General features: G+C 42.8%; 2 protein-coding genes and 1 long non-coding RNA gene across 9 annotated transcripts; 1 reads left to right on the top strand and 2 right to left on the bottom strand.

Moving 5' to 3' along the window:
* Nucleotides 1–30,468: 30,468 nt before the first annotated feature.
* On the bottom strand, nt 30,469–45,707 carry Ublcp1 (ubiquitin like domain containing CTD phosphatase 1). Of its 4 annotated transcripts, none has more exons than XM_021636689.2 (11): nt 45,573–45,707; nt 42,670–42,867; nt 41,865–41,956; nt 41,446–41,531; nt 41,259–41,374; nt 39,680–39,778; nt 37,702–37,739; nt 37,118–37,216; nt 34,317–34,433; nt 31,822–31,949; nt 30,469–31,526 (listed from the first exon to the last, which is right to left on the bottom strand). In XM_021636689.2, the coding sequence occupies exons 2-11, from the start codon at nt 42,821–42,823 to the stop codon at nt 31,499–31,501; spliced, it is 957 nt and encodes a 318-aa protein (XP_021492364.1). In that variant the 5' UTR covers nt 42,824–42,867; nt 45,573–45,707; the 3' UTR covers nt 30,469–31,498. The 4 variants fall into 4 exon arrangements, with proteins under 4 accessions (XP_021492364.1, XP_060219801.1, XP_060219802.1 ...); XM_060363818.1 differs by having other exon boundaries at nt 41,259–41,344; XM_060363819.1 differs by lacking the exon at nt 41,865–41,956.
* Nucleotides 45,708–61,312: 15,605 nt separating this feature from the next.
* On the bottom strand, nt 61,313–79,648 carry LOC132646471 (uncharacterized). 2 transcript variants are annotated; one of them, XR_009584763.1, is made up of 3 exons: nt 79,575–79,648; nt 74,057–74,147; nt 61,313–61,718 (listed from the first exon to the last, which is right to left on the bottom strand). It is a non-coding gene; the product is annotated as an uncharacterized LOC132646471 (long non-coding RNA). The 2 variants fall into 2 exon arrangements; XR_009584764.1 differs by lacking the exon at nt 79,575–79,648 and adding an exon at nt 75,757–75,937.
* A 3,712-nt stretch (nt 79,649–83,360) lies between these two features.
* On the top strand, nt 83,361–126,926 carry Rnf145 (ring finger protein 145). Of its 3 annotated transcripts, none has more exons than XM_021636687.2 (11): nt 83,361–83,680; nt 89,021–89,237; nt 95,284–95,392; nt 107,083–107,174; nt 111,920–112,155; nt 114,615–114,790; nt 116,670–116,810; nt 118,862–119,044; nt 121,327–121,474; nt 122,921–123,277; nt 125,297–126,926. In XM_021636687.2, exons 2-11 carry the CDS (start codon nt 89,054–89,056, stop codon nt 125,663–125,665), a joined length of 1,995 nt encoding a protein of 664 aa, XP_021492362.1. In that variant the 5' UTR covers nt 83,361–83,680; nt 89,021–89,053; the 3' UTR covers nt 125,666–126,926. The 3 variants fall into 3 exon arrangements, with proteins under 3 accessions (XP_021492362.1, XP_021492363.1, XP_060219800.1); XM_021636688.2 differs by lacking the exon at nt 83,361–83,680 and adding an exon at nt 83,868–84,080; XM_060363817.1 differs by lacking the exon at nt 83,361–83,680 and adding an exon at nt 84,721–84,935.
* The last annotated feature ends 17,253 nt before the right edge of the window (nt 126,927–144,179 follow it).

The following is a 144,179-nucleotide window of genomic DNA, read 5'->3' as shown; positions in this document are numbered from 1 at the left end:
GTGGAGTTTCTCTATTTGAAATCTTTTTTTCCAGGACAGACCTTCTTACAAGTCACTGGATAGTGTGAGGCATCCTGGGTTCCAGACATCAGGCCTGGTGCTTTTTCTGCAGGCTCAAAGCTCTAAGAGCTGCTATGACCATCCTGCTGCAGTTGAGGTGTAACAAGTGAAGATACTCTCAGTAGCGGAGCACACAGTCTTCTTTTTGCTGGCAGGGCATTACTAGCATCAGACCACGAGCACTTTGAGGCTAGATCTTTCTTGAGCTACAAAAAAGAAAAACAGAATTCTGAAGCCTGGGGCTGCAGTCCTGGTGGAGCACAAGGCATGGGAGGACATCACTGAGCACTGGGAGCCAACGTCCTGGAATTGGGTGGAGAGCCGGTAGCTACTACAAGAAGATTGGTTGAAGCAGGAAGCAAGAAACAAGAGTAATGGCAGCCCCAGGTAACCAGGGAGAGCAGGCTTGGGCACAACTGAAGGAGCAAGTAACTGTGACTACAAGAGAAGGTAAAGACATTCATTCCCAGGGAGAACATTACCAGGCCCCAGTAGAAGCATTAGGCTCCCGGAAGAACAGCAACTGGGCCACCATCAGAGAGGGGCAGGTGGTCAGGTCTCGGTGCAGAAGCTTTTAGGGACCCAGAGTCTTATGCAGGTAGTTAAAACTGCACTGAGGTCAAATGTGCAGTGGCTGGGTCACTCCTGAAATGGAGTGTCTCACAGCACTCCTACCCATCCTCCAGTACCTATACAATTTCCACTCTCTTCTTTCAGGATGTTTGCTGAGCCTTGGGGAGCTTGATACAGATGTCCCATTTAGAGCTAAGCATTCAACATTTATTCTCAGCACTTGGATCAGCTGTGAATTTCCACATTAACTGCTGCCTGCTTCAGCAGAAGCGCCTCTGGTTGGGGTTGAGATTAGCACTAATCAATGAGTATCGCCGTAAATATTTAAAGGGCAGTTTGACGCCATTTGCATTTAGCAAAATAATAGTTGTAGGTAGTGGCATAACTTCATTGCCTTTTGACCAGGCTTATAGCAGGCATGAATTCCTCTTATGGCTCAGGCCTCAAACTCGATCAGAAAATGATGATTGGTTGCCACCATAATATCTCTGCCACTATTGCACCAGTGAACACAATTTACAAGGCAGGACAGTACTGCAACATGCAGCCTTCTCCCCTGGGTAATACTATTGATGACTTTTCTCTCTCAGAGGCCCAAATGGTACTTCTAGGCCTGTGAGAACTGGCCAGCAAGAAGTTTTCAGGTCAGTTCCAGCTTCACTTTTCTATGTCCTGTCATCAGAGTGTTCTGTTTTTATAAATAAAGTTTTACTGGAGCTCCTCCACACTCCCAAAATCAAGCTTCTAAAAAAAAAAAAATCTATTTAAAATATGGGCAGAAAATCTCAAAATGGAATCAGAAGGTCAGACCCTAAGACAGACCTGTTATGTGACCATGTAACCTTGAGTTGGCTGTCCAATCGATACTCACTCCCAAATTCCTTCTCCTTTGATGCTTCTCTTCAGTTCTGAAAATTAGAAAGCTAAGCAAAGACTTTTCTAGTCATTCTTTCTGCTCAGCAAAACCAAGAAGGCCACTTCTGGCCAACGAGAAGTAAGAAAATTCCACTGGAGAAATGCTGAGACACCTTGATTTTCCAGATGAAAGATAAAGCCATGAGCATCATTGTTTTTCTCCTTCCTTTCTTGAGCAGATAAAACTTGAGAAGCTTCAGAGGACATCTCGTACTTGGGAGGAACGCTATCATGCAAAATCTGTTCAGTGAGAATCTGGACCCTAGTGGCAACATCATGCAATTAAACAAACTTCCAATAGAGAGCTACCCTAGAATACTTTTCAGTGATGTCTTAGTTGGTTTTCCGTTGTTATAGCAAAATGCCTCAGACCAAATAATATATGAAGAATAGAGATCTATTCAGTTCTGGATCTGAAACTGGGAAGTGCAGGGGCACGACGCCAATATCTCCTGGGGGCTGTTGTGCTACATAATCTCATGCTGGAGGGCATCAGATAGTAAGATGCAAAAAGCATGTTAGGTCAGTTTCTCTTATCTGCTCAGAAAACCACTAAGGCTGCCATAGAGCCCCATCCTCATAACATCATCTAATCCTAACTATCTCCCAAGTGGGAGATCTTCACCTTCAAATACAATTATGAGTTTGAGCATTACATTTTCAAGACATAAATCTTTCGGTTTGGGGTTTTCTTTTTGGGGGGGGTAGTAATTGGGGGTAGGGTCTCATGTAGCTCAGGCTATCCTCAGATTTACTTCCTATGTTGCCAAGGATATCCTTGGAACTTCTGATCCTTCTCCTTCTACCTCCTAAAAGCTGGGATTTCAGGCCTGAACCACACACTAGGTTTTATGTGATACTGATCTATCTGACTTAGAGTTTTGTTCAGGCTGGCCAAGCACATCACCAACTGAGCCACACCCCAACCCAACAGGCGAAACGTGGGGGAGACACATTCCAACCACAGCACGCGAGAAAGCAAGATCCACACTTATTTCTTCTTCTATTGTGCTGAAACACAGAAAATGTATCTTTCACCATATTAGCCATTTTAAGCATCCAGTCCACTGGCATTAGAACGTTTGGAGTGCATACAGCTGCCGCCACCTTCCATCTCCCAAATTGTTTTCTCTTCCTATAGTGAAGGTCTGCACCCATCAAAGCAGAAATCTTGCTTTCTATACTTGATTCTAAAACAGAAAGTCAATAAACTGAAAGTGAAATAATAATGACATCCTTCCAGCCAGGTGTGGTGGTACATGCCTATCATCACCTCAACACTTGCAAGGTGGAGTTAGGAAGATTGGGAGTTCAAGGCTAGCCTTGACTCACAGCAAGTTTGAGGGTAACCTAGGCTACATCACTCAAAAAAAAATCCTAAACCTCTAAAACCGTACTTATTGGAGATTGCCAGCCAAGTCAGATGATGAGTCCAGAACAGTACAGAAAGGAGCCTGAGTCTTGGCACCAGGACTTCCCACAGTCCATTTCCAACAGTGCTATTTTGGACCCTGTTTGAGACTCCTTGAACACTGTACTTGTCAGGAGAACAAATAGAGTGATCATATACGACAAAAGGGATTTATTGGTTTGGCTTATACACTATGGCCTTAGGCAGGCCAACGGTGGCTATTTCCACACAGAAGAAGCTGAGAACCTGATGTCTGTCAGATCGTGAGGCCGGATGTCTCAGCATTCCCAGCCTGGTGCTGAAGGCCCGAGGCATTCCTGGTGAGCCATGAGTCTTCGGTAGACTTTGGAAAATTGAAGAAGCTGAATAACAATATCAACAAAGGATGGAAGCAGTAGTCTCAGCAAAAGAATAGATGTCCTCAACCAGGCCAGTGGAGGTCAGAGTCAGGCAGGCAAAGGAAGGCAGCCCTGCTCTGCTCCCCCCCACACCCCTCCTGCAAGCCTCTTTATATCTGGGCCAACACCAACAGTGCTACCCACGCTGGGGGAAGTTTCTCCCTCTCCACTCAGTCCTTCCAGTAAATACTCTCAGGTATATACCCACCAAGAGGCATGTCTCTTGAGGGGGATACCAGATGCAGTCAGGTTGACAACCAAGATCACATACATCAACGCACAGACCATTCTCTGAAATCCACAAGAAGCACACCATTAATAGTCCATTCCTTCCTGCCCACAGTTAAAAGAAAGTAAAGGAACTAATGGCCAACTGTAGCTCTCGGAAACTCTTTAGACCTCCTGACCACTCTAAGGAAGACAACTTCCTTCTCTCATTAGTTCAAACGACTAAGAGCCAGGATGCTTTTTCCCTGGGATGCTGTTAACACCTGAATAGTAAGGGGTAGAGGTCCTGGAAAAGAACCTCCGCTGCAGCTTCACCGTCTGGTTCCTGCATTACTGTTCTGCCCCTGGAAGCACATCAATTTTATAGCTACTGGATTAGCAAGCCATACGTAACCTCACTTTGGTCCAAGCCTTCTGAGTAATGGCTGCTACTCTAACACAGTAGGTCACTGTGAAGTAAGACAATCAGTTTAACGTGATGTAAGTAGCAGCTACGCACACCGAGAGCTTGATCCTGAATAAGTCACTTAATATCTCCAAGACCCAGCTTTCTCGTCCTATAATGAGATCATTGTAATACCTGCCTCATAGGGCAGTTGCAAGGGTCAAAGGGCTATGAGAACAGAAAAGGGGATACCTCCTGTATCCATCATAGGAGTCACGCCAACTTCTACATCAACTTTGTTGAATTCAACCTTTTCAGAAATGAACACAGGGTCAACACTCCAGAGGAAAACATCTTATGCTTTTATTAATAAAGGGCTCACAGCAGATAAACATAATAAGGTGAAAGGGTCTAACCTAACGGTGATAGACTGGGGACAGGATCACAGCAAAGCCTGTGTGTTCTTACTCTTCTTGGTGTCCATCCTTGCTCCCGGGAATGGAGCAGGACACCTCCGGTAGGAGGGCTTTTCAAAAGGGACAGAAGAAGGGGAAGAGGGTGAGCCCACTCACCAGGCTTTGTACCTTGCTTGGGTACAAGAGGCTATAGTTTGTATAGTATGTCTTGGAAAAGCAATTCTATTTTATGTAAGTTGCTTTGAAAGTAGAGGGATAGGAGAGGAGAGGAGAAAGAAGCAAAGGGAGATTTTTCCATCGGAGGTCCTTCCAAATGTCCTTTTGCTTAAACTACTTTGTGTGCCAAAGTGTCACTTTGGACTTCCCTAATCCAAGCCCCAATAGTGCTTAGTTAAAAAGCTAATTTTTACTGCGCTTATGTGTGAGCTACTTTTGCATTGCTATCATAAAGTACCTGACAGAAACAACTTATGGAGACAAGGATTTACTTTAAGTCAAGTTTAAGAAGGATACTGAAGCAGAGAAGGCACCAGGGGGCATCTTTTTGTCCACAGAAGAATGTCAGGAGATTTTCATACAGTCATGGTTCAGGAAGAAGACAATGAAGACAGAACCAGAAGTCTGACTTTCCAGGGAGCATCTCTACTGACCTGTTTTCACCAGCCAACTTCCACCTCCCAAAGGCTCTACAGCCTTCAAACTAGTGCCACAAGCTGGGGACCACACATGAGGCCACGGGTGTGCTTTGGATTCAAACCACAATAAACTCACACTGCTTATCACCAGAAAAAAAACAACCTGATTCTGGACCTGTGCTTCATGTAGGGGTGAGGGCAGAAGGCTAGTTGTTCATGTCTCTGAGGAGGAGGTTGGGGCTGAAGGATCGTTCATCAGTGGGAGAGTGGGGAGGAGATAATTTGGCATGAAATCTTTTTTCTTACAAATAGATTTGCAACCCTCGTCTGTGTGCTGATAACAAGATGCAGTGATCCCAGCCTCTGACTTCAGGGATCATACAATCTGTTAGCAGAGTCTTTAACCCACCAACACACCACTAAGGTGAGTGAACTGAAACAACCCAGCTCGGATAGTCATTTGCACAATAAATGTTTCCTTTACAGAGGTGTCCGGCTCCTGGGAGGAGCCCTTTCTTTGTCATCTCCCCAGGATACAATAATTTAGCAGAAACCTACCGATTCACCTTGCCTATAAATCAGACTCTAACCATGTCCTTCTACTTCAGCACGGCCCTTCTTCCAAAGCAGCATTTGTGAAGAAAATGTCTTTGGACAGGACTTTCTCCAGGGGCTCGTATTATACCAAGGAAATTAATTCCCTCTTTCAGGCTCATAAAATGCAAAAATAAAATCAGCATTGGAGCTGAAGGCTGAGAGGACCGGGTGCGCATACTGAAAACCCTCTTTCTGCAGCAAGCTTGCTGGAGGGGCTCATTTGCATTTCTCTGGGTTCTGCAGAGCCAGGCATTCTGGCTGTCCTCCCACTGCGCTGCACGGTAAGGCCTCTCCACTGGTGGATGCCAGGGCATGATGGGCTTTCGAGCGCCACAGTGCTCACTGACTCCTGTCTTGCCTCACAAAAAGCACAGACCACCTCTAAACTCCCCTTCACCCCAGGCCACTGGGCACCTTCGCCAGTTGCTTGTAGAAGGCAATGACTAAAAATGAGAGAGGAGGGGGTATTCTCCAGTGGCCTTGAGTTTGAAGGAGAGGGAAGCACTAAGGATGTCCACTGTGGCTCCTGACCTTCTAAGGTCAGACACAGGAGAGGCCATCCGAAATCCTCTCTTCTCCTCTCCTCATGGTTTGGACCATGTCTTGATGCAAAGCAATGTTCTTCCACCTACCGAGCACATGGCTGGCAATGACAGGGCTCCCAAATCACAGCACCCGGAGAAACGGACTGTTTCAAAAGCCCGTGTAAAAGTGCTCTGCGAAACCTTCTAAAACACCACTTTCTTCAGCCATGGCTGATCACTTTCACCAAAATCCATAAACCCACCCATCCACCTACCTACCTATTCACACCCCGACATCCCACACATACTTAGAGCCCTCACACACAGACACACACATCTCCTTAGAGGTTCACGAGCAAAAGTCATCTGACTGGTTTGAGCCAGGGTCCCTCTGTTGAGTTGGACATCTTAAATGAAGTGCCACCACACACGGTGATTTGGCAGGAGGCGTGTAAGGGAGGATCAGCTGCACATCCAATGCTCTGGTTCTTCTCAGGCAGAATGTATTGGCTTATCTCCTAAGTGATTAAACTTTAAACTTTGTGAGTTCTCACATATGAAGCAGACAAAAGCAGACTCATCCCACCCCAGTCCTCCCAACCCCTAGTCAACGGAGAGAGCCCTGGACCTCTCCATAGATACCGCCACAGATTTTTTTGCAGGACACAGTTGAAGAATTTCTGACGCTGCAAAAGGAGAAAAATGAAGGCAGCCTGGTGCCTTGCCCAAGGACTAGAGCCTGATTAATGTCAGTGCTCAAACTTGAACTTGGAGCTCCTGACTCCCGGATTGTCCGTTCCTTGTAATGAGTCATAATTTCCAGAAGATTGGCATTAAAATGACCAGTCTGTCACCAGAGTGAGACAGCACGTTAAAATTTACTATCTCCTGCAAGCGCTCTGGCGCTAATTACCTTCTCAAAATAGTTGTCCATCTCCTTGGATCGTGGTGTTCAGAACCTGGAAAGTAGCTTTTATTCCACATAGTCAGAGGGTGGAAAAACACCAGCAGCTGTGTGACTCTGGGTGGTGGGTGTTCTTGATTGTCTTCCTCAATCATAATGGAAGCAGAGCCCTGAGCACATCTGAAGGCAGGGTTCTAGATCAGTGTTACTGAGGCAGGAAGCCCCACCCTATGTGAGATGACACCCTCTCTGGCTCTGGGATGAAAGACGGAATAAAAACGGGTGAACAAGTTAAGGACTATTGTTCATCTCTCTCTGCTTCCTGACTGCACATGTGGTGTGTCCTGCCGCCTCAACCCTGACTTCCCTTCCATGACCAACTGCGCTCTGCAACCGTGAATCAAAATGAACTACTCTTGGTCCTTAAAAGTTGCATTTGTCACAGCGACAAGATGAGTGACAGGTGCAGCTTCTCGGCATGGAAAGCTGGTGGCGTGGTGGCCTTGCCCTGCACTGGCTGCTGCAGGTCTTCAGCAATCCTGTGCCACTTAGGCCAAAGCTGCACCTGCTGCAGGCACACAGCCTCATGTCAGCCCGTGTGGCGTGGTGGCAGAGAGCAGGCTAGATTAAAGCCCTCCGTTGAGTCATTAGTCGTCCGTACTCAATAAAAGAAGTTGATGCTGGGAGAAATTGAAGGAGAAGGAGGAGTTTCGTTCCGTTGTTCATTCATTCTTTCATTTAGCAAATAGTGACTGGCCCTGCCACTGCATGAGGTGCAAAACAACACGTGAAGAAGACGTTCTCTATGGCCTTCCAGACTAGACAGGACAGAAGACAAGGTCAGGGATAATCTAAGGATGGTGTGTTACGTGCTTGCATAGGTGAGGAAGGGAGCTATAAATTGGGCTACTTTGAGCTGCGAGTAAGAGGAACCTTACTATTAAAACTGGCTTGAGCAATAAAGGGCACAGAGGATAAAAATGCTAGAGATTCTGGCAGTAAGAAGTGGCACAATAAATTAATCCAACAATTCAATGACATCATCTACAAGCTCGGGTCTTTTCCACCAGCCTTAATATCTTGTCCTTCCTCCCCACAAGGTGGCTGCTGCATCGCCAGCCATCATGCCCTCATTTTATCATGCATCAAGACTAGAAGGGCAGTTCTCTTCTAAAAGAGGGTTTGTTTGTTTGTTTGTTTGTTTGTTTGTTTGTTTCTTCAACTAGGGAAGACAGTTGTCCCCAGAATCCCCTAACACATGGCCACATTTTAACTGTAACAGGAACTTAGAAGGTAAGAATCTGGTCTTTCCACCCACTGAGAGCAGGAAGGAGCTGAGAGGGAATCCATGGGGTGTTGGAGTACCAGTAGTGCCTGCCACCAGAGGATAGAGGAGGAACACGAAACCCAGATTGGAAGGGGAAGACATGTAGCAGAGAAACGCTGGTCCCCAAGGCAGTCCACCCTAGCTCCATTTCTCTTGCTGTGATAAAATATTCTGGGGGGAAAAAAAGCAACTTAGGAGAGAAAGAAAGGGTTTGTTTTAGCTCACAATTCCAAGTTACAGTCCATTGAGAAAGCAAGATGGCGGGAACTCTGAACACTGGACCCTCTGCATCTGCGGTCAAGAAGAAAGAGAAGTGCAAATATGCAAGCCATTGCGCTCAGGGCAAGCTAGAACTGGCAAGATTTGTCGTGGGTACATGAGGTGTGAAGGGGAAAAGGTGAGAATGAAGTAAATTTATTTAACCCATGATTATTAGCACTCTCCAAAGACAGATGGACATAGTCATTTCATCAAGACAGACATCATCTCTATTCACAAAGAACTTAGAGACCTCTCACTTATCAGCTTGGTTACTAGAGTTGCCATTTTCTGCAGAAACAGAGCAGGGTTGAGCTGAGGAGAAAGCAAAGCGAGTAAATGACTGCGTTCGTGGCTCAATCAATGGCAGGATCCTCTAAGACAGAAATAATGGATCCAGAACTGTCTGTGATATTTGGCCTGGGTGTAAGCACTGGAGATCACCAGCATATACAAGGCAAAGACGCTGACTCACTCAGATGGAGGGAATAGAGCTCAGTGATCACATGCACACTTAACACGCAGAGGGACCCATCCTGAGAGTCCAGCTGAAAACTGGGACTGCCTTCTTCAAGTCACGCTGGCTGAACTGGAGCCAGGAGATGCCAGCAGTGCTCAGTATAGATAACTGAAGGAGGGAATGACTGAAAAGGGCAAATACATGAAACCCAATAGACAATTCTCTCTTAGGCGGTTTTATTTAAAAGAGAGGAAAGCCCTGCTCTCTGCTTTTTTTTTAAAGTCATTCCATGGCCCCAGAATGTCCTCTCTTGTGGTTTAGATGCTAAGCCTCTAGTTTCCATTTAGATTAGTTGGTGCTTTCAAAGCAGATCCTTTCCCCGAATGACTAATGCATTCTCTTGGGAGAACTCAGAAGTCTGACTCTCAGTGTTTAAAAAAAAAAAAAAGTGGATATTTCATTTCATGAGGCTGAGGTGGCTGAAGCCAGCTAGGCAGTAAAGAAACTGGATATGGTACCCATGTGTGCAGTCCACTGTGTTCCAGCCTTGGAAATTATATATGGTGCACACCGAGAAATTCGTAGGTGGTAGTTTGAATAGGAAATATCCTCCATAGTCTTGGTCATTTAAACTCTTGGTCTTCCATTTAGTGGCTTCATTTGGGGAGGTTTAGCTCATACAGCCTTGCAGGAGGAAGTATGTCACCGCGGGAGCTAGGTTTGAAAGTAAAGAGCTTTGCCTGCCTATGTTTTACTCTCTCTATTTCATGTTTCTGTTCAACACGCATGCTCTCAGCTTCCTGCTCCCACGCCTTCTCTGCCGTTATAACAGGAAGGCTCTGGAACCACAAGCCGAAATAATCTTTTTCTTCCCTAGGTTACCTCGGTCATGGGGTTTTATCACAACAACAGAAAAGTAGTTACTACAGCAGCCATTTCAAATACAGCAAGAAGCCTACGGCGTTGGACTCCAAGAGAAAGAAACTGCTGCACAGGAAGTTAGGAAATACACTGACGTCAGGTGCAGAGGCCGACCACCTGTTCTCCCACTTACCGACTACGCAACTGCAAGGTGGTTAACTTACCTAGTCGGTGCACCAATTCTCTCAGCTGTACGGAGCAGTAACAGCGCCTACTGTAAGAGCCTGAGGCAAAGAGCTCAGCATGGATCCTTAACACTAGGGTCCCAATACACGTATTTGTTTCCCAAGGCTCCTGTTACAAAGTACCAGGTGGCTTGCACAATAGGCTGGCAACTTGTGAGGGCTGTGAGGGATGGATGCGTACTAAGCCTCTCCCTATTCCTTGCTGTTCTGCTGACTGGCGGATGCCATGAGGAAGGAGCAAGTGAGCTTCCCAGAGACAATCCACCGTTTAACACAGCTAAGGTAGATGTACCTCAGAGAGGCACAGCCCATCCCCCACCTCACCGCAGGGAGGGAGGAGGGAGTGTTTGTCCCTGGATTGCTTCTTGCAGCTGCTGTGCCTTCTCATGATTGTCATTGCTCTATTCCTCCTGTGTTACCATGGTGTGAATGGGCACGGAAAGATGCTCACTGCCTGTAGGGTGGTGTGGTTGTTTCTTGGAAGATAGCCCACTCAACTGGGCAACGTTCCTGCAGATCAATATGAAGATGAACTTTCATAGAATAATACCGATTAAATGAATTAATGACTGTACAAAATTCCTGATTTGATTTAAATAGTTTTAGGAAGTTAAGACAGTGGATAAGAAGGATTAAAGAAATGGTTTGTTTAGGTTGTTTTACCAGGAAAATATAACAAAGATAGAATTAAGAGTAAAATGTGCCCCTTCTTTATAGAGTAGTGAGAGCTATATAGATTAGAAATAAAGCCCAGTGAGCTCTCATGCATTGCAAGATCATAGCTGTGCTTATGGAAAGGAAAATAGGTTTGAGACAGGTTAATTACCAAAGAAAACATCCATTCTAGGTTGGGTCTGAGTTCCTTGTGATCCAAGGATGTGGTCACAGCTGTCGGTGTGTACCATGAAGAGGCAGGGTTATGAACAAAGAGTAAATGATCCTATTGTGAGCATAGCAATAGAGAATCGGTGACTAGTCAGTTTAGCAAAATAAGGTTTCAAAAAAAGAAGATGTAAATAAAGTGAATTTAGATAAAATATTTTTTGAAAATTGTTATTTATCATAGAACTGTGTTGCATATGAATAAATATGTATTGAATTTAAAAAAAAAAGAACATGTAAGATAAATGAATTGTTTCTTGGTAATCAAGTAATTTGTTTCTTGGTTGTCTGCAAGCATAGGGAAAAACTAGCTACAGTAGACTTGGCTTGCTTAAACAAAAGAATTAGTACCTTGAGGTTAGGATAAACTTGTAGAAAAAAAAAACATAGATGGGAAATGTTCAGTTATGTGTGGGTTTCAAAAGAAGACTATGTAATCAATAACTGTTATTATGTCCCTTTGTGTAATTATTTTAATCTGTTTTTAAGGGATATGTTTTGTGGTGATTGTTTTTGGAGAATATCTCACTTGTGGCTATGAGGTGATCTTTTTTCTGATGTGGTGAATTTTTTATCTTAGGTGGTATAAAAACACTAAGAGAAAAAATAACGTTATTGGAGCCCTGCTTCATCCACCGTTTGTGTGCGTGTGTGTGTGTGTGTGTGTGCGTGTGTGTGTGTGTGTGTGCGTGCATGTTCCCCCTTTTTCAGTGACCCCAGGAAATTAAGTTTTGCTCCATCAGAGAAAAAGTCTTCTGTGCAATTAGCCCCTGACTCCCACATCCTCTTCAGTATCTGCCCTGTTGAAGCTGGCCTTTGGCAGCTAATAATCCTACTGTCCTTTGGCTTTCTTGCACTATTCCTATCTCTTCCTACACCTTCTTAAGATACCTCCTTTTGTCCTCCTGTCTGTCCAAATTTCTAATCCTAATGAGGACACAATGAATATTCGATTAAGGACACACCCTACTGCAGTGGGACCTTATCTTAATAACTACATCTGCAGAAGCCTACATTTTCCAGCACATGTGAAAACACCAACTTGCAACTTCCTACATAGGAATTTTACAGAAACATGTTCCAATCTTAACAGCTAGGCATTACGGCTTTTAACATTATTGTCATACTCTGGCCAAGTAAAGACGAGTATCTTTCTTTTTAGCCTCAGTTTTAGTTTATTTGAGGCTTTAAAATATTTGTTAGTATTTCCCATTACTATCACCAGATTTTCCCTAATGTTAATATAATTTTGCTACAGTTATCTAAACCAGGAATTAATGTTTGTGTAATATTATTATCTTACTCCTACATCTGAATTCAGATCTGCCCCTCTAATGTCCTTATGGTGGTGAGGGATCCACTCCAGAATTCAATGTATTTAGTTTCCTACCATCACCTCAACTCTAGGAAAGTTCCCTGGTCTTCCTTGCTCACACATTGCCCTAACACTTCTGAGGAGCAATGGCCAGCTTGTTGGTAATTGTCTCTCAGATTTATCTGTTTCCTTGTTTCAAATCCAGTGTTGCTGCCGCCGCTGATGCTGCTGCTGCTGCTGCTGCTACTGCTGCTGCTGCTTCTTCTTTTTCTTCTTCTTCTTCTTCTTCTTCTTCTCCTCCTCCTCCTCCTCCTCCTCCTCCTCCTCTTCCTCCTCCTCCTCCTCCTCCTTCTCTAAACCTACACTGGTAATTTATTTATTTATTTATTTACTTCTTTCTTTTCTGTATAATGGGGAAGAAAACTGAGCATGCTCCAACAAGATATAGAGGTAAGAGAGCAACTTCCAGTCCAAGTTTGGTTTGGTTCTTCCACCATGTGAATCTGGGAACTGAACTAATGTTGTCAGGCTTGGCTATAAGCACTTTTACCCCACAGAGCCATTGCCCAGGCCCTCACACCCTTCATCTTCTGTCCTTCTCAGTGAATCCTATCAGGAGGTTGACAGTGTCAGCTTTGGTGATGTTGACTTGGGCCACATGTTTTTGGATGGTGTCTGTAAGGGTTCTTCACTGTTCAGTAACTCTTTTCCTAGGGGATGAATATATATTCTAGAGACGTACTATGAGATTGTGTGCAACCCTGCTTATGATCACACTTACACACAATAGTTTTGTCATGTGTGGCTAATACTTCTGATAAGAATCATTGTCTAACGATGAATTCTTATTTCCAGCCATTACCAACCTACATTCTGTTGTAATTTATATTATGATATGTAGGAAGAATATAATACTCTTCTCACTGTTATTATTATTTTAATTAAAACCTGTCTCTAACTTTCTATACTATCAGAGAACATCCTGTGGCTCACTAGAACTCACTCTTAAGTCTGCCCACTTCTGAAGTATCCCTCCACAAATGTGGAAAAACAGAAAGCCTTCTTTATTTTCCACTTAAACATCACGACTTCCCATTAATAGAATCTTTGAAGGCCCAGTGTGCCAAACGCTTCTTGGGGCAAAGAGGATATTTAAATTATTCAAGAGAACTGTTTTTATACAACTGGATATACACATAAAAATTAATGCTAATTACATACAATTTTCAGCTATTCATTAAAACAAACCCCAAGGCATTCCAAAAGTCCCTAGTTAGCCTAATGTTATTCTAGGTGCTTGAAAACAAATCGACCTTCCTTTAAAAAGGAAAATCCTGAAACATGCTTTACAAAAACATGTAGCCATGAGCACATCCTGCTCCCATTGCCTGGGTTTCCTTGTTTTTTTTTCTCCCAAGCATCCATTTCACAACCATGCATTGAAAACCTACTGTGTGATAGCCAGATCTCTAAATGCTAGGGTGAAAGCAGTAATTTAAAAAATTTAAAAAAACAAACAAACAAACATAAAAAACTTACAACTCCAGTTTCATGGAAAGAGAACCTGCGTGTCATGGCTGTGGCTTGGCGAAAACATCAACCCCAGATGCACAGCAAGGTGACACAAGAGACAGAAGACTGCCACTTAGATGACCTGGACTAGGAAGAAGCCTCGGATGAGGTAGGAGAGGTCAGGTGGAACAGAGACCCAAAAGAAGGGACAGGAAGTGCTGCGGCTTTAGGAAAAGACAGAGCCAGTGCTGAGCAGTAAAGGGCAGCACTGGATAATGGGGAGGGTGGGGGAGGGCTTCCATTTTGACAGCCTGCTCACCTTCTTTTGGCTAAGTCTTAAGCTTTCTTCCTCCACTTGATACTTCTTAAGAGCTTTGAATATTTCCTTGTCTAGAAAGCCGGTAAGTACTTATAATATAGCTAGAGATAAGTGGAGAGAGATTAATGCAATACTGCTTTAACTATATTTCTTTTACATTGTTGCTTAAATAGTGATATTACAGAGCCGAGATTAGGGGACAATTTTCAGAAGTCGGTTCTCTTTTTTTACCACGTGGGGAGCAGGGATCAAACACGGGTCGTTAGGGTTAAGAACAAGGTCCTTTATCTGCTGGCCCTGCTTTCTTTCATATTTATTATGTTTGCTGACAGTCCCCCCCACACACCCTCTTGCCCTTCTGCTTCTGTGTTCAGAGCTGGAGATGCTGCTGAGAAAACCAAGAATGCTTTTCTGTGAATAGCCTAATCCTAGGAAAAAAAACCACATCCACCTCTACCGACCTGCACAGACCTGCACCAGAGCTTGAACTAGGGTAGGATGAGCTGTGCCGGTAAAAGACACTTCGGATTAGTGTGAGAGAATGTAAAACGACTCACTAATAACATTTGAGCTGGTCATCTGTTAAAAATCATATCTTATTAATATCAAGTGAAAGTATTTTAACCTCTATTTCACCTTCCTGTACAAGAAAATTCTAAGTAAATACCATCCTTTTAGATGGTATTCATCTAGGCCCATGTGTTGGTAGCGTTATGTCTGTTATTTTTAGTTTCTTCTTTGGGGATCTGTAGAATCTTCAGGTATTACTTGAAATTATAGAGATAGGACTGGAGACATGGCTCAGTGGCTAGGAGTGTTACCGCTCTCGAGCGGACCTGACCGTGCACATGAGGCAAGCAGGGACACAAACATAAATGCAAATAAAAATACATAATTTTCAAATGATGACGACACTCCCTGGAGCTGTCATCCATGGAGAAGATGCTGTGCCCTGCCAAAAAGCGCACAAATTAAAAACATTTTCCAATCAGTGATGATTCAAAAACCCATGCCCACCTCCAAATGAGTGTTCAATTAAACTCAATTGAGCAGAGATTGTGCCCTTACCTTGAATCCCTACATAATGAAGTACAACCTATTTTAGAATTTTTTTTTCAAACAAATAGCCGAGTCTCAGCCAACAACAATACCCAAGCTTCAGACTATCACAGACTGCCAGACCATCAGACTGTACCCAAATAAGGCCAAGGTCCAGATACAGGGAGCCAAGCTCCTCTACCCTCCCCCACCCCCTTTCCTGTCCTTAAAGTTTTCCTGTCCTAGCTGACAGATAGTCACTGAAAGTCGCTAGTGCAGGCTGCCAGGCTGCTGAAGTGTTCTTCAGGATCAACTAGCATCTATCAAACTTAATACATCTCAAGTTTCAGCAGCACCCATACACTCCAAGGGACAGAGAGCCTGGGAAAAAAATGGCAGCAGTGGTGACAGTAGAATTAACAAATACATTGATGTACCTTGATTTTAAGCCTTGGCCCCATATATCTCAGGGCTGGTGTCATAGGAAACCCAATGCATGATGCAAAACCCACTGCATGATGGGCTTTGACATTCCTAGATGACTCTGTGGAGTTCACACTATGGTCTTCTTTAAAGGAGATTTCGGTTTTCTAGACCCTTGTCTATAAAACAGGAGAACCAAGCTGCTTGGGACAGGCATGGATCAGCCTGCTTTGTAGGGTGATGTTTGAAACAAATTGTACAGATCTAATCATACAGAAATGTTATTGTATTGAAGAGGTTAGAATTTAGAACATGCTTGGCTGATTCTGCAACTTTGCTTAATTACTGCAGATTCTAATGAGCAGAAAAGAATCCACCTCTGATAGTATAGGCAGTCGGCAGTTTATGCCAAAAGACTTGATGATCTGAGAAGCCATGGTACAAAGGAGGAAGTGAAAACTCAAGTGGATTTAATACGATTATTACATACATATTACCAGGGGGGCTGGAGAAGTGGGGCATAGGGTCATGTGTTCAATGCACAAGCCTGAGGGCCTGAGTTCAAATCCCAGCCAGCCTGACACAAACAGTGGAAAACAACAGAGACCCTGCTTCAAACAAGGTCGAAGGCAGGGGTTAATACTTGGTTGTCCTCTGACTTACACAAGCTCCCCATGGCATGTGTGTGCCTAGACACACACACACACACACACACACACACGCACACACAACCACAAAAGTCTTAGCACATTTCAGGGGGAAAAATGTAATGCTTTAAAAGGATTCTTTCTTTGTGTAATTACGTTTTGAAATTTAAACCAGAGTAATTCCAATTTCACTAGGTAAGAAAACTATTAACTCCTAACTCTCCGTAGGTAAACATACATGCACAAAAAGTAAATCTATGAGTTTGTGTTTCAGCCTAAGAGTCACAAGAAGAAATCATTTTACTTCTAAATAGTAGAAAGAGTAGTCAAAATAGAAAAATCCTTATATTTAACTTTATACTTTCAATTACAAATTGAAACTATCGTGAAGTTCTACAATTTAAACTCAAAGCTACACTTTAAGATTAATTTTCAGTGTGTGTGTATGTGTGTGTGTATGTGTGTGTGTGTGTGTGTGTGTGTGTGTGTGTGTGTGTGTGCAAATAGATGCCTGTATGTATGTACAATGTTCCCAGAGGCCCGAAGAGGGCATTGGATCCCCTGGAGCTGGAGTTACAGGAAGTTGGGAGGCACCCAATGTGGGTGCTGACAGTTGAAATCTGGTCTCCTGGAGGAACAGTATATGCTGTTAACTGCTGAGACATCTCCCCAGCACTTAGTAAAATCATTGTAGCAAATAAATAAATAACAGCAGACATTAATTGATGGACATACTTGGGACATACACGTAGAAAATGAGCAATTCTTCAAGGGAAGAAAAATCCCTTAGATGTATGTCTTAGTCCCTTTCAGAATTGTGTCACAGAATACCATAGTAGTTCATAATGAACAGGAACTTGTCTTATTATCATGAAGATCAGAAAGCCCAAAAGCAAATAGCTACATCTGCCAAGGACCCTCCTGTGGTATCATAACTCGGAGGAAAGCATCACCTGGAAGGCAAGCAAGAGGGTCCTGAACTGGCTTTTATTATTTATTTATTTTTGAACTGGCTTTTATAATGAACCAACTTTCTCAAGAAAAGTGCTAGTCAGCCCATGAAGGCAGAGACTTTGAGACCAAGTCTCCTCTCACAGGTACCTTCTTCTCCTCATCTTCATAGGATTTGGTATTTACTTTTCAAATGCCAGGCTTTGACAGACATGTTTTAACCGTAGCAACATGGTGAAAGTATCATCAGTTGTATGTATGAGGGTAGGGGGAAGATGTGTTATTTTTTCGACATGATGGCCAATCACAGTGCTTGAAACAAGGGCAAAGTTAATTGCAGGTGTCAGGCTAGTGCCTTCCCCACGGATAAGCATTTCATGTGACTTCTTTTATTTGGCGGTACAGACGTTAGAACTAAGGGTCTCCCTGTACCCACCACTGAACTACACCAGCTCTTCCAGGTCATCCTGCTTCCTGTAAAGAGAGGGTGACATCTGGCATATCTGCTCCTTACTCACACCGGCAGCTTCTATTCTGTTCTCAGAATTTCTGTTATCTATTGTTAGTCCATTCAGCTCATAACTAAGTCTGGTGACACATCTGTGATCCCAACATTCTTGCAGCTCATCCACATGGCAAGTTTGAGCCCAGCCTGGGCTACTTTGAGACCCTGTTTTCCGAAGAAAAAGGGAAAAGTCTAAATATAATTTTTATGCTAAAGAGGCTTATTTGGAAGAGGCTACCTACATACATGCATACATATATATATGTGTGTGTGTGTGTATGTATATATATATATATATATATATATATACATATATGCATACAGTATAGATACTCTGTGTTAGGTCCCTACTTGGGACATACCCTGCCTTCTACCTAGGGGCGGGGCTTCCCCTCTCCCAGAGGCCCTTCACTAAATAATCCAGACATTTTGGATCCTCCTGCCCTTTTTGCCCTTGACCTTCTCACCCTCTCTCTGTCCTTCTTATCCGCCATCCCCCTCTATCCCTCCTCTGCTCTCCTCTCTGTCTCTTTCTGTGTCTCTCCTCCTCTTTCTCCCCGTTTCTCTCTGCGCATGCTTCTCCCCTCTCTCTCCCACCCTATCCTGCACTGCCCCTAATGAATCTGCATTTATATAATAAAGCTTCACTTCTTCATTAGCTCATTCCAGTAATTTTAATCAATCACTCTGGTCTCCAACAATCAAATCTTAGGGTTACTGTGTCCTCAATTCCATTACTAATGAATGGGAAGTACTGTTTGTGGTGGACAAGTAATTTTTTAAATGTCAAACAATTTTTTTTTCCTTTCTGGTGTGTGTGTCTATGTTTGCTTTTGTGTATCATAGTCCTTCATTTTCACCCCTATTCAGTCATTCATTGCCTATAGACAGGGATTGGTAAAGCAAAGAGAGAACAATATATCTGATTATTGACGCTCCACTGAATTTGAGTATATGCTGTAATTCAAGCAAGGCTTTCCAGAAGTTCCTCTTTAACAACAAGATTAAGTTCCAGTACTGAAGGACAGAGAATACAGGAAGAAAAGTGAGGCTGGCAGGGAAACTGGAAAGAACACTGTTAATCAGTGTTGTGACTTGACTGTAAAACATCCCCAAAGGCTCATGTGTCCCAACACTTGATCTCCAGCTGATGGTACTGTTTGGGACAATGGTGGATCCTTTAGGGGGAGGGCTTTGTTGGAGGAAGTGGGTCACTGGGGGTGAGCCTTACCCCACTTCCTGTTCGGTCTCTGCCTCTGTAGAGGCGATGTGGCCGGCCAGCCTTCTGCTCCTGCCATCATTTTTTCATGTCTGTTATCATGTCTTCCTACATGTTACACTCCACCCCTTTGTGATTAGAAGCCAAAGAAACCCTTTCTTTGTTAGGTTGTTCTGTCACATCAACAAGGAAGTCTCTAAGATAGCCAGCCTACTGTGACAAATGCCCACGATTACTATAAGGAAGAAGGATTTTTTTGGCTCATAATTTCTGGAGATTTCTGTCTGTGATTGATTGGCCAAGTTGGTTTTGAGTCTGTAGTGGGCAGCATCAGGCTATGCTGCTTTGCAGTACATAGCAAATTATCCACGTTATGTCCAAGAGCAGAAATTTCTCATCATCTCCTTTGGACCGTAGATTCCAAATGACCAAAAGTCTCCCTTAGAAGAGGCCCCCTTAGATTTGGTCCTATCCCTTAAGCTTTCCATCGTCCTGTGGTGCTACTCTGAAGAACAAACCTTCAGCACTTGGGTTTTTAGGGGACGGTGGGATCCAAACAGCAGCAAATCTCTATCATAATGTGTCAAATGGAGCTGTGAGGTTGCTCAGTGGGTGAAGTGCCTGCTGTGTGAGCATGCAGACCTGAGTCCAGATCTCTGGGGCCAATTCCAAACCTAGGCATAGTGTCTTGTAACTTCAGCACAGAAGGAGCAAGAGACAGGTACTTCCTGAAACTCACTGGCCAACCTCGCCAAATCCATAAACTGTAGATTTGATGAGAGCTCCTGCCTCAATGTATAATTTGAAGCTGTTGCTGCAGCCAGAACAGGGACAGCAGTGGCTTTCAGCCTCCATGGCTAAAAGCTTTGTTTTATAGAGAATGACAATTAATGCAGAGACCTGCGGGTGCTCGAGGTGCTGAGAATAAACACATAGCCCTAACCAGGACAACCCCCCCTCAGGGGGTCAGCCTGGTGATCCAGAATGTCCAATTAATTGAAGCTTGGACTCCTGACCTTGGAAACTATGAGGTAATAAACAGGTGGTGCTCAAATCATGAGTGTGTGCTAGGCTGTTATGTGGTGTGCAAGCTAGTTTTATGTCTATTTGATGGAAGCTGGAGTTTATCTGAGAGGAGAAAACCTGAGTTAAGAAAAATGCCTCCATAAGAACTAGCTGTAGGGAGGCAAGCCTGGGAGGCATTTTCTCTTTTAGTGATTGATGAGGGAGGACCCACCCTATTGTGGGTGGAGCCATCCCTGGGCTGGTGGTCCTGGGTTCTATAAGAAAGCAGCCTAAGCAAGCCACAGGGAGTAAGCCAGCAAGCAGCACTCCTCTGTGTGGCTTTTGCATCAGCTCCTGCTTCCAGGGTTACGCCCTGCCCTCCTGTTCAGAGTCACTACTTTTGAGACTGTTTTAGGTTCCAGCTGAACTGAGTATACAACTCAGCTGAGTCCCCCAGATCTCTCATACAGAAGGGTCTTCTCTGGCTTGATTTGCACGGCAGACGGCATTATCTTCTCGTGGACACAGAGCTGTCTGGGAGGAAAATGACCACGTGGGTTCATCATGGGCACATGTAAGACGTGAAACTCCTAAGGGACATGTGACTCTCCATACACTAGCCACACACACAGAGGAGCTGGTGTGGTGGTTCCCTGGCGACCTGGGTGGCGGCAGCACGGCTGCATTTCGCTTTCCACTTGCTGCTAGGTGGCATCAGTTCTAACACCTTCCATCATCCTAGGAGCCAGACGGGCAGCCATGTAGTCTCCAGCTCCCAGAACTCTCTGGGAGCATCACTGTAAGAGAAATATCAGGGCGTTTCAATATAGCTCTGTGCCGGTCTACTCTTCTTTTTGGGAAGCATTTGTGAATGACGTGAATCAATTTACAGTAACACTAAAAGCAGACAGTACTTAAGAACTGGGCAAAAATATCCATCCTGCATTACAGAGATCAAAAACTGTAGTAATACACCCTTTGCTTCACTACCCAGAATTCGCAAATTTCTTCTTTTATAATAAGTCATCCTGAAATTATTTTTTTATTTCAATATATCTCTTCGTGAAGGTAAACTGAAAAACTGGGTGTGGGGGGGCAGGAATGCATGCTGTTCTAAATTTGATCACTGGGGCTCACATGGTAAAAGGAGAGAACAAATACTCAAAGGTTATCCTCTGTACTCCACATGTGTACACACACACACACACACACACACACACACACACACACACACACAGGGGAGGCTGAGACAGGAGGATGGCAAGTTCAGTGCCAGCCTGAGCTACACAGTGACAGCCTGTCTCAAACAGAAAAAAGAAAACTCTTGTCAGCTCCTTTTCCCGTTAACATAATCTCACAGCTGACAAGAAACAATTTAAAGAGGACAGTTTTATATGGGTGAGTAGTTCTTACAGATTCAGCCCATCCTGACGGGCAGGGGTAGTGGGAGGATTATGAGCTGGCTGGCCCCAGAGCATTAGCAGACAGAAGAAGAAGAAGGAAGAGGAGAAGGAGGAGGAGGAGGAGGAGGAGGAGGAGGAGGAGGAGGAGGAGGAGGAGGAGGAGGAGGAGGAGAAGGAGAAGGAGAAGGAGAAGGAGAAGGAGAAGGAGAAGGAGAAGGAGAAGGAGAAGGAGAAGGAGAAGGAGAAGGAGAAGGAGAAGGAGAAGGAGAAGGAGAAGGAGAAGGAGAAGGAGAAGGAGAAGGAGAAGGAGAAGAGGGACAGAAGGTTGGTAGAGCTGAGGAATCTCAAGGCCTGACCTATCTCCTCCTATAGCGCCCCCTCAAGGCCTCTCCATCTGAGAACCAAGAGGACACAACGCACATTCATTTCACATCAAACGACAACAAAAATTGTCCTAATATTAACTGGATAGGTTCACTAAAACAGTAATGCACATTTTTTTAACAATGAGCTGGCAAAGGGATAATCAAAGAATGATTGTGAGTTACAGAGATACCTCAGCAATTAACAGCATTTACTGCTCTTGCAAAGGACCCAGGTTCAGTTCCAAACACCCACACGGAGACTCATAATTATCCTTAACTACAGTTCCAGGGGCATGCATACATATATTCATACATATATATATACATACATGCATACATATGTGCGTACATATTTGCAAACACTCATACACACAAAATAAATACAAGTAAATCTTTTAAAAAAAGAAATATTTATAATCTACATTCTTTTAAAAATGTTATAATTTCTTTAATTTACACACTGCACTATTTTTTCCCTTTTTTAAAAGTTTTAACATTTAAACTTATTTTTTTATAATCACTTAGACTGAAATTTCATAAATCTTATAGTAGTTTATGTCCTGCAGGATCTGACTGTAATGAAGGACCTTTGAGTCTGTTTGTAAGAGGTAAGCACTAGGGAGATCACCTGGAGGATTGAGAGTTAGCAGTGCAATTGAGCCAGGATTAGGGAACACACTTCAGCTTTCATTACAGTCTATTGAGGAAGCAAGAGTAAAACCCATGAGAAAGAAACATGCAAAACGCTGTGGGAACTGACCACTTGTTTCTCAGCTGCTTATACATAAAACACCTAGAGAGGAACATTCTGGGAGCAACATTTTTATGGGGAGAAGTAACAGGGAACTTCTTCCTGAGTGTGCTTTGTCACGTGATGCAAAGGCCCTATCTGCCCATGTTGGCTACTCAACTCTGGACAGAGATGCTAGAAGTCACAGATGGCTTTTCATTGTGGGAAAATGGGCTTTTACATCTAGCTTGGGTCCACTGAGCTTTCTGCTCTTCACATTGGATCTCTTACAGAGTGAGAAACTTGGGAGAGTAATATTTCCCATGCACATACGCAGCCGCTTGCTCCTGGAGCTCAGCATTTTGTTCCCACTGGATACTTGGTACCTAGGCCCGCCATGATAGTGCAATAGTAGTTAAAAAGAAATAAATAATAGAACGAAGAGATGCACTTTTCTCTCATTGCACTGAAAGGCTTTCATATGAGTACCACCTGTAGACCCTTGACTGGTCCTGGCCTTTTATCTCTTAAAAAAAAAGAAAATGCAGCCTTTTTAAAAAATGGTACTATTGACCAAGCCCAAAGTCAAGGAGTCCACACCTGACTTAAACCCCAGTTTGGTCATGAACTTTCTAGCTTTCAGATATGTTCTCTACACAAGACCCGAAATAATTTTTTTTAATTTTTAAAATTTATATTTAAAATTTTTTTCATACAATATACTTTGGTCATATTCTTTTCCCTCCCCCAACTCCTTCCAGCTCCTCTTACCAGGCCAATTTCATATTCTTCTTTCCTCTCTCTCAAAAGAAAAAAAAAAAAAAAAGAAAATCAAAACAGACAAAGAAACAAAAACCAGAACCGGTCAAACAAAAACATCAAAACAAAACAGAAAGCACCCCCTAAAAAACATGGAGTCTGTTTTGTGTTCAACAACTGCTTGCGGGCATGGGGACTGCCCCCAGAGCATGATTGATACACCCAGTGACACTCCTCTAGAGAAAGCTGCTTTCCCCTTTCCCAGTAGGTATCAATTGCAAATAGCTTCTTGGTTAGGGCTGGGACCCTGTGTTCCCTTCCCGTCTCAGTGCTGGGATTCGGTCTGGTTTGAACTGTGCAGCTTTTGTGCATAGGATGTGCACATGAGAAAAGGTGTCTGCAGAGGCCAGAGGCTTTGGGTCTCCTGGAGCTGGAGTTACAGGAAGTTATGAGTCACCCAAAGTAGATGGTGGGAAATGAACACAAGTCCTTTGCAAGAGCAATACATGCTCTTAAGGGCTATGCCATCTTGCCAGGCTTCGGAATGATTTTTAAAAATCAGGTAATTAATAACAAATAACAGTTTGAAAATATTCCAAGAGTCACTGAATCACACTTTAAATGGGGAGATTTCTAGTGCAGAAATCCCATCCCAGTAAGACTGTAATACAGGAACAAACAAAAGACACTGTCATTCCCACACTTACGTCTTACAATGGACCCTCCTGCGTCCCTTGGTGCTTACCAGGCTGCTTACCATAACCTGCAGAACTGCACCTTTTCTGTGGACTTATTTACCTCCCCCACCACGCTTGTCCTACTAGACCCTAAATCTGACGATTTGATCCTGCCTGCAGCTTTGTCACCTCTTCCCTTTGTAATCTTCTCCATAGATCCTGAATAATACCTCTTACTCAGATCTCTGTCCAAATGCCATCGCTGTGCCTGGAAGATAGTGTCTTGGATCCCCGGAAGATGCATTTGGTGGAAGCTTGGTCCTCCGTAGGTCGGTGTTGACAAGTGGGGCCTGTAACAGCTGGGAAAGTCCTCAGGTCTGTTGGTGGTGTGCTCTCGGAAGGTGTTACCGGAAACCACACTCTCTGACTTCCTGCTTTGGCAGCGTGAGCTCTTCTAGCATAGTCCTATCACTGTTGCCCGCAACAGTATAACAGAACCAGGAAGACCTCTCCATGAAGGTCTTCTGTCTGGATTTCCCGACTCTTAAACTGTGAGTTAAATAAACCTCTTAACAAATGGCCCTTCTCGGGGACCTAGTTTCACTCTGTTGCTGGGATTAACCATCCTGACAAAAAGCAATTTTAAGGAAGAAGGGATTTACTTGGTCACTATTCCAGGCTGTAGCTCATCATTGTGGGGAAATCAATACAGGATCATGAAGCAGCTGGTCACATCCACAGTGGTGAGCAGAGAGAATGAACACGCATGCCCACTCATGCTCAGACCTCCACCCTTTCCCTCCTCCACTTAACCAGTCCACGACTGATCCCAGGGAGTGGTGTCACCCATCGTGGGTCTTCCCACATCAATCAGCAGAAAGCTAGACAACCCAACTCACACAAGGCCACGCACCAACCTGATCAGGACAATCCCTCACTGAGACTCTTCCTGACTGTATCAAGTTGACAAATTAAAACTACAGGGCTGGAGAGATGGCTCGGAGATACAGTGCACATACTGGCTCTTGCAGAGGACTCAAATTCCTAACACCCATGTCAGGCAGATCACAACTGCCTGTAAATCCAATTCTTCCAAGGAATTCAATGCTCTTTTCTGGCTTCCTCAGGCATCTGCGCTCTGGTACACTGCCACGGACTGGCCCAGTCGGGCTCCCGGCATCCGAGGGAGAACAAGGCTTTGGACTGGAAGACACGGTTTCTGCGATCAATTGACAGACAGAGACACCTTGATGGTTTTGGTTCTGCTGCACTTTACTGAAATTAAGCTAGTATTTTTATAATGATTTCACAAAAGGCACCTTAAAGTTGGCATACTTCCCAGAACATTTAGACTTTTACCAAGAATACAAAGTTTACATTTTAACTCAAAATGCAGTCAAACATAAAGCAGTGCCCACAAGAAATCTTGGCCTAAAAACTTTTTGATCAGAGCAAACAAAGAAAAAGAAACCTCAAATGCAGTTTCATTATTGCTAACCAGTGAAGAGGAAAGTCAGGAGCTAAGTCAGATACCTGCCAAAATCTTTCTCTGTATCAAAATCTAACTACACCTTTGTTAACCATCCTCCCATATGTCCTGCTTAAGATTTACGATCTTCCCTAAAAACAAGACACTAAAGGAAGGGGTAAACTCATGCCAGCTGTACTTCTCATGCTATTTTTTCTTAAGAAGGAGCCTATTATTTTTTTACTATTTTTAATGCCTATTAATACTAAATCTAATTCATTACTTTTCTTAAACTTATTCCTTTTACATTTTATTTTTATTAAAGCCTTTAATAATCTACTAATAATAAATTTCTTTATAAAATTAGTTGTGCTGTTTCAGGAGTCACAGAGAAAGATCAAAGAATTCAAAATTCCATTCCCAAGACCTCGCCCAAAAAGCACAAAAATCTCAAAATACGTCTCTTTTCCAAGTGAGATGAATCTGCCAGGGACCTTCCAGTGAGCAAATTTCCAAAGAAAGCATGTCTCCCGCCCTGTAGCACATGCTACTATGGCGACACTGGCGTGGGTGTGGCAGTACACCACACACATGCACACACACACACACACACACTAATTAAAATGTAATACAGTTTAAACCTCTTAGAAAATGGAGGTAATATTTGCAAGTTATATGCCTAATCAATTTCTTTCCTTTTAAAAATACACTCTTGGTGATGAGAATTCCAAGAATGATCCAGCTTGGCTGGGGATGTAGGTCAGGGGTAAAGAGTGGCCCACAGTTCCACAGCACTGAAAAAAAATATAAAGCATGCCACAGCTCAGTAACTGACAAGTGGCTTGAAAAACCCATTATAACATCTGACGTACACAAGAGTCTTTGCTCAAGCCTCTTGAGCCTATGTTGCCCCATTTGATCTGGGGCAAAGCAGAACAGTTTTCCTGTTGGTACTCTGTAAGGAGGAAAGCAAGTGCAGAGCTGAGGTCATTTGCCCAAGGACCTCCGGCTGGTAACAAGGGATCCCTCCCTGACTAAACACTAGCACTTCCTTCTCAACTCCTTAGAGGAGAAACCACAGCCTGCGTCCTTACAGATGATGCCACAAGAAGTAACAGCAGCCTGAAGCGTGGGAACCAGGGGAGACTCGGATTCAGTTAGAAACTGGTCACCTTAGTTGGGATACGGCGCAGTGGTTAAAGCACTTGCTGTCCAATCGTGAGGACCCAAGTTCAGATCCCCAGCCTTACACAATGCCTTGTGAGCATAGAGACCTGCCTCTAATTCCAGTGGTCTGCAGGCAGCAGCAGGATCCTCAGAGAAATTCACTAGCCAGACTAGCCTATGTCTAGGAGCTGAGTTCAACTGAGAGACATACAGTTTCTGAATAACGTATACACACGCACACGTGCACACACACACACACACACAAGAGAGAGAGAGAGAGATGCAAACAAGCATGGACACCATAAGCACATATGGAAAAGAAAATTGCATATCTCTAAGGGTGTACGTACTTTCTGAAAAGTCATCAGTTTAGTCTTTAGTATCCAAGTTACACACACTGGTTTGACAAGTGCTTGTTGGAGATATGTGGACCTACAAGAGCATATCTGTTGCTTAGTAACCTTTGGTTTGGGCATTTTTTTTAATATGGCAACTTTTCAAGGTTCCAGTCTTTTCTAAATATTTATGTATTATTTTTATGTTAATTACAGTTTATTCACTTTGTATTCCAGCTGCTATGTAGCCCCTTCCTTCATTCCCTCCCAATCCCACTCTCCCTTGCCTGTATGTACGCCTGTATACCAGAAGAGGGCAGCAGATCTTGTTATAGATGGTTGTGAGCCACCATGTGGTTGTTGGGAATTGAACTCAGGACCATTGTAAGGTTAACCATGCTAAAAAGCTGTTATGTTCCAGCCAGCATAGGGGTACGTGCCTACGATCCTGTATAAACTGAGGATGTGACCAGTCTGGTTGAGGAGGTTTTCATTGGAGATATGAGGGAGAGTAGGGCCAGAGGCATCTGTAAGATTTCAGATCCAGGAGGGAAAATAATAAACTGAACATGGCCAGGAGACTGGACTGGGCCACGAGAAGAGAGAGGGAGAGAAAAGAAGAAAGACAAAAAACAGAATGCATGGCCCAAACCTCAGAATTATATGGGAAGGAGAAGCTGCAGGAAGGGAAGCCCATGAGATGGAGAAGTTTAGAATAGTAGGTAGGGTGAGAAGAGCATGCAGGCCAGCATGCACTTTGGTATGTTAATAGACACCACAGATAGCCATTTGTCCCTTCTGAAATCACTCCCTTGGTAGAGGGAAATGGGCCCCAGACACTGGGGAATTGGTGTTTCCTTTGGAGGCTTCTGTGGGAAGATAACAACTCTGGGGCCAGCCTGGGATACCACAGCAGTATTGAATCTTGAAAGAGAACACTAGCCAAGTTTTCTTTTCAAAAGGAATAAGCATCTTTATTACATTTTTATTCAGAGAGAGAATGCATGTACAAGTCAGAAGAATAATCTCTTGTGAGTCAGTTTCCTCCTTCCACCGTGTGAATCCCAGGGATCAAACTCAGGTTGTTAGGCTTGGTGGCAAGTGCCTTAACTTGCTGAGTCATCTCACCAGCCCAGGAATCAGTATTTTAAATAAGTTAATAATGTATATCAGGAAGACTCTGTAAACTTAGAATTTATGAAGTGATTGCTTAGCCAGGCGTGGTGGCACATGCCTTTAGTCCCACTGGCATTTTCAGTGATATGTGTCTAGCTTGTATGGAGTGGTCTGTCCTTTCTCTTCTAATGTGCTGATCTGTCATAGTCTTAAATCGACCTAAGAATCTCCAAGGAGTTCTCTTTTAAGTTCTTGACACTCATACTGAGACCCATATGGTTTTCCCAAAGCTAGTCTAAAAATTAATTTTTACATAAATAGCTAAGCATTTAATCTTCAAAGGCATCTCCTTAAGTTTTGATGTACAAATACTTCAGTAGAAACTTGTAACAATCTGTACCATGAGAGAGTCCTGTTGGTCACTTGGTAGGAGAAAAATCCCCAATATGCTTGTTCAGTATTCATGGTTGTGTAATTCAGTGTTGTGTTACCTGAGATAAACAACTTCTAAGGAAAAGTTTAACTGGCAGCTTCAAGGAGTGGCCAATTGGCTACATTGCTCTCAGGCATTTGGCAGAGATGTGGTGAAGAAAGCTGCTTTCCTGGGTAGGCAGGAGGCAGAGTTGACTTCTATAGCAAAACCCAGCTCCTATGTCTAGCAGCCTATGGGTCCATTTATCTATGAGGTCAGCGCCCTTATAGTCCAATTGTTTTCCAAAGACCCTACCTCTGAGAACTGGGGTCCAAGTCTTCAACACATATGTTTTGCGGGTAAAGTTTGAGAACTAGAATAACATTTTGTTAGTATTGAAAACTAAATGACACTATCTAAGCAATCTTTTTTCTCTTTTTGCATGTCCTTTTCTAGCCTCTTGCCTCCCCATCGTTCTACCCCCAAAGAAGACTAGTTCATTTCCTCTAATTGAAAATGCTTCACTTGCTTGCTATTCACCTGCTGGTTCACCTATAGGACTGAAAGCTACCATAGTTATAAATGACTCAACATCCCACAGTACTTGCTAATGCAAACCCAAAGGGCTCCTGGATCTCCAACCCCTCTTCGAATTTAAGATTTCATGATGTTGTGCGGTTGTTTGGCTCAATACACACCACTAGATTATCAGTTATCTTAATCTTAATCTTAATGAAGCCTGGTGAAAGTTGAGTTCTACCAGATACACCATTGAACAGTCAGCTGTGTGTCACAGATGAGTCTTTGCCATGAGTCTCAAAAGTTAATAGGTATAAAGGGTCTTATACCCTGTGAAGTTATTTTTTTCAGAGTTTTTTATTTTACTATGTATACAATGTTCTGTCTGCATGAAACACATAATCCCCATCAACCCCCATGGTTAATAACAAACTGGCTGATAGACTTTGGTTTGGGTGCCACCTACTGGAAGGAAATACAGTTGTGTAATTTAATTTACATTAAGAACATTTAAATTTTTTTCCTATGTTAATAACTTCTCTTTCACATTCAGCACACTTTAAAAGCCCTTTTCCATTACTATTTGGAATACTAAACTATCATTACCTGAGGAAAATGAAACTTTAAATGCTCTTAAAATGTTCTCATCAAAGACTGAGGGGATGGCTCAGTGAGTAAAAAGGTCCACATAAAAACATGAGGACCTGTTTTCAGATCACTGACACGTATGAAGAACCAGGCAAGGGTGCTGGAGATGGCTCAGTAGGTAAAGTGTGTGCCATCAGAGTATTGAGGACCAGAGTTCAGATCCCTAGCACCTACACGCAAAGCAAATGACAAGTCTGTAATCTCAGCCCTCAGGCGATGGAGATGAGGAAACGCCCTTAGATTTACTCTTCCAGGTTCAGCAACAGACCCTGCTTCAAGGACAGTGAAGAGCTTTCCAGACAAAGGTGCAGTGTCAACCTCTAGCCTCCACAGGCACCCACACATAACACATTCACACCCACAGTGGAGAAAGACCAAGCAACACAAGTGAGCCTGGCAGCCTTGTCTTGGAGAGGCAGGCAGGAGATCCTGTCCAAGTCAGTGAGAGAGCCACCTGGGCACGCACATGCAACAAAGACTTACAAATTCTATCGGCCCTGAATTACGTTTTTTTACAAAATCCCTCGACATTTAAGAAACAGCAGTCAATCGCCTTAACTACTCCTATACAAACAGACAGAATATTGTATACATACTAAATAAATAAATCGTTTAAAAACCATTTTAATAAATTATCTTCATTAAGCATGGGTATCTAATTGGCTGCTAAAACCATTTTGAATGTACAGTGATATACACACAATAGCACACTTATTTTGAGGCCTCTATGATTCTGTCTGCCTCTGCCTCTGAAGACCAGGCTCACATTTAATTTTCAGAGGTCCTTGCCTGAATATGGTCAGTGATTTGACAAAGAGGTAAAGTATCGGAGGCATTATAGAACAGATAACCAATGTTTTAAGAAAAGATATTTATTATTTACATCACTGAAATAGTCCCATAGAACAATGTACACCATTCATTTAAAAGGAGCAATTCCCTTCAATACAAGAACTGTATAAAGCAATACTGTCAACACAAAACAGAAGTCACATTACGTATCTGCAGGCGTAAGCATTGCAAGTAACAGGTATTTTTAATCTTATGGCTAGATATGTTTGCCGCAATGGTGTTAGTAGTTAGCAACCACACACAGCTGGAGTAGGCAGAAATGCTATCCATGCTTCTGAGAGTGGAGTCAGTGAAGGTGATTTTTTACTACTGTGGTAAGCTGTGCTCGTAACTATGGTTTTAGACAGAAGTGTTTCTACTTAGCCACCAAAAAGAAATATATTCTTATCCTGTAGTGTTATTTCAGTCTGCTTGTTGCCCTGTCATCTTATCATGCAGATCTCCTTCATTCTTAAAGAACTCTAACAGCTACAGCTTCCAGATCTTCCTGGTAGATTGCAGAAGAGGAACTCTGTGACAAGAAAGAACACCTCTTGGGAGTTCTTAGCGTAACAAACCGGGTTATTACTTAAAAGCTGGTTTGGGCTTTTTGGTTTTGCTTTTGGTTTTAAGGGGGAAAGCACTAACTATTTTGAAGAAGGATTTGGTCTCAGACTCAGGCAACTGATAGATAATACAAGGAGACAAAAGCATAAGTGCGTAAGACAAAACTCATTTCCAAAGTCACAAGATGACACTGGTAGATATTTTCATTTTTCCATTTTTAGAGGGTTTGGAAAACACCTCAATAATCAATGCCAGAGAACATTTTCTTCAAGAGTAAATTAACATAGAGGGAAGAGAGAACTTTAGCACTTTGTTATGATCTTCAAAAAAAAATAATAATAATACAAAATTAAATTTACAAAGCATTGGAAGACCACAGCTAGGCCGCCTGGCATCTGCTTCAGTGTCCAGCACAATCATGGTAATGCCTAGCAAAGAAACAACGTCCACAAATCGCAAGGATCTCCAACTGGGAGTGCAACCGGTAACTACTGTCCTTGTTTCTTTGATAGATACCTACAAGAAATGAGATAAACACATCAAAACTTAAGGACTTATTTCAATGGCCTGAATATTGTCCAAGTGACTCACCAGTCTCTCAAGTTCTCACGATGGGAATATTAAAGACCTGAAAGAATGTGAGTTTATGAACAAGCTAGGGGTTAAAAGAAATACCTTCGAGAAGATGCCGGTAGATTTAAAAAGAGTATTTTAGAATTTTCCCACTTTATATAAAAAATTAGTAACAGATTGGCATTGCTGACGTATTTTCACTCATTGGTATAAACAGAAAATGATGGTTTGTACTAACCTCTCCCAGTACTTGTGATTCAGCTCCAGGAAGTCATCAAGCTTAGCTATCTCCTTGAGGTACTGAGTGAGCTTCACCAGTTCTTTGTCTTTATCCCGGTTTAGATGAGCTTTCATGAAAGGCCTTATCTGTCAGAAAATAAACAAACCTCATGTCGGGGCAGGAAAGTTAACAAAAGCTTGTGCTATTCCATCATCTCAGTCAGTTAGTGAGGCTAAAACAGTGCAAATGACTTTCATGCCACCTAAGTATGTAAGAGGACCTGGGTATTATTTAAGCTCTTCCACCTAGTCTACCTTCAGCCTAACCCGACACCACAGCCTCCTCCAGCACTGGGATCTGCATGGCCACTCCTGCAACGCTGCTCACACTTCACTTCCTTCTGTCATCTGAGTGGTTGCCAATAACTTGATTTCACTTACATTATCGACTCTGTACAGAGCCACTCAGAGTCGAGTTTGTCCTACACACCGTGGGGTTATCTCTAGTGCAACTGCTCTATGAGCTTTCTACACTTGTCTCTTTATTCACTGTATGCCTGTGTGTGTCATGTGTGCATGCAGAGGCCAGAGGACACTGTCAGCAGTCAGTTCTCTCCCTCCACCCTGGGGGCCCTGTGGATGGAGCTGCCGTCATGCAGGCCCCATTATGTACTTCTATACAGCTGAGATTATTACACATTCATGCCAGTTTTCTGCCACATTTCGCCATAAACATTTCACTTTGTCATTTATCTAAAAAGATCAATTTCCACAAAAAAGGCAGTCAGCATGTTCTCCCAAATTTTAAGGTTTGATATACTTTATATTTTTGAAAGCATTACTTCAAAAACTGTAAGTCAGGGAAACATACAAAAGTGAGACACTGAATCTTGACCATAATTATGAGTTATCTGACACATGTCTGTGTGACTTCCCTAATTGCTTCGTCTTTTCATAAGGAGATCAGCTCAGACATGTTTATACAACTCAACATAACCTTTCACATTTTAAATTTAATTTTAAATAAAATATATGTTTGGGGTTTGTTTCAGAATATTAAAAGACAGAAGACAGGGTACAGAATAAACACATTTGCTTCTCTTCCAAGCCAGCAAGCTAAATCTGGGCTAAAATTCAGGGCTTGCGTCACCATTCTGACCACTGTACTCACTACCCTCACTACACACTAAAACCAAGTAGTGTAAAGTACTTGGCCTTAAGGACCTACTTTCTACAAGTTCCCATCCCTTGTCTCTATCCAGAAACTTGTTGGCTAAGAAGTTAAGGACAGAGGAAAAACATGGTAGTACCAGGACTTCCACTTCACATGGAGACACCCTCGCTGCTGTCACAGAGAACCTGTGTTCCTACCATGCAGTTATCCATCAGCCATCGGTCAGACGCACTCAAGATCCAATGCTCTCCACCGCAGGATGTAGTCTCTAAATGTCTTTAGTTTCTACATACATTTCATTGACTTCTGCTAAGATTATCACTGACCCAGGACCCAAGCCACAAAAATTCTGTGCAAATTCTCTCAAACACTGCACTCTGTGCACAATTTTGAACAAGTCTCAACTTTTCATCCTAGCACTATTTCTTAAGTTAAGAAAGGGGACAAGATGCATGTGATTCCTATTATCTCTGGTACCTGGTAATTCTAAGACCTGCACCTGATTACAGGAATCACAAAACCCTTATTAGTTTCTAGTGCCAGCAGGGCAGAACACCAGCCACTCTTAAAACAAACACTCCTAACAAAGCACTTGACTTCACTTCTGACATTAGAAGTCAGTGTCAGTAAATCCAGACTGCTCCCACAGAAGCAGCTAAAACTAAGCATTCAAGTAGGTGGGCTAAGCAAGGGCCCAACGCAAAAAGCAATATTCATTTTCATTTGAACTTCCTAAAATATGTAAGCTCCTCTTGCTTGTGACCATAAGACTATAAGTACAGTGGGCTGGGCAGATAGCTCATAGGTAAGACCACTATTCTTGCAGAGGAGCCATGTTTGATTTCCAGCACTCACAAGGTAGCTCGCCATCTGTAACTCCAGATAGTGATCCAACACCCTCTTCTGACTCTGCTGGTACCAGGTACACAAGTGACAAACATACACTCAGCCTGGCAAACAGTCATACACAAAACAAGAATTGGGTGTGGTGTATGTGAGTTTGTGTACATTTTGTGTAGCCATGCATCACTTAATACTTTTTTTCCCAAGATATATAAAGTGGATTTCAACCACTGTTTGAATCTCACAGAATATACTTCCTGTCTTACCGTGTGCCTAAACCCAATGGTGTGGCCTAGTGCTCCCAGGCCACAGAACCATATGTTACTGTAGGCAACTCTAAGTCTCTAAATAAAGTCATGGCACAGTAAAAATACTAGGCCACAGGAAATTTTCAGCTCTATTATCTCACAGGACCCCTGCAAATACTTGCTGTCCATTCAACACCTCATGACACTCCACAGCTCAGATTATGTGAGTCTAAAGCAAGTAAACCTTACCTTCAGTCCATTCTGTGGATTCATTAGAAAATTTCTTCCTATGTCATCAAACATAATGGTGTTTTTTTTGCTGTAGAACTCAGAAAACTTTCCCCAAATGACACCAAGAGGCTTCACCTTAAAATAAAGATTTGAAAAGAAAAAAGGGTTTGTATTACCAGCTCATCCCATCCTGAAAGCAATTTCCTTCCTGCCTGAAGGGCTGCAATGGCTGAGTACCAGACACCATGTGAGCCTATACCGTTTTGTGCATGTCCAAGTCACCTAACCCTACCTAGCCCTACCACTTTACATAATTTTCACCTGAAGATTATGAGGAAAAAATGCATGTATTTCCTGGGCTAACATAATGAATACCCACCTCTCTCAGGACCTTTCAGACTAGGAACATCTTAGTGAGGAAAACTACACTAAGTTAATAATTGAGTTAATAATTAAGTATCTTACTGCAAAATAAAAACCATGTTTTTTTTGTTGTTGTTGTTTTGTTTTTTGTGGTGTTTCTTTGTTTTTGCCACTTGATAGTCTCACTCTGCAGCCCAAAGTTGGCCTTGAACTCATATTCCTCCAGACTCAGCCTCCTAAGTACTGGGAACTCAGGTGGATACCACTGTTCCCAGCTGATTTTTGTCTTTAAATCAGTGCCTGATTTCTAGGGCATTTGATCCATGAACTTCAAAAGCACCAGACTTTAATTCCTGGTTTTGTTTCAGAATCCTTAATCAAGGACTACAAAGGGACAAAACTCTATCAAATGTATCTGCTAACACTCACAGTTTCTAGAAGTCTCACACAATGAAAACTGGTAACAATGTCTCTCTACAAAAGGGTCAGCTGCTCTGCATGGGGTGGAGGAGCATCTTCCTAGGGCAGTGGTCCTCAACCTCCCTGAGGCCTCCACCCTTTCATACAGTTCCCCATGTTGTGGTGAGCATCACTGTAAAATTATTTTCACTGCCACTTCCTGTTAACTTTGCTACTGTCATGAACTGTAACATAAATATCTGTGTTTTCCAATGGTCTTCGGCAACCCCTGTGAAAGGTGGCAACCCACAGGTTGAGAACTGCTGTCCTAGCGAGAAGTGCTCACTAACTACAAACCTGACTTTTACTTTGAAGAATAAATACAAATGAATTAAACATTCAGAAAATGCCTAAAATACAGCAATTTTTAAATAGCGGTTCTTCTTACTGGCAGGAATGCCACTCACTGATGTGAGCTAAAGAGGCAGGAAGGAGAGAAGCACTGTCCCTAGTGCCTTGGTTCCTCCTCAACCTAACATGGAGACAACTTTTTCTTTCCTAGGTATACTAATTTTGCTAAACATTTTTTGACCTAAATTATTTTCTACTATTTGTTTATTCTTAAAACAAAACTCAATTCTTGAGACAAAAATTTAGGAACTAACAGAGTAAGCTACATGCTAGGGTTTGCAGGGAACTTGCCTCAGGAGGTCTGATGACAAGATTGTTCAGACACAAAGACTGAACAAAATGAAATCCCACGTCTTCTTGGAAATTAGGTTTAGCACACCTTGTTCCCCACACATAGCACTTCTTAAAAATTACTATATTAACATTGCTGACCATAGAGAAATCTTAAAATACAGAAAAGCACACACAAAGGAAAATTCAAATCATGAATATAGTCTGATTCATTTACCTTGGGCTTGTTTTTTATTTAAAACAGGAAATTCACCCCTAAGCTGAGGGGAATCCTAGACTAAACAAAGGCTGAGTATTCCCACTGGCCTGCAAATGCCATTTTAATACATTTTTTTTACTTGAAGTCCTTAACCATTCTGGTACTTCAGTGGAGTAAGTGGACAGCACCACACCCTCCAATCCCAGCTTTTCATTCCTAGCACAGACAGGCAGCTGTCCTTTGATGGTCACATCCCTGCTATGCTTAGCACTTCCTGACCTTAGATTGTAGAAGGGATATAGTAGGTCATAACTACGCTTCCCTCATGGTGTGTACAATACATCCAGAACTGAGCAAGTCCTCGCACACTTAGGCCACTGTTTATATGTTACCAGCGATGCCACCCTAGACGACTCCAGAGTACTAAAGTTTCTCCATCCCTATTATGTTTTCAAAATGCATGAATGATGTTTCCTCCATCTCTCTACGGGTGCCTGCTGCTGGGCCTGTAGAAGCAGTCACTTGAGGAGTAAACCACATTAAAATTCATTTTTTAAGCCCTTCTTTGATGGGCATTTTAAAAGGACTTCTCTGATGTCCTGATGTGAGCTAAAGAGGCAGGAAGGAGAGAAGCACTGTCCCTAGTGCCTTGCTATTTTCTAGGGGTATACGTGTAACCTGATCCCTGTATTTTAATACATCGGCTCTTCTAGAGAACAGTGGGTATATTTGGTTTGTTTCCAACATACTTCTTCATAATAATCACTGTTTTTCTTATCTACCTTGTCTGGCAATACTTCACTGCCATTAATACAGCCTTGACATAGTGTCTTCCTTGACAGTCTTTCAATATTTTCACTTGCACCATTAAAATTCATTTTTATATTTTTTACTTAATAAATTAATCTTTTGAGACAGTGTCTCATAAGCCTGGAACTCACTACATAGACCATGCTTGGCCTGGAACTCAGAAAGATCTACTTCCTTTCTGATTGTTGCAAATCTTTTCAATACAGTGTGTTTGTCAAAATTCAACTGTCATTTTACTACGTGTTTAGATCAAATTCTAAATTCTTCCTAGTTTTCTCTGTCAGTTAAAATACAGAAGTACACTACGACTACACTCATCTTTACTAAAAGCAATGGGAGCTCTTACATCAATGAGCCCTCTCCTTGGAGTATGCACGGTTATCATAGCAGCGCTGTCCAGCATGAAGGTAATCTTATAATTGGCATTTGTGCTCACTCCCAGTTCCTGTAACACAAATGTTCATGAGGTTAAAATACAAATGTAGACCACCCCAGGCTTTCTGAACATTCTATCTACGATTTTTTTAAATGCCAATTTTCTACAGTAATGGCAGCCACACTTTGCTACACAATAGGACAGTATCTGTTTTGCTGAATTGTGTCACTGAGTAAAGTAGAAGTGGATTCATTCTTAACCAACCGTCTTTAGAAATGAATCACCTCATCAGTATCACGTACCAGAGCAAAGGGTACAGCAACATTATTGGAGTATAAGGGAAATAAAAGGGGGTCTTAGCGTTTCCTTGAAAACAGCTTAGGCATTCAGATCAACCCAATATTAAGCAGCCTCACAAACACCTCTACTCCCAATACTGGCTTTTCGTATCTACAAGATAGCCAGTAAAAATGAAATTGATTTCAGTTCTAGAACCTTTGATCTGTCAAATGTGATTTCAAAACATTATGAAATGGCTTGTTTCTAACACTTACTTTCATTTTAGCTTCAATCCACTTCATATTTGTTGCAGCTAAAACATGAGGAATAATACACAATACATATGAAAAGTTTCAGTTTCATTTTTTTAAAAAAATTTTCTTCTGAATAAATAAGCTCTTTAAGCAAGACCACAACTTTAAAAACATCATGATTAATGGTCCCTAATAAAACTTAATTTAGTGTGTCTTCTAAAAAGAATAAAACTTAAAAACAGTTTTGTATTTGTAAGACAGAGGTAACCATGATACTAAAACCGAAAGCCCTTTTAAATCAGCCCTATCACTATTCTTTATTCATTCCAAAATAAGTCTGACACGTGTGGTTAACTTTCTCTGGCACCAGATCCAGGCCATGCATGAGCACATATAGTATTACCATAACCATACTAATGGTTTGTGTCAAAAGTCTGTGTGGAAGGCCAGCTAGGACTAATGACTGTGTACTTTGTCATGCTTGGAAAACTAAGCTCATTAAGTACAGCATCTTAAAAGAACCTGAGCCAAATGTACAAAGTCCCTTTATATTACATGTCTGCTCCAGCAGAAATGAATGGTCACAATCAATCTTCACATGCTCTCCTGGTCTCAACTTAGACTTTGCATGCAGAACTGGTCAGTAAAACTCTAAGTGTAAAGTGTCATATTTACAATGAAAACAATTTTAAGAAAAGGTTAACTTAGTACCTGTTCTGTGCATGTAACGTCAAGATGAAAAACAAGGAAACACATGGAGTGAAATAGCAAGTCACTGTTAGATAATCACTGTAGGTTAGGAACAGCACTAGTTACTTAATTGGTACATCTACTCTTACAATCAACCTAAAATACAGATCACACTACTACTTTTAGGAGAAGAAAGTGAGGTTTAGAGAGATTAAATGACCTGCCTAATTTCACAAAGGACACAATTAGTATCCTTGTGTATTTAGACAGTACCAAAGTACCCCCTTTCAATCTAGAACCATAAAATAATTTACCAATAATTTATTTTAAATATATGACTATAAAGATAGTCTAAATGTTCAAGTCTAACTTTTTTCCTTTTCTCCAATGTCATGTCAGAATGCGCAAAAAATAAATAAAATAAAATAAAAAATAGATTCAGTGGGCTCTCATCTCTCAAGCTGAACAATGAAATCAACACATCGTGACCATGTTTTTAAACAGTCAGGAACTTGGTGTTAATGAATAAGGGAAATATTGTGAATTACAAGGCAAGTACAAAGGAAGCTTCAACTATCTGTCTTCTCATAGGTGCCTACTACCTAAATTTATACTTGATGGGATCTTATTCCATCCAGGGTAACTCTGATTATGAAATTACCAAGATAGAACTTCGAAAATTTATTTGATAAATAAATCAATGCATTGCTTCATTTATCATGAAATGGGATGACAAGTGTCAACCAAACTCAAAGCATGTTTCTACTCTGCAACAGACTATTATGGATCTGCATGCCCTTAATGTCCAGACCGCAGTGTTAGGAACCCTGCGTCTGTCATGAATTAATTTTTCCTGAAGCAATTCACACTGTTCTTTATTTCTGTCCATTTTTGAAATTTTTTAAAAAGAATTTCTGTTTCCAAATATTTTGAAAGTAGAGTAAGGGAAAAGGAGGAAAGCATTAAGGATTGAGGGCTGGAAATATAGCGCAGTGGCAGAGTGGATTTCATGCATGCACAAAGCCCCTAGTTCAATCCCCAGTACTGCAAAAACACATAATTAAATAAAGTATTTCATTCTAACAGGATGGTCTGTTCTTGTCCTTTATTCACCTATTTCATTGCTACCATGCAAATATACATGTACTTCATATAATGGTGTAAAAATGTCAAACCTCATATTAGAATTTACTTTAAAAAAAATCTTTCACATTTAAACAAGCCTTCTTTAATTTTAATCATGCTTTTACAACAGAATATTAAGTAACAACCTTATTTCCATGGAAATCTAATAAAAAAATAAGCTTACACCAAATAACAATGTCATAATCTTCATATGCAGATGTTAGAAATTCATGAAGATATGGTCTCATTAACTCTACCCCAGTCTCTGCACAAGACCTATGATCTAAAAGAAAGTAGGTAATAAAAACAATTATTAGTTTATTATCAGGGACAAGTACCATAGAATGAAATTATTATAAAAAGTAGTCTATGACACAGAATTCACACAACTGCAAATTCCTGAAGGACACTGAGGACAAGCAGATGTTTTGCAAAGCACAGGATTTAATGCCCTTGAACTGCAGCTTCAGTGGATCAATTCTGTTGAACATGCACAGAGTAACACTGAAAATTCAGGCTTTCACAATCTGCCGTACATTTCTTCTCACCTAGTTTGAATATTATTTACAATAACAATAAGTGAGGCCCCATACTCACATACTCACCATCCTGAGAAAATCAACTTCACTGCACAACAACTACAACCAGATGCTTAATTCTTAAGCAACGTGCACATTAAGTTACAAGACATTTGACATTTTGGGTTACAAGAAAATTCTAGAATTAGAAATTATTGCCAATACCAGAAGATAAAATGAGTGCTTTTCTTTTTCAAGTGACGTAAGTAATTTTAAATTTAAGAGAGGTGCCTGGATATATTTAAACAAAAGCAATGGTAAAATATATATTTTTTAAAAAGATTTACTTGTGTTTATACAGCATTCTGCCTGCATGTGTGCCTGTGCACCAGAAGAGGGTACCAGATCTTACCACAGATGGTTATGAGCCACCATGTGGTTGCTGGGAATTGAATACAAGACCTTTGAAAGAACAGCCAATGTTTTTAACCTCTGAGCCATTTCTCCAGCCCTAAAACACTATTTTTAAAATAGTCCTCATAAGTGTTAATAAGGGCCGAGTTGGTTAAATCATGACACATCCACATCCTATGCCCTGATAAATACTTATATATTTAGGTATGTGGCTTAGTCAGGGTTTCTACTGCTTTGATAAAACACCACGACCAAAAAGCTTTTATGGTTCTCAGGTCATGGTCCTTCATGGAGAGAAGTCAGGGCACGAATTCAAGGTAGGAGCCTGAAGACAGAAACTGTAGCAGAAGCCATGAAGGACTGCCATTTGTTGTCTTGCTCCCATGGCTTATTCGGCCTGCCTTCTGATAGCAACTAGGATCACCAGCGTAGGGCAGGCACTACCCACAGTAAACTGGGCCCTCCCACATCAATAATCACCAATCAAGAAAATGTACCATAGGATTATCTACAATTGTATGGAAGCATTTTCTTTTTAAGATTCCTTCTTCCTAGATAACCTTGGCTTGAGTCAAGTTGGCATAAAAACTAGCCAGCACAGGATTATTTCATAGCAAATAACAAAAAAAAAAAAAAAAAAAAAAGGAAATACATAAACACTTTTTTAAAGACATCGAAACATTTTGTCATGTTTCGTTCTGTAGTTCCTACAATGAATGATTTACTTTTGTAATAACAATCAAATACTTTATGTGCACACTGTGTTGCTGGGGGCGGGGGGGAACCAAACTGTCGTAGGTAAAAGAACAGCAGAGCACCTTCACGACTCACCAAACAGTGTATAATCGACATCCAACACCAGGAGCTTCTTTCCTTCCCTGGGAGGGTTCAGCACTTCCACTTTGTACTCCTTCACTCTGCGAGAGACCTTCAGTAAGTTTTCTTCCCTAAGAGAAAAGACCAGATAAAAATCCACTCTTCTCACATGGCAATGTCCTTGAACACCAAAAGCACTTACCTATTTTCTACTTCAACTACTTCATCTTCAATTTCAAAGTCGTTGATGACATCATCATTGTCAGGGGGAGGACATAAGACATCTTCCTATTAAGACAGGAAACTTGTTTCACCTTAACAAACACTACTGGCAGTCTGAGCTCAAGCACTCACCATGGGAAAATCCCCACTGTTAACTACTAGTTCTGCATGTCCCCTGGGCAGAGCTCCATGTTAAACTTTACCACATAGGCTACATTATACTTACAACTAAAAAATCCCCACTCCCTAGCTCTGCTGAGTTAATACCACATTCACAGTGCAGTTTTTTCACTGAGCACTAGGTGAAATGTTTTACCACAATTAAAATGATGCTGTAACACTATGGTGCACATCGTAACACCTTCAAAGGGACATATGGTAACAAAAGTAAACATTTACCAAGCTCTCCTCACGAGTTCCCATCATCATGATTTTAGTATTTGGTTTCAGTTTGAGAGCTCCAAGCTTAACATCATTTTCTGCAGGTTTGCCTACAACACAAGCAAATGACTGTTTTCTCACTAAAGTTCAGATGCTGATTTTACTATTCCATTACATAAAAACCAAACATTGACAGGTCTGGTACTTCAGGTTTCTTTTGTTTCTTTCTTAACATTCAAAGAAACCTATGTGCTTGCACAGAAAGTCACAGGTAGTACAAGGCTTGTGCTCCTGAGTACCATCTACCCCGTTACTGTATTACCTAACAAAAGTAACCCATGCTTTGTTGCTCAAGAAAAAGATGGCACCGTTTTAGAAGCCTTGAAGATTAGGAAATAATCACAGATTTTCACCAAAACACAAATTACTCCAAACTCACCTGTCAACGACATAAAAGATACAAGTAAGCTAGACAAGAATAGTGCCAACAAACTAAATATAATCTCCACTTCTGAAGCAGGAAAAACAACCTGAAAAGAATGTAGGGCCCGATGCATAATGAAAGGTAAAGCGCAGATGGCAGGAATAAATCTCACCTGGGAATTGTCTGTCAAAGTCCTAACAAGCAAATACCAACTGTCAGGGGAGACAAATTCATCCAAATATAGTGGTATTTTCAACTAACTGTTCATTATTCTTTTTTTTTTTTTACCACTGAAACAAGTTTAAGAAAATACAGGTTGCTTTCTTTATTTAAAGCAACCTATAGCAGCAAACATGAAAACCCATAACCATCACTGTAGGAACCAAGAGTGGGGATTACCTTTAACCTTGAGCCCCAGTAACTTCTGGCGCTCTGGGAGCACTCCTGTAAGAGTCTTGAGGAACTGCTTGAGATCCAGCACAGTATCATCTTCTGAGAGTGTGGTCACCGAGTACTCCTGCCCACCCCATTTCACAATGATGGGGAGTGCCATTCTTCAAGCATATGAAGCGGTAGCTTTCTGTCAGAACAGAACACCTAGGAGACAGGCACATGCAAATGAAGAAATTAAAATGGACAGGTCAAACACAAATTTGAGACTCTGAGCTCTGCTGTGCAGTCTGATGGTAGAGTTGGATGTGCCTCCTTAGAGCAGTGCTCCCAGAATCCTACACGGTACAATTTCCTACTCATTTTGGCTTAGAGTTAGTATTTCCTAACACTTTTAGAGTCTCCCTTTTGTTCACAGAACAATGAGCTACCTACCCTCTCCTGATTGGCTGGGTTTATGCTGGGGAGGCAAGGCCCTCCACAGCAGATGTCAATGTTCAGTAAACATTAGAGAGGCATTCATTAGGAGCCCTGAACCCAGAGCAGCTACCTGTGCTCAGACCCTAGACTGCCTACTTACTATTTGACTATCTCCCTTAGCACATAATTTTCCTAGTGGGTAAAACAGGAGACTACTACTTCCGTCTTAAGGCTCTTATGAAGAGTAAATCAGTTAACATTTCTAACTCAAATATTGCCTGATAAACTCTGTGTACATCTTAATTAAATAAACTTAAAGCCGGAAGTTTACTGTTTCAAACAGTCCTAGATAATATAGCATTTTGTTTTATATTTTATGAATTGACCAATGTATAAAGATCATCTCACCTTATAAGGTGTCTGATAAGAATATTCCTCTAAGTGAGGAAATAGTTAGATAATCTACTCACGAGCACATAACCAGTGTGGGTTTTCTAAAACTCACACTCTATATCCGTTATATCACAACTGCCTAACCCAAAGAGGATCTACAAGAGTTAAAGCATCAATTTTTTTTTTAAAATTCCAACCACAGAAATGTTACACGGCAGCTGCTATTCTCCCTAACAACTAACTGCAGGCTGCTTGTCTCATAAAGCTTTCAATTTTTATAAAACTCACTTCTTTCATAGGTCAGAGAAGTGAGTTTCCTCATCTCAGAGTACTGGCATTTTTGCAAGGTTTTCACATATGCGATGAAGCACTGATTGTACTATTCATGCAATCATCACAACCAACTTGACACTCTGCAAAATCCTAACTTGGAAAGTCTGTTACTCTGCTCATTAAGAAAGAGTAACAAGTCCCTATTCACAGCGGCTTATGAGTTTCCCTTTAGAGCCACATTTATATATACTCATATGTTGATAATGTTCTACAGAAAATTTACAGCAAGTGAGCCAATTTAGAACAACAAATGCCACTTTACCCATAATCAGCCCCAGGAAGTGTTATGACCTTGAGTAAAAAGGCACGTGGGTCAAACTGAAATAGTTTATGTGTTAGTTTTCTGTAAGACACAGAAATGGGAATGATTTCATAAGAGCTAGGAAGGCATCTAATTGTGCCGTGCTGTGCTGGACAGAGTAGAGCTTGGAGACCAACAAAGTGTTGTTGACGGGTGATTCCCAACCAAGAGCAATGACCTAACTTGATAAAAACTTCTTGGAAGTGTCACTAGAGGTAAAGGAAATGGACCTAATAATGTACATCTTAGCCAGTCTTATTCTACCATCTCTGAAACACACTCAAGTCTGAGCATGCCATTGCTCTAGGCTCTTTCATGTCACCAGCTTTAGAAAAAAAAAAAAATCTGCCAATGGCATGGGCTCCATGTGCTTAACAACAGAGAGCAGTACTTGGTGAAGAACTTATGCCACACATGGTAACTACAAGTTGACAAATGCCCCCAAAAAGCTGGGTATAGAAAACAAGGGTTATAAACAAAACTTTGAAAAGAAATTTTCTTTGAATCTAATCAAATCACTACTGAGAATCATGCAGGACATAAAAGCATGAGCATTTTTAGACTTTTTTTTCTCATGCACTTCTAATAGTTTATTTTAGTCGCCCAAATTGGGGGAGGGGAGGTAGGTAGGAGGTAGATGATGGCAATTAAACTCAAGAGAATTTTTTGTGAGACATGTAAAGAACATGTATTTAAATTGCAGTTTTGCCCAACATCCTGTGTTGGCTTTGCCTAGTCAATTCTTAGCTCTGGCCCTTAGCCTGCTAAAACCTAAGATGCGTCAATTCGTATTTACGTTTTGATAAGATAACACCTGAGAGAACTTTATAAGCTGCAAGGAGCTAGAAGAAAGGTAGTGGGGAGAAAAGAGCATTCGAATCTCCACAATCCTGAAATAACTGAACTCACTGTACTGATCAGAAATCTGCAAAATAAGTCACAGCGACTCGCCCAACACCGCATAACTAAAAGCAGCTAAAGGCGGCAATTTCAAAAGTAACAGTGTGAACTTTTCATCAAGCCTGAAAAAAGTGAGTGTGCGATGGTGGGCTCTGGGCCCGGACACCGGGAAGCAGTAGCCGCGCGGGTCAGCGGGACAGGCCCGGGAGGGCATCCAAAACTAGGCAGAAACCCAGAAACAAGCTGCTTGGGACGCCTTCGACAACCTGCGCAAGGGGAGGGCGAGGCAGAGCCAGCAAGAAGGAGGAATGAGGCCTGCAGACGCAGAACATTCTAGGATGTGGGAAGCCTTGGGATCAGGTGAGAAGGCCGGATGCGAAGGCGGTGGCCAGGACCCGCAGCGCGCCGGGACAGGGGCCTCTGGGTGCCGGGCGGGACAGCTGCGGTCCCAGCCCACTCGGCCCGCAGCGAAACGAACCCCGAGGCGCATGCAGCTCGGTGGCATCCCCCAGCCGCAGCGTCGCCTTCACAGGCAGTCGCGCCGGCGAATCCCGCGCCCCCTCACCTGGAGCGCGGCGGAACCAGCTACAGCGGACGAAAAAGCCGGCCGCAGCGGAACCTAAGGAGACCGGAAGTAAGGGGCGGGACCGGAACCACCGAGCGGACCGGAAGTGTGTGGTTGAAGTCGGAAATTTTGCTTTAGGGTACCAGGCAACAGCTTATTTGGTTTTTCCTCAGATGCTCAGCCTGGACAGCCCCAGCCAAGGATCTCCACAGACGAAAAAGCCGAGTGTTTTCCAGACTGTGCCCTCTGTTGAAGAGATTCCCGCGCGTCGGCCGGTCCTGGGTGGTCTCTGGCCATTCTGCGCATGCTCCGAACCTGTGGAGGCGCTTTGGCCTTGTATGACGTATTTTTTTTTTTTTTCTCCAAAGCCGAACTGGGTCTCTGGCGCTTCCCCCTGTGTAGTTCCTGCGGATGCGTCACGTTCCGATGAAGCTGAGCAAGTGACTTTTGAGAGCAGAAGGGTAGACTTTTCTATAGACGCAAGGACGCAGTAATATAATTTCGGGGCCTTAGGATTTTACCCACTCCAGGGGAAAACTGACCGAAGTGATCCAGGCACTCAAGGAACAAATAAATGTCTGTTTGACAACTGTGGTCTGGATTGGTTTATCTGGTCAGAACCCCATCCACCCATACCTGCTTGGCCCCTTCCTTAAATGCAAGGAAAGCTAATTTCCTTTACAAAATAATGCCCTTCTTTAGTAGAAATAAACGTGACGGAGCGCGAAAATACCAACACCAAAAGACTAGATTTAAATTTTAGCCGCATTTTTATTTTTAAACTGCCGCTGTTCTTGGTTCCCGCGAGCTAAAAGGGGAAGGGCTTTTAAAGGCAGGTTACGCGCGCCTAATTCCTATGGAATTTACAGCTACCTGAGGACCTGGCTCACGCCCCCTGTGCTTAATGATAAGCCGACTTTACAGAAATAGGAGCTAGCAGTTAATCATAACAGTTACATTTCTGGGCAGGAATCAAGGAGACAGTTGCTGGGAACTTCTGTTTTTTTTTTGTTTGTTTGTTTGTTTTTTCCTTAGACATCAAAGTAGTCTCCATAGAGGTAGCTCATGCCTGGAATCCCAGCACCTGGGGGGTGGAGGCCGCAGAGCAGTTCATAAATTTTGAAGTTCCACTCCTAGACTACAGAAAGAAACTGCCCCAAACAGAAAGAAGCCTCACAGGACAGAAACCTCGTTCATTCAAGAAATTCACAGTACCACCTGCTACACAAAAAATAAAAATAAAAATATATAAATAAATTGAAGGATGTTTAAATCATTGGCCCTAGATAGGTGTATCTTATACTTTATAAGGCTTAAATTTTCAATGCTGTCCCAGAGACCCACAAGATAGAGCCAGCTCTCTGCAGTTGTTCTCAGACTTCATGTGCTTTGGCACGTGCACACCCATATAAAAATTAATGTAATTTTTAAAAGATGTATTATATTTATTGTGTATACAGTGTTCTGCCTGCATGTACACCTGCATGCCAAAAGAGGGCACCAGATCTCATTATAGACGGTTGTGAGCCACCATGTGGTTGCTGAGAATTGAACTCAGGACCTTTGGAATAGCAGCCAGGTTCTTAACTTCTGAGCCATCTCTCCAGCCCCTGTAATTTTTAAATTATAAAAACACAAGACCAAAATATTCTCTTAAACGAGTGTCTTGAAAAAGGAGGATGAGGAATTTAAAAAATAATGATATTGGCCCCATGTGTGTCTTTCCTTTCAATCGAGAGAGATGTAACTGTTTTTTTTTTTTTTTTGCTTGTTTTGTTTTGTTTTCATTTCTTGGGCTTGTTAGAAATAAAGGAACTAAATTTTGTGTATCAGCAATTCTTTTAAAGATTTTTTTCAATGTGTGTGAATGTTTTGCCTTTATATATACATATACATTCACCACATGTATGCCTAGTAAAGAGAAGTTTTTTCACATTCCTTGAAACTGGAGTTAAGGATGGTTACGACTCCCCATATGAGTTCTGGAACCAAACTCAGGTCCTCTGCAAGAGTTATAACTCCAGTCTCATCTTGAGGGTTCTTTTTTTCCCCCTCATTTGTTTATTTTATTCATTTTGCATCCTTGTAGGCTCTCCCCGCCTCTCCTCTTAGTCCTACCCTCTCTCCCTCCCCCCACTCCCCTTTTCCTCAGGAAAGGGGAGCTCCCCTTCCCATTCTACCCCAGCTCATCAAGTTCATCAGAACTGAGCATGTCCTCTTCCCTTGTGGCTTGTCAAGGCAGTCCCTCTAGGCAGAAGTGACCTAAAAAGCTGGCAAGTAAGTCTGCCTCAGATGAGTCCCCACTTCCCTTACTGAGGACCCACTTGAAGCCTAAGCTGCCAATCTGCTACATCTTTGTAGGTTTTTAGTTAATAGGTTTGGTCTTTTTTTTTTTTTCTGTGCTTAATGATAATGAGAATATCCACTTGTTCAAAAAAAAAAATCCTTGCTCTCTTCAAAAAAGAAAAGAATTTCTACAAATTCTATGTTTAAACTTAACAGAGTCAAAAAGACCATCAAAAAGCAAGAAATGGTCTCCAGAATGAATATGCTTTTTAACCCAGTATCTCTTCCTTGCTTTGTTCACCCACTAACTAGCTGCTTGGCATTAGCTGGTTCTATTTTCAACACCACAATTAATAAATTTATTAGTCACCAAAGTCAACTAAATTATGTGAAAGCTACATTACTGTTGCCATCGTAACACTTCATGAGGAGGTTCTTTTTTTGATGTTAGAAAACTCATGTTACAAGAGGTCTAATAACTTAGCTATTACCAGAATATAAATAGTAGTAGCCAAATGTTTGATGCTATTTCTCAAAAGGAGTGTAGCCGAACAGTTTTTTTTTGTCAAGTAATCAAAAAGATGATTCCAATCCAACTTTGCCTGTTTCTTTTCTTTCTTGTTTTTGTGCTTTTGTTTTGTTTTCTGGAGGTGGGAACCAAACCCAGAACACTGCATATGCTAAACAAGTGTTCTACCATGTAGTACCATCTCAACCCTCACCTGTGTCTCCCTGTGGAGCCCTGCTGGCCTGAAACTCTTAAACCTCTTGCCTTGTCCTCCCTGGTTCCTGGATTATGGGCATACACCAACATGACAAGCAATTCAAGTTTATTTCTATTTACCTAAACCTTCGTGAAAAGAAAAACAGAGTTGAGAAAACAATTGAAAGGGAAGCGAGGTGGCTCGGAGAAAAAGCAGTCTGCCACCAAACCTGACAACTTCAGTTACATCTCTGTGGCCCAGAGTGGAGAGAGCCAAACCTTGCAAGTCCTCTGACCTCCATTCCTGTGTGAGAAAGTGTACGTGCTATCACACGCCACAAAATTAATAAATAAAAACATTTAAAATTATTTAAAGAAAACATGATATGGATTGAAAAGTATTACTCTTCCACTCTTGGTGACTAGGAATGACTGCAGAGTCGACCTAGAAAAGGGCTCACAGCAGCTCACAACAGCCAATAAGTGAAACTATCTATCATTGCTCCCTGGAGCCTCAGCTGACATACAGGCAGTAAATGATAGTCTCTTCCTCTGCGAGATTTTCAATAATAAAAGATCTGTAGAAGATCTGGTATATGGTTGGTTGCCGGGTTTAAAAGACTTAAAAGAAATAGCTAGTTTTACAGAATTAGATGCTACATTGCAGATATCACTGTGGCCATCATTATTTTGGAAGACCAAAGGATATTTCCTAAACCCAGTATCATTGCTATTGTGATTTATCTCCCCCTTTCCTAAAAACTATATATTACCTTTTCTCTCTCAACCCAATTTTCTTTTCTCTAGTGATTGTTTACTCTTCCCTCATAAGGCTCTGGAAGACACGTACTTTATACATATGTATGTATGTATCACAGTACATATATGTGTTTGCATATGCATGTGTATGTGTCTATGTAGTGTGTGCTATTTAGCTCAACTCTAGCATTGTGTTTCGTATGTCTTTCTCCAAACATCTACCTCCTTGCCTTTTTCCTGCCTGCAACACCATGCTAAAAATGGCTCCAATCTTCCCCACAGGACTGATTCTACAGACTCTTAACTAAGCCTGGTAAATTACATCTCTTCTCTATTCAGCTTGCTTTCCCAAAACAACCACTTAAAACTTCCACTCCCCTCAGAGTTCAGATCTTCAATTACTCCTTTGTTCTCGGCAGGTAGCATAGTCCCAGATTCCCACAGTTCCTCTTCAAACCTTTTCGAACCTGTAAATGAAGCCCTGTCTGCACTCACCTTCACTTCTGAATGAACTGAGACAGATCCCTTGCAGCCAAGGCCAGTCCTTGTCCTTGTCTTCTGACTCCATCCTTATCAGGAAGCCATCAATAAATCTAGGGTCCCCCTTCTCTTTCTCATATTTTTAGCTTCTTTTACAGACTGTTTCCCTTCAGTGATCAGTGTATCACAGTGTCTCACCATCATCATCACCAACCTTTATGTCACAGGTTGTTACTACAAAGCATTTGTTCATATTGTCTAAGTATTTCTTATTACTAAGTGTGGCCTACCCTTGAGTGTTTCTTTGGAACACTATTGAAGTAATAGTCTCATTCACAGAAAATGTAAGCTCTTTGAGGAAACAGACCATGGTCTATTTATTTACAATTCGACTCCTAGAGCCTAGCATGACGTTCGTTAAAGTCGGGGCTCGATCAATACATAGTGAATTAGTGAATAACAAATGTTAAACAAGAATGTATTATATCATAGTGCATTCACATGTAATACTGTATATCGATGAACGATTAAGTGACTGTCAGACTCAGTTTGTAATGTCCTAAAGTATGCGTATTACAATGTTAGAATGCCATAGCATTTATTGTGATTTGGCTTTCCAAAAGACTGTGACAAAATATCCAAGATGATCAACTTAAAAAGAAGAAAGGTTCACTCGTGTTGTTTGAGAGGTTCAGCGCATGACTGTTTGTCCTCCTTGGTCTGAGCCACTATAACAAGCACACAACATGTAGGAGGAGGTGGTCTCTTCACCCGATGGAAGCAGTGAAAGAGACTAGAAGGGGTAAAGCTCCTAATATTTCTATCAGGGGTACACCTCAAATAACTCAAGTTCCTTCCACTTGACATCACCTCGGAAGTTTCTGTGACCTTCCTGCAGTGCTATGGGGAGAATAGAGGTCACACAACCTGAGGGTTGGCATTCCAGATCCAAACTAGCAATTAAAAAAAAAAAAATTACACAGCTATGTGTAAATCACTCTGATGTGTTCTTACCACGGTTTGAGTGGGAATACCTGAAAACAGCTTATATGTGTCATATAACATGTGTATGCCTATACAGTTTGTATGTGATGATTCTAAAAGCAAAGGTTTGTTTTGTTTTAAAAAAGCTCTCACTGTGTATGTCAGGCTGGCCTGAGACTTAGGAACTTCTAACCCCACCTCCTAAGTGCTGCAATTAAAGGCATGTGCCATCATGCCTGGGTGTGTTTTTTAAAACAGGTAGTAATAGATTCGCAAAAGGTTCCAAAGAGGGACAGGTGCATTTCTTACTCTTCACCCCCCCCCCAATAATTACATCTTCCCTACATGCAGCACAATATCTGTGCATGTAGTTTTCTATCCCTTCACCCTATGTAGGGTAAAATAGCTACAACTTGTGTCAGGACCCAGAAATGTCACCATACATGTCACCTGTGCTAATCTGTGGCCAGAGTATTCAGACAATGAAAGCATGCAATGTAAGCACCAGACCTTAGTAAGTCCCCAGACCTTAATACAACTGATGTCGGGGTGGAAGTACCTTTCAGGCTGTCAGACTCAGCATGTAGACAGCACCACCTGTCAAAGAAAAGCAAAGACCTAACCCATCAGAGTCTATTGCTCTAAGTGTACCAACTTTGCCTTTTGGCTTTTACAGTTCTGCTTCTAGCTAGCTAACTGTTCTTGCTAACTTAGGCCTGTCACCCCAGGATGTGGTTTGTATGCTGAAAAGCTTACCCTGAGAAAGGCTCTGTACTGCATTTGGATCTTGAATAACCAGTGTGTTTGAGGGCTGGCCAACAAAGTCTTACTTCTGGCTTAAACCCATGTCCAAGTAGTCTTTTCTGGCAGAGAGTCCAAAATGGCCTTTTGACTCTGCATAAGGCCTTTAGATCCAGTTTAACCGGTATGCACAACAGTGGTTCACTTTCTGTTATGACTAAGTGTGAATCCCTGGTATAGAGTTATCACAATTTGATCATCCCCTATTGGACAGTTTGGTTATTTTCAGTCGTGTGACTTTTAGAAGTGAAGTGGAACATTTAAATGTGATTGCTGATATGCTAAGGCTTAACTGCTCACATTCTTTTTTGGCCTCTGTTGTTTCTGGTTTTCATTTTCTGTTTTTTTTTTTTTCCCCTTACCATTCCATTGTTTATTTAAATACTGTTTGGAATTTCGCTGTAATTTGTGTATGGAGTGTTTGAGTCTTGGCATACATGTTCTGGTGTAGATACCTTTTTATAGATGCTATTCTAGTGTTGCATGTACATGATTCACCATAGTGACAAGATTATTCTGGTTCAAACACCCAAGAACTTGAGCTCTGTTTAAGTTTCTTTCCACTTCTCAATTTATATTCATTATAAGTGTGCACCTATAACTAACTATATGGAACAATGTTATAATCTTTGCTTCTATCATCAAACAAAACTTAGACATTTCCAGAGAAGTCTGTTTTATCTACTTACCTTTTGCTCTTCCCATTGTCTTTTTCTTCTTTTTCAACATTCCGTATTCTCTTTATCTTCTTTCTTGTTAGAGCACTTTGGCAGCCATTTTCCCAGGTAGTTTGTCATGGCAGAGTAGGCATGACAACAGAAAATGGATGACAGCAGAAACAAGAAGTGGGCTGATCGATTCTCATACACTCACTGGAAGCAGGTGAGAGACAGGACAGGAAGTGGTGCAAAGCTATAAACCCTCAAAGTGATGTACTTTCTCCACAGTGGATGCACCTCCTAAAGGTGCTATAACTTCCCCCAAACAGCCCTGGGACCACATCTTTAAATACACAATCATATTGGGATCGTTCATTTTTCAAGCTGTCATGATATCTACTGATTGTTTGGTTTTTGGTTTTTTGTTGTTTTTTTTTTTTTTTTTCAATTTTATGGAAATTCTCCAAACTGCTGGGTACTGAATTCCATTTTATTAGAGCCTGAACAAGTTGGAGACTCTGGACTGTACTGAAGCAGAAGCTACTCAGAGAAGAACCGGTAAGAGTTAGCAGGCAGAACCTCCTATCATAGCTGCCCTTGCTCCTGCCAGGCTCCACCGCTTCAAAGTTTTCAGAACCTCACAAAGAAACACTGTCATCTGGACCCCAAGCGCTTAACAGAGAACCTGTGAGGAACATAGATTCTCTGTTAGGCCATGGCCGTGCCAGGGAGGCCGTAAGAGAGGCACTTTTCTCCTAACTACAACAGGTACAGGGTGTGTCTGCTGGGAATTTTGTTAGACTGCTGCCCAGAGGGTTTGGGAAAGAGCGGGTTATCCTGCTCTTGACGCAAGCTTGCGTTTTCTAGGAATAGCAACCTCAAATGAGAAAATGCCGCGATCAGATAAGCCTGTAGACAGGTTTGTAGAGCATTTTCTTGACAGATGATTGATGTGGGAGGGCCTAGCCTACTATGGGGCAGTGCCATCCTGGGAAGGTAGTTCCTAGGGCATACAAAAAAGTAAGCTGAGCAAGCCGTGCAGAGCAAGTTAGCTAGCTGCATCTTTCTGCACTCTCTTCCTTAGCTCCTGCCCCAAGGTTGACTTCCTCAGTGACGCACTGTCACATCGTAAGACATTTGTAAGACAATCCTTTCCTACCCAGGTTCCTTTTGGTTGTGATGTTTATTACGGCAATTGAAAAGATTACTGGGACATAGGCCACATAGGTACCCCCGTCTACCACATGCCGAAAGTCTCACAGTGAGAAAGGCATCATCCGCCATCTTTTCCCACTATAGTTTTTAGTCTTGAGGGCATAGAACTGTGTCTAGAGTTGTCAGTCACTTCAAAACCTATAAGAAAATATGTTTGTTAGGGCTTCTTAGGTGTCAAACAGGAATATAACAATTCAACGGAAAGTTATATTTAATTTTCAATTTCTTTGTGAGTTCATATTTATATTTAACAAACTGGTAAATACTTTAATATTTCTGCTTTAAATGTAGGAGCAATTTAATATAAGACTTTTTAAAGGAATTAAATATAACACATCAAACTTTGGTCTTTTATTTAAATATACTTAATCTAGGTGTGTGTGTATGCACAGTGGCAAGTTATTTTATACACACACACATACCCGTAATGATTGGTCAGGTAAGATACAGAAGTGTTTATCATGCTAAATTATTTCAAATACACTTTTTTATCATGCATTGAGCCATGGAGAACTTTGGATAACCAAGCAATTTTTCTAACTTTGTAATATATTGCAAATCATATATTAAAATCATAACTTGGCACTTATGGTACTCTGTAATGTGACACAAATAAAAGCTTGTCATGAAGCAGTGGGGAAGAAGAGTAGAGATTTCCTTGTGGTTGACATCTAGATGAATCATGGGCCCCTCCTTTAATGGGCTGCAAGGCTGTTTTCCATGCAATGTAGTTGTAGGAACAGTAAAATATGTGGTTTTATTTACATCTAAAACCAAGTGCCCAGGAGATCATGTGTTTCTAATCCTGGGAGTAATCATTTCAGATATCCCTATCCACAAATTCTAGACTAAATGAAAATGAGATGAATTTTAGAATAATATATTGGTACTTAATTAACAACCAATTGGAGATCATGAATATCAAATTGTTACGATGTGGCGGTATTTCCCATTATGAGAGCAATTTCATTTGTTTGTATTTTCTATCTGCAGTGACTCATAAGTGGATAAATTAATGTCTCCCACGCTTCAGTAAATATTGATGAAATGTCTAGACACTTCTAGTCCAAGCATTCATAACATGACAAGCAAGTTTGATCATCAGTCAACCTGGGTAATAGATAAGCTATCCATCACTCTATTCATTATGCATCTGATCTACAGGACACATTTCTTTAACAATGTGTTTATTTTCAAAGATCATAAAATGTCTAGAAGCAGTTTTGTTTAAAATTACCCTCATGACCTTGGGGAAAAAAAAATCAATTTTCCCCGACTCCAACTACCCTGTTTGTTAAAGAGAACTCACTACATAACTAAAAATAATTTTTTAAAGTTGCATCTTTCAGAGCCATCATTTAAATAGTTCTCAAATATTAACTTATAATCATGTGCTAGCTTTTGATAACACTTCCATCAATCTTCCACTTGCTAAATGGAAAAAAATTTATAAGAATTATGTAGTATAGAAGTAAACTTCATAGTGAAATAAACTACATACTGACAAACATCACAGAGAATTTAGATTTAGCATTTAGAATTTTATTAATAATGTCAATATGGTAACATTTATCTTGATAGTTTGTTAATGTTGTTTGTAGAAATTGGGTTTGTTTTTTGTTTTGTTTTGTTTTGTTTTGTTTTTGACATTTTGATGGTGAGCCCAGCCTTTAACATTTGAGCCATCTCTCCAGCCCAAGTGAATTTTTGGTTTTTGGGGGTTTGTTTGTTTTTAAATAAAATAAATCTTTGAGCTTGGTGTGATGACATGCCTATAATCCTAGCACTTAATCAGTAAAACAGGAGGACCAAGGATTCAAAGTCAGCCCCATTACTTAGTAAGTTTAAAACCATCCTGGATTATGGGAAACCCTATCTTAAACCAAACAAGACAACCTCCCCTGATAAAAGGGCAGGGAAGTCCAAGCTCTGGTGACTTTACAAAGAAGAAGGAGGAGGAGGAAGAGGAAGAAGAAGACGAAAAAGAAAGTACACTTTATTCACATTTTACTGGAAAATTCTGTCATGATTCCAATGGTATCAGACTACTCTGGTGTTTTGCAAACTCTTCCCAATTCAGTATCGGTGGCGCTATTTGATGGATACACTGTGACTAACATGGCATTCTACAGTATTTTCCATTTCCTTAGAGGATGGTTAATTTGACCCCCTTGCCCTGTCTCAGTTCCTCCTGTGCTGCAATTACAGGGTTATGACAGTATTTCCTGCTTTTTTTCCCCCTCCCTACTTTTCACAACCAGTTGAAGCCTACAGCTACCCGAAGCCTATGATCATTTTGATCTTTTTCATTGCTATCCTTCTGTCTTACAAGATTCCCTCAACCAGTAACAACTGCCATGACCGGTCAGGTAGAAGAAAAGGAGGCCTTCCAGGAATGCTGAGCTCTTTGAATAAGAGTCAGGCATTCCAAATATTGTGGTTTGAAAATCAGAAACTAAATCAGGCTAGCTTGAGCCCAAAAGGTGTGTATGTGAAGAGTGTAGAATGCTATTGGCATGGCACAGTACCACGGGGCATTAGGTGAATATTGTTGAGGTGTGAACCAAGACAAATTCAAGGTCCTCAACAATAAATCCACAGGTCTCATTCCTAGGATCCTACTGTCAATATGACTCAGGCCCCATGCCTCTGTAGTGCTTAGCTCCAAGACATTAAACCTTCCATTTCTGAACCAATCGTTCTCTAAGAGAACCAATGCCTGGCAGGGATAGTGGCTTCTTTGCAGGCTGAATAGCCACTCTAACTACACAGCTAGGTACAATTACTGTGTCAGTTCTCTTCCTACTAGGTTCCAGTATTGCTTTATTTTCTTTCTTTTGCCTTATAATTAATTCACTATTCATTCACCCATTCTATAATGGTGACACCTTGTATCCATAAGCAAACAATTAATTTTCTTTCCCCATATCGCAGCTCTTTGGATTTACATAAATTTTAAATTCTGCCTCTTGAAAATATATTTTCAGGCATCACTGTTACATGGATACATAAGAAGTACCTAAGAGTTCTAAATTATTCATGGTTCTCAAATTTTGAAGTGTTTCCCATTTTAAATTAGCCCAGCTACCCACATTAATTTCTTCTTAGAATTGCTTCCTCCAAATTTGATTACATTTTAATAATTCCAATCTTGACATAGTTCACAGCTACTCTCCTTTTGACACGGTGAATGAAATCTCTAACTCTTCTCTTTGTAACTCCCTCACAATATTACTCATTACTAGCCAGCCATAAGCCCTAATGTCATAGATATAATATTTCATTCAATTATTTAAAAATCTTTATGCATACATGTGCATGCTCAGTTATCTGCACATACACCGCATGTGTGCAAGTGCTTGTGGAGACCAGAAGAGTGTCAGATTCCCTGGAAGCAGAGTTATGGTGGTTTTGAACCATTCCCATGTGAGTGTGGGGAACCTGTGTCTTCTGCAAGAGCACCAAGTGAGCCAGGTCTCCAGCCCCTTTACCCAGTTCTTATAACAATTTTATAAGTAGCAAAATGTTTTTTAATCGTTCTAAAAGAAAAGTGATGGGCAAACTATATGTTCAGGGTTTTGCTTGGGGTTTAAGGCCACCACCAAAATAGTCTCTTTAAAATAAGAATTTGTTGCCTGCAAGTTTGATTTGATTTCTTTCTGCTTCCCCAGTAGTGCTGAGAAAGGAAGCCTTAAGACTTCCTTTAAGACTTAAAGACTTCAATAGCCACACATGTGTCACCACCCTTTCTTTGTAAATGTTATCTTGTTTTTTATGATTACAACAGAATACACAAGACATGGGAAATTACAAAGAGCGGAGGCTTATTTGGTTTATGAGATTGGGTGGCATGGTGCCTGCAGTGGCTCAGGACAGCAGTTAGGGAGAGACCTCATTCCCAAGTCCCTTCCAAGAGCATACCCCCTAGGCTCTACTTCCTGGGGATCCACACCTCGGCAACACCACATTGCATAAATCAACCCCAAATCATAGATGTATTGATTTTTGTTGCCATGCAAAGCTTATCATATGTGATATATGCTACTATTCACTCCATATTTTCTCTGTGGTGATAGGCATGACGAAGAGGAAGAAAACTCCAAACAAGCCACCTGCCTGATATTCACTGAGGAAGAGGGTAGAGAAAGAGAGGAGGTGGCAATAAATTGCTCCATCAGTCCTTCCATTTTTCTTAGTCATATCCTTATTCTAGTTTGTGTCCTGTTGCTATGATAAAACAATGTGGTCAGTAGCATCTTGGGGAAGAGGAGGTTTATTTGGCTTACACTTCTAGATCATAATCCATCGTTGAGGGAAATCAAGGCAGGAACTATGGAAGAATGTTGCTTACAGGCTTACCTTCTGGCTCAGTAGTTCATTCTCAGCTACCTTTCTTATACTGCTCATACCCACCTGCAAAGGGATAGTGCTACTCAAAGTGGGCTGGTTCCTCATACATCAATTAGCAATCAAGAAAATACCCCAGAGACATATCCACAGGCCAATCTGATGTAGGCAGTTCCTCAGTAGAGATTCTCTCTTCCCAGCAGGCTCTAGTTTGTGTCAAGTTGGTGATAAAAACCAACCAGCGCATATCCAAATCTGTGCTAAGAATGAGTTTAATCTTTGGTCATTCTACTGATTATCTTTTTTTAAATTAGTGACAAGCTTGCACTTGCCAAGATCAATATATGCAATAATAAATGCTTTTCATTCAGGTTGAATATTAACATTACAACCAGAACAGATAAGAAAACCAAGATATCATATTTTAAGTGCTTAAGGTTACACCTTAAGTCCATGGAGGATTATATATAAACTCCGGCAGTTTAATTTTAAAACAGCGTTCTTCCCACAGAATAGTAAATGCATAATTTTAAGTTTTCCAGTGGCCAACCCCAAGTAAATAGCAACAAAAGAGATTAATAAGATTATTTTATTCAATCCAATATATCTAAAAGATTTCTGTATCAGAGGAACACAGAAATGGATATAATTCACACAAAGCTAAATCTATTCTTGCTTTATTTTTTTAAAGATTTATTTATTTATTATTTATACAGTATATAGTATTCTGCCTGCATGTGTGCCTGTAAGCCAGAAAGAGAGCACCAGATCACAGTATAGATGGTTGTGAGCCACCATGTGGTTGCTGGGAATTGAACTCAGGACCTTTAGGAAGAACAGCAAGTTCTCTTAACCTCTGAGCCATCTCTCCAGCCCCTATTCTTGCTTTATGATGTAATGATCTCATTAGTATTTATCCAGTGGAGTTAAAATTTGCATCTACTGGGGGCTGGAGAGGTGGCTCAGAGGTTAAGAGCACTGGCTGCTCTTCCAGAGGTCCTGAGTTCAAATCCCAGCAACCACATGGTGGCTCACAACCATCTATAATGAGATCTGGTGCCCTCTTCTGGTGTGCAGGTGTACATGCAGGCAGAATGCTGTATACATAATAAATAAATAAATCTTAAAAAAAAAAAAAGAAAAAAATTTGCATCTACATAAGAACCTGCACCATGGATATATTTAAAGTATTTATAGAACCCACAGGCCCCTCCCACACCACATCCAACCTCTCCACTTAGCCAGATCCTTGTACATTCTTCATAGTCTGCCTGGTCCCTACTCCATAAGCTCTTCCCAACACCCATATCATGTAGATTTTTAATCCAGCAACACAACTGCTCTGGCAAGGGATCACATCTGAAGACCTTCTAGGTTTATGGGATCACGGTGGAATGAATACACACTCTGGATTACAGTATGGTCTGCTTGTAATACAGACATGCCCTTAGTATACACCTTTAATCTCAAACAATGAAGGTAAGGTTAGTTTATAGAAGGAAGCGGCCTCAAAGTGAAGTCTAATGGAGAGGCAGACAAAGTGATGAATCAGAGAAAGCTTTGACAGAATAAGTCAGAGATAGGATACGCCCAACTCTCATGAGGAAAGGACAGGAAAGAAAGGCTACTTAAGAGCATTGCAGGAAGAGAGTTTGACAGAGACAAGTTGCAGAGAGAACACACTAGACACAGGTAAAGACAAAAGGATCCAGAACATTGGAACATATGTCCAGAGTTAGTTTGAGGCCTGGCAGAACAATTCAGTCAGAAGCCAAGAGAAGTCAGTTTGAATCAATCAACTTGGAGAGGAGTTTGGGCCAGAAACAGCTGAGTTGAACCAGCCAGCAAGAGTTCAGAAAGAGCTAGAAAGGTTTGGGAACAGCTCTCATCTTATCCCCTCATCTGAGGAAATAAAAACATTTATGACATCTTCCCCCACACTCCAAGCTCGGACCCGGAAGCATATCCCAGTCCTCTGTGTTCCCCTGACTCATTCTACCAAAACCATATGCAGCCTCTAAGCCCAATCCGACCTGCGCATCCTCTATTCTGCCCCTACCTGCTCTTTCTTTATCAGACACAGAACTGAAAAATGGTCTGCATGCCAAGATCTCATCGCAAAAAGATGGTAGCTTTATTATACAATTTGAAAGAGACTAAAATGCCCTTCAGTAGGCAATAGGCAAATAACATTGGTGCATCTGGACAATGGTCAGCTAACACCCTGACGTGAGTACTCTGTCTTCTAATACCTGTCTGAACCTTCTAGCCAAACCTTTGAACTCAAGCTAGAAATGAGGGACTGGAGAGATGGTTCTGCAGTTAAGAGCATGGGCTGCTCTTCCATATGAAATTCCCAGGACCCGCATGGTGGCTCACAACCACTTTTAACTCTAATTCCACGGGATCCAACACCATCTTCCAGTCTCTGTAGGTACCGGACATTAATGTGCATATACATACATACATGCAGACCAAACACTCATACACATAAAGTAATCAAATAAATAAATGAATAAAACCAGTAATGATATCTCAAACATAAAGGTCCTGGCATCCTAGCTCTGCTATGAAAAACTTGGTATTGTATGAAGTCCTTCTTTCTTTGATTCTGGGCCGCTGTGGCAGTTACACACACAGAGAAACACACATATGCACACATGCACACATGCGCACATGCAACACAATCACACATGTATATGCAGGTATATTTAAATATCCATGTTGTTGTACATCTGAGCCCAGAGGTTAACTTTGAGTGTCATCCTTCCTCAGTTCTGTCATGTCACTTTTTTTTTTTTTTTTGACAGGGCCTCTGGTTGGCCTGGAGCTTGCTATTTAGACAGGCCAGTTGGCCAGTGAGTCCCAGAAATCTCCCTCCCCAGCAGTGAGATTACAAGCATGGGCCACTACAAACCTGGGTTCTGGGGGTATAAATCAGGCCCCCACGCTTGGACTCTGAGCAGTTTGCCACGGAGCACATCCTCCCAGGGTGGATGTGGACACACACAGAACATGATGGGGACACCACCCTCCCAATCACTCAAGACTCGTTTCCGTGGTCTGAGTACTCTGTAGCTCCTTTAGCTGTGGTCCTTTTCAGGTACCAACAAACTGGACTTCGATGCTTTCTTCCAGTACTTGAATGAACTGAATTTCTCTGGGGGTGGGGAAGGGGAAGGCAGAGAGTAGCCTACAGGATGAGTGGTCAGCTTGTCCTGAGTCTCTACATGGCGAACATTAAATAAAATCGAGACATTTGAATATCTGAAACTATGTTTTTTCAAAGACTAAGAAATAGAGAAATACTAAAGAATCCTTTGTGTACCAAGGCATAGCTCAGCTTTTTTTTTTTCTTTAGTTCTCAAATCAGTAAAACTGACATAATAAATAATAAATAATGGCATTTATCTCACAGACTAATCTCCTGGTATGTGGTGACCACTTGGGAGACACTGTCTTTTCAATGTGTCGATTTTACAATGATTTTATAACGCAGCCCTCTCTGCCTACCACTAGTTAATAAAATGTTATAGGTTATCTCTCAGATAAGTACACGCAAGGGGAATTACACATGCACAAATGTAATGACATTCATTTTTTAAAAAAATTCTTTCAAACAAGATAATTTCTAGTAATGATACGACATTGCACAGAACCAGGAAGATTTCAGTCTCGGGAATGTTGGAGCACAGGAAGTCGCTGAAAGGGCAGAGTGTCCCAGCACGTGCTCTTTATTCTTTCTTGAAGACAATGGATTTCTGTTATTGTTCATTTCCTTCTTTGCAGACGTTGCTTAATGTCCTTTTCAGCAGTGTTCACATTTAGTCAGGTCTTGCCAAAAGCCTGCTCCCAATGTGCTCAAAGCATGCGCCAGCCCTGCGTCTGGAAATGGAGCAGTAGAGATGACTTCTAGCGAGAGGAGAGAGAGTCCAAGCATTATGCTTCTTACAAAGTCATGACTCCATGGTACATATCACACTCAAGGCTTATTTTAATGCACATGGGCCATATTTCAAATTCTCCATAGCACATGTGGCTGGTGGCTACTGTTCTGAACAGCATAGCTCTACAACATTCTACGTACTTAAGTCTACTTAATCTTCCTCCTGTTACCTTTTTCTAGCCTAAGAATTCCTCCATTGTGATTTTTTTTTTTTTTACATTTTCTCCATTTCTCCAAATTATATATATAACAACAAAATTGAAATAATTCATTGGGAGCTACAGAGAGCTGGTCCAGCAGTTAAGACTGCATACTTCAGTGGACCCACTCTTGATTCCCAGCACCCGCGTCTTGTGAATTAAAACAGCCTAACTTCATCTCCAGGAGGATCAGACACCTCTAGCCTCCACGGGCACCTGCACACACATGCACACACACTTCAAACTAATAAAAATAAATAAATATATCTCTAAAGAAATCATTCATACCATGACCCCTGGAAAAATAAATAAATTACACTACACAAAAAGATAGATTTGAGCCATCGCAAGAAGACACTGAGTTTTCTTTCTCCTTATTTTTCAAAGTATATTTTGCCTTTAATAAGTGTTAAGATTATGACGCCTAGAAGAAAACACATCTCCAAGGGTCTATGTATCATGTTAGGCAGAAGAAAATTTAAAATGTAGGTTTCCCTCGATTGCCTCTTTAATTTTTTTAAAGACTTATTTATTTATTAAGTGTACAATGTTCTGTCTGCACGTACACCTGTACATCAGAAGAGGGCACCATATCTTATCATAGATGGCTGTGAGCCACCATGTGGTTGCTGGGAATTAAACTCAGGACCCCTAGAACAGCCAGTGCTCTTACCTCTGAGCCATCTCTCCAGCCCTGATTGCCTCTTTTAAATCATGCAGAATAAAAATTGTCTTAAGACAAATTTTGAAATGAAAATCTATTTATCTTCTTTAAAAACATTCATTTTATTTTTATTGCTGTATATATGTTTGTGTAACTGTGTACAATCTCTGCACAGACCAGCTGGAGTCACAGGTAGTTGAGAGCTGCCTGCACAGGTGCTGTGAATTGAACTCAGGTCCTCTGCAAGAACAGCACATACTCTTAACCACTAAACCATCCCTCCAGCCCCACTGTTCATTAGTGCATGCAATTTCATTTCCCAATATGCAGAAATGAACTTTTTAAAATTTGTTTAATTTTATTTTATGTGCATTAGTATGAAGGTGTTGTATCCTGGGGAACTGGAGTTACAGACAGTTGTGAGCTATCGTATGGGTGCTGGGAATTGAACACAGGTCCTTTGGAAGAGCAGACAGTGCTTTTAAACACTGAGCCATCTCTCCAGCCCCCCAGAAATGAATTTTTTACTTGAAATCTCTGAACATATTACAACTGCCTGTATCAAGTTCATAACTCAGCTGCTGCTCTTCTTATTGTGGCCTTCATGAATGCCAACAACTGAAAACCCATTCTTATGTGATCTAGAGACCAGAGAAAATTAATTTTCTTTTAGGTTCATCTCTGAACACTCTCCTAAAGCTTTTAGTTCTATTGATCCCCGTTTGAGAAACTGTGTAATCAAATAACTACTCCAGGAAAGCTAAAGATGAAAAATTGCAAAAACACGTCAGGTGGTAAAAATTATTGCCATTTTCTGAATCAATACAACAGAAGGGTCCTGTTAAGCAGCAGAAGCAAAATACTATATTTCATGTAGAAATTAAATAAATGGAATCAATTTACTGATAAAACTCTTACCTACAAAACGCGTGGTAGTGAAACTCTGCCCTGAGGTCTATAGTTACAATGCACTCTGTTGTGTTTCCAAGCTCTTGCCTCATCACTTAGGTAAGAAGCAGTGAAGCCAGAAGGAAATATTGACCTTTACTTAGGAAGGCAAATTCTTACTGTGCCTCTAGGTGGGTTTGAACGAACACCTCAAGCTGCTCCGTTGTTTTCAACAGCAGTAATAAAAACATTCTAATTCTCCCACCTCAAAGTGGAATGAAATGGTAACAATTTACTCTGGACACTTTACATTTAAGTCATCGACTGTTACAAAACATTATCTTAAGAATTTCTATTCTGTCTACATTTCATTTCATGCTTGGAGTGATCACTTAATGACAAAGAAATCAAGATAGAACGTCAGAATTCTGTTGGAAGGAAGTATAAAAAACAAACAAACAACAACAAAAAAAACCTGTTGTGGTCTTCAGAAATGGACCCACCAGAGAGGCTGCATCAGCTTTAGAAGGTGTGTGTTTTCTCTTTTCGAATTGTGGGAACGAGAAACAAAGTTCAGTACCTACAAAAGGTATGTTGTGGAAAAAAAGGTTGGCATGGTCTATCCTGGCTTGTTAGGCCATGACAGGAGGGCCCCTTGTCTGGAACTTTCTCCAGGACAGATAGGTAATATTTGATCTCCAGCAGGAGACTAAAGAACAACAGAGCCTGCATCAGAAACTGCTTCTGATCCCGATCCCGATCCCAGTGGAAGAATTGAATCTGCTATAATTCAGTGCCCAAGGATCCCCTGTGACATCGCCACTGCTGACCTGAAGAAGTGCACCTTTTAACGTTCATAAAGCAAGCTCCTGATGCCTGACAGTTCCACGAGCCCCGGGAGAAGCCCTGTCTTGCCAGCATGAAGGCACTGGTGGATCAGCATAGAGATGTCCTGATGGAAGAGTCTCATCTACACAAAATTGCAGTGTGGGGTCCTTAAGCCATCCCCACCTCATCTTCCTCCTGCAAGTACCCTATAGAAGCTTTGCCAAATGCCTTTTTGGAATATGACAGGCATAAAGATTATATTTCTAAGGAGATGGAACATAAGCTCTCCCTAATCATTTTTCTCAAGTATGGATTTCATTTCCTTGACTGGTCAACATTTTTCTCAGCCAGTGGAACTCTCAACTGTGTGTGTGTATGTATGTGTTTTATAAATAAACCCCCCCCCAGGTTTTTTAAAAATACAGTTACCTCGGCCACTAATTTTATTGAAGCTCTACTTCAGGAGTCTGGAGAGATGGCTCAGAAGTTAAGAGCACTGGCTGCTCTTCCAGAGGACCTGGTTTCAATTTCCGGCACTGACATGTCAGCTTCTAACCATTAACTCCAGTCCCAGGAGATCTGATGCCCTCTTTGGGCCTCATCATTGCATACATGTGGTGCCCAGAAATACTTGCAGGAAAAGCACCCATACATATAAAATAAGTAATTTTAAAATAACTGCATTTAAATAATTTAGATGTACATCTTCATGCTCATGGTTTTGGGACTGATTACTTAAATGTGACATGTGGGGGACAGAAGCAACAAAAGTAAAATGGTAAATAGGTCTCCATCAAAAGCAAAAACGTTTGTGCATTGAAGGATGTTACCAATAAAATGGAAAAAATGACCTATAGAACGAGGGTATGGGTGACAGATCAGCATGTGACTAACAATGGTCTAAAGCCAGAGGAGGTAAAGGCTCATTACAACTGAATAGCATCCTGTGAGGTAAGCAAGGGAGATGATTAAGCCTGTCCTCAAAGAAGGTATATAAATCACCAATAAACACATAAAAGATTCTCCTATCAGATGTTATCGGGGAAATGCAAACATAAATGTCAGGAAGACTGCCTCATGTGGTGACGTAACAGGCTATCACATTCATCATATTTTAGATAATGGAACACAGCAGCAAATATTGGCAAGGGCCTGAACAAACAGAGCCCCATTGGTGAAAATGTTAAACGATGCAGTCATTATGGAAAATAGTTTCTTCAAAGTGCTGAAGACAGAGCTTCCATGCGACTCAGCAATTCTACTCCTAAGGCTGTACCTAAGAGGACTGAAAGCATCTTCTAGCAAAACATATGCATGATGCTTAAAAATGTTATTTCAACAGGCAAAAAGTTGAAACAGTCAGATGTGGTGGCACATACCTGTAATACCAGCCCTTGAGAGGCAGAGGCAAGCAGATCTCAGTGAGTTTGAGTCCAGCCTGGACTACAGAGTATTATTTTTAAAAACTAAAATCCCAGTCTTCCGATTTTACCAATAAAGACTCAGGAGCCAGATGCTGGGGTGAAAACTGTTAGCTCAGAGAGGTAGAGAAAGCACCCAGCTTACCTTCTTATTCCACCTGTATCCCAGAAGGAAAAAAAATTCCTTTTTCCTTCTCCACACTGTCTTAAATACCTTTTAACTCATGTGGCTTCTTTCTCTGTTTTCTTATGTCAACTGCTTGCTTGCTCTACCTCTTGACCTATGGTTGACTTTATTTTGCTGTTGGATTAAAGGTGTGAGCTATTGCTGAGCCACAGCACAGGTACTTGCTTACAGTAAACAAAAAGCTCTTGGTTAAAGGTATGTGCTAGGGCTGAGTCACACCAGAACAAGAAACAGGTTTTTCCAGGTCACGATCTTGGGGTTCACAATGTGAACAAATATCCTGCAAAACCAGAGCGAGCTCCAGGACATCCAGGGCTACTCAGAGAAACCCTGTCTCAAAAAAAAAAAAAAAAAAATTGAAACAAGTTAAATGTCCATGCACGGAGAACTGTGGAAGAAAAATATGTGGAGGATGTGTACAATACAGTGTTACTCAGCCATGAGTGGAGAGAATTATGAGACTTAATACATACAACACCGTGAATCTTGAAGACATAAAAGACACATAATGAGAGTTTTTCAGTGCAACAGGACCTTTCATCACCCTGTTGTACATGGCCCTTGGAGCTAAAAAGCGAAGGCTTATGGTCATGGAAGACTGACTAGGTACAGGCAGACTTTTTAATCTATTTTAATGGGGTTCTTATATCTCTACCTCCCCTCCAACTCTTAACCACTCTAATACCTTCTAACTCCCCCCCGTCCAAACTAGGTAGGAGAAAAAGAAGGTTAGAGGGGAAAAGGACTGCATACGTCCCTTTACTACTTCCTACTGTTTAGGGATGTAGTTCCTTGGGGCAAGTCCAATCTTCATAGTCAGGGTATCCAGCAGTCCAGCAAACCAGAAACAGCAAACACAGCAGCAGCGGTAGGCAGCAGCAGGAAGAGAAGCAGCTGCCCCGGGCCCTCTCAGGGTTTTGGCATTTATTCCATCTCAAAGTCCCCAGAGTTAAATTAAAATATCTGCAGCTTGCACAAATCACACCTCTGCTAGAGCACAAGACAATCACAGTTAACAACTGTGAACAAACTGAAGCAGCCCCATGTCCTATACCTGAGATGAAAACAAAAACCATGTTTATGTAACAACTGAGTTTTTAAAGAAACCAAAACTTCCACTACAACCAGGGAAAGTGGCTTGAAAGTTCCTGGTCTCACACCAAAGTTTAATGATGCGGACTCTCGTGGGAGTATGCAAAGCAGAACCAGATTTTCTGAATTATTACAGAAGGTGAAAAATTGTGGGGAAGTGAGAAAATTCCTGAGAGAAGGGGCAGGGAGTAAGAAGCTGTAGGCTTCTCTTTGTCTACAAGCTTTGCAGCTCAACAGCAGAACTGAAAAGTGAGGTAACCGCTATTGAGATTGGCTAATCTTTTAGGCTGTGGTAGTTGGAGGCAATAAATGGCATACATGCTCTGTGCCCAATCAGGGTGATGGTCATGCACTGCTCATGTGATGCCCACCAAGTCAGGAGTGGTGGAAGCACCCCTTCTCCCATCTCTGACTCTGGCTTTGTGAGTGTTGACCTGGACTATCACCTGGCATTAGTTAGTGTGTATATCAAGTGCTGTTAATTATACCGAGTTCTGTGAGTTCTCACACTTACAGGGTACACTTGCAGCTTTACCATGACAGAGCTATCTATCATAGCCACCAAGATATAGCTGGTGACTTCCTTGGTTGCTGCATAATTAGTTTCTCGCCTACAGAGTGGTCTGGGGTGGCCTCCTCAGTGGAGGAAGCTTTGTAGGAGCCTTCCAATTAAGTCTATTACAGTTAGCTGCCTTAGAAGCAAGGGTACATGAAAGGTCAGTAGTGCCTTGTATATGTATCCTTGCATAGGACTTCCAGGAGTAGAGATGCCAGCCGCCTATCACTGGCCCAGCACATTGTTCCTCCTCTTATCTCTCTGCTGTGGCCACTTCAGGCCAGCTACAGCCTCTTATCCATTTTCCTCAGTGCTTCTGATGCTACCATTTTAACCCTCAATCTTCCTTTTTAGCCTCAACCTTGGTTTAACCTGCAGTGTTTGTGAGCGAGGGAGGAGTTTTTACTGTTAATGCTCACAGAGAGTGGGTGCCTGCCACCACATCCTGTGGGGGCCCATTTACATGCCATGGTTAAGGTAGACAAGTGACTAGACACAAATAGTTGTCATTAGGTGAGGCAGGAATGGAGAGCAACTAGTTACAGTGCGTGGAGTTTGTTTGTTTGTTTGTCTGTCCTCCCCAGGGGCCAATGTTAGAAGAATTTCAAGCCTGCTTAAGAATTTGGCAAAATTGGAGTTTTTAAAAAGGCAACACAGGAGGTTTAACCAACACCCCCAAGATCAAAAGAATAGTGTTTACAGTTCAAAAGATACAGACATATTGATATACAAATTAGGGGGAAAGACGTTTCTTCCCATGTCCCACTGCTCTGGGTAGAGCCGCAACTAAACTGCACTCACTGGGGACAAAATACAAGTGGTAGGAAAGGGTGGGGCCAGACTACATAGCTTTCTGCCTTTTGCTACTTGTTAAATTCCTTTGCCATTTCTACACGTGCACCTTTCTCGTTTAGTATGCCACGCACGTATTATGAAGAAGGCGGCTCTACATTTTCTGAAAGTGGTGGTGTGGTGGCGGTGCTCGTGGTGCTGGTGCTAATGGTGCAGCTGGTGCTGATAGTGGTGGTGGATTCTCAGGAAAACCAGTTTCCGGGGGTCAAGTTAGAAAGGCTGATCTTTCCCCACCGTCTGTCCTGGCCTCAGAGCTCCGTCCAAAGGCTTGATCCCTAATGCCACCATCCTGGTGGCCAAACTCTAGCGCTGTCCCCAAGACCAGATTGGCACCTGGGCTCTCAGTGATCTACGTGAACCTTTTGAGGGAATTGCCTTGGCAGTAGTCAACTCCCAGCTCCCTCCAGAAGTCAACATTATTCATGGGAAAGCGGAGCCAGGCCCTCCCTCGATTTCAGAGGCTGCACCAAGAAGTTCCAGCAGCAATCAGTTGTCTAAGAGCTACCCAAAAGACCACCAAGACCCTGGAGGTCCCAGTGCAGTTATGTCTCATCACTCGCAGGCATGCCTCCAGGCCCCTCTGATGCTAGTGAAACAAAAAAACAAAACAAAACAACAACAACAAAAAAAAGGCCCTGGGGAGAGGGAGCCCACAGAGACCAGAACAGGAAGCCAGGCTGTCTTTTCTCAGCTTAGAAAGTCTGATGACTTTATCACAGTGAAGGAGCTTAGAGGGAGAAGTTGCAGGGCTGTTCAGTGCCCTGAAACAGAACGTCACTAACCTGAGCTCTCCAAGAATAAGCTGCTTTTGAGTTGACAAAAAAAAAAAAAAAAAAAGGTCTGAAATCAGAGTAGCGGTGGTTGTATGACATTGGGAACATACCTAAAGGCACCGGTTTAAATACTCTTTAAAAGAAAGCGATTGATTTCTGTTTTGTGGACTTCGCCTCAATAAAACTTCCATTTTATTAGTCTTCTAGGCAATCTTCCCAGTCTGCCAACTAAGTGGAATCCTGATTACCGATCTGTTATTCAGGAACAGAAGCCTAACCTCAGAGTCCCTGGCAGGTTTAACCTCTGCCCCTGCTTATTCTCTTCCTTCCCTTTGACTTCTTGTGAACGCACACTTGTATTTCATGAAGACAGCCTCTCTCCCTGGCCACCTTTCATTACCACTGTGCAGTTGCCTCATTTGTTGATTTTGGAGCTATTTCTGTGGCAACTTCTTGCATTTGGATTTCTCCTGTCTTTTCTAGCAAGCAGGTCTCTCCTTTTCTGTCACTCTCAGCACAACTGGCTCAGATTTCTCTTAAATCTATCTTGTAAACTACACGCAAACAATGGCTTCCCAGGAAGGAAAGGTTAGTCCTCCCCAGCGGACAAACTCTCTAATAAATTATCCAAGTCCAAGTGTTCATCCCTTGACACATACAAGGAACACTAAATAGACTTAGCAGATTGGTTATATGTGTGTTTATGTGTACACATGGAGCTGTAATAATTAAGGAAGAGGCCATGAATTTGAGAGGATGTGAAGAGGGCACGGAAGGTGTTGGAGAAGCAAGATGAAGTTGTAAAAATGATATAAATACGTATGTACACATGAAATTATAAAAAAATAAATTTAAAAAATCTGTCATTTAACCCCAGGATAAAAAAAAATAGGATATTTTCAGATTATTGTTAATAACCACCTATTTTCTTACATTTAAGATTACATGAGTTCAGGCTACCTTCCTAAAAGAAGATTGAACTGGGGGGTGAGGGAGTGGTAAGAGATGACTCAGAGGTTAAAAGTGATTGCTGTGCAAGCATGAGGGCCTGAGTTCAGACCCTTAACTGCCAGGTAAAAAGCTGAGTGTGTAATCTCATGTTTGAAACAGCACTGGGAACCAGCCTGACTGAAAAAGGTTCAGTCAGCAGAATAGATCAGGACATTCAACATCTTTCAATGACCTCCATGGCCCACACCCATGTGCACACTGGAACACACACACACACACACACACACACACACTAGAATCGTCTGATTATATCTGGATGAGGTTTATCAAAACATTAATATGTTGTTCTTTCTTTCCTTCCAGGAAGGCAGGAACTAAAAAGTCCAGGCTTTTGTGTATTGGAGATAACCAGATGCCTCAGTATGATGGAATATTCTATTGTGTCCACAGCTCTTAGTGGTATCTGCTCTAAAGTCCAGGAAGCATGTCCTACTCGGTCCTCTCATGCTTCACACATCAGACGAGTGCCCTTTACTCAGGATACCTCAAGGCAAGTCCTTAATTACGACCTCCAGGGAAGCCTGGCTCTTTCCTTCAAAGACTCATTATGGTTTGTAATCACATGGCTGCCTTTACCCAGAGGTAGCCATTATCCCTAACTTGGTGTTAGGTCAGCCCTTGTTTTCTCTGGCTCCGACCACATGTGTCCTAGTTCCAAATTGTATAGAATTTGGTTTTGTCTTAAAAATAAAAATAATTAAAAAAAAAAACTACAGTTAAATCATGTAAGGTATGACTTTCTGTGGTTTTCCCTTCATAACCTGGGGTTTATCTACTTGTCTGTGAAGTTGTGTTATTCTTCTCCAAGTTATAAAATTCTGGGATACAGAGCGGTCACAATTTTAGGATCTACTTTAATGAGAACACAAATTTCATTTGTGTCATTTTTCTGGTCCCGTTTTGAACGGTTGTGGGTTATGACATAATGGGTTTCTTACAAGTATCTGGGGCTGAACATGAGAAAAACCCACTTATTTTAGAACGAAGTTGCTTGCTGCATGCTGCACACCTACTTGACCTTGCTGACTGGTTTAGTTCTTTCCTGCTGTTTGATAATAGCCCCAGACTGAGTACCTGATGAGCAACAGAGGCCTGTCTGTCTCACACCCGTGGGCTGGAAAGTCTAATGCGAGGGTCTTGGGGCTGTGCCACGTCCAAAAGAGCACAAATAGCACTCACAGGACTGAGAAAGGCCAAACATGTCTACTTACTATAACTACGCAGGGAGTAAGTGGGCGCCCAGGGGATGGGGGTGGGTGTTAGGTGAGGCGGGCGTGAGGAGAGAAATGGGACACTCAGGCTGCTTCAGCGGTCCTGATGATCTCTCCTCAGGGGCCGTGTGACACGTGTCTCACCTTTCTTCTCAATTCCAGGTAGTCTGGGACATTGCTGCCAGAGCCATCTTTCTGAGTTCCAACCCTAATGATGTCATGCTGGTGAGCTCATGCCCTCTGGCTCCCTTTAAGTGTTGGGGTTCCTAGGAATCTGTGCTAGGTGTTCTTTGTACCGCAGGAAATCACGGGATTGATTGCACCCAATCCCATGAGTCTCATCTTCCACTTAAGTGATGATGACTCACAACTTTGTGTCTTTTCTAAACTCCAGACCCGTATATTTATAGCTACCGATCAGACAGCTCTGCTGCCATGTTCCATGGTGGTGCAGGCAGCAAACCTAACACTTTACCCATCACCTGCCCAACTCTACTCCCAGCAGCTCCTCTTGCATTCTACTTCGTTGTCTGCAGCCAATAGTTAGAAATCACCCATTGATATTATTTTCCCCTGTTCCCTTCACAATATAATGAGTTACATTAGGTTTTATCAATACTATTCACTTCCATTTCTTAAAGATATATTTTTAAAGACTTGGTTACAAAATAAAATTGTGTAAAAGAAACTATGAAAGAATACATATCAGCAGAAAATTTTAAAATGTTTTATTTCTATAAAAATTATATGTGTATATGTGTATGAGGGTGTGCACATGAGAATTCTAGACCATTGCAAGAATAGTATACCACACTCTTAACTGCTGAGCCATCTCTTCAGCCCCTAAGGATATTTTTGCAATTCATATGTATGTGTATTATAAATGCATAGGAAAAATCTGAAAGTAAATCAATATACAATAATAGAATTTCTGGTAATTTACATTTTTTTGTTCATCCATATATTCTTAAAGATTTATTTTATCTTAAAGTTCTTTTTATGTGTCTATATGTGTGGGTATGTGCCGCATGTGTGCCCATGAGGGCCAGATCTCTTATGGCTAGAGTTACAGGTGGCTATGAGCTGCACTTACTCTTAAGCTCTGAGTCATCTCAGGTTTAAAATTTACCTGTTCTTGTTTCCCACTCTTCTTAATCCCCTCAGAAAGGCTGTCTGTTTGGTTTCACGGAGGAGAAGGAGGAGGAAGAGGAAGGTAAAGAGGAAGAAGAGAAGGAAGACAAGAGTAGGTGAAGAGAGAACAGAAGAGGAGGAAAGGAAAATCAAGTTAATTTTTTTAAAAGCATTAGAATACTTCTTTAAAAAGATGAAAGAATTTAGAAAACAAAGGATCAGTGAATATTCGAAAGGAAACGGTTTTGAGGAGGCACAGTTGTGATAACAGATTCCAAAGCAATCTGCTGTATAAGAGGACTGCGGGAGAGAGAAGAGGTCAATAGCAGAGTATTTTTGAACCTCTCAGATGACTCCAGCTTATGTCAAGTTGAATAAAACTAGCCAGCCCACGGTTCTAGGGTGAACTGAGTGAGTCCACTGTGGGGATGGCATGGCAGCAGGACAGAAAGCTTGGAGAAAGCAGAGATATAAACCCTCAAACTCTGCCCATACATGTACTTCCTCCAGGAAATATGCTTCCTCCAGGAAATTTCATCACCTCAATGATAATCTGAATTAAGACAGAGCCTACAACTCTTACCATCTCCATTACTTTCTCGTCCACAGCCTTCAGGAAAGGCATATGGTGGTATGCCTGTCCACCTGTAGACTTGCTAGCAATCTAATCATTTTCATTGTTTCATATACTCTGTAGATAATGCATCCTTCATTTGCCTGTACCAGGACAGACCTCTTCTCCTGCATACTTCTTTTATATGTCATTTAAAAATATGAACACCTCCAGTCCTCCTTCTGCCCATTGAAGCAAGAGTCCAAAGTCAAATGACTGGTTTCTGATCGCTGTATCTTGTCTAGTTTAATGTTTTCCCTATTCACTCACTTTACTTGGTTGAGCTCTTTAAGATTCTGCTGAAATATTGCCTCTCTATGGGAAGTTGTCTCTCCTTTCCCAAAGCAGAGTCTAGAAGTCCTGCAATGGTCACATTGCACTCTATATATTCTGTGTATGACTTTCACTCCCGTGTTTAAAGTGGCCCTTCTCATTTTCATACCGCAAGATCTCCGGAAACATAACTGGTCTATGACCTATGGTGGAATTACATACCATAAACCGCAATGAAGTTTAAAACAGTATCTCCAAAATGTGTTTAACACATTTAACCTACTGAACATCCTGGGTTAGCCACAGACTCTCATCAAATGTTGCACCCGTTGGAAGTGGCAGCTCAGTGTCACAAATGAAGACCTCAGCATATATCACTAGTCTAGAAGAGAACTGAAGTTCAGAAACTAAAATTCTATTTCTGTTGAATGTGTGCCAAGCTGCACCGTTCACGAAGACCCGCTATCTTAAGTCACAGAACATCTGTATTTGTCCTGACAGTAGGAGCTGATGACGTGAGTTGTGTCGTGTGGAGCATACACTCTAAATTCTATCAAACACTTAGTAGCATGAGTGGATTTAGTGCATGCTTTTAGTGGCTTACCAAGTCTTTGCTGGAGTCCTCCCGTGAACTTTCTACACGTTTGGTAATGTCGCATCCATCTCCACACTGAGACCAACATCCTGCAACATTCCTAGGGACAGAAGATATTTCTGAGGGCTAAATAACACCCTTCTACAAAGCTCCTGTTTCATCAAGATAGTGACAGAATTTGGCTGGGCATGGTGATGCACGCCTTTAATCCCAGTACTGGGAGGAAGAGGCAGGTGGATCTCTGTGAGTTCAAGGCCAGCCTAGTCTACTAAGCAAGTCCAGGACAGCCAGGGCTCCGTTACACAGAGAAACCCTGTCTCAGAAAACCAAACCAAAACAAACCAAAACAAAACAAAACAAAACAAAACAAAAAAAGATAGTGACAGGATCAATTCCATTCATGTATCTTCACCCGTAAACAGTGACAGAATTCAGAAGTCTGAACGAAAATGATACGGGAGAAAATGAAAGGCACTTGAAGAGTCCCTGACAGCTGAAGCTGGGACATCTGAAACGCGTATGACAGGGAATCAGGTTGAGATGTTCTCTCTGTGATCACTGGAGGAGTGCTGTAACCCGCCTCCGTTCCCAGGAAGAAAGGCAGACCTTTCCTCTATGGCTGTTGTCACCGTTTTTGAAGCGCCATCGAGTCTCACAGACACCTTCTTCCCAGGGCTTTTCACAGTTGTCCCTCTCTGCTCGTGTTAATTTTAATAGTCTGTGAGTGTTCCATCATACAGAGCTCCGTGCAGGGTTTCTTTAAATAGGATTTGCATGTTGAAATTTCAAAAAGAGCTGGAAGTACTGATGTGCTGGTAAATGTTCTGAAACCTTCTGTCTGGGGAAAGATTTATTTATCCATTTTTATTTCAGTCTTTGACTTTTCATATGTGTATATACTGAGGTGGGAAATTTGTACCCTCTTACCCCCACTGAAATCCTTTTTCTTAACAACAATGTTCCTTTTACTTTTGATATGTTTTTCTCATTTACTATAAACCCTTGCTGAGAGCCGGAGCCTCGTGAGCCTATCCTGTATGTGTGTTGAATCAGTGATGGGGCTAATCATATGAAGAGGTTTTCTGTTTTAGTTTCTTGTTGTTTGCTTTTTTACAGGTAATGATAGCTGCTGTGAGTTTATGAGTACAGAGCACAATGGCTTTAGAACCTCTGGCTCTTATATTCTTTCCACCCCTTCTTCCACTGTGTTCCCTGAGCTGGGGGGGAGGGGCAGATGAGATGCCATAATGTCTAGTTAGGGCCTGACTCCACAGTTGCTCACTCTCTGCATTTTGACCAGTTATGAGTCCCTATATTAACTGCCACCTGCTGAAAAAGGAAGTTTCTCTGATGAAACTGTATACAGTGTCCCCTCTAGGCAGACTACGTGGGAACCAGACATTCTAAGTAAACTCCTTTTGCAGGAGTTTACGTAGAATCCTTTAAATGTGGTACAGGTCTCAGTGGCAGCTTTCATCCTTACAAGTCTAGCAAGCCCTTAATCACCGGTTCTCCTGTTTCTCCTGTACCTTTTCCCCCTGTCCCCTCAGTCTTTTCTCTTCCGCCATCCCCAATGAACATATCTAGTTTTACTAAGGTCCCTGGAGCTCCAGGGCTCCTGGAGAGGCCACCACCACTTCCCTCACCCCTGATCTATATCCCCATTACTGGAGGACAGCCCTGCCAGCACCAGTAGTGGCAAGTCTTACCAAGCAATCTGCTGACTTTTTCCTTCCCAGGAAGTATCCACCAGGGGAGGGGGTCAAGCCGTTCAAGTACATGCATCTTTCTCCATGGATGATTTAGCCCTGTACAGTCCATAGCCAGGCTGACATTCAGCAGTATGGACAGAGTTCCTAATCTTTCCTTTTCTTTTGAATAGAGCCAGGAGAGTGTTCACAGGATTCTATTCACTTACTATCCTCAAGAAGAAAAGCACCGTTATCAGCACCAAGGCCTTTGCCAAAAGTTAGGCAGCTTGACAGTGTAATCAACATCCCCAGCTGCTGGGCCCCACCTAGCAACCTGCCTGTAATTATCAAAGAAGTGGACCAGGGAGACCACATGATAAGCTGTGTCTTAGAAGGAATGAAAAAGTGTGCTGGACTGTGTGTAAACTTTGAGAAGGCTGAATACACCAGGGTCTGAGGAAAACCTAACATTATTTCAGAGAATGTGTGATAGTCCATTTACGAACTGCCTAGGAGATTAAAGCACACCTCTGGGTGTGACTGTGAGGGCATCTTTACAGACATTTAAGTCATGAGGACACTGCTGTAATGAGTTGGTTAATCCACTGATGGATTCATTATTATGATAGTATTATTTCAAGATGGTCCAAGGCAGAAGGTGGACTTTGGAGAGGGGCATGTCTCTCATGGCTATAACCTTCATTGATCTCTTGTTGTATCACTCCCTGCCTTCTGTTTCCTGCTTCACAGTGACATGAACCACTGTGTTCTGTCATAACTCCCCACCCGGCATAGTGATACCTCTGAGATGGTGTGCCAAAAGAGGCAACTCCTTCCTTTAAGCTGTCCTCAGGTATTTTGGCTAACAGAGAGTGTTCTAACATCAGCCCTGATTCTCCTGGTAGGTGGGTTGTCCTGGGAATCTATTTTGGTATCCCACAGTCAACCGCCGAGAGCAGAAGAAAACTGCAAAACTTAGCCCCAGATTCTTAGACTCCCATGAATAGCTACTAGACACTGGGGTTGAGGTTGTTTAATTATTGGGGCAGGGCAAAGGAAAAAAGGAAAAGGGTCCAATATAACCAGCATACATAGACACCGAGATGTAAACCTCAGTCTTGATTTAGTGATTAGAATATACTACATAGTCAAATGTTAATTAAATGCCTCAATCTCTATTCCAAAAGCAGGAGTTCGAAGGGCTACACAGTGAGACCTTGTCTCAAAAGGGAAAACAAAAACCCAAGTTATTTCTGTCTATGAAGGCCCATGGCTGGCTTCTGCTCTCTCCACCTAAGGATCTTCCTTATGCACATCAGTTTCTGTATCAGACCCCGCCCCGGTGAAAGGCAGCAGATTTGGTGGCTTTCACATTCTCTGAATCCAGCAGGCAGACAGCCTTCACTCCTTATTTCTTGGTTGACATCATTGTTTTAATAGCAATTGACTGAAAAAGATTACGTAGATAGACAACTTGGTAAAAAGAGCCCATAATGTCATGGAATCTCTCACTGCTTCGTGAACCTGTTTCCATGCACTGATGGAGAGGGCAGCCCCACCCCCACCCCCCGCCCAGGTTGTCTCTGCACTGTAGAGCATGCAACACACAGGAGACATTTCATAGAACTGGAGTGTTCTTGGCAGCTCAATGGGTGGGGTTTTTTTCTTTTCTTTTTTTTTTTTTAACAAGTAATCAACCGTGGCAAGAAGTGGGTGGCTCTCTTTGGATTGTCTGATGACTCGTAACACTAGTAGCTATGCTGTAGGAGGATTCATCTGTCTCAAATAGCCACATGTCACTCAGATTTTTGCCTCCAGTTTCTTACTGTTAGGTCCCTCTGCCAGCTTATTTACCTCCTTTGTACAGGGCCCCAGGCACCAGGTGCTCTTTCCTGTGTGTTCTTGCTCCCATCTTAAAACAGAATACTCAAGAAGGCGTGTCAAATGGCTTGGGACTCATAACTCCATATAACAGAAAGTATCACTAAATTGTCATAAGCAAACAAGGTACTTCATTGGCAAATTCAATAGAACAGGGTATAGGCATGTTAGACGGGCTTAGCTACATCTCCTATCCTGAGACTTGGTCTTGGTTATTTCTAGGTCTCAGCATTTGAAGCAATACTGACTTACAATTATTTCGTGTGGGTGGTTTTGTTGCTGCAGCACTTTTAATTTTTTAAATTATTTGTGTGTCCGTGTGTGTGTGCATGTATGCCTGCATCTCTGTGGGTATGTGTACGTACGTGCAGGTGATCTCAGGGGCCACAGGTACCAAACTCAGGTCATCTACAAGAGCATATGTGCTTTTAACCACTGAGCCGTCTCTCTGATTCTCTGTTGGGGTACTTTTATTTGAGGTAGGGTTTCATGAAGTTCAGCCTGAATTAAAACTTGCTTTTATAGCTGAGTATGATTTTGAACTCCTAACCCTCCTGCTTCTGCTTTCCAGGTAGCGGGCTTGCAAGCATGCATTGCCTTGGCTAGCTTTTTAGAATTTTACTTTACAAGGGCATAAAAGCAATAGTAATCATGCCCCTAAAATTTAACTTTTTTTTTTTTTTTTTTGAGACAGGGTCTCTCTATGTAGTTCTGCCTGTCCTGGAACTCGCTATGTAAACCAGATCAGCCTCAAACTCAAAGAGATTCTCCTGGCTCTGCCTTCTGGATCCTGGGGTTAAAGCTGTGTACCACCATGCCCACGTAGTTTTTAACTTCATTTTTTTTTTTTAATGGGCTACTGGTATGTTATACAGAACTTTCAGAGAGCGGGGCAGCCACACAGCCCTGCCATCTCTTGAGTGAACCACACACACACTGCAGTGTACTGCGTTGCTAAGCTACGATGATTAGCAGGTCCAGTGTATGGAGTGAGCCTTTGATTGCAGTATTTTTTTTTTTTTAGACAGGGTTTCTCTGTGTAGCCTTGGACTCACTTTGTAGACCAGGCAGGCCTTGAACTCACAGAGATCAGCCGTCCTCTGCTTCTCTGCATTGCTGGGATTACAGGCTTGGGCCACCACACCCAGCCAGCTGTAGTATTTTCAGTTCAGAGTTTATCAGTACACAACCCCGTGGTAAAGTGAGGAACATTTGCATAGACTTCCTTTCTCAAGTTCAACAGGAAGTGTTTCCTCCCGACAGTTCACTCAAAAGCTCCAGTGTTTATTAACTTCATTCTGATTATCCTTCTGGGTCATAGATCCTTCCTTGAATTACTCATTATTAACTAAGATAAATGTTCTCTCAATTCTTCCATCCCTGGCAAATGGCCAGCAGAGCACGTAGCTAGTCTAGTTCAAGGTAGTACTGGAATAAGAGGAAGACGAAGAAGAACAGCAGGGAGGCAGCAGAGTAAAGCTGGATAATTAAGCAGAGAACTCAAACCTGGAGAAGGCAAAATTTCCCCGCTCTCATTTCTTTGAAAGTACTATGTTAAATGAAATAAGCCAGACCTGTGCCCCATCAAACACCTCCCCCTTTATATGGCGTATGATACTACTACTGTGAAAGGCAGGGGACAGGTAAAGACAGGTGATTCCTGATGGATCAGAGCTAAGGGCTTAGAGTGACTCTTAATGATACGCCTCCCTGAGGTTATGATGAAATGTTCTAAAACTGATTGTAGTAACGGTTATAGAACTAAGAATAATTAAAAAAGAAAACACTGAATGGGGACATTTAGGTAGAGTCAATGGTATGTGAACTTAGCTGTGAAATGTATTTTAAAAAAAGGACATAATATCCTGTCTTAGTCAGTGTCCTGTTGCTATGAAGAGATACTGTGACCACGGCAGCTCTTTGACAGGGAAACATTTAGTTGGGGGCTCGCTTACCGTCTCAGAGGTTCAGTCCATTATCATCATGGTGGGAAGATCCTGGAGCAGCAGCTAAGAGTTCTACATCCTGATCCTCAGGCAAAGAGGAAATACTGGACCTAGCATGGGCTTTTGAAACCTCAAAGCACAACCTCAGTGACACACAGGCCTTACCTGTTAACCCTTTCACATAGTGTAACTCCCTGGTGACCAAGGATTCAAATCTATGAGCCTATGGGGATGTTGGGGGTTTTTCTCATTCAAACCACCACACGCCCCTTAATGGACTATGTTGCCTAATGCCAGGATCATTTTCTTCACAGAACTAACTTTCAGGATGAAACCATGAAGAGAGTTAGGTGGAGTGGGATTCTTGTAGACTCTTAGGCATGTGGTTATTGAGTGTGTGTGTTGTATGTGGTATATGTGTGTTGCATACATGTGAGTGTGCTTGTCTGTGCATATTGGGAGCAAGCATGAGGAAACAAAGGAGGTTTTCAGTTCTCTTCTATCTCTCTGTCGTATTGTTCTGAGTGTCTCATTTGATCAGAAGCTAGCCTGTCTAGGCAGGGTGATCAGCAGGCTCTTGGGATTCACTTTTGTCTTCCACTCAGTTTTAGGGTATAAGCATTCATGTTCAGCTATGGCTGGCTTTTTATACAGGTGCTGGAGAATTCTAATTCAGAGCCTCTTGCTTGCAGAACAAACCTCTTACCCACTGAACTAGCTCCCTAGCTCCCTTAAATTCTCAGTGTTGACTGTCCAAAAATTTTAACTGGATAAAAAGGATTTCTTTTCATACAAGTCTTTGACTTGCTTGGTTAGGTTCACACCAAGGTTAGAAAGGATTTCTAAATAGTCAGAAAAAGATACCATAATAATAACAACAACACGTGGAAATTCTCCTTCCCGTTAAATTCTCAACTTTGGCTACCAAAGGTCTTTGGAGGTTGGTTTAATCATGTGAAAATTGTGCTATGAGATCTGAACTCTGGAATGAGAAGGCAGTGCCTAACTGTCCATTAGCTACATGCACATCTACCACAGAAGCCTATCTCTGTCTGGTTATTAGCAGTAGCTGGCTCTGTAAGGAATTTGGGCTAGTCTTTTAGAATGGCTAGAATTGCAACAAATATGCATGGTTCAGGACATCACACTGACTCTCTCCTGGCAACTGGATGCATTTATAAAGAAAGGAACACATCTTTAGAACTCTTCTGCTCTGGCATTCCCCAGTCATAATCCATCACTTCTTTCCTTTTAGCTCCCAGGCTGGTTCCTTTTATGACCAACTTGTGGCATTTGGGCATTTCCTTAAGTCTGTTCCAGTAAATGCAGTTCCTGGTTTTTCCCTGCTTTGGGTGGCTGAGTGTCTCTTTCCAGGAAGTATTTACATTGTGACCCTTCACTTTTATTTGAACGACCCTTTCTCCAATCCCAGCTGGGTTCTTTTTTTCCTCCTTAGATATACTTAACAGCTTCTGGATCCTTCCTCAAACTGGATTAACAGCAAGGTTCCTGCAGTAACCCTTTCATTACCAGAGTAATTTTCTTCACTTATTGCTTTGAACTTCAGCATTTACAAGCAGCACCTGTAAAACTCCAAGGTAAAAGGACACGTGACTTGTTCTTGCTTTTACTTGTCCAGTATCCTTATGGTGAAGTTCTTTGAAGCCATTTTCTTTCTCCTTTCAAAAGTCAAAGAAAGGAAAGGGCTGAGGCCGCCCTCCCTTGCACTTAGGAAAAGCACATGTCTAGTGAAACAGTATTGTCAAGTTTCTGCACTTTTTCCAAGAAGAATCAAGGCAACCGATTCAAGTTTAGCATTTTGAATTCTTTGTTATGTAGTTCTGGCTACATGTTTTCTTGACTCAGCCAGTAGTGAAACATCAAGAATAAAAGCCACGGGAAACTGCTGCCAGCTTAAGCAGCTTCCTATTGCAACCTTTAGCTCTTTCGGATTCTTACTCAGTAGGCTGTATACAGAGACTCAGGAAACCACCCCTCTGTGATGTGACAGGGTATGTAATGCTTAGTCCTAAGTGGCCTAAAGAATCTGAACAGAAGTGATTAGGAAGAGTCATGAACAGGATTCCCAGGCACGTTTAAGCCCTGCTATGAAGACAGTATGTGACAGTCACTACTAATCACCAACTTTGACAAAATTAGAGTCACGTTGGAGCACGTCTGTGGTGGGCATTATCTTGATTATTGTGATTCCATTCAGTGGGTAGGAAGGGCATCCTGGATTGCACATGAGTGAGGACAGTGAGGCACCGAGCAACAGCATGCATGTAGCCGCATCCCTCTCTGGCTTCTTGACTTAAGTGACCAGCTGTTTCAGGCAATTGCTGCCTAAAGTTGCCCCATGATGGGCTGTACATTAAACAGTGCGCTGAAACAAGTCCATCCTCCCACAAATTCTGGGCGGGTTTTATCCTAGCCACAAGAAAAGAAGCTAAAACACAATGTAAGGAACAAGATGTCATGCTGATATTACTGAAATCTCCATGATGGCATTGTTTACATTATTATCTATTTTAAATGTATGGACGTTTTGTCTGCACACGTGTCTGTAGTGCCCACGGAGACCAGAAGAGGGCATCAGGTCCCCTGGGGCTGGAGTTTCAAGAATTAGGGCTGCCACCTGGATGTTGGGAATTGTAGCCCAGGGGTTCCCTAGAAGAACAGAAAGTTCTTAACAGCTGAACCACCTCACCAGCTCTGAAGGCATTGTTTAAATGCAGAGGCTGTGTTTACAATTTTACAGCAAAGGAGACCCAGAGGTTCAGAATCATGTGCGTGTGTGTGTTCAGCAGTGGACAGAGACACACAAACAGGAAGAATACTCTTTCGCCTTGTTCAGCTTAGAAGGTGGAGGAGGCTCTTGGTAATTTCAGAATGAGCCAGAATGGTTACAACGCCTTACAAATTACTTGGGTGTTCATCTTCTGTTACCTAGGCACTGTTTAATGAAAGGCCATACTAGTTCCTAGTGGCAACTGATTCTCCAGGGACTAAATCAAAAGCAAGGAACAACAGAGCAAATTGCAGAAGGTAATGGCGAGGCAGGGTAATACAGACCCACGGAGTAACAGATCCCTGCAAAGACCAGCTGAAGTCCTCAGGTGAATAATACCCACAGCAAGCCCAGGGCCTTATACTATGGTTACAGTTCCTGCTCTAAAAGCTTTGACTTTATGAGACTAGAGCAGAACAAAAGGGTTTCCTGGATAGGGAGAGGGTGTGTGCATACTAAGGTGTTTTAAACCTTGAACCTAAAGAAACGACAAACCCACTAGCACCATTTATTTTCGTGTGGTGGTTAATTATTTGCATCAAACCAAGGAGTCGGAATAAGTCCTTGGGAACAATTCACTCATCCAGCATCTAACCTTTTACTGTGCGTAGTCCCCGATGCCCTGGAGACAGACTTAGTCCAGTCAAGGAGTTAAAAATTGCACTAGGGTTTGCAGGCGGCAGAAACCTGCCTTTCACATTGTCCCACGTGGTCCCAGCAGGTGAGTGTGGGTGTGGGCGCGCGCGGCTCGCGGTCTCTGCGGAGTGAGCGGGAACACGTGTCAGAATGGCTGGGGTCACAGTGCCGGTCCGGGTGTCACCTCACCCTGCCTCAGCATAGTCTCCCGGGCCAGCACCAGAGAGAAGCCGGCGTCTCAGATTCACTCCTCGGAGGCGGTGCGGGAAGAACCCGCCGCGAGCGATTGTGAGTGAGCGTGGGCGCACGGGGGCCGGGCGATGGCGAGCTCGTGCGCAGGCGCAGAGTGCGCGAGCCGGCGGGCGCCGCAGAGCGCGGGGGGCGGAGCCGGAGCGCGGGGACCAGGCCATGGCGGCCGCCGGGCGCTGGTGCCGGCGCTCGGCCTGGGAGCGCCTTTGTGGCCGCGGACGATGGTGACCTCGCGGCTCGGGCCGCTGCCGCTGCCTCCGCCTCCCGAGACTCCGCAGCCGAGGCCGGACGCGGGAGAGCCGCCGCTGTGAGCTGCGCATACCGTGCCCCCCGCCGTCGCAGCCGAAGATCTCACCGGAGGGGCGGGAGTCGGAGCCGGGCAGCAGCGGACACCGCCATCCCCAGTGCCGCCCCGCAGGCCGGGACGTTGCGGCCCCAGGTGACTGCGGTCAGCCCGGAGCATCCCGCAGCATCCCGCGGGCCTGCTGCCCGCTGTGCTCCCCCTCCCCCACCCTCGCTCCTCCCCCACCGCGCCCCCTCCTCCTCCGGATCTTGGCCCGGGCCTGGTCCCCTTCTCATCGCGTCCTCCCGCCCACCTCCTGGGGAGCGATCGGTCTCCCGCGACCTCTTCGCTGAGCTTCGTACTCGCTCCCGGGGCCTCGGCTGTCTCCTCCCCACCCTTCATCCCTTCTCTCTCCCGCGCCTGGAGAGGGAGAGAACCCTCACATTCCTGAGATGCCCTCACTCGGGCTCACCCCTCTCTGCTTTCCAGTACCCCGGTTGCAAGGCCTTTCCCAGTCTCTCTCGCAGAGCTGCCCGGTCCGGGCTCCTTTGCTCAGGTTTGCGTTTCCAACTTTACCTCCTTTGCATTTTTGTCCACTCTTTGCCTCCAAGCTTCTTCCCCTCTTTCCTGGCGTCTCCCCACCTCGCAGCCCCTAAACTCAGCCTAACCATGTGCAGGAGGTGCAAGGTTATGGGGTTGGTTGCGGGGTTCAGATACCTGCCAAGCCCATCGAGTAGGGGGACCCCTGGCTCAGCATGCAGTGTCACCCTTCACAGTCAGGAGCTGCTCATCTCTTGCTGTGCCCTGGTTCTTTTTCCCGCTCGCCATCCCTGGGTTGGCCCTCTCCAGCTCTGCTTTCTCACCCTAGGACCCTTGTGGAATGAAGCTGCATTTTATCTGGGATTTAAGAACTTGGCTCGACTCTTCTTAGCACGCCTTTCGGTGTGTGGCGCGGTAGAGCGAGCACCCTTGGCAAGACGGGGGAGCGCCGGGGCCTCTTCCTGGCAGAGTTTGTGCTCCACGTAATCCCCTAGCCTTGGGGCTGCTGCGTCCGCACGGCGCTGCTGTGCTGTGCTGCGCTGCCTGCTTGCCGCGAGCTGGCTTGGGGTTACTACAGTTCAAATGTATCTGAGAAAAGCAGGCGTGGGGCGGGGAGGTACGGGGAGAGAGCGAGCTGGGGCGGGGGAAGGGGCCTTTGCAGTAGGAAGGCATCAAAGATTAATGGATGGCTTTGCATCTCTGTCTGCAGTAAACAGGAAACTAGTCTGAAAGCAAAGGGGGTGGGGAGGACTGTGTGTATCTTTATTTTATAAAATACCGAGTGGGCAGTTTTGTGAATCTTGAACCAGGACCAAAAGGATGAGCTGTCGCTGCTGCAGTCGTGACCCAGGCTGAGCGCCCAATGGCAGAGGTAGCATTGTTTTCCTTCGCTCTGCCAGTCCCTTAGATTGGATGGTGGCTCTTGCACTTGAGTGTGGATTCTTTGATGGATGGATGTGGTTTCGGAGATGATGAGGAATCACAGGATTGCTAGTAGTTTCTGTGGAAACGAAGTACATACAAAGTTAGCTAGCAACACAGTGGGAGTGGGGAGGACTAGCTATATTTAAAACGTGTGCCAGCGCTTATGTAAGGAAGTTCTTTCTCTTTCCTGGTTTCTCCTTTCTGGGCGGAGTTACGTAGGATTTTAGGGTTCAGCTTCCCCCTCTCACTTTTTTTTTTTTTTTTTTTATTTTAAGGTCTTAGCATCCCAATAGATGGACAAGCCTCCCTGTCCCCCATCTGCTTACCATCAATTTTAGTTGATTTAAGTTTTGTTTTAATTGCTCGGGGCAAAGAGAGAAGGTTAATGGTGATCGTTTTGTTTACCCTCTGTCAGATGAGGAAAGAGGAGGTGTGACTTTCGGGCCTAAAGTATCCATATCATCAGTTTAAGTCAACGGCTAATTTTACATTGAGTCATGAGATATTCTTACTTCTGCTTTGTCCTTTTAAAAAGGGGAAAGGGAATTAAGGAGTTGTGGGATTCCTTTATTTTACCACATTTTCTTTTCTTTTTTTTTTTCTTTTTTTAATTTAAGGTAGTTTTTCCAGCAGAGCCCAGCCATCATATTTTTCTTACAGTTGAGGATACTTTATTTGATTTCTCACTATTCAAAACTAAAATTCAGTAGTTTCAGGAAAATGCAGAATTAGGATCCTTGTTTCCTGATCTACAAATCCGATTATAAACTGCACTTTATACAAGTCATCACTGTTTTTCAGGTCTTGGAAAGGCATTTCTTGAAACTGCCTTTAGGTTTTGGGTTTTGGTGAGCATTTATTGAACCTTTCTGGGAAGAAAACTTCATTTCTAAGCCGCTGTGCTGTATGAAGTAGGTTTGCGTTTGCATTGGGAACAGGATAGACTACTCTGGAAAGTTTAGGATCTTACGGGATTTGGGTGTGTCAAACCTTTCATTTTTGTTGTTCGCGTGCCTGTGATTTGTGGTTTTGAGAGATATAAGCTCCACGTTTATAAATGCTCACTAGCCTGTCTCAACCCAGGAAAATATGTTGATTTTGAACTAATCATTAAGATATATAACTTCTATTATTACTTAGTGTCTCTTTGTGGGCAGGTGGGCAGTATCTCTGGTGTGGAGGTCAGAGGACAACTTGAGAGTGACATCTCACCTTCAGCCATGTGGGTCTCTGGGGTCGAACCCGGGTCCTCAGGCTTGTCCGCAAGGATCTGAAGCACAGAGTCATCTTGTTGCCCAGAAGGCTGTAGTTTTGCTTCATGTTCTTAACAGCATAGCAGTTTGGAAGGCGTTAAGAAATCTCTAGCTTCAACAAAGGTGGCAAATCTCGGAATTTTGTCTAGATGTTTAATGCATATACTTTGATTTGTGATGTTTTCCACTTCTTCAAGTTCTTCTTCAAGTTCTGAGACACACAGGGTTGGTCTTTGCTGTTTTATGTTTTCCCCCATGTACTCCTATAGGGCATCTTACTAATGACTTAACAGCAGGTCCAGAAATCAACGGAACGTTAAATAAGTAATAGATTTGTTCTTAAGTGGGCTGACTTCATCTACGCCAGTCTTTTTAGACATTTGGCTCTTGAGTTAGCTGAGTTTTGTTTTTTGGATATTCTTCTGCTCAGACAACTTTAGGGACCCAAGGTTTCGTTTTGTTTCGTTTCTTTTCTTTTCTTCTTTTCTTTTTTTTGTGTTGTTATGTTTATGAGACAGGAGCTGTAGGTGGGAATTTCCAGAGAACATGTACCTTTTGGCTAATGGATTTCTTTTGTAATATAGATGATCCCTGTAAGGATTAGGCAGCATTTTTTTTTCCCCACCCACGTTCAGATCTGGATTTCCACAACAAGAGTATATGCTAATTTTTCTCTTGTAGTGCTACAATAAACAGAAATGTAATCGTTTAAAAAGTAATGTTAAACACAGAGGAAGGCTATAGATTAGATGACTACTGACCAGGAATATTAACTCAGCAATGCCTGCCTTTGTTTGTTAGACAAGTAACAGTAGTGACTTATATTGGATTCTAGAATTTGCAGAAATAGTCAGTTTTCCAGTACAGTATTAAGGCTGCATGCTGTTGCAGAGTGCTTCTGTTTCTCTGTAGGTTGTAAGACATCCCTTAGATACCTAAAACTTGCAAAAGCTCAGGTCCCATTCATAAATGGCATATAGCGTATGAGCATCTGTATGCATCCTGTATGCTTTCATTGAATTGTATTCATCGTCATTCAAGTAGAGGCCTGGGGGGTGGGTCCCAGGGCCGATTGTGTGGGAGTTGGTTCTTTCCTCCCACCGTGTAGTTTTCAGGCATCGGATTTAGGTTTTCAGGCTTGGCACAAGCAAGCCCCCTTTACCAGCTGAGCCATCTCAGCTGCACACATCTTATGTTCAAACTCACAATACCTAATATAATATATAGGTAAGTAGTCTTTAGTCTGTATTACTTAGGAATCAATGATGGGAAAAGGTCTGTACATATTCTGGTCTGTATACATTCAGAACAAACGTTTCTGTGTTTTCAGGCCGAGATTATCGACCGCGCTGACACAGGGCCTGTGTTGACTGTAGTAGCAAGAATTCCCTTGTAAGTCGAGGTTTCCCAACAGTGTGGTTTGCAGCCATGGCTGGTTATAGAGATGGCTCCTTTTGTGATAGGACAAGGTGGCTCTGTTTGAGGCCCCCGGTATATTTTTGTGTATAGGAAAATGATCAAAAGCTCTTACTCATTTCAGGTCATCATAATTACAGCTTTTATAAAACAACAGTAAATAACATATTACTGGCTGTCTGCATACATAACAAAATTCCCATCATGGGAATGATTGACAGAGGGTCATTAATATCCTCTGAATACTGTGTTCAGCCTGGTTCCTTTGAGTTCAAAGTGTCAGAGCTAGGGAGTTCCACAGTTGCAGAGTGAGACTAACACAGCAATCTGTCACTATAATTTCCTTCACAAATAAATGTTTTCATTTCTCCTGTAATGTCTGAAATTACTGCCAAAGCTACAAATGTGTTTAGCTTTCTCAGCAGAATTCTTAAAAGGATATTGTCAGAGCCAAGAGTCCAGAATTCTCCTTGCTCTTGAAGGTGTCCTTTGTCCACTTGGGTTTTCCCTGTGTATTTTCCTTGGATTCATTTGTAGCTATTTCATCAAATTGTCCCTTTAAGATCCTGATAACTTCTTTCCAGTTCTTTCCTTTCTTCCTTTTTTCTTCCCCCTTTCCATGTTTTTCATTCTTGTCATTGTCTAAGTCAAGACCTTCTGCTTGGCATCTCCCATGGCCTTGCAAGTCGGCTCTCATGCAAGGGAAGCACTTGGAGGCCTCATTTTCCTCCTCTGAAGAGAGACTATGGGAATCCTAAACTAAGTGTTGAAAAAAGAAACAATATTGCAAGTTAGGTTTCTTTGTCTCTTCATTGGAAATTCTTTGCGTTGTATGTTCAGCATGCAGTTGGGAGTGTTACTCTACAGGATTCCTTTCAGGTACATGTCACAGGTTTGCTCTCCAGCACTGTGAAAAGGAACAAAAGGAGTATTTAGTTCTTCAAATTTGATCATGAGCAATTAAGAATAAGGGCAGATATGAGATGCAAAAAACTGAGCCTGTCACGCTTTCGTTAGTACTCAGGCTTTTTCATTTAGTAAATATTTAAAGCTTTCCCTCTTGGGTAAACCAATCTCAAATAAGTACATAGGGAGGGTATTTTCTTCAAATTAGAGCATTCTCGTGGGCTGTTTTTGTTGCTAAGTTAGGAGATTTAGAGCTAATGGCTTCTTGAAGTTTTGAAGTGTGAATGTTTAATCCGAATCATGTTGGGGCAGATCTAAAAGAGCATTTTGATGATGTAATGTAAGTGTTTAAACACAGTAGGGATGCTTCCGGGACAACCCATTAGATCCTTGGGAGGCTCTCAAAAGGTGGTCCAAGTTGACTTCTTTTTAACACTTCGTGTCTTCTGACTTTTAGGTCTGCTCCAAGAAAACAATCAAAAACAAAAACATGGCTGCAAAGGAGAAACTGGAGGCAGTGTTGAATGTGGCCTTGAGGGTGCCAAGCATCATGCTGCTGGATGTCCTGTATAGATGGGACGTCAGCTCCTTTTTCCAGCAGATCCAAAGAAGTAGCCTCAACAATAACCCTCTTTTCCAGTACAAGTATTTGGCTCTTAATATGCATTATGTTGGTAAGTGTCTGCATGCGTTTTTCTGGATTTATAATGAGTTTGTTTCCATTTATGTTTTTAAAATTATTTTTTAGATTATAATTACATTAATTTCCCCCTTCTCTTCACTCTTTCCAAATCTTCCCATGTACTTCTCCATGTTCTCTTTCATATTCATAGCAGTTTTTTTCATTAATTACCATTACACCCATTTTTTGAATGAAATGAGCCCACAGTACATGGATTTGACAGTACTGATAGTTTTGAGTTTTGTTTATAATTCCGTTTTACTATTGTATAAGAATTACTAGAACCATAGGGAAACAGGATTTATTTTACTACAATAAGGTTGTAGGAGACATGTAAATAATGAGATATTTTCTTTGGAATTTGGCCTCTTCTAATTTGGGGTTAAGAAGTAATTGCCAAAATAAGCTTTTTAAATGCTATATTATTTTAAAAATATTTATCTCATTTTATATGTGTATGAGGGTTTGCCTGCATGTATATATGACACATTGATGTAGTGCCTACAGAGGCCAGAAGAGGGTGTTGGATCCCCTGGAACTGGAATTACAGGTGGTTTTAAGCAGCCATATGGGTGCTGAGAACCAAACCTGGGTTTTTAGGAAGAGGAAACAGAGTTCTTAAGTGCTGAGCCATTTCTCTAGCCCTTCTTACTATTCTTGAGTCAAAACATTGATATCACTTGCAATTATAATATTCATGTCAACTAAATGAAATTTTATATTGTAATATTTTCTTTCTTGGGAAAAGATAATCCAAGAATTAGACTTGGTATGCTTTATAGTTAAGGAAAGTCAAGCTATTCAGGCATGAAACAAAATTGATTCTAGTTAACTTTTAGCAACTAATGGCATGTTTTTAGTTACCATCTCTAGTGTCTGGCTCCAAACACAGACAAAATGATGTATTATACTGAAAAACAATTTTGTTATTAGATTTGTAAAGCAACAAAGTATATCCTTCATAAAATTGTGGGCACTTGTCCTGTCTCTGTGAGCTTTTTGTTTTATCTTTAGAGGGGTCTCTGAGCCCCAACATTCAGCCTTTAGAAGCCTGTAAGAGCATGCCAGGTCAGCCATGGAAAGAAGCGAGGGGAGGTAGAAAGCTCGGCCCACTAGCGCAGAGCACATGGGATCCATGAACGCATCTCTCCCATGTGACCACCATGAGGACATGTGTGTCATGAGGAGCTTGTTTTATGTTGCATACCCTGGAATGCTCAGCCTTATACTGGCCATGTGAACAAGTTTACGGAAAGTGGTTCCAGTCAGTTGTTGAATAATGACTAGGCTTAGATTTTTTTAGCTTAATCTGAGAAGTACTTCATACTGTGGTTTTAAAAAATGCTTTTATCATATTATTTCTAGAAAATTTGGAATAGTTATTATAAAACAACTGCCTAATAAGTAAAAGCATTAATTTTAGAAAGTGAATAGGTTCTGATACAATTGAAATCGACTCTAGCTTATAATTTTCAGAACTCAGTTGAGCCTCCTTAAATACAGTGATTAGGTAGGTCCATGGTAGGGTGAGCACAGTGATTGATTGGTTGTGGTGTCTCTGTCAGAGTATTATGTAATCTAGTGTTTCAGTTTACAGAATTTACTCCTAGATACATTGTAAAAATTCCCAAGAGCCAAAGTATTGCATTTGCATTTAGAAATCAGAACATTTAAGAGTGTATGTTAAAGTGTTTTCCTCCCGTGGCTCTTCACGCAGTCCTCTGAGGGCCTCAGAATAGCTATTATTTCCTGTGTAGAGCTAGGTGTTGTCAGTGGGTGTAAGTCAGTGTGAAAACATGTTTCCTTTTCCCTGTGATAGATGTCAGCATAGTGGGCCTGGTTCAGAAGCCTCAGCTCTTACTTGTTTGTATGGAAACATCACTACTGTGCTCAGGTGCTCAAGAGGTTTTTTTGTGGAGACTGGGTTTTAGTCTATAACCCAGGCTGTCCCCAGAGAAACTCAGAACTGCCTTCCCTTTCCTCAACCTCCCAAATGATCTCCTTAGAGCTGTCTAGCACACCTAGGAACATAAAGTTTTGCACTGTCTTTGTGTTTTATTTTGTTTTGTTTTTAACTTTTTATTTTGTTTGTTTGTTTTGGTTTTTCAAGACAGGGTTTCTCTGTGTAGTCTTGGCTGTCCTGGACTTATTTTGTAGAGCAGGCTGGCCTTGAACTCAAAGCAATTCACCTGTCTCTGCCTCCCAGTGCTGGGATTATAGGTGTGTGCCACCGTGTCCGTTTTTTTGTTTGTTTGTTTGTTTGTTTGTTTGTTTTTTAATGTCAGCACATTCTAGTCTGCCAAATTGTAAGAGTCTACTTAAATGCCCTTTTGTGAATTTGAGTTTGGAAGTGGCTGTGATGCCACATGCCTAGAAATCCCAGCACTTGGAGGGCCAAGTTTGATGCCAGCCCAAGCTACTGAATGAGACCTAGTCTCAGAAAAACTGGGGCAGAGAGGGATCATTGTGTTGTATTTTGCCATATTAATTTTGTGGTTTCATTATCAGGTTGAACTTTTTGCTTTGTTTGGAACTTACCTGCATAGGCAGGTCATGGTGTGTTGTTGGATAGTTTCTTGTGGACAGTTCTAATGTATGTGTATTAATTTGGCTCATCTTTTCCTCAGTGATTCTGTACTAAATTCTGTGCATGCTCTGATCTGTTCCAAATGTTCTCTTGATCTTTTGTCTTCTGTCCAGTTAGTTACTATCTGTCACTTACAGAGGGTTTAGATTATATTTTATTGCCCAAGTTGGTAAGTTTCTTCCTTCTTAGTGCTTTTATGATTAGTTTTCTTTTTCTTGCCTCCCTCCCTTCCTCCCTTTCTTCCTCCCTTTCTTAGGAGAGGAAGCCTTTTAAAATTTTATTTTATAAAGTCAGTTGTTTTTTTCCAAAAAGCAGAACACGATTTGAAATAACCATCAATCCTGTTCTCATCAAGATTCGAAATTATAGAGCTTTCATTGGTTTTCTAAGAGAGTTTAGTTACCTAGTTTCGAAAATTCTTCAAACAAAAACCCTGTTGAAATTTTACTGCAGTTGTATTGTTAGTGTGAAATGATAGCATAAGGAGGTTCTTTTCTGTGAAACCATAGGTAGAGTATGTATACTCAAGATTTTTTGGGGGTGGGGTTTAGAAAAAGTATCTCTCAATGACCTCAGACTGGCTAATAGGATAGGTGTGTGGGTGGCCACGGTCCCTCAGGGGTCTACCTGTTTCTGCCTTCCCAAAACTGCCATGGGAAGCACACACCACCCATGCCTTTTGTCTTAGGCCTGGGGATTTGAGAACTCAGGTTCTCCGACTCATTTTGCCTTAGTTCACTTTCTCTCACTAAAACACTGACCAAAAGCGACTTGGGAGAAGAAAGGGTTTGTTTCAGCTTTCTGGTCCATTGTTGAGGCTGAAACCCAAGGTAGAACTGAAGTCCAAACCATGGAGGACAGACACTGCCTGCTCGCTCCTTGCTCATTGGCTCATGCTTAGATAACTTTCTCATACCGTCCAGGCTCACCTGCCCAGGGACAGTGTCACTCGTAGCGGGCTGTTCCTCCCACATCAGCCCTCAGTAAGGATTGTCTCTCAGGTACGACCGGATTCTAACCAGATCCAGGCAGTTCCTCAGTTGAGGTTCCATCTTCCCAAAGGGCTAGGTTATTTCAAGCTGACCATAAAAACTAATAAGTACCTCCCTCCCCTAGCCACAGTTCCTTGTCTAACTTACTTCTTTATTCCTTATGACTCCTTCCTCCCTTCCTCCCTCCCTTTCATTCCCTCCCCTCCCTCTCTCCCTCTTCCCTTCTTTCCTCTCTTCCATCCTTTGAGACAGGTAGGGTCTTGAATAGGTATCTATTATTTGGTATGAAGCTTAGGTTGGCCTTGACCCCTCAGCCCTCTTTGCTCAGCTTTATAAGGCCTGCTGTACCGTGTTCAGATTCAGGCTCCATAGGTGTTGATGCTGCTCAGAATTTGTGTTCCATTTTCACCTTGGGTTGTTTGGGTGATCTCCTGGTTGTGACTGAAAATCTGTTTCTGTTTTCCACTGCCTTTGGACCACCTTTGTGTGGAGTTGGTGTTCTTCCTCGGTGACCCATGATGCCCCGTTCACACTCCACCTGGTTGCTTCCTCTTCATTATGAAGGCTGTATCTCCGTTACAGAGATAACGAGTTCCTTTCTGGTCACACGGGTTGTCCGTTATCTCTGTATTCTAGCTGGTTCTTGACCTGCAGGGAACTCACCTCTAACCACCTGCTGGATGTCTTCGCTTGAAGAGCCTGGCATTTACTTTGCCACCAGACACTGCACTTACACCTTGACCTCATGCCACACTTCCTCTTCCTCCCATGTTTATGGCAGAACCTCTTGATTTCCCAAGCTAGAAAGTTCACAACCACTTCCACTTCTGTGTTTTCAACCGCTCACACAGAGAAACACTTAGATCTGTTTAAATATGTATCTCATAGCTGACTGCCAACACCATATCCAAGCTGCTGCGTTGACAATAAAAACTGACAAGTACCAGCTGGCCCAGGTCTTTGTCTAACTTAGTCCTTATGACGACTTCTCCTTTCTCCTTTGTTTTTTTGCTTCCGTTCTTTTTTCCCCATTTTTTTCCTAGTTTTACCATCCCTAATAACAAATCAGTAGGCTCAACAGTAATGTGGTTTTGAGTGTTATGGTTTCACTTCTATTTTTATATATGAGTGTTTGGTCTTCATATATATCTGTGGGGCCCGTTCATACCTGGTGCCCGTGGAGGCCAGAAAAAAGATTGAAGTTACACACAGTTTGTGTGCTGGGCATCAAACATACGTCCTCTGCAAGAGTAAGTGCTCTTAAAGGCTGAGCCATCTTTTCAGCCCCCATCAGTTATGTTTAAAGCGGGTCATCACCTTTAAATGCTGCCAGCTTACGTAGTTATAAATGACTATTGGCTTAGCTTCATCATTATCAACCTCATTTGGGGTTGTTTGGTTAATAGCACAGAGTGAATAGTGATGCATGTTTGCTTTAAAAACAAGCTGTGAACTGAGTGAGGGGTTTCCAGAGTGGAAGAGGACCAGGCGAAGAGCTGTTGATGCCTGTTGGCTCTGTGACCACATAGATGGGCTCTATCTCAAGCTTTTTCTGACGTATGTCCATTTGGAACAAGAAGCAGTTTTTGTTTTGTTTTAATTTTTGGTTTTTCGTAACCAGAAGGACTTTGTAAATTATTTGTGGGTATTGTATTTCAAAATGGGTGTCAATATTCAAAACAAGAATGGCTGCTGTGTACATGATCCTTTAGAGCACCATAGAGAGAAGAGCAGTTGTGTAGAGACCACAACTGTATTTACTCCAGTATTTACTGAGGAAAGTGGAAGAAGAAATGAGAGGTCAAGAGGAACCCAGTGTCTCTGATTAAAGCATAACGGCATTCCCTGGGTTCAGCAGGATGTGGTTGAGAGTAGAAAGGTGAAAATGGTTTTGTAGCAGATGAAGGGTTAAATAGATGATTAGAAAATAAAAGTATTGGCGACAAATGGTTTGATATGATGGAGTGAAAAAGTTAATCTCCAAGAGGAAATTGCTGAAACATTGTGGGTTTTCCCTTGCGGGGCGGGGAGGAGCCTTTGAATATGCTGAGAACCTGTGTCAGGTGGTGATTGGGAAGATGTCGGGGAGTTGCGAGGGTTCACTTCTGGACATGGAAAAGTCTGAAGGGGCAGCTTCTGGGAGTCCAGAGAGAGGATGAGAGAACCAGTGTAAACAGGGAAGGTGGCGTCGAGGAAAGGGGGGAGAGGAGTCACTTTGTGCATTTCTGTGCCACATCTAATTATAAAGTAGAAAGATGGCATAGAAAGTGACAAATCCTATTTCCAGTTTTAAAAATCTGTAGTGATATTTTTGAGCTGAATGAACCTTGTTACTGAAATTAAAAAGGTAACCTTTATTTGTTGATAGCTATTTGGAAATAATTTATTTCATCTTGTTTCTAATATAACTAACCACGAGGCAAAACTGCAATCATTTCTGTTTCATGTTCCTGCTGCAGGTTATGTCTTAAGTGTTGTGCTGCTCACTTTGCCCAGGCAGCATCTGGTTCAGCTTTATTTATATTTTTTGACTGCCCTGCTCCTCTATGCTGGACATCAGATATCCAGGTAAGGCCGCAACCCCAGCTTTGGGACATATGATTGAGATCAAAGTTGTTGGTTTTTATTTATTTATTTTTAGTGAATACTGTTACGAAGCTAAGGCTTAGGCAGGTTATTAGTCAATTGAGACCCACTAAAGGAAAACAACAGATAGATTGAATATTTGTGTTGAAGGGGAATTTGTTAGAGTGGCTTACAGGGTGCAGTGGAGATAGGCCAACTCCTGGTCTTCAGTGTACATGGAAAGCCCAAGAAAGTTGTCTCTAATATCTGTGGGAGATACTGCTGCAGCAGGATAGATAGAGTTACCAGCAAGCATGAGGGAAAACAGGGAAAAAGATGCTTCCTTCTTTCATTTCCTTGCATCTGAACTGGCAGGCGGTATGGCCCATTTTTAGGTGGCTCTTTCCACTTCAAATAATCTGATTAAGAAAATCCCTCCCAGCAGTGGGTAGCCAAGATAACCATCACAGTAGGTTTCCAAAGCAGAGTTTTATATACCTGTTTTTCCATAGATACAATCATTCAAGGTTAATGGCTAAAATTGGGTTGAGATTGTGCTTTGGGGGGGGCACAAAACAAGCCTTCAGGTTATATTTAAAGATGAGCTTCTGTATTACCTGAAAAGAGAATTCCTGCAGGCAGACTGAGAGACAGCTTATCTCTCTCTGGCCTGAGCTAGTCCTGTCTTCCTTTTGAAGACGTCAACATAAAATGATGAGAATCGGTGTGTTACGTTGCAGAAATGTAGTGTGAGCGGTTCCATCAGTTCTGTGGTGGGACTAATTGTGTGAAAAATGCTAAAGCTGAAGTCTGCCTTGCTACACGAATTTCCTGCCTTTGGGATAAAATGTTAAAGTGTGGTAGAAACTAAAGCGATGAATGTAGTGCATACTTTGAGGTATAGTTTCTTTTGAAACTTAAATTTTACACCTTTTCATTGACATGTATTTACTGAAATGAAGTATACTCTGAATTTTAAGGAGATATGGCAGTGGCCTCGGGTGTAGAACAGGCCCTGCACATTTTAATGTAGGCTTGAAGTTGAATCTAGAAGTCTCATGTTATATGGCTGAAATTGATTTATAGATGTTAAAAATTATAATTTTTCTGGTTATAAAGCTGCAGTACTCATTGTAGACAAACTTTGTGAAAATGTACAAAGTTTAAGGCAGTAACAGTTACCTGAAGTTATTGCTGCTGCTCCGAGCCTTTCTGTTCCTGGGCTTCTCTGGTTACAAGAGAGTAAGTGTAATAAGACACCTGAGCTGTCCCTTGTCTCTAGCCACTCTTGTTGGATGCAGCATCTTCACCCTCTTTAGGAGCTGACCAACTTCTCAGGTTCTGTTTCAACACTAGGCACTCTTCCTTAGAATCCTCAGTGTTCAAATCAAGCTCCGTTCCTCAAGTGGAGACAGTTGCCTTGATCACTTGGTGTCCTCCTGCATCATGTCCCTGGGTTATTCAGTGGAAACAGCTTTCAGTTACTTTGTGTAGCAAAGAGAGCAACATGACCTCACCTTGCGCTGCCAGATGGTATTGGTTAGTTCATGGTCAGGGTGGAGAGATGTTGATAAAAATGCTAACCAAAGAATTTTAATAAATTAAAGTCCCATCCATGCAATACTCTCTATTTAAGACCAGGCAGGGCTCTAGAGCTACCACTTCAGTGTGCAAAGAGTGCCTAGACACCTGGGAGCCTTTTAGTTCATTCTTAGATGGAAGGCTGGATGGCTAGATGGATAGATACATTTAAATTGCAAGTTGCTTGTTAAGCACCAGAAAGATAAGACTTAGTTTCCACACCTAAAGAAATAGTGATGACAATCTTAAGGGACCGTGTGTGTACAGTTCTGGTGGAAAGTAAAGGCTCACTAAAAGTTCAACTAACATTCTTTCAAGATAGGCCACAGTCATGTTCTGTGAAGGTTTTTTTAGTGCTATTAATCTTTTAAAGATACTTTGAGCATTCTGTGGTATAGCCATGATGATGATCAGAGAGGATCATCAAGAAAATTTCAAAATTCAAGATAGAGCTATTGAGCTTTTTTTTTTATTACAGTCATAATCCTGGGTGAAAGTCATGAGCATTTCCATGTGGTCTAATGGCAGTGTGATGACCCAAAACATGTAATTCTATTTTTATCTTCAGTATTACCAATCCACCAGTTTCCATATGAGGCAAAATCCTGTTATGTAAGGAAAAAGGGGGACCCAGAGCAGCTTCAGGGTACAAAGAAAAAGCCCTGTTAGGGTATGACAATTGGAACTATTTAGTTTTAGCAAAAGGATATTTTTTTAAATGTTTAATGTTTGTTCCCATCATTAGAAAGTTAAAATATACCAAACACTAAAAAGAATTTTGAATATTTTATGGTGAGCAAGAGCAATATCCCATTCTCATTCATGTCACTTGGGGATCTGCAGATGGAATCTTGGGCAAGAGACCGGCAGGGAGGGGCAGTCCCGACTTGAGTTTGCTTCTCTTAGGGAGGGACATGGGCAGTGGAAAGGAGAATTGTTTGTCAGCTCATGGGTGTGCTGCTGTAGCAAGCTGCTGCTTTAAAGCAACAGACAGTGCGTGTCTTAGACTTTTGACATTGAGTGACTTTGAAGCTAGGACATAGTCTAGTTTTCCTTCAGTGCAGTTCACTGTCCCTTTCTTGTGAAAGGTTGGCAAAGATGTGCTGTCCTCCAATTACGTGTGACATGTCACACTTAATAATACTATCATGTAAAATACTATATTTTAAGATATGAATGTTGATATCTTTACTTTAAAAATAGTGACATTAAAACTGCAGGTCACTACAAGATATGATAAACATAATGAAATGTATACACCTAAAGAAGATAAACAAGAAAGCAGACACGGGATAAGAGGATCAGTCCTCACTTAGAAAGACAAATGGGATGTGCATTGGACGTATGACAGGAGTCTACCACAGGAGGCATCTGAAAGACTTTACCTAGCAGTGTTTCAAAGCAGACACTAAGACTCATAACCAAACCCTCGGCAGAGTACAGGGAATCATATGAAAGAAAGGGGAGTTAGTGTGACGTGGAAAGGATAGGAACTCCACAAGGACCAAATATATTTGGGCACAGGGGTCTTTTCTGAGACTGACATTCCACCAAGGACCATGTATGAATATAACCTAGAACCTCCGCTCGGATGTAGCCCATGGTAGCTCAGTAACCAATTGGTTTTCCATAGTAAGGGGAACAGGGACTATTTCTAACAGGAACTCAATGGCAGGCTCTTTGACCTCCCCACCCCCCAAGGGAAGAGCAGTCCTGCTAGGCCACAGAGGAGGACTTTTCAGCCAGTCCTTGAAAATACCAGATAAAACAGGGTCAGATGAAAGGGGAGGAGGTCCTCCCCAATCAGTGGACTTGGAAAGGGACAGGGAGGAGATGAGGGAGGGAGGATGGGATTGGAAGGGAATAAGGGAGTGGGATACAGTTGGGATGCAGAGTTAATGAAATGCAACTAATAATAAAAAAATTAAATTAAAAAAACTGCAGGTCACTTAATTCACTGCTTTCCAATATTTAAACTGTCACCTTAATAACCAAAAAAAAAAAAGTCTTATAGTTTGATTTGTGTGTGGCTTCGCACTGGGTTTATACAGCCCCTTAAAGTCTGCAGCTCAGTTCAGTGGCTCTTGGTGCTTTTCCAGAGTTGTGCAAACTGTGGCCACAATGGACATTAGGCTTTTCTTGCTCCCCCCCCCAAGACAGTGATTCTCTACCTTCCTAATGCTGTGACCCTTTAATACAGTTCCTCTTGCTGTGATGATCCTCAACCATAAAATTTTTTGTTACTATTTTATAACTGTAATTTTGCTAGGTGTATAAATTATAATGTAAATATCAGATATGTAGGATATCTGATGTATGATCCCTGTGAAAGGGTCATTCAACCCTCAAAGCAGTTTAGACCCACAGTTTGAGAACCGCTGCTCTGAGACTTAGTACTTCTCATATCCCATGAGCCCCTTGACCTTCATCTCAAGGCTACCATCAGCCTTATTCTAGTTTCTCTCTCTCTTTTTCTGCCTCTGTGTGTGTGTGTGTGTGTGTGTGTGAGGGGGTGTATGTGTACACATGTGTGAGCAGAGGCCAAGGCACCAGGTATCACCACTCTGCCTTGACAGTGGGGTCTCTCCCTGAACCTGAAGCCCAGCTAGACTGGCTGGCTGGTAAGCTGGGAACAGCTTGTCTCCACCCCTGCAGTGCTACAGTTACAGGACGTGCACAGCCATGTCTGCGTTTTTATGTGGGTGTTGGAGATTCCAGTTCTGATCCCCAAGCAAGTGATCTTATCTCCCTAGCCCTTATTTTGTCTTTTCTTGATTAACTTATCTTGAACTGTGCAAGTATGGTCTTTGATGCCAGGTTTTAACAGGTTGATTCATATTGCAGTATTTTGGGTCCTTCCCTAACCTCCTTGCCTGTCTCTTCCTCCTTTTTTGGGGGGGGAGGGGATAGAAATGAGGTGAATCTAACCCAGGGCTTTGAAGGCACGCTGTACTGATGAGTTATAGCCCCAGTATTTTAAATCTTTTTTTGTCCAGTAGTATCAGTGTGTAGCTTTAGTGCAGTTTTTTACCTGATACCCACATGGGCATTTGGTCATTTCTGCTTTGGGGCTATTATGCTGTGACCGTCTAAGTGCTAGTTGCAGTGTACTTCTCTTGGGCACATACCTTGGAATAGGGTTACTAAACTGTACAACTGTGCAGTCTCTCTGTTTAGCCTTTTTTGGGGGTGGTATGGGAGGTTGAGACAAAGTTTCTTTGTGGCTAGCCTTGAACTCACTGAGGTCCATCTACCTCTGCCTCCTGAGTGCTAGGATTAAAGGTGCTCTCTTTAGTTCTTTTGAGAACTGCAGGGTTTTTTGTTTGTTTGTTTTTTGTTGTTATTTTTTTCCAAGTGACTGCTTTCCTGCAGCTCTGCCAACAACAGTACATGAGTCTCTCCACACCCTTGCCAACAAACCCTATTGTGGAGTCTTGGCCATGTGCGTGAAGTGACAGCTCATTAGTCTTTAGATTTTCATTTCTCTCTTGGCTAATGATGTTGAGTACTTTTATCTGGGAAAATGTTTATTTAGATAATTTGCCAGTTGTTTTGATTGGATTACCTTTGTTGTTACTGAGTTGTGGAAAGTCTGTATATATTCTGGACACGGGTTTCCTACTATCTAGTTGAAAAGATAATTTGTGTCCTTCGCTGCTACTTAAGATACCTCTGTCTGGGCTGGAGAGATGGCTCAGCCCTTTAGAACTCAGGCTCCCAACGAGAAGAGGGAGAAGAGGTCGTAAGACAGTGCAGTTTGCTCCTAGGAGATTCAGAATGTGGGTAATCTCAGTAATTAAATAGCTACTTCAGAAACTGGCTCTAGGATATATTTATCAGTATTGATTTTCTAAATTGAAAATTTTATTAACACTTGGAAAGCTGGGTTTCTGTTTTGTTGTTGCTGTTGTTAATTATTTATATCATGTTAATTATTATCTTTGAGTTAAAACTTGTTTAGAATTTGACTGTGGACACTTTTTGTAGTATGGAGGAGTTAAATATTTAATACTCTGTGATTCTACTCAGTGCAATACAAACAGTAAAAAATCTTCCCATTATTTGCTCCTGTGTTTGTGTGTGTGTGTGTGTGTGTGTGTGATGCACCATTTTGTACATGCAGAGCAGCTTTGGAAATTGATTCTCTCCTTCCACAGCCTGGATTCAAACCCAGGTCGTTAAGCTTAGTGGCAAGTACCTTTACCCACTGAGCTGTCTCAGCAGTCCAGAGTGTAATAAAAATATTTATTAGTAGTATTCTAATTTAACTTGATTAAAATTTTTAAATATTATCTTCCTTGATATTAAAAGTTGCAGAACTCTGCTTTTCACATGCAGTGATGCAGTTAGTGTATATCCCGGAATGATTACTAGTTTAAAATGGAGGCAGTCCAGAACTAAACCATGTGTGTTCTTGTTAGCTTGTCGTCATGAATCATATCTATGATTACTTGTTTTTCTCAAAAAGAAAAGCTATGCTTTAGTACTCTTAATTCTTGGTTCATGCATTAACTTGCTGGGTTCACACGTGACTTTCATTAAGTCCCTACTAGAAAGGGTTCTTGGAATAGGAAAAGTGCATGATTTTCACCCTGGCTGGATAAGTGTGGAAGTTTGCTTTCAAATATAAAACATTCCTAAAGTTTATATGTAAGGTAGAAACAGGTAGCTCCCTATTCCATGAAAAGCTCAGCAGTTCCAGCTGTAGATCAGGGTGTCTCTGCCCTGGGAATAGTAGCATTTTAGACATGTTCAATCTCTGTTGTGGAGACTGCCCTGGATCTCCACCCATTAGGTGCCAGTAGACCTTCCTCTCTGGCAGTCACGCAGCCAAAATCTGTCCCTAGATGTTGCCAAGTACCTCCTGGGACACGAACTGAGAGCTGCTGCTATGAAGTGGAACTTTGTCATGTATATCCTGAAGGTTAAGTTTTGACAGGAATAAATTTGACCAGTTTCGACATTTTCCCCCTTCTTTTAGACATTGTTAAATGCAAGCACTAAATATTTGTCTAGGGGGGCAGAAAGGAATGGGAGGAAAAAAAAAGCAGGTATCAAAATAATTAAAATTGGCCTGGATAGTAGCTCAGGCACTAGTCCAGTGCTGAGGCTGTAATACGTGTGTGTGTGTGTGTGTGTGTGTGTGTGTGTGTATGTGTGTACACACATCAGGTGCCTGAACATCTGAGTGGGGGCTCTTATATGGGTACTTTTTATTTGTTCATACTGAAGGATTTGGAGCTCCCTTCTTTGTTCTGTATGAAAATAGATTAGGTTTCTTTGAAATTAACATCTTTTGAAAAAGCTTCCTGTAAGTGGCCAGAACATACAGATTGTTCCCACGCTGTCCAGGGACCACGTCACCACTTAAGAGACTGTTGCATAAAAGATTCAGCCACGAGCCACAGTGGTAAAGTAAGCTCCCTGGGTTTTTTTTTTTTTTTTTTTTTGTTTCCTTGTTTTGTTTTTGTTTTTTCTATTCATTTCTTTGTAATGGCTTGTATATTATTTTATAGCAAGAATTTTTTTTTTTACTAATTGCAAGATGTCCTTGAGGGCTTCTCTGTGTATCTAATATATTCCTTATCCCCTGCCCCTTCCCCAGAATGTTCTAGTTGACAGTGAGGAGGCTCCCCCACAGGACTAGAGAACATTGGCCCTGTGTTTGGCTTGGTTTTGTAGTACCCAGGTTCGCTGTCAGCCTTCCACACGTTACATAATTGAAAAGGGTTCACGGAGGAAATGACACTTTCGTTTCTGCAAGAATGGCACGAGTGTTTCCAGCTGGCTTAGCACATTGTCCACGTACACCTTCCAGGCCGATCATTTTTCAGATGAAATTAGAACTCCATAGCCTGTACCGTGAACTTGATTGTGTCTCGAGGGGACTCAAAAGTTCTGAAGTATGTCCTGGTGTGTCGTGCCTGTTGCAGGCTCACATATCTATGGTTAGACGCACAGTGTAGGCAAGCATGTTGACACCAGATGTCTTCCTTCGTTGCTCTTTGCTTTTATTTGCCAAGTCAGAGTCCCTGGCTGAACCCAGAACTCTCCATTCATGGCCATTCTAGTTAGCCAGTTTGTTGGCCACTCTCTCCGCTGGGGTTATAGGCAATCTCCTGACAGTCCGGCTGTTATGTGAGCCACATTTCCCATGTGTGCATGGCAAGTGCGTTATGCCCTGAGCCGTCTTCCCAGTTGTCTTCCCAGGGTTCCCCTTCTTTTCTCCATCTCCTTCCCATCTTTTCTTTCTGCTCATTCCCCATTCCCCCGCTTCTCCATCTTTATGTTTGCTGGAAGCTGGGAGGGTTTTCTCTGTCAGTCTGAGTTGCACCGAGGGGACGCATGTAAGTTGGACTTGGACATGTTTGTTAACTGCATCTCATCTCAGTTCTGTGCAGTCTGGTGTGCAGTGTTATTCTAGACAGGGTATTTCCATAGTAGTTTCCCTATGAGCTCAGCCCTTTTGCCACAGTCAGTTTCATTTCTGACAAGCTCAGCTTAGCTCAGCTGGTACAGCAAGGGATTCTAGCTGCTTCTGGGCTTGGCTGTCTTACTGAGGCCAGCCAGATAGATTCTGAAGGCTTTTCCTGATGAAGATGAAGGGAGGTAAAGGGGCTAAGAAAGATGCTGTTTTCTGGAGTAGGTGGGGATAGTTTGGCTTGGAGCCAGGAAGGTGGCAGAGAGAGAGGGAAGAGAGGGAAGAGAGAAGCCATGCCTGGGGTCCTAGAGGGTGCAGTACAGGTACCAGCTGGCGGGAATTGTTCAGGGTGTTGTGGTTAAGGCTGATTGTTCTACTGGGATGTAGACTTCACTTAGTGTCCTTACCTGAGCAATGTAGTTCACATATAGAGCATGAAAGAGAATGAAAGTAATGAAAGGTATTAGAAGAAAAGGTTTTAGGATCAAAAGGGTACAGTAGGGGCCTGACTTCTATAACAACTTACAAAGAGAGGAGTCAAACAAGTGTTGCTTAGGCTCAAGTGAAAGGTGCATGGGGCCAGTTAGATGAAAAGGAACCTGGTGGTGTAGAGGGGAAAAAGTAACTTTTAAATACAGATGTGAACCTAAGAATTTGGTTTTCCACAAGTTTCGAATAATCACAGCATTTGCATGTTACTACCCCGTTTCCTACAGTTGTAGCTGATTAGGAGCATGGTGCTGCTTTCAGCCCAGCATCATGTGTATACAATAGTTGGTGTCGGGGCTACAGTTTTCCCTGTCCTGGCTAGACAAACTCTACCACTGAGTTGTTTCCCCAGCTTCTCCCTGTAAGTCTTGCCATGTGATGTTAGGGTTTAAGATAAGGAAACCCAAAGACAAAGCAAAGCTTTTAAGAAGGGGAGCTAGCCAGGCAGTGATGGCACACACCTATAATCTGAGCAGTCCGGAGGCAGAGGCAGGCCATTCTCTTGAGTTCAAGGCCAGCCTCATTTACAGGGCGAGTTCCAGAACAGCCAAGGCTACACAGAGAAACTCTGTCTAGAACCCCTTCATCCCCCCAAAAAGAAAGTGAATTAAAAGATGGCTTTTTTTAGGTAATGTGAGCCCCTGACACTCCTCGTGCAGTGAGATGTTTTTGCAGATAATGTTGAGTCTGCAGTTGTATGACTTAACGGTGATATATCCAACAGGGTCCTCTGCTCTGCAGTCTCCATAGGCTCTATCTGAGCTCCTGAGACTCAGGCCCTGGGAGCCTCTTGTGCTGAATTAGCATTTCTGTTGGTGTGAAATTCCCATGGCAGAGTGCATCCATGTACTCACCCGACTTTACATAATCCCCAAACATTTTCATTACATCAAAATGAAACCCCTGACTCCTCAGGCAGTGTCCTACTTTCACTTCTCTTGCTGTGCTACAATACCCCGAATGAAAGCGATATGGGAGGGAAGGGGTTATTTTGCTAGCCTATAGTCCTATTGTGGAGAAGTCAGGGCAGGAGTGGAAAGCACCACATTCACAGTCAGGAGCAGAGGATAGACAAAGGGACCCTTTCTTGTTAGTCTCAGCCAGCTTCCTCTGCTCGCATGGGCTCAGCCTGGTGACATGGTGCTGCCTCATTCAGGGTGAGTCTTCCCATCACAGTCAAGACAATCTCCCACAGACATGCCCACAGGCCAGTCTGTTCTAGATAAGCCCTTAATTGAGACAGCCTTTTTAGGTGATTTTAGGTGATGGCAAAATGACATTTAAAACTAACCACCATATGCAGTTACGTTCATATCCACATGTTCGCGTCCCCCTTTCCCAGGCTCTGGCAACTTCTAGTATTCTTTCTGTCTGTGGGTTTGCCCTGTCCCCGCTTGAAATTTGAACTGGACCAGTGTACAGAATGTGCTGTGGCCACAAGGAAAGAGCCGAGCTCCAGGAGCTTGGGCAATGCCAAGACTCAGTCATTTCTCCTTTAGATAGAATTTGTTGCCTGTGTAGCATGTCAAAGGCTTGTGGGTATTAATGGTGTGTGCATGCTGTATGCCTGCTTTTTCCTTCTACCCTAGAACTATAAAGTTGTTGCGTTGATCATAATTTCACATCTTGTTTGCAAAGATCACCTCTGTGCCTCTTCAGAACTGATGTTTTGGGGACTGCCACTCACACTGTAGAATGCTTACTAGCCTTTACCCACCAGGTGCCAGCATACCCTCTCCTCCCCAGGCAGTCAGCGTGACAAAAGTGTCGCATTAGACAGTTGTTCCTGGTTGACTAATGCTGACTAAAATCTTTCCTCTGGAGAGATTGGCTCTTTTCTTTGAGTCTAAATGTGAGTATGTGATGTGTTTAGAGACAGTCATCAGAAGGTGATAGAGAATTGTTTGCTCCATGGCCCGAGGGCTTAGTCACTGCCCTTTTAATCATTCCCTAAAATGTTCCCTAATCTTTAAAAAAAAAAAAAGTTTAACATTTTGAACTTTTGGCAGCCCCCTGCTGTTTGGTTATGTAAAACTCATTCTGAGCTGACTATGCCATGCTAAAGGAATTCAAGCTGATTGCCTAACTGGAAGTAATTTTGTGGAAAAAGTAAATACAGAATTTGAGTCTGTTAAAAATATTTGAAACATTGAAAGTATTTTAAAATACAGTGAATAAAGCATTCAACAGTTGAAAAAAAACGGAGAATTATTTTTTTCACAAACTTCCCTTTAATGTAAAAAACTTGGGTTGGCTATCTTGTAGCAGCCCCATGACTTAGCAGATAGTTAAGATATGCCCTTTTTGTGTTTCCTGCCTGTGTTTTGTAAACAATTCTCACATGAGTGCTTACAGCTTCTTACTTGTCTCATCCTGAAGGAATTACATCTGGAAGGGGCTGTTTGATGTGATCTGGTACTTGTTTAAAACGTAGGTACTGGAGCTGGAGAGCTGGTTCAGCCATTAAGAGTGGGCACTCTTCTCGTTAAGTACCCACAAGGCTGTCTCACAACCACCCTTGACTCCCGCTCCAGGCAGTCTGATGCCATCTTCTGGCCTCCCCAGGGACTGCATTCCCCAGTGTACAAACCCACATGTAGATATATACATATATACCTATTTTTTTTAAAAAAGGAAACTTTTAAAATGTAGGTATTACAAATATCTCTTCTTACAGTTTCTTAGGTATTATAGTTCTAAACATAGATCCTTTGTATATTTGAAAGAATAGTTGTGAAGGATTGTCCTACTGTGAGGTGGCTTTCTAACTCGTTTGTTGTTTTATGTGTAGCTAATAGAATAGTTGAGGACAGACCTTGGAGGAAGTAAGACAGAGGTGGTGATGGGAACAAGTCAAATAAGGAATTTCCAATACTGCCTGTCAGTAGTCATTTTCTTTTCCTTAGTTCTGAGAGAGGATGCCTCAAGTTTTTTGTTTTTTTTTTTTTTTAATTGGGTATCACATATTGAGTAGGGTGATGGGAAAAGAAAAAAAAATCTCACAAAATACAGCGTGGACAGCCATCTCTGCAGAGTCAAGTTCAATTGCAGTGAGCTCCACCTGTTTCTATTGTCTGAAAGATAAGATAAAGGCTCTTTATATAATGCTTTTATGTCTAAGGCTTTCTGAGAAGTGAGTTTTTATGACTAGGTGACTGAGCTGCCTCCCCTCACACAGTATATTGTTATTGTTTTTCTTCAGGGACTATGTCAGGAGTGAACTGGAGTCTGCCTATGAAGGACCAATGTATTTAGAACCTCTCTCCATGAATCGCTTTACCACAGCCTTAATAGGTAAGTACTAACAAGTAAAGGTATAGGAAACCATCTATGGTTAAGAAAAAAAAACAGTATTTAGTCATTTAAAAATTCAAGTTTGTTTATTGGCTCTCCAGACTAAGGTACTGTTTTGTTTTGGGTTTTTATGTGTTTATATTTAGGACCTTTTGCTCCTTCGTTTTGCTTTGTTTTGGTGGTTTGAGTGAGGGTCTTGCTGTGTAACCAGGGAGCTTCAATTTCTCCCTCCACGTCCCTCAACCTCCTGACCCTTGGTCTCCTGCTTCCCTGATGCTGTTTTCACAGGTAGTCAGTGCCACACCCCACTCTGATAGGTATCTTTGTACTCTTACTTTCTTTGCCCTCCCTCCCTTCCTTGTTTTATTTCTGACAGCACCTCTTGTGGCTCAGGCTGGCTTTGAACTCACCAAATAGCCAAGGATGACCTTGAACTGCTGTTTCCCCTTCTGAGGGCTATTGAGTTATGAAGTGCTGGGGATTGAGCCCAGGGGTTTGTACTTGCTTTTGTTAGAAACAGACAAAGAATAATTGTGTTGCACAAAGAAATACAAACAAAATGAAAGAAGCCAGACAAGGGCGGAAACCAAACCTGGCTAGCAAGCATGAGCTCACGGGGGCAGGAAGTTCCCCTAGATTTTATTCTAATGCAGGTGTTCATCAGCATTTTCCCACTGGTTAGGTTCTGACTCACATATTTGGAAATTGGCTAGTTTTATAAGAATCAGCACAAAGGAAGTGAAGGAGAAGGATAAGGGGTCAAGAGTCAGCTCCTCAAGTTAGGTGAGTGCAGCCAGGCCTTTCCAGTAAGCAAGTTTTGTCAAGTGGAAAGATTAAAAGGTTAGCATAATAGGTAGGAAATTCATGGAACTTAGGGCCTTGCTTGGCAAACTAACTTTATAGAAAAAAAAAAAATCAACTTGTCACCTCTAACACTCACAGGCTCTCTACCAACTAAGCTTTGCCCCAGCCTACACAGACTCTCTCTCTTTCTTTCTCTCCCTCCCCCTTCCTCCTGTCATTCCTTCGTTCTTCCCTCTTTCCTTCCCTCCCTCCTTTCTCCATCCTTCCTTCCCCTCTCCCTTTTCCCTTTCTCCTTCCTTTCTTCCTACATTTATTGAGTGTGTGTGCTCTCAAATGTATGTATGCATGAATGTGTGCTGTGTGCTCATGCCTTCATGTGTGCATGTACATTAGATGACAGTTTGCAGGAGCTGGTTTTCTCCTTCCATCTTGTGGGGCCTGGGAATCCAACTCCGGTCATCGCTTTCACATAGATGTTTCTTATTATTTGTATTTATGATCATATCAAAAATAGTTCATAGAGGCTTGTGGTTCTGAAAGGGTTTTTTAACTATCTGGGGAGATTAATTTTTAAAGAGCTAGTCATTACTGTGAAAGGCTAAAGTGAATTAGATATGTCTCAGATTTAGTTACTACTGTTGAAAGTGAACATCCTGCTGTCAGAAATAAATCTTGTACAGGATTGAGGCAGAATGTTAAAAATGGAAGTACTGACTTAAGAGCAAATAGATACAGTCCAAAGTGAGCCACCCACCCCTGCCATGCCAGAGACCCCCAACAGGAAGCGAGGGAACCAACTCTCAGGCCACACCTCCGTAAGAGACTGTTAAAGAGAGGGAAACTGAAGAGGAAGAGGTCTTCTGAAATGGCGTCCCAGCTCTTTGCACAGGGAGGTTTCAGGGGTGGACCACAGAAAGAGCAGTGTGTCTGAGCACTGACCTAAAGCTGTTTTGTCCAGAATTTACATGTGGCTGCTGAGCATGCAAAACGACACACTTCACATTGTTATGTGCTCTGTGTGCAGGACACAAACTCAAGGTTTACTTAGTGGAAAGGGGTGTAAAACATCTTTTTAATTTCTAATACGTGCTAAGATTTAGGGAATGTTTGGTTATGTAAAATATATTGTTACTTGATTTTGCCTCTTTCCCATTACTTTTTGAAATGAGACTCCTAGGACAAAATTCACATTCTCTATATAACTCCTCTCCTTGTTCTGATGGGACATCCAAGGCCAGCAATGGGCCTGTTGCGCTTTTGAGTGAGGAGTAAAAATTTCTTGCAGGATTTTCCCTGTATCTTTTGAATTGGGAAGGCAAAGGATGAGTTTGCTGAATTGGGAAGGGTGGAAACAAAACAAAACAAAACCCAAAAACAACTGGCTAGGCTTTTCTCTTGAACTTCAGATTCTCAGTGTCAAAACTGGCCAGTGGTCTATCCTTAGGTAGCAGAGGTGCCTGGTAATGAGGTTGGTCTTGGAGGCACATGTATTTTTCCCTTAGGAGGAAGATCAGTTTGGCCTGTCTGGGTCAAAGGGCACAAAGAACACCACAAGCTCAGCCAAACAGAGCTGACCCACTTCCCCCACCGCACTGCAGAGTCAGGGAAGTAGACTCCAGCGTAGCTCTTCCTGCTCTGCCAGTTGTAGGTTGTCTGTGTTAGCAGAGGAGGGGAAGCCTCAACTGCCACCTCTCCAACCTCCTCCTCTTCCTTCCTTGTTTCATGTGTTTGTTTATTTGAAGCAGACTCTGCTCTGGTCCAGGCTGGCTTGGTTACATTCTCGTGTATTGATAAAAAGCTTAACTAAGAGCTATTTGATGAGGAAATAAAATTATATTCGTGCCATATTAAGGAGTGTTTGTTTTTTCACACTGATTTTAAAGTAAACCCTTGCTTTTGTTTCAGTAATACCAAACTTGGGTTGCAGATACAGCTTCATAGTAGCACCGTTAGCTCGATTGGATAAGACCCTGGGCTCCATTCCCAGCACTACAGAAAGAGAACTAACAGACAAAAAAGCAGTGGTGGTTTGCCTCAAACAACAACAGAACCCCCAAAACAAAACCAAAGCCATTTTACATGTGCCATGCTTTGTGAGAGGTTGCAGCCTTCCTGGAGCTGTTTCTGCAGACGGTCCCGGATGCCTGTCTTCCCAGGCCTCTTCAGCCCCTGGTGACCCCTTCCTTCCCTGCTGTGGTCCTCTTCCTTCTGGGAAGCAAGCTGCTTGCTTACTGTTTGTATTCTCCAGTCCAGTTCTCTCCAGTCTCTGTCTTCTCATTCTTGTCTGTGAAGGAGCTCTGCTTTTGTTTTGCTCTCTTGATTCATCAGTTCTGTCTCCAGCCTGCTTTTTCTACCAGGTTTCTAGTATACACTTGTCCTTGTGCAGCCGGGGAGATGGAGGCAGGAGGACCCTGAATTTAAAGTCAGCTGGGGTGACAAAATAAGATTACCTGACTCATTTTAGGAATTTAGCATAAGCAAATATTAGGAAACATTTCCAGTTTAAGGCCGCTGAAGTGTATTATAAAAGTGCAGAGCTGTCACAAATGTGTATGTTTTTTCTTGCTGGCACTTCATAATTATGTGACTTGGAGAAAAGGCTAAATGCTAATATCATGTCAAATCCATTCAACATAATGTGCCTCGCAAGCAATAACAGTACCTGCTGTAGTGTGGAGCTAGCAGTGTGTGCTAAACAACTAACTCATACTCTCTGGTCGCTACACAAAATGCTGCTGTGTGCTCAGGGGCTGGGGAGATGATGGCTCAGTGCTCAAGAGCACTCGCTACTCTTTGAGGACCTGAGTTCAAGTCCCAGCACCCACATCTTGCTGCTTACTTCGGTCTTTTAAGTCTAGCTCCAGTTGTAAGGGTTCTGACTTTTCTGGCCTGCTCAGGCGCGCGCGCACACACACATACACAGATACACACACACACACACACACACACACACACATGCGTACATGCATATTACACAAATAATAAAGTAATAATATTTTTTGAACAACCAGAATATTAGTTATCTACTCACGTACAGAGTAATCTGGACGGGTAATGGGTGTGTGTGTGGCTGTCACGCAGTGAGCTGATAAGCGTGTCACACAGTAGGCTGCACAGTCAGCTTCCTTTGTGGTTGGGGAGCTGCTGGTTCTGCAGGGCTTCTGCCTCTTCCTCTGCACTTCTTTCTGCCATGATTCTGTTGATCCTCAGCCCTCTGAAAAGAAAAAAGTGTAAACTGTTCAGCCTTAGCTCTCAGGATGGGCTTATTTGGGAGGTTTCTGTGGCTTTGTAAGCAATTCACAGAACAGGTGGCGGGCGTCCTGTGGAGGGTGCCGTGATGGGTAGGCAGCCTTTATCCTGGTCTTTTTGCTTTTGCGCACAGTGCAGAATACTCAGTACCGAATCCTTTGAAAGAGGAGCTATGTGAAAAGCAGCAGCTGAGCTGTGTGACATTGGAGTAGACATTTAAAAATCCTTTCTCTGCTGCTCAAGCCATCACAAATGTGATTAAGAGCTGTAGAGTTTTTTTCTTTTTTTTTTTTTTTTCTGAATCAGCCTTAGGGATTAAGTATTCCAAGTTCACTGGATGTGCAAATATGTAATTACATCCAGATGAAATTAAAATCTGATTTAAAACAGTGTTCAAGAGTCTTTTAGACTTCTTCAAAAGCTATGTTATCCTTATTTTTTTACATTTTTAGTGTGTGTGTGTGTTTGAGAGAGAGAAAGGGAAGGAGGGAGGAGGAGGTATCTAAGGATACTGATATAGTAGAACAGTTTGCTTTAGGAGTTCTCTCATTCCACTGTGATGGTCCTGGCCTATAACTTAGGTCATTAAGCTTGACAGCAAAGCTGGTCCTATAGTATCATCGTCGTCATCATCTTACTTTTCTTTGTGGGTCCAAATGCTCAGGTTAAACACCATCTGTTTCCCATTTCAGGTCAGCTAGTGGTGTGTACCTTATGCTCCTGCGTCATGAAAACAAAGCAGATCTGGCTCTTCTCAGCGCACATGCTTCCTCTGCTGGCCCGACTCTGCCTCGTCCCGCTGGAGACCATTGTCATCATCAACAAATTCGCTATGATTTTTACAGGACTGGAAGTCTTGTATTTTCTAGGGTCTAACCTTCTAGTACCGTATAACCTCGCCAAGTCTGCATATAGGGAGCTAGTGCAGGTAAGAGGTTGACACATGACCCGGTGAAGAGCAGCTCACTTGCATTCCAGCTGTGGCTGTGGTGACACCCTGTTGGGAGCAGCCACCTCATTCCTAGGAGGAGGCAGTAAAGGGGTGGTTCTCTGGGTACAGGGTAGGTGGGGGCATAGCCTGAGGCTGCCCTTGACCTGTATGACCTTGGTTTAGTCACTTCTCTATACTCTTCTCGTGGGGTAGCTGTGAGGTTGAGCTAAGCTCCGTGCCAGGCAGGGACGGTGCATCATGTCGTAGTATTATACTAAAGACAAAAATAGGAAAAACCAACCTAACAGGCAGACCTTGATTTTCCTTCTGGCTCTGGTCTCACCCTGTCAGCAGTTTCTTCACTTTGTTCACTTGTTTAAACTGGGAAGCTGTCAGAGTTGGGGTTGCAGTGTGATGGGTCTCATTTAGAAACAGCACCAGAGGCTGGCACGCAGAACATGCTGCTTGTGATTGCCTTTCTCAGTTCTTAGCCTTTGCCCTAGGACAGATGATTCCCAGATTACACATCTGCAAGAGTGTTTCATCTAATTGATAAGCCTGATTGTAAATGAAGAGAATACTGATCTGGTTTCTCTTTCACCTCTTGGCTGCATGCAGGACTTTCACATACAGGAAACTCTCAGATGGAGCAGATTGATACCCCTTGGGGAGAGGTGCCGTCCTGTGCTCTGCCAGCAGATCTTTGAGTACTATTCTCTGAGCCCTGGGCCTTAGCCTGATTCTCTCCTCTTTCCTCATACAAGTCATTAACTTGGATGGTTCACAGGGAAGGGCTGTGCTTGTATTCAGGATGAGAACGAGAGTCAGCTCAAGACCTGCATTTTATCCTCAGGTCATTGTGGTGTGGAGCAATTCTAGTTTCTAACAGAGAGTGGCCATTTTGTAAACCTTTATTTACGTAAATATTTAATGGGCATGTGACAGCAACTATTTATCAGGTCATGATCATCCCACTGGTTGCTTTGTGATTCACACATTGCTAGGGTTAAATGGGTGAACATAAATTATAGGTTATAAAGTTTATGACTTGAGAATTGTATAAGCAAGAAATGGAAAATGGCAGGTTTTTAAGTGACTGTTCTTGAGTGAAAAAGAGGCAGCCTATTGCCTACTTTTGTTAAGTTGGCTTGTAATAATAATTTTATAGCTAGATAAACGTTTTCTAAATGGAAAAAATAGAAATTAATCTTGACTAGGTTATAGAAAAGCATGTTTTACTGATACTTAAATATTTAAGTGTAGGAAAATCGCAAACGTGTCGCAAAGGACCAGTTTCAGATTCAAGGCACATGGTGGCTCACATACCCATAATTCCAGTTCCAGGCACTCTGCTGCCCTCTTGTTGCCTTTGAGGGCCCCTGCGTGTACATGGTACACTCACGAAGGCTGGTACACATACACACAAATTTGGGGGCAATCTGAAAAAATTAACCACAAATTAGTGCGAATGTATTTTAACATCACACCTCATGCTCTTTATATTTTATTGATGTGTCCTGGCTTCACATCGAGAGATTACTTTGGCTGCTAGGTTAAGGACTATGGGCCACCTGTCCTAGCGCTACTGGCTCGCCTGCATCTGCCTGACTCAGGAACTCTGGAATCTTGCTTCCATGTGTTGTTGCAGACTTAATAATCAATAATTTATTCAGTAATTAATAGTTCCTGCTAATGAAGTTGGAGAGAGATGAATATACACTGGGAAGCTCTGTGAGTCCTGTGGTCCGTGGCCTTTAAAGGTGTACCCTTTTCCTATGGTAACACACTGGGCACACCACATAAACTGATGGTGGTGTTTGGTGAACACACGAGAGGAGCAAGGGGAGTCAGTTTGTCAGTGGAAAGTCATGTGACTTAACTTGCGCCTCTGTAATGAGGACAGCAGAAATGAAGTGCTCTGTCACAACTGTGACGTTCGTGAGTGAGCCCTGAGCAATTCTTTCTTAAAAAAATACTATTTTATCTCCTGTGTACGAGTGTTTGCCTGCTTGTATGTTCTGCACCACCTGTCTGTGCAGTAATACCCTTGGAAGTCAGAAGAGGACATTGGATACCCTAGAGCTGGAGTCCCAAAAAGTTGTGAACTGCCATGCAGTTCCGAGGATTGAACCTGGGTCTTCTGTAAGAGCCAGTGCTTTTCACCCCAGAGCCCCCCCCACTGCACACATACCCCATTTCCTTAATCAGTTGGGTTTCATGCTCATTTATATTGTCTTGATTAGATAGGTTTCTTCAAAACCAGTTGAGGTTGTTTTGCTTTAAATCCGACCACCTTGTCTCACTGGGGCTGTGTGCTGGCATGTCACTTGTGAGCAGGAGTGTGAAGCTCAGCACACGCAAAACCGTGTTGCTTATGTGTACCCACCTTTGACGGAATTCAAGTGAGAGCAACCCCGCAGGAGAAGAATGCTGACACCTTTGTCTCTCTTCTTCAGGTAGTGGAGGTGTACGGCCTTCTGGCCCTGGGAATGTCCCTGTGGAACCAGCTGGTCGTCCCCGTGCTCTTCATGGTCTTCTGGCTTGTTTTATTTGCTCTTCAGATCTACTCCTACTTCAGCACCCGAGATCAGCCTGCATCCCGTGAGAGGCTTCTCTTCCTCTTCCTGACAAGGTAATTCACCCTCGGAAGAGCGGAGTTGGGTCTCGGCAGTCAGTGCAGTCAGTGCAGGCTACTGTTAGCAGGATCTCAGGGCTCTATCTATTCAAAAGAAGCCTTTGAGCTGGGGGCCTACGTCTGGCAGTAAGGGATCTGTGGCCTGAGGCATGGTGGTGTGTTCATCTCCATGGGGAGCAGGGCACAGCAAGTGTGTAGCGGATATCTTACTCAAGTGACGGTCCTGTTGAGTCTTTAACACATGCCACATGGCAGACACTTTCCCTCCCTTTCACTCTTTCCAGCAACCTTGAGGGAACAGGACCAACCGTATCGACATTTTCTATTTATACTGGGGAGACTGCAGGAGAGCATCTCCCTGCTGACGCATGACAAGAGCCACAGCTGCCACTCCAGCCTGACTCAGTTCAGCACTGGGGCTGTCCTGTGTACTTACACCGTATCTTCATATTCTTCATGTTTTGCCCAGTACTGAGATAATAAAATAATTGGTAAAAATGGCTATATCGTACTTTCCTGTTCAGCCCCAAAGAATTCAAACACTTGGCTTTCGGGGTTTAAGATTGTTTGTGTCCATGTGTACACACATATCTTGGTGTGCACATGCAGACTGGGGTACTGGATGTCCTGCTGCATCCTTCTCTGCCTTATTCCTTTGAGACAGGGTCTCTTGCCAGCAAGACCCAGTGGCCATCCTTACCCCTTCCGCATCCCCCTCCCTCAGTGCCAGGGTTATAGGCGTCATTGTGTGTGTGTGTGTGTGTGTACATGCGTGTACATTCCCAGGTGTGTGCACACAGTAAATGCCCTTTCGTTTTAATTCCTGTTTGTCGCTTGAGTTGTTTCCCACTGTAGAGACTATTGTGAGCTTATATTGGGTCTACGTGTGTCATTTCTTCTGAGATTGACTTTGAAATGCTCAGCTTTCTCTATACATACAGGTTCCAGATTCACTGTCCTATTTACTGTTGTGTGTGTGTGTGTTTTCATATGATGCTCGTAGAAATGAGGTATTTTAATTATTAGTAGCTTCTGTAAACATGTAATCTTACTAATAAAACCACATACATTTTAACATCCAGTGTACTATTAAATAAGCTTAATGTTTATTTTTATGTTAGTTAGAGCTTGATTTTTAATTTTTAAAATTGTAACAGTCTTTAAATGATCTTGAACTCTATTCCTGGGTATGCGTGTAAAGTAGCTGTTCAAAGTTAAATTCTTGTATCTATACGCAGATGAAATTAAAGTTTTCGGCCACCATAATGTGCCTGATACCACTGTACTTGTGCATTGACTGGGTAGTAAGGAGGTCCTTGCTCGACAGTGATTGGTCAAGTACCTACCTGAGAAGCACACGCTGAGCTGTTTGAACAGTCCACGGTTGCCATAACAACATGCACTTAGCAGGCTACTTTGTAATGTTTACCATTATGCAAAAGTACATGGTTCTGAGGTGTGGGCAGGGTATTCTGAGATTTACTGCATTTGAAAGTGATACTTAAAAACAGTGAAATCCTTGCTGAGATGTGTTACTACATACTGCATATTTGCTGAAGAGGTGGAAGGCTTTTAGTTTAGAATGGCAGGTGGTAAAATGGCTTAAATTATTTATGGTAGCCAGGCATGGTGGTCCACTCCTTAATCCCAGCACTCCAAAAGTAAGCAGAGGCAGGTAGATCTCTATGAGTTTAAAGAACCCAAGGCTGCACAGTGAGATCTTGCCCAAGCAAACAAACAAGGCAGCCAGGGCTGCATGGTGAGAGCCTACTCAAGTAAGTAAATAATGAAAGCAGAATGAAAGACGTCCTTCCCTGTGGGGGATGGTGAAGCCGCTGCAGATAGAGGACTCAGCCTGCCTGTCTCCCTCTTCCAGCATTGCAGAGTGCTGCAGTACACCATACTCACTTCTGGGCTTGGTCTTTACCGTGTCCTTTGTCGCCTTGGGCGTTCTGACTCTATGCAAGTTCTACCTGCAGGGATATCGAGCCTTCATGAACGATCCTGCCATGAACAGGTAAACTGTTGGCTTAGGTCTGAATCCTTGATACAGTGATCATCCTGAGTGCCTTTGATGAGATTTAGAGAAAATGGAGTTTGTTTTATTATTGCCTATTATGACAAATTGCATGTTATGCTTTTCTAGAGTTTGAGAATTCAGAGTGCTTAAAATATGTGTCCTCCAGTTAAAATCTGACTTCTGTTTGATACTTTCTCCCAAGGGCTGTGTGTGTGTGTGTGTGTGTGTGTGTGTGAACATAATTTAGTAAAATTTTCTGAACTGTTCAAGGATGACTTGATTGATGAAATTGCAGAGTGATTAACCTTTCTGCCTAACTGAATGTGTTTTTTTGGAGAAAATATCAGATACAGTATCATAATTTTGTTCCTAAAAGTTTCAGTCTGATGTATATATGTATGTATGTATACATGTATGTGTATATATATACACACACACACACACATTAGTGTATGTATGTTTTGCCTGCCTGCATGCCTGTGTATTATGTACATATCTGATGCCTAAAAAGGGCAGAAGAAAGTGTCTGTCCCATGGGACTGGAATGATAGCTGTGAGCCACCATGTGGGTCCCGGGAGTTGAACCCTGGTCCTCTGGAAGAGCAGCCAGTGCTCTTAACCACTGAATCATCTCTCAAGCCCGCTCTGTAAATGTTTTCATAAAAGTAGGGTCAAATCATCATTCCTAATGCAAGAGCTTTTGATATCATATCCAGTTATTTAAATTCCTCTGTTGGATTTTTTTAATACTTTGCTCAAATATGATCCGAATAAGACCCATTTTGCACTTGACTGATCTATTTTTAAAGCCTTTTTAATATTTATATGCCTGATGTTTCTTGTTTTCCTGCTGTGTTTTATTTGTTGAAGACATGAGGTCATTGACCTCAAGCTTTTCAGGGTCCTGGTTATACTGGGTGCTTCTGTGATTTGAGAGAGCATATTCCACTGTTTGCCACGTTTCTTTTTATCATGCATTTTGATTTTTGTGTAGACATCTGTAAATTATTACCCGTATTATTATTGAGTTGATAAGTTTGTACACTGTATCTTAATATTCATTGATTTATTAGCAAATTTTCTCCATAAAGATTTTACCTGTATGTATTCTCAGAATGAGTGTCCTTGCTATCTTAAACATTTTACTGTAGTGTCTAGAGTCATCACTGTAGGAAGGATTTCTAACATAGTTTTCACAATGAAAAATGCTGTCTGTCATTTCTCATTTATGTGAGGTTCAGTTTAGTTTCCTTTTTTGAACAATCCAATAGAATATTATAAAATCTTGTGACTTGATATATATTGTTCCATATGAAAACTAAAATTTCAAAAAGACTTTTGTTTATGCTGTCTACTGCTTCTTGTCTTTTTTTTTAAGATTTTTTTTTTATTTATTTTGATTGCTCTGTCTGCATGTATACCTGCATGCCAGAAGAGGGCAGTAAAGGATAGAGATGGTTGGGAGCCACCATGTGGGTGCTGGGAATTGAACTCAGGACCTCTGGAAGAGCAGACAGAGCCACTGAGCCATCTCTCCAGCCCCTGCTTCTTGTCTTTTTTAAAGAATATTTTCTCCTCCAAGATGGAAAAGAAAAATATTTTTTCCAAATATTTTAATAAATACCTTTACATTGTGTGTGTGTGTGCGCGCGCGCACGAGAGACAGAGAGAGAGAGAGAGAGAGAGAGAGAGAGAGATCAGTATACAACTAATGGTATAAATCTTCATACTCCACTGGCTCTTGGTGAGTAGCAGAAGGATCTGTCTCGGTCACAGCCTGCTTAGGAATTGTTTATTTGAGTGGTTCTTTTCTTCCTTCCATTTTATGCTAAGGAAACAGTGTGCTTTTGAACATGTAATATTCATGTATATGCATGAATGCGTGCCACCGCACTGAAGAAGTGAGACATGTAGTCACTTTGCACACAGATAGGATTCTAGCCTGCAATGTCAGAATCGCTTTAAAATCAGCAGTCAAGAGAAGTTTGGTCTTGGAATTCAGCAATGGCTGGAATGTGAATCCCTGTCTGCTTGTATCTGCCTGTCAGGGGCATGACAGAAGGAGTCACTCTCCTGATCCTGGCGGTGCAGACCGGGCTCATAGAACTTCAGGTGGTCCACCGTGCATTCCTGCTGAGCATCATCCTCTTCATCGTTGTTGCCTCGATCCTACAGTCCATGTTAGAGATCGCAGATCCCATTGTTTTGGCGCTGGGAGCATCTAGAGACAAGTAAGGAACTCCTCTTCTCTGGTTCAGTTACTGTCATCTCTTCCCACATATTGCCTGTAGACTGAAGGACTGTTCAAAGGATGGAAGCTGCTATTCACTTGGGTGTTTACTTTTTGACTTTTGACTTTGTGTCTTTGTACGTTTGTGTGCTGTGTGTACCTTTGTATGCATGTGTGCATGTTTAGGCCAGAGATGGATGCTGAGCATGTTCCTTGGACGTTGTCCATCTGATTGACTGATGCAGAGTCTAACTGAACCAGGGCTTGATGACTGAGTGAGTCTAGTCGGTCTGCTTACCTTGGCCAGTCTGGTCTCTTATCTTTTGAACACCGTGAATAAAACGCTTTGTTCATGGACCCTGGGAGTCTGTACTCTGGTCCTCAGACTTTATCCACTAAGCCATCTCCTCAGCCTGTGTTTGACTTTCCTAAATGATACTGGTTTCTCCTTAGGATTTCTGATTTCTGTGGTTGGAAGTCATATTTAAAAGCTATGCAGAAAGAAACTCTATCTTCTGAGTATTGAATGTATTTTATATGTCAACTTTCAAGGTATAAGAGCACCCAGTAAATGTGTGACACAATGTGTGGTTTTAAAGACAAAGCATTAGGGGAAAGTGCAAGTGAAGGAGAAAGGATCAGGTTTATAAACACAGGTACTAAGAGAATTGCGGCATCCTTTGATGGTTTTTTTAGGAAGTTGCAACATATTGAGGTATGCTCTGACAGACATTCTTGGTACTGTATGGGACCAAATAAAATTAGGAACTGACTCTATGTACATCCAGTATTAAGAAAAAGTTTAAATTATATTTATTATTTAAAAAATATTGTTTATTCTTCTGTGGGGTGTGTGCAGGTGTGCACTCACGTTGTGTGGATGCTAGAACTTAATGTCAGATCAGAGTCCCTTTGTGAGTAAGCGCATGTGTCTGTCTGTCTGTGATGTATGTCATCGGTGGATACTGAGTCAAGGCCTCCTACTGAACCTGGTTCTCACTGATGGACCGCACTGCCTGCCAGCTAGCCTCCAGGATCCTCTTGCCTCTGCATTTGTTTCACTGAGGTTACAGACATGCTTCCTCAGCAGGCTTTCCACAGGTGTTAGCCCAGTGCTCCAGCAACCAAGATGATGAAGTGGCGGCTGCGGCCCTAGAAATTTTTTAAGACGTAAAACCCAAACTCTTATTATTTTCAAATACGCTGCTTTGCATACTGGGAGGCAAAATATTTGGCTTAGTGGTAGAGGACTTACTTAAGATGTTCGGGATTCAGTTCAATACCTGGCACCCAAAACAACCACACAAAACTAATGATATATTTCGGTATGTACTTCATACAAGAAATTCCATGAAAGATGGGTTAAAATTCAGGGTCAGTATTTTTTCCCAGCATTCCACCCACATTTTGATTGGTTCTAGAACTACATTTGAAATTATTGCTTGGAGGAAGCAGTCTCTTGGGAGGTAGACTTGGGAGAGCAGATTTGTAAGATAATCAAATTAGCATTTTAATTACAGCCTGTCAGCTTTGCTCCAGTGCCCCATCATCTGTATGGGCAAACATTTTGTAAAGTTCTCTCAGAAGGTCCTGTGGCTGAGTCAGTTCACTGTTGCTTCAGCTCTTGGCTGTGTCTCTGTTAATCACAGTGCTTGTAGTTAATTACATTTACTGGGAATTTGATCTTGAAGTTCAAGGTTTGTCCATAAAGCTTGTCAGGTGTTTAAGCGTGGGCTCAGTCAAAAAGCCATCACAGAGCTAAAGAATTGAGGTGTTTTGACCTAACTACAGTCAATATTTTGTTTCTGGAAATGTCTTTTTAAGATTACATTAATTAATTTTGCATGTTTGTAAAAGATGAGAAAAAGAATCCCCTACTTGCACTACAACAAGAACTGATCAGCAAGTATGGCTCTGCATCCCTTCAAGATGCTGAACCAGACCCACTGGCTCCTTCTTCCACCAGAACCAAATGTCAAGGAGACGTCGGGGAGAAGCCTTGCCTAAGGGTCTGGGCTGATGTTTGGAGTTGGGCCTGGTTGCAGCAGCCTTGGCTGAGACAGGCTGCCCTCTTGGCTATGGGAGGAACTGTTAGGTCCCACCCCGGCCCCACTCCTAGTGGTCCATGGTAGGGAGAGGGCCGCAGCAGCTCCAGTGAATGGGAAAAGTCAGGAGTGAACTGTAACCCCGCAAGTGACTACAGCACTAAGGAGCGGCCCTCGCACTCTCACTACCTTGGCTGGTGAGCGGCTTGACTGTGAGAGACTCTTGTGTCTTGTGCAGGAGTTTGTGGAAACACTTCCGTGCTGTGAGCCTCTGCCTGTTCCTCCTTGTGTTCCCCGCATACATGGCCTACATGATCTGCCAGTTCTTCCACATGGACTTTTGGCTTCTCATCATCATCTCCAGCAGCATACTCACCTCGCTCCAGGTGAGCCCCCGACTGCCCGCGCCACCTGGTCGCCTGTAGTTCTTCCCAGCAGAGGGGTCAGATCGTCTCGGGACGAGCGAGCGAGCGAGCGGCGGCAGGCGGCATCGCTCCGCCCTCTTCACTAGAGCGTACTGCAGTCCTGTGCGCCAAGTGGGCTGACAGTGCCAGCTAGACATTTGGTCAGAAGCTTCTTTCTGATTGTAAGCCTGAAGCTTACATGTCATGACAGCACTTGTAGTGCGTCTGCCTCCCGCGTGGTCTTCCATTTGTGGTAGTGACACAGACATTTTGCTTTGCTTTTATTATGGTCAAACAAACAAACAAACCATATTTAGAATCAGCCAGCTGGACTGAGTTTAGGTGATCCCAGTTTTGTTGGCAGTGTCTGCATCCTGAGGATCGAAAGCCAGTAAACACAAACGGTCTTCTCTCAGTCCAGACTGAGCAGGGTGTTGGCTTTGGCACATCAGTGTCACAGTTTTTGCACAGCCAGTTTGCCCTGGTGCTTGTTGGCCTTGACTTCCACAGTGAACACAGGGCACCATGCCCTCCATCGTCTTCATGGCTGACTCAGTACTGGGTCGGGGGAACTGGATGGTGGCACGGTGCTCAAGCTTATTTCTCCTGGACAAGCTCTTTTCGAGGGCATCGGGGCAGCCTTCCTTCACCGCCTGCTTTCTTGATCTTGAGAGCCTGGCTTTTGGCTTTGGGGTGAGGGGGTTGGCCAAGAGGCCTCTTTCTTTGTTTTTGATGTTATCTTGGCAAAAAGTCCATTTTTTAAAAAAAAATATAATTTAGCCTTTCTTTCAGTTTCTTTTTTCAAAATGTTAATGATCCAGATAATGAGAAATCCCAAGTCGATAGGAAACCACAGCAGTGAACTGTGTTAGAGCTTGTTTAGGATGGGCTTTTCAGAGTAAATGTCTTCTCAGAATACCCTTATGATCTACATCTATACAAAACACACATAGACACGATACATGCTTTAGACATACGTATGTAATGTGTGTGCCACACAGACATACATTTCATACATACGAACAGGCACTGCCCAGATGGGGCAAGCTTATTGTGACGCAGGGAGGACTCTGCTGCCCAGTCAGTAAGGAGAGGGAAACGTAGTCCTGGCAATGGTGCTTTCAGCTCTGTTCCTTGTAGAAGTGGCGTGTTCTGAGAGAACTGAGGGACAGGATGGGCCTGAGGAGACTGGTTACTCACTGAACAGTTTTAAGAACGCTGCTTCTGAAGTGCGGCATCTTCTATGTCACTGCCTGTGTTACTGTCAACCCCCCCCACACACACACACACGCAGCCTTCCCTGGGGATGCTTGAGATTTTAAATACGGTACTGAAAAGAACTAAAAGTGTGTTATTAAGGTAAACTTAGGGAGAATTTTTTTTCTTACAATTATATTCTACCTTCATATACATACATTTCCTCCCCAGGTTCTGGGAACGCTTTTTATATACGTCTTATTTATGGTTGAGGAATTCCGAAAAGAGCCAGTGGAAAACATGGATGACGTCATCTACTATGTGAACGGCACCTACCGCCTGCTGGAGTTCCTTGTGGCCCTCTGCGTGGTGGCCTACGGCGTCTCAGAGACCATCTTTGGCGAGTGGACCGTGATGGGCTCCATGATCATCTTCATCCATTCCTATTACAATGTGTGGCTCCGCGCCCAGCTGGGCTGGAAGAGCTTCCTCCTCCGCAGGGACGCTGTGAACAAGATTAAGTCTCTCCCCATCGCGACCAAGGAGCAGCTTGAGAAGCACAACGACATCTGCGCCATCTGTTACCAGGTGACCTGCTCACGGGGAGTCTGCTGGGGTGGGTAGGCGGGCTAACCTGGGGGACTGCAGCGGGAACCAGTTTCAATGGAAATTTCCAGGCACGCTTAACTTCTGGATTTGGAAAAAAATAATAATGGGGCTCATAGATTAGATTATTAAAGACCTGATATAAGTATATCCATTTTACTTCTGAGTTCAGTTTTAATGTAGTCTTTCAAGTTCTAATTACGATTGTTTTCAACATTATTGCTCACCCATAAATAAAGGAAAAACAGGTTAGGTGTATTTCATATTTACCGCTGGCGACACACACAGACACAGTGTTTATGTATATGTATCATTAAATCTACCCTGGCTACCAGGAGTCCGAGACTTCTGAAAAGTGGTGTGCCAAAATTTGCCTCCTCCTAATATCTTCTGGCTGGGGAAGAAACGTCCGGACTTAATGCCGGTGGCGAACGGACATCGTTCCCTACAGAGCATTTCAGTCCTGTGGGGCTTGGGGAGTGTTGGTTAGGCAGGCTGCGAGAGCACCGTTCAGGATGGACAGATAGCCTGCCGTCCGTACAGTACTTGCCTCGTGCCAGATGAAGGGTCCCCTCCGGTACTAGTGAAAATTAACTCATGTCATCTTGGAAATCCCTAAAGCCTAGAGTTTGGTCCCCAGGCCCCTGTCACAGGGACTGGGTAGCAGCGTTTGGCGTTAAGCGACACTGCTGGAAGTTTAGACAAGATTACCTGGCAGCAGCTGCAACCAGGCCCCATGTAAACCGCTGGGAGTGCAGGCTGGTGGCAGATAGCTGACAGGCAGTGGCAGGGTGCGCATGCAGGGCGGTGGGTAGGTGTTTGTGTGTGTATAGAAAGCTTCCACTTTCCAAACGCGTGCTGAGAACATCTTTTTGTACGGTAGCCAACCCTTGAGCGCACTGAGGAGTGTGACCCCAAGCCTAGACCCCGTCCATAATTCTCTTTGTTCCTGAAGTGGACTCCATGTCTTTTGTAGCCTTTCCATGCTCAGAACAAAGCACAGAAAAACCAAGTTTGGCGCAGCCAGTGTCTAGATCTCCTGTGTCGGGGTCCGAGAGTCCTCTTTTTGTGTCCCCTGTTGTCACATCACTTTTTTTGAAGTGCTGGAACTTCCTGCCGCTCCCACGTGGAACACGACAGTGGGTTGCTTAGCTTCCGGCTGGCTGCTTTCTGTGTGTGTGGCTCCCTGCTTCGGAGCTGTCCACCCCCTCATGTTACCAGCTCTTGGCAAGGAATTTGGGGGATAGTCACACTTCCTTGTTTGTGGTTGTTAAACGGTGGTTGAAAAGTATATGGATTATGGATTTTAAATTCGTGTCTTAGGCCCTCTCTCTCCAAAGAATACTAACAACAAAAGAGGGTGTCAGCATGTGTTCCTGCTGTTGTCAAGTTTGAGCACCTGAAAGTCATGTGTGGGACTTGTTCTAAGTATTGACTTATGGACCCTCTTCAAGTTTTCTAATGTAATAGATCTGGAACAGCCCAGGAATAAACTCTGAGGAGCCCTGGTTTACGCAGAGCCATATAAATGTCTGTATAATGGTCACTTCCTTGCCAACACTCTGGTGTTCCATGGCTGAGTTTTGTCTCTTTTCATATAGTCTCATCATGGAATAGTCTCTATCTGCATTGGTGCATAATTGTGGAACAAGTCCTGTCTGCACTAGATTTTCTGAGGTTACAGTCATTCTTGTGTTAATACCAATGGCTCACATCCTTGTAGAGTATACTGCAACCTCTGTGCTATATGTTGAGAATACAGTTTCTTCCTCACTTGGGATTTTGCTCCCTCTTGTTTTCGCTATCCGCCATGGCTCTTACGTTAGTGGTAGAAGGACACGGATAGCAGCTTTATTAGTGAAGCCAGATGATTCTAAGTTCTGTGCTGCAGTTTTCCATTTGTGCTAAAAAAAAGATGTTGAAGTCAGAACTTTTAGGGGTAGCATCAAAAAGATGAAGTGGTTGACGTTTCTGAGGATTCTCTTTCGACCTCTCTTTTAGGACATGAAGTCTGCTGTGATCACCCCTTGCAGTCATTTCTTCCACGCAGGATGTCTTAAGAAATGGCTGTACGTTCAGGATACCTGCCCTCTGTGTCACTGCCATCTCAAAAACTCCTCTCAGCTTCCAGGACTGGGGACAGAACAGGTTCCACAGCCTCCTGCAGGGGCTGAGCAGAACAATGTACTTCAGGAAGGTCCCGAACCCCCAGACCATGAGCGTCCCCCAGGTACTGGGACGCAGGAAGGTTCTGGGGACAGTAGTGAACACAGCAGCAGAAGCTCTGAGAGCCAGGAAGGGGCTGGTGACCCTGGAGAGGCTACTCAGAGTGCAAAAGGTGAATCGTGTCCTGTTGAGTCCTCCGCCTAGAGGAGAAACAGGCTTGGAGCTCTGTACTGTGGAGAAGGCCGCCCAAGGTGGAGTTCACGCTCAGATCTGAGTGGATGTAGGACAGGATGAGGCAGGAGCCTGACATTCCAAGGATCTACCCCAGGGGTACTCAGTGGACACCACCCACTCTCCACCCCACTCCATGATGTAGGAGAAAGTTTGCAATGTACATTAATCAGAAATGTATTTATATGTTCTATGGTGATGTTTTATAGAGGTTTGCCAAGAAAATTCAACCTCCGCAACTTCAGGAGCAGCCCCTGATTTGCGAGGGATAATGAAATCAGGTCTGATCTGAGTGTTTGAAAGGGGCTGAGTGGACGAAGATCCGGAGGTCAGCGTGGGAAGATGAAGGCAGAGGTGGAGCTGGCTTTTCCCTTCCCGTGGGGCAGGATATAACCAGGACAGGATCGCTCTGGTTATATAGTGTGGCTGATGACCTGTGCTTTTCTCCGCTCGCCTTTCCCTCAGTTGATTGGAACCACCAATGATTCTGGAATTTTCTACAGCACTGCAGTGAAATCAAAGATGTAGAAGCATTGACTGTATTCTAAGATGGAGGCACACATACGCCATGACGTGCTTTGGAGAAGGGGTGGGGGGGCACTGGGCCTTGCGGGTGCATTCACGTCACCTGAGACTCTTGAACTTGATGCTGGAGTCTTCATTATTTTGATGTATATGGAACTTTTGTTAATATATTGTATACTTCGTTGGCTGTGTGAAGTAAACTAAAACTCTAATGAACACTTTGGAGTCCACTTTAACAAAGGAGGCCAAAGTGGGAGGGGCTTTAGGGCACTGATAAAGGCCCTAAGTGTACTGTTCAATCCTGTGTACTGTTTCATTCCCGCAACTGAGTCAAAAGCAGTGTTAATTATGGCAGCGTTTGCAGTTTGGGAATGAGTACCGAACTGTATGATCTCGCTCTGCAAACGCCACTTTTAAAGCTGTTAATACACTTTGCACCCTTTCTTTGACAAGGATGTGTCATATTTAAATTTTTACATTCATCATGGCTACAGGTAGAACTGGGGAGGGGGGTGTAATTTTTTATGGGATTTTGATATGAAAAGAAACTAGTCATTTATTTATACAATAAGCTTGGCTCAAAAAAAAATGTATTTCAGACTTGGTATTCCTAATGTGGGATGTGGTTTTCTTTTGTTTTTCGTAGCAAATTTGGATGTAGACTGACAGACATAGCTGAATGTCTTAATAAATTTAAATTTGAAAATAACCACTGGGTTCCTGTGCTGTGTTTATGCTGCAAGGGCTCTGTTGAGGCTCCCTTGCATGCAGTTCCTCTTCTGGACTCCAGAGACTTGTTGTGTTCCCTCACCACACATGCTCTGCAGATGGCAGAATTCTTTGAGAAGGTCCAGCTGCTTGATTTATTTGGGACAAGTTTTTGCTTTGTATCCTTGGATGGCCTGGAACAACGTACGTAGAGCATCTGCTCAGATGAGAGCCACCTGCCTCTGCCTCCCGAGTGCTGGGGTCAAAGCCATGACCAGTGAAATGTTTTTAACCCAGTTTTTGAACTTCATACATTCAAATGGTGTATCTTGATCGTATGCACCCCAACTCCCACTCCCCCGGTACCCTTAACATGCCCCTTCATGTCTTTTCATTTTTCTCCCTAGCCCACTGGGTCTAACTCGCACTGCCTGTTGGAGCTTTGGCTGCTTTTCCTGGCCTCACCTTGCGCAGGCAACCATAACCGTAGTTAAGTCCACGAGCGCAGCGGCCATGTCATGTCCAGGAGATAGTACTTCCCAGCATTCCACATCCTCTGGCACTTGGGTGTTTTCTGCCCCTTGCTGCCTGCCCCCATCAGTGATGGTGGCAGGCATACTCAGGCTGTATCAGAAGCATCTAGAAGCTTTGGAAAAACAAGGAAACAACCTAACAACCTCCTTCCGAAAACAAAACATTTCCGGTCCTCACAGCAAAACTACTGAACCAGCCTCCATCAGAGGCTGGAAAAGGCACTTGAGATTCACAGGTTATTCTATACAGCTCCATTGAGACAGCATGTTAGAAAGTAAAGCAGATGGCTCCCCCTAGTGGTGGTGAAGTAGCTGTTTGCGCCGCTGGCCTCATCTGGAATTTCAATAGTTTTCAGTGTTCCTGTGGAAGGAAAAACCCTGCAGGTAAAGTTGGGAGTCATTTCTGACTTGCCTACCTCGAAGTACCTGACAGCTTGCTGAAATCTGTTCGCTAAAGGTCTCACACTGTCACGGAAGGCTTGAGGACCAGGTTCACATCTTATAACGCACTATACCAAGTCAGGTGAGCCTTTGAGCACTGTCATTAAAGCTTCATCCTTTTAGCCAGGCAGTGGCATTACACACCTTTAATCCCAGTGCCTGGGAAGCAGAGGCAGGTGGGTTTATGAGTTCGAACAGTCAGGGATTCAGAGAAACCTTGTTTCAAAACAACAAAACCCAAAACCCTGCCTCCTTTGCCTCTTGTCAGTGGAATCATGGAAGAAAAACACTGCTTATTCCTCATGCATATGTGTAGCTGGCAGAGGCTCTCGGACGCTGGCTGGAACCTTCTAATGGCCAAACCAACCAGGCAGGCTTGAAAGGATTTATAGTTGCATTCTTCTCCTAGGCAGCGACACTGTGGTTCCCATAGGAACAGCCCTCATAGGCTCATATATTGGATGCTTGGTCATTAGGGAGGGGCAGCCGCTTGAGCAAGGTTAGGAGGTGTGGCCTTGCTGGAGGAAGTGTGTCACTGAGGTTGGGCTTTGGGGTTTCAAATGCTTGATTGAGCTAGGCCCAGTGGCTCACTCTTTTTAAGACAAAAAGTTGGGTAGATAGAAGAGGGTTGGCTCTGGGGAGAGGTAACATATGACCAAAACCCAGTGTATGAAACTAAAACTCCCAAAGAGCTTTAAAAAAATGCCCTAATAGTGTGAAAGAGTCAGAAGTATATACCAACATTTTAAAATAACGTATTAATAAAAATTAGTTGTTGCTCCACCACAGTGCTGGCTAGTGAGAGCGCGTCTGTCCAGGCCTTGGGAGATACCTTCTGAATGTGACAGCCACTGCAGTGGTTCCAGCCAGGACACGCTAAGTGGAGGTGATGGTGTCTGTTTTGTTTTGTTTTCGTTTTGGCAGAGTCTCTTGATGATCTTTAGCTTCCTGATGAAACTAGGCTGGCTAGCCAGCAAGCCCTAGGGATCTGACAGTTTCTGTCTCTGCAGCCTGGGATTATAAGTGCACATCGTAACACCTGGCTTTTTTGTTGTTTTATTTAAGACAGGGTTTCTCTGTGTAGCCTTGGCTGTCCTGGACTCACTTTGTAGACCAGGCTAGCCTCGAACTCAGAGAGGCACCTGCCTCAGCCTCCCAGAGTGCTACGATGACATTCATGTACCACTGTGCCCAGCTTTACATTCAACTCAGGGCCTCATGCTTGAATGGCAGCACACTCTTTAGCTACAGAACTAGCTCCCCAGACCCAAGGGATTCTTGTTCTTCGAAATGAAATATGTGTAATATTTAAGAGTCTAGAAACAATGTAGAGAAATTTGATGTTCATTTACAAAAGTGTGAAATCTGTATATTTTCATTTTTTTTTTACTTTGTTACTTACTTTCATTTACTTGCTTTGTTCAGAAAACAAAACAAAACTACCAACCATTGGCCAAGTGTGTCTTATAGTCTTTCCTGGTTATCTGAGAGGCTGGTTGTAGAACATGCTTGAACGCTAAGACCTTCATGAGCTTCCATCTCATATGAAGTGGTGCAGAGCCTGTCTCTTCACAGCCTCCACGAAGTTGGGTCCATTTATCACTAGATTATGTATACACATCTGATGTGGTACACATCTGATAGAAAGAGCCATTATATTTACTGTTCAGGGATAAATGAGAAGAAAACATCTGTCCATGTTCAGTATAGATTAAAATTTTTTTTTCTATTTTTGTTTCTCAATTCAATCCACAGACAGCAATCCAATGAATATGGAGGGTTGTTAGGAATTCTCACATTGGGCCCAAATGCTTGAACTTTTCGCTTTGTATATTAGTTATTTTTCTTGCCAAGAATCAACTTAAGGATTTGTTTTGACATAGTGTCAAACCATGGCATCCATCATGGCGGGAAGCTTGGTGGTAGGAGTGTGAAGGAGCTGGTCCCTGTACCTGCAGTCAGGAAGCAGGGAGGGGTGCATGCTGATGATCAGCTTTCTTGCTTCCCTCTATTCGGCCTTTAGAATGGTACCATTCACCTTCAGGGTAGGTGCTCTCCTCCTGAGCCTCACTGGAAACATCCTCACAGACACACCTAAAGGTGTGTTGGCAAATAAGATCAGCCATGACACTGTGCTAACACCAGGCTATCCTGTGGCTCTAGATCAGTGGTTGGCTAGTGTTGGAAGCGAGCTGTCAAACTCATGAGGTCTTCCGGTGTCTGGCCCTGACGCTATAATTCTGACTTGGTAAGTTTGGGATGTATCCAGGTCCTACCCAGGATTTTGGTTTATAGCAATGTTTATAGCAATGTTTGGTTTATGCGAGAACTTTGGTTTATAGCAATGTTCCTGTTCCCAATTAGCTTCACCCATTCTTTGTGCATTTCCGGGGGTAAGCTTAGTAAGGGTTGCTTCCCCGTGTTCTGCCCCTGGTGAATACCAAGTAGGTGCTCTCCACAGCTCCACTGCTTTTCTGAAAGATGGTTCTTAGGGAAGAAATACACCTGAGGACATTTGTTTGGGAGGAGCATTTGTGGCTAAGGATTTTGGTGGACAGGGTTCACTAATGGAGAAGCAAGCCCTGACCCGCATGTGACAAAGGAGCACAGGGAGGCACAGCCCAGTCCACCAACCTTCAGGTGGCTTGAACAGCAAGAAAAGTCTCAAACTGTATTTGAAGGCAAATACACCCTCACCCCCACTCATACAGAACTGAAGAGCCCTGAAACCTCAGGAGACCAGCTTTAGAGACAGGGAGTCAGGGTCTTGTTTCAAACAAGTATGGGCTTGTTTGAGGCTGCATGGTGGATGGAAAGTGGATCTCAGCCTTCCTGAGATCAAGGCCAGTACTCCAGCTGCTACGGCCACCACCTTGGAAACAAATTAGCCCAAGATTTGTTCAAGAGAGCATTTATTGGGCTGGGGAGTTATTGCTCAGTGTTTTTTTTTTTTTTGCTCAGTGTTTTTGCCTAGGGCTCAGGAAGCCCTGACCAGCTGAATTGGTGCATGCCTGTAATTCCAGCATTTAGGAAGTAGAGGAAGGACCATCAGGAGTTCAAGGTCTTGTATAGCAAATTCAAGGCCAGTCTGAGACCTGTCTCTGAAAAAGAAAGCTTTAATTAAATCTGTAAGAGCTAAATGTGAGTTTGGTGAAAAGAAGAGATCAGACAGGATTTCTGGGGTATGATAACATTCAGAATTATCAATTTGAGATCTGAGTTTTGGTGAATCCTGTAAGAAGGGAAAAGAAACAGGAAGACAGAGGCATTTGTGTGTAAAATCAACTTGAATACACAGCAAGCCACAGCCTAGCAAGATAGGAAGTTAGGAGCTATAGGCAGTTCCTGTATGTCTGCGGGAGCCCCAGTGGGGACCAGAAGATCAAGAGTCCAGTTCCTGTCGAGTTTATTTAAAAATAGAAAATTGCCTTTTTTTTTTTTTTTTTTTTTTTTTTTTGTAGGATGGTTCAGTCACTCTAAGACGCACGTATGGTTTTGCGGCTTACGGACATAAGTTCCTCTTTCCTCACCAGGGGCTGATAACATTTTTCTAAAGCTGTTTGTCTTCCCTGGAATTACCCTGAAAGTGCTCTCCAACAACAGCAACATCCAATGAAAGCACAGCTGAACCCTGGGGTATTTGCATTGGGGGTTTGTTATGTTGATCTATAGGGTGCAGTTCAAACGGCTGAACCCTGAGGGGTATTTGCATTCTGGGTTTGCTGCGATGGTCTGTTGTGTGCGGTTCAAATGGCAGTGAAGTTGCCCTTGAGACGGTTGAAGGTGGGCGCTGATATCTGAAAGCCCACATGTGCTAGGGAGCGTGTTGACAAGGGAAGGAGGTCAATAGCCAAACGTCCACCCAGTTGTTTAAAACTTTCTACGCATCATTTACAAGCCTAGAGCTTGCCTTCTGGGTCCCTGCTTGGATTTTTTTTTTTTTTTAATCTTTGTTTATCTGTGAGAAGAAAACAAGGAAATACGAAGCAGGGAGAAATGATACCTAAAATTTACCTGTAGGGAACAGCGGTCCTACAGGTAAAAAGAGAAAATGTTGAACAGCAACAAAACTTTTTATAAAAGAGAGTGAAAAGCAGTCTTCACTGGTTTTGAATAAGAACCTGACCATTTTTTACTGTAATGGCACAGACATGTTCTTCTTAGAATAAACTGAATATCCTATCTGGTCACAGGTGTGCGTATAAAGCCTACTTTAAGGACAGAGGTAGTGTGGGTTTTGCAAACCCATGTGTCACTCAGCATTCACATGTGACAATACAGTTAGTAACGCACTACTCTAGGGTATGGACTTTAAAGGGTCCCCAGCTGCCCTACACAGGATATGGGGTGTGGGTGTGCGGTTGGTTGTATGAGAAATGTTCCCCATAGTCTCATGAGGTTAAACACTTCGTCTCCAGTTGGTGGCACTGTCTGTAGAGGTCATGGAACTTTCACGGTGCAAGCGTGTTCGAGGATAACTGGAGCTGAGCTCTGAGAGTTCATAATTTCACCCCACTTCCAGTTAGAACCCTTTGCTTCCTGGGTGCAGTTGAGATGTGGTCAGCAGGTTTCTTGCCCAGGGGTACCTACTTCCATGCCTTTCTGGTCATTGTGGACTCCTCCGCTGGAAGTATAAGCCACTATAATCGCTTCCTTCTTTACTGGTTTTCACGGTGGCCTTTGTCATTTGTCACAGCCAAAGAGACATAACTAATTCATGAGTCACCAATACCTAGTTGTTTTCACAGTATCACTCCATCCTTCCAGCTGCTGCTATCCTGTATTTAGAGAGCAAAGTTGTCTGTTTTTCCCCCCTCTCCCTCCTCTGCAGGCTCTGGTGTCAACCAAAGTAATGGTTGGTATTTTCCAGACATTTGGCAGGCATGTCTGAATCATGGTTCTTTGTTTTGTTTTGTTTTCTGATATTCTCTAAGAACACAAGAATTCACACTATTTTTTTTTTTGCATTACTCATAAACTCCTTCAAACCACCCACTGAGGTGGGCATTGCCATTGTCTTTATCCAGGTGGGGAAACCGAGGCAGGAAAGAATTGTTCAAGGTTTAGACAATGGCTTGTTTAAAGTATGAAGTGGTCAGTATTTGGACCCAGACAGTCTGGCTTCATAGACCTCTTAGCCATTGTTTTCATGCCTGCTTTTAGGCATACTTCTCCGACTTCTTCATTCTTAAGTCTAGGAGAGAGAGCAGGCAGAGCACGCTATGAGAAGGAGCTCCTCGGTGCTGGGCACCATAGCAGAGTGACCGCTGTCAAGTCCCATACCGTTCTCTGGCGTGGACACCTCCATTTTCTCCACTGTGGAGTGCTGGAGACACACAGCCTTCAGCGATCCCCCACTCCACATCCACCTCATCGCCAGCCTTTAAAACCTCATGCTGTCCTAGGAACTGTGCTCTTGCTGCACAGAGCTCACTTGCATTAGCCCCGTGGACTTGATCTGACTAGAATCCCCTGGTGTCCCACCCCAGGTGATTATACTTTCGCTGGGTGGTGGTGAGACCTGGAGGTGGGAATTTGGGAAAGGTTCTTAGGTGACTGCCAGGTGCACTAAAGTCTGGGACTCGCAGTTCCAAGGTCAGCGCTCCTGACATCATGTAGTAGGGTCCCATGTGGCCCAGTGTCCCAGCGGCGTCACACAATCTCCATCCAAGCTGAGCCTTTCTCTCCTCTCCACCCAAATCAGGACCAGTCACACCAACTGATTCTTGTGTTACTCTTTGCTCTGAGAATGGTCCACTGGCACCCGTGCAGCTACAGACCAGCAGATGTGTCTCATATTGAAAGGGTTTCCTAAAAAATTCCACCATTCAAAAATTGAGAGTCTGCTTCTCTGGGGGGAAAAAAAAAAGAGAGAGAGAGAGACCGTTTAGTAGTCAGCAAAAGAATGATGGCTTCGCCCCATTTCATGGACACTTGCTTCTGACCTCCGATTGGGTGCTTGAACTCCTATGTCACCTGATACCCCTGCAGGTCACGCACCCAGAAATTGTCCCATCTTACAGTTGTTATCTACATCCTCTTCTGGGCATTGGCTATAGACAAAACGTTTACCGTGATTGTATCGCCACACAATACAGTCACCGATGGTGCCTCCATACACATTCCAAGTATTCCGCAGCCTCGGATGATCAATCTTGACCGTCAGTGTGATGAAACCCAGAATAGCCTGGGAGACTGGCCTCTGGGAAGCCCGTGGGGGGTGGGGCGGATTATCTTGATTCAGTTCATTGGAGTGGGCAGACCCACCCACTGTGGATGATGTCATTTCCTAACCCGGACTGTATAACAGAGGAAGTGGTCTGAACACAGGCTTACATTGTTTTTTTTTCCCCCCCGCTTCCTGAGGAGTTTGCATACAGTGTGACCAGCCGCGGCCTCCTTGCATTCCCACCATGACAGACTGTGAGCCTCAAACCGTGGGTCAAAATAAACCCTTCCTTCACTAGGTTGCCCTGTCCGGGCATTTTATCACAGCAACATAAAAAGTGACAAATACATCTCTAGTGGCAAATGTCTACCACATTGGTCACCGCAGACTATTCTACCAAGCTGCTGAGAGGCTGCTCAGGAAGGTTGCCCCCTGTAAATCGGGAAGAGGGATGCTCTTCTGGTCTCCACAGTCCATGACCACTCTTCTTTCCTCGTTTCTATTACCTGTAGCACTCGAATCTGAGAAGTCAGTCTACTTCATGCTTTTGAAGTTCTACTTGGCCTTTTCATGTTCTGGAAAGCATTAGCGAAACAAATCCCCCAGGGGGATTGTAAAAACTGACAAAAGCTGGGAAGTATCTGGAAAATGAATAAGCCTGGAGAGAGGGGCATGTGTGCATACATGCTTGTGTGTGTGCATGTGTGCACATACGTGGATGTGACTGAGAGGCTGACTTAGTTGAGTGTCACTGTTGGCTGCCACATCAAAATGGTTGTCCTGATTACTCTGAGCAGAAATGAATGTAGGGTCAGTGTGGTTTGATGCTCTGATTTTTTTTTTTTTTTAATGATTTGGCCATAACTGAGTGTACTGAGATCCCTTTTGTCCTTTTAAAATGTTCACTCTGTTTCCAAAGCGCTGTAAAGGCCAAGCAAAACTACTGAGGAGATAAACTGTGACTTGCAACCATCTGTGGCTGGCTGCCTTTCATCACAGCTTCAAGGGCAGTGGAGAGTTGGCCCCGCCTACCTCATCTATCTCATGAAGGCACAGATGGTTCGAATCAGAGGGTACGTTTACTGCTGTTGCCCTGAGGTATGTATAACCTTATTTGCAACAATGAGAGGTAACTGGTTAAAAGTTTGCCATGGCAGAGCTTGTGTAATCCTGTCTCCTGTTGCTCTCTTTTGTCTTATCATCCTATGTAAGTGCACAGCAAGTGGCGTTCAGTCTGAACCTTAAAGAAAGAAGAAAAAGTACACCCATACACCAAAAGACCCAGGGGAATGGCCAGAGGCCCGAGGGAGGGTGTAACAGAAGTTGAAGAGGTTCTATGTGTTTGCTTATTCACTATGACTAAGTCACATGACTATTAAAATACAACTTCCAAAATTAACACTTCATTTCATCATCCATCTTAGCCATGTTTCAAGCATCTGGTCCTGACTATACAGATACATGGCTCGTCCACATGCAGAAACATGTCATAGACATCACTAGGAGACAAAAGGAAGGAAGCAGGTGGGAGGGACCATGTCATCAGAGAATAGAGACAGTTGGGGACACATCCTGAGGTCATGGGGGAGCTGGGATACTGTGTTAGGAAGTCTGAGCTGGGTGTAGATTTGGTTCTTAGGAAGCTCACGTTGTTTGTTTGGTGGAGAATACGAGGCCCAGGGCCCTTACGATTGCTTGGAAGATGGAGACGGTTGAAGAGCTCTGGCAGAGGGGCTGGAGAGATGGCTTTTCCAGAGGTCCTGAGTTCGATTCACAGCAACCACATGGTGGGTCACAACCATCTGTCAGGAGATCTGATGCCCTCTTCTGGCGTGCAGGTGTAGATGCAGACAGAACACTCATGTGTAAAATAAATTTTAAAAAAATGAATGAATAAATAAATAAATAAATCTATCTAAAAAAAAGAGCTCTGGCAGGCTAGGCAAGGGATGTAGGTGGTAAGGGATGCAGGCGCTCTAGGGTCCAGGTGTCATGCATTACCCACAATACTTGTTCTAGGTATCAGAATACCATCTTGTGTAATAGTGCCACCTACAGATCAACTGCTTGGAACAGCAGCCAGAGAAACTGACTTTCCACAGTGGTTAAATCAATAAGCTGGAAGACTGAAATATTTAAAGACATCTCTGCGTGTGTGTGTGTGTGTGTGTGTGCGCGCGCGCGCGCGCGCGCGCACGCGCATTAGTGTATATGAATTCAGCTATGCCATGGTACACAGGTAGAGGTCAGGTCTCATCTCCCGCTCTGACTGAGATGGAGTCTCCTTCCTGCTGCCTACAGCAGGCAAACAAGCGTGTAAACTTCCAGAGATTTCCCTGCTTCTATCTCCTGCACTGGGGTTAGAGGTACAGGCTGGCGCTCCCAGCTTTACATGGGTTCTGTGTTTGGGAAAGTATCAGCGCAGGACCCCCAAGACCAAGGTCTTGACACAAAGAGTTATTTGCCCCAGAGGAACAGAGGGCAAGGAATAAGAGACAAAATCAGGAGAGAAAGGACTAGTGAGAAGGGGAAGGGAAAAAGAGAGGGGGGGAGTGGCATTTGTCCCAGAAAGCAACAGACAAAGGACAGAGAGCAGACAGATGTGGCCCATTGGAAAATGGCGATTTGTAAAGGTAAAAGGGGAAACCTCCGTGTTAGGACAAGGTGTTTAACTTCAACTGGGCATATTAATTAGGGCAGCCAAAGCGGGCTTTTGATTGCTGGACTTCAACACTTTGATAGCAGGGCCTTGGCAGTCAGCCTCAGGAGGAGGGATTGGCCAAATAAGGGGAAAGACCTTGGTGGCTAGCTTCAGGAATGTATTCGTGTGTGTGTGTGTGTGTGTGTGTGTGTGTGTGTGTGTGTGTTTGGCAAGGCAGAGGGAATCGGAGAGAAGGGACAGGCCTGCCAGAGCCATGTCCACCAAGCTCAGGTTGGCCAGAGTCCCTTCAATCTGGAGCTCTGAACTGTCTTCATGCTCGTGCTCCGACACTTTACATACTCAGGCCCCAAACGGCAGCTTTAACTCACCGCTACTTACCTATGGGTCTCGGCATGATTTTATATTTTTATTGTTATTTTTCTTAAACAGTTGTCATTCTCTGGAAGCTAGAACAAGGACAAGCCGAGAGGAGTGGGAGGAGGTCTCTGTGTGGGAGTGTGAGCTGCTGTGCCAGCCAACCTCTGGAGGGTAGAACATGGAGCCAGTCATGCTTAGGCCCCAAATGACCCCAAATGCCATGGCCGGCCTAGTGACAGGTCGGCCAGCACACCTGCTCCTTGGGTTTGTTGGGATTTTTATTTAAAATGCTATTGATACACTGGACTTATTTGGGGGGGGGGATTCTTTTTAAGAGAATGTAACATGAATCACCAAATAGCGTTAGCTGACCAAATTAGTTCTCTTTTGGGTCGTCACTCTATATCCCCACGTTCCCAACTAGTGCTCCATTTTCTTTTAAGGCGGCAAGGATTATATTTCAGAGCATCGTTTTGACCAGCAATCCCTTAGTCAAAATAAAAGGTGGTGGGTTGTGTTCAAGGCGAGGACTCTGCTTGGATATCACCTTCAGTAACATGGTACCTCACACTATCATTCGTGCGAGCTTTCGTACACATGCGTGCGCCTTTGAGGGGTTTTCAGACAGCCGGGGAATTTAAACCAATAATGTATAATAGATTTCCTTGGCTAGCAAGACAATTCCCTAACGAGAAGAGCCCAACTTTATCTTAAACTACTCAGAGCCATGAAAAGAAACAGAAGCTTTGGTGCTTTGAAATTCTCAAGTCTCTCAGCACTGGTGCAGTGTTCGTCCTCCTGTCTTGGTTTGTTTTTGTCTAACAAAGTATTTTAAAATTCCTTAAAATCTCATTTTTTTTCTCTCTCTCTGGCTAACTTTTATTTTATATCATTTCAAACTTGCAGAAGAGTTGCTAAACTCTCACCCACCCTTCACCGGTGGATGACATTTAGCCACATCGGCTTGCTTTCTTTAAAATATAATCTTTTTTAAAAACGTTATGTGCATGGGAGTTTTGCCTGCATATCTGTGCTGTGTGTGTGTGTGAGAGAGAGAGAGACAGAGACAGAGACAGACAGCGACAGAGAGGAAGCTGGCGCCCACAGACGTCAGAAGAGGGTGCCTGATACCCTGGAACCAGAGTCTCAGATGTTTGTGAACCACGCCCCACGTGGGTGCTGGGAATCAAACCTGGTTCTGTGTAAGATCTGCCAGCGCCCTAAACCCCTGAGGCAGCTCTCCAGCTCCCATTTTTGCTCTCATTTCTCAACACAACATGCGAAACTGAACACGAGAACGAGGACAGGCATAATGTTTCTTTGTCCCTAATAGGTCAGTGAGATACTATTTGTCTCTTAGTATCTGTAATACAAGTAGGGGCAAGTAGAATCGTCATAGTCCTTCGCTCTCTTTTGCTTAGACTATTTTCTCATGCTTTTCTGACTTGCATAACATTTATAATTTTGAAGAGAGAGAGAGAGAGAAAGAGAGAGAGAAAACACCAGTAGTAATAGTCCACTTCCCAATAGAAACTCCATTTCCTTTCTTTTTAGGATAGGCAAAGTCATATTTCAGAGCATTTTTTTTTTCTGGTTCACACTGCACTTCCTTAATTCAAAATTAAGGGTGATTGGTTGGGGTCAAGGCGAGGGCTCAACCTGAGTACAGGCTGTGTAAAGATTTAGAGGGCTTGGGTTGTAGCTCAGTGGCAGAGTGATAACCTCGCATGTATGATACCCTATGTCCAACCCCCATGACAGCAACATAGAAGGCTTTAGATATAGTGTGTAATTAATATGGAACTGTAACCTATTTCGGACACATCATACACATGATGCAATCTATACCCGAGTCAGCTCATGAATTCTAGACTCAGGCTCTAGATGAGGTAAGAATTCATTAGTCTGCACTAATAAAAAGTGAGAGCATAAGAAAGCCTCCCTTTTACATTAAAATCCTAACGAATAAAGTTAGAGAAGAATGACAAAATTAGGTTACCATTTTGGAACGATTACTTCACTGAGGTCTCAAGCGAGAACATCAGCTTGTCAGACTCTCACAGTGTTACCTCACGAATCCGTTATTAATTAGAAAGGGATTCACAGTGGCTTTCTAAGGCTGATCTTGGTGAGGATCACTGTAACCAAGTACTTGATAGAACCAGTGCCACGACAAGCCTTTGACGTGCTCCTTTTGCTAGAATGGGATAAGGCCACCCCGTCACATAGGGTGGTATCACTGTTAGAATATATTTCATAACCGTAAGTAAGGCAGGTTCAAAGTGGTGAACAGTGCACAAAAGGATATTTCTGTTTTCACAGCAAGCCTAATTAAATCAGTTCGTCCAAATGAGTGCACTGCCAGAAATGACCACTAGATGTCACCATGGTCCTGCAGTTCGGCCAGTGTTCCAGCTGCATTTGTGGCTGCATCTTTTCTTGGATTTCTAAAGAGGATACATTTAAGCAATTCCGACACACATACAGCCTTGGAGGAGCCTACAGATTAACTCAGGCAGAGCAGAATGAGGTTTTAGATGAAACTTGTATCTACCATTTGATACTGTAGACTGGGCAGTTCCTGCTGGTCCCCAGACCCTGGTTTCCTCATGTGTAAGATAGGTATTTGGGATTGCCTTTAAGCTGATGTTTTCTTACTGAAATTATTTCAGTGTTTTACAAGAATTTTTCTCTGCCACTCTGGACCCACTATAGTTTAATCTGTCCCCCCGCTCCACTTAGCCCTCTTATTTATCTCAACATTGTGTTTAAGTTATCTCTGTTTATGTACATGGAAGTAAAGATGTTGATAATGTTACAATCACAAATGTAAACTGTTTCCCTTGCATAAATGAAAGTTACTGAGAGAGAATAAATATAGTAAAAGCGACTTAGGGATTGTGGATATGGTTCTGTGGACAAAGCAGTTGCCATGGAAGCATAAGGACCAGGGTTCAAATTCCCAGAACCTATGTATCAGCCAGGGAAGAGTACCGAGTGCCAGGAATCCCAGAACTCAGGAGGCAGAGAACAGAGATCCTCCAGGCAAGTTGGCTAATGAGATTAGCCAGAACTAGTGATTCTGTTTAAAGAGAGACCTTGCCTCTATAAATAGGGGGAGAATGGTTGAAAAAGACACCTACCTTCAACTCTCAGCTGCCACATTTGTGTACACACGTATGCACACATGTGCAGCCATGCCACACATATGTGACCACGAAAATACACGATACATGCTCCACATACCACATGCATATGTTTACACACATAAACACATACACACACACACACACACACACACACACACACTATTTTAAAAGAGAGTAATTAAATGTGAACCAGAGAGTAGTTGCTGAAGGTATACCTGCTGAGTTTTTCTCCTGTGTTTAAAGTTAGGAATATTAAAGAATCCTTACAGATAGACTAACCCTGAGACTTTCCTCCAGGCAGTTCAGGATCACTGAATACTGTAACCACGAAACAGACCACTGTACTTTATACACCAACCACTGTGTTCATACACCATCACTGTGTTCATGTTATCACTGTGTTTATGCACACCAACCACAGTGCTTCATACACCAACCACTATAAAACTATAATAAGTATGAGCTTTTTTTATGCCCTCTCTAGCTCCCAAATAATGACACAGAGACCTATTACATTTATTAACAAGCTTCAAGCACCATAGCTGGGCAGATACTCATCTATAATAATCTGACTATGTTGGCCTGGCCTACTTCCCCACCATCTTAGTCTCTCCCTGGCTGCTGCTGCTCCCTCTGTCTCCTCATGGAGACTCCTCATGGTGACTTCTCTCATGGTGGCCTCCTCACAATGACCTTCTCATGCCAGCCTTCTCTTCCCTCTCTCTTCCGCCAGAGACCCTCCTCCTTGGATGGCAAGTCCTGCCTCAACTCTCTAAGCCAGCTTTAGGCTGTTCAGCTCTTTATTAACCAATCAGAGACGACGGAGAACAATTTTTACACAAGACTGACACCTCAATGCTTCCACAATAATGACAATGCCAACATCTGGACTGCCACAAGATTTCGGGGAACAGGTGTCAACATTAGAATACACTGTGCACAAAACCATGCCCCAGTAAACCACAGTAGTTTACATACCGATTACAGTGCTTCATACACCGATCACCGTGTCTCACATACTGATCACAGCGCCTCACATTCCCGCCAGTGTTTTATTCGCTGGTCACTGTGTCATACACCGACCACAGCATTTAATGTACTGACCACAGCATTGTGTATGCCTATCATGGTGCTACATATGTCATCTCAGACCATATCAGTGCTTCCCAGTTATCTTTCCCAGTCCAAACTCTTCTCCTTTCTTCGTCCTTCCCTCTCCCTCTCTCCTCATCTCCCTCCTTTCTTCCCTCCCCTCCATGCCCTCTCTCCTCTTGATTCTTCAGCCTTTCCGGTAGATTCAAGAGGATGTGATTAGAAGCCATGCAATATTAATCATGTCTCTCCATCTATACTTAATCCATATTTTTGCTCTAGTTTGGTACCCATCTCAGTTGTGTGTTGGCTTGATTTCCCTTTCATGTTTATGGATCCACTTTTGTCATCTGTCTTCCTCTGTTTAAAGGACCTGCTCCCCCTCTACAGAGGAGAAGATATATAGCCCTAGCTGTCAGTGTCAAGCAATTATACGCCACCAAATGGCTTGTGATTTGGCATTGCCTCCCGATAAAGACTTATGACAGATAGGACGTGGCAGAGGTCAGGAATTCCGCTGAGTACAACCTGAGGGGATTCTTCAAATTGCTCGAGTTTCATCTGAATCCCCTAGGACACCATCAGAACACTGGTCCCCTTCGATTCTGGTTGCAAAGCTTTTCTTCTTCAGTCTTCAGAGAGAGGCCGAGTGAAGATTCGGGAGGCTGAGCCATCTAATTGCACTCTTTACTTCCTCACATTAGCTCGGGCCCTTTCCTGCCTTGTGTAATCTGTTATAATTACTCATTTGCTGGCCACAATTAGCATAGGACATTTTATCGGAGCAGAGACAATTTCTTAGCTACCCCAGGTTACTAAATAATTTAAAGAGGGGAAGACAATGAATTCCCATCAAATATGCTTTGTTTTCTTAATGTCTGTGTTGCCATTAAGAAACATGACTATAAGGTAAGGAATCCGGGCATTTATAAGAACAATACATCAGTGATTTCCAGTATTTTAAAAGTGACTTTTTTTTTTCCTTTTCTTTTCCCAGCCTGGTAGATTTATCAAAGTGGAGAGGTGGGTTGCCCTGTTCCAAAAAATAACATGCTTTCCCCCTAGCAGGAGATAAGCAGGATTGGGGGCTTCTTTGTGGAAGAATTTTTTTTTTTTTTTTTTTTTTTTTTTGCAAAAAGGTTGATTGTGACCTGCTGTCCTTCACATCCCCTAAATAGGTTAGGAACCGAAAGTTTACCTTTTTCCCCCAGTTTCATCATCAAATCTACACATGCATGAATAGACATAAGGGTTCATGAGGGATGCTGAATACGGCAGTGGAAATGAAAATGCAAGCTCAGCACTAGCGAGGCTGAAGCAAGAGGATTTCTATGAGTTCAAAGCCATCCCATCTGGGACTCCGTAATGAGTCCCAGATCAACCTGGCGGTGCACAGTGAGACCTCATCTCCTAAAAAACAAGACCAGGGCTGAAGAGATGGCTCATCAGTTAAGATCAAATGCTGCTCTTGTAGGGACCAGTCTGTTCCCAGGACTGGTACAGTGGCTCATGACTGCCTGTCACTGTCATTCTAGCTCCAGTGGATCTGGTGGCCTCTTCTGGCCTCTGTAGGCACTTGGACACACAGGTCACACAGGTACACACACACACACACACTCACACACACACACATGCACACATGTAAGTTAATAATAAAATAAATCTTTAACTAACCCCCCTAACAAAAGGTTGTTTCCTAGCAGGAAACATATGTAAGGCTTTCTGAAGAATTCTCCAAGCTTCCTTGAGTTCAATGTGTTTCTGGGAAGGAGCCATGTTAAGACTTCATGATCCACCTTACATTACTGATGCCTCTCCCTCCCCAACGCATCGATTCCAGTACTTCATTGTGGCTTGACATTCTGGCACTGGCCCTTCCTGAGGTCTTCTGAACATCAGTATAAGTTCCTTTGAGCTTCTCCTTACAACCCTGTCTCTGGGGCTGCAACTCATACGTTTTATTTCATTGTTTTCAATTGCCTAGAAGCCAGCCTGTCTGCTTGAGCTGTGGAGCCCAGCAGGGAGTCTGCAGTGCATCTGTATCTATGGAGTCTGGTGAGGAAGACTGAGTAGATGTGTATTTACCTGAGAACCACAGCATTGATGGACAGCCTAATGGCCCCATCGTCTGTCTCATCGTGGACGAATTCCCAGCCATGTCAGCCTGCTGTGGTGCAAGGAACAGACACCAGCCTAGGGCCAGTGAATCAGAAGGGATTAACGTTATGGAGAAGATAGTAGTTTAGGAATGAAATAGCTACGAACCAGTCTGAGGAGCTTGGGAGCTAGAGAGACCTGGACCATTGGTCATGTCAGGTCTCCAAGAGGATAGTTATAGACTTTAAATCCACCACCCAATTCTTTGTGCAGCAAGTCAACGTTTCTTACCAAATCCTACTGTCTGTCAGTTTACCCCTCTCTTGCCCTCCTTCAGAGGAACAACAAGGTTGCCATAGAAACACCCAGTGTAAAGGATCAGCTTTGCACATTCTCTCCAACCACACCCTGCTGCAAAGAGAGGAGTATCTAGGTGCAGGGAAGAGTTCGTGTAGCCAGTCTTGGGCCACAGGGTCTTCAACTAGAGGCATTACATTAGTCAAGGCTGTTGTAACAATCCTTTGTACATCTGGATGTCACCCAAAGGTCCAAGTGCTTAAAGGTTCAGTCCCCAGCTTGGCACAATTGGAAGTAGGCAGAAACCCTAAGAGGTAGTAGGAGGTCTCCTTGTTATTGGGGACATACTCTCAAAGGGAAGAGTATGATTCTTTATTTCTCTTGTTTGCTTTGTGCTATCATGTGGTCCCTAAATGATGGGCCATCACACCACAGCCAAACACTGGGAACAACCAGT

Source organism: Meriones unguiculatus, chromosome 11 (genome assembly GCF_030254825.1).
Source record: "Meriones unguiculatus strain TT.TT164.6M chromosome 11, Bangor_MerUng_6.1, whole genome shotgun sequence".
Lineage (NCBI taxonomy): Eukaryota > Metazoa > Chordata > Mammalia > Rodentia > Muridae > Meriones > Meriones unguiculatus.
The sequence above is the reverse complement of the archived record's forward strand: the minus strand, read 5'-3'. Positions and strand labels throughout refer to the sequence as shown.

Coding starts and splice junctions, on each gene's coding strand:
- Ublcp1 (XM_021636689.2), bottom strand. CDS start 42,823: ATGGCACTCCCCATCATTGTGAAATGGGGTGGGCAGGAGTACTCGGTG. Junction 39,779..41,258: donor TGTCGATTATACACTGTTTG/GTGAGTCGTGAA, acceptor ACTTTCTTTTAG/ATCATAGGTCTTGTGCAGAG. Junction 34,434..37,117: donor CAAGGAGAGGGCTCATTGAT/GTAAGAGCTCCC, acceptor CTTTATTTTAAG/GTGAAGCCTCTTGGTGTCAT.
- Rnf145 (XM_060363817.1), top strand. Junction 116,811..118,861: donor AACGATCCTGCCATGAACAG/GTAAACTGTTGG, acceptor TCTGCCTGTCAG/GGGCATGACAGAAGGAGTCA. Junction 123,278..125,296: donor TCTGCGCCATCTGTTACCAG/GTGACCTGCTCA, acceptor CCTCTCTTTTAG/GACATGAAGTCTGCTGTGAT.